Raw genomic sequence first — 142129 nt, 5'->3', positions numbered from 1 at the left:
ATTGGGGGTAATATTCTGGCATGGGTGGAGGATTGGTTATCGAACAGGAAGCAGAGAGTTGGGATAAATGGCTCATTCTCGGACTGGCAACCAGTAACCAGTGGTGTTCCACAGGGATCGGTGCTGGGTCCCCAACTCTTTACAATCTATATTAACGATTTGGAGGATGGGACCGAGTGCAACATATCAAAATTTGCAGATGATACAAAGATGGGAGGGAAAGTAGAGAGTGAGGAGGACATAGAAAACCTGCAAGGGGATATAGACAGGCTGGGTGAGTGGGCGGAGATTTGGCAGATGCAATATAATATTGGAAAATGTGAGGTTATGCACTTTGGCAGGAAAAATCAGAGAGCAAGTTATTTTCTTAATGGCGAGAGACTGGAAAGTACTGCAGTACAAAGGGATCTGGGGGTCCTAGTGCAAGAAAATCAAAAAGTTGGTATGCAGGTGCAGCAGGTGATCAAGAAAGCCAATGGAATGTTGGCTTTTATTGCTGAGGGGATAGAATATAAAAACAGGGAGTTATTGCTGCAGTTATATAAGGTATTGGTGAGACCGCACCTGCAATACTGCATACAGTTTTGGTGTCCACACTTAAGAAAAGACATACTTGCTCTCGAGGCAGTACAAAGAAGGTTCACTCGGTTAATCCCGGGGATGAGGGTGTGGACACATGAGGAGAGGTTGAGTAGATTGGGACTCCACTCATTGGAGTTCAGAAGAATGAGAGGCGATCTTATTGAAACATGTAAGATTGTGAAGGGGCTTGATCGGGTGGATGCAGTAAGGATGTTCCCAAAGATGGGTGAAACTAGAACTAGGGGACATAATCTTAGAATAAGGGGCTGCTCTTTCAAAACTGAGATGAGGAGAAACTTCTTCACTCAGAGGGTGGTAGGTCTGTGGAATTTGCTGCCCCAGGAAGCTGTGGAAGCTACATCATTAGATAAATTTAAAACAGAAATAGACAGTTTTCTAGAAGTAAAGGGAATTAGGGGTTATGGGGAGCGGGCAGGAAATTGGACATGAAGCTGAGTTCGGATCGTTCAAGGCCCTGTGGGTGGTGGAGAGGGCCCAGGGGCTGAGTGGCCGTGTCCTGCTCCTACTTCTTGTGTTCTTTAGATTTGTGGTTGGGATCAGATCAGCCATGATCTTATTGAATGGCGCAGCAGGCTCGAGGGGCCGATTGGCCTACTCCTGCTCCTATTTCTTATGTTCTTATGTTCTGACTATGCTTAAATTAGATAAGTCACCCGGTTCAGATGGGATGCATCCTAGGTTGCTGAGGGAAGTAAGGTAGGAAATTGCAGAGGAATTGGCCGTAATCTTCCAATCCTTAGATCCGGGGGTGGTGCCAAAGGATTGGAGAATTGAAAGTATCACACCCTTGCTCAAAAAAGCGTTTATGGATAAACCCGGCAACTACAGGCCAGTCAGTTGAATCTCGGTGGTGGGAATCAGTTCGAAACGATAATCCGGGACAAAGTTAATAGTTAATTGGACAAGTGTGGATTAATAAAGGAAAGCCAGCACGAATTTGTGAACCTCAGTCCGTACTATAGACGATTTCATCATTCAAGAATGCTGCTGCATAGCAGGTACGAGGTCTCTTCACTTGGTTTCCGAGTCTTTGGAAGGTGGCTGCAAATGGCAAATGGCAAGACGGCGTACTGGGAGAGCCCCCCGGGGGCCTGAACACATTTTTTTTTATTTCGCCTGCTCTGTTAAAGGGACCTGCCTAACTAACTTGTTTAACTTGATTGAGTTTTTTGATGATGTAACGGAGAGGGTTGATGAGGGCAATGCGGTTGATGTGTATATGGAGTTTCAAAAGGCGTTTGATAAAGACACAAATAAAAGGCTTGTCAGCAAAATTGAAGCCCATGTAATAAAAGGGCAGTGGCAGCATGGATACAAAATTGGCTGAGTGACAGGCAACAGAGAGTGTGGTGAACGGTTGTTTTTCGGGCTCGTGGAAGGTATACAGTGGTGTTCCCCAGGGATTGGTAATAGGATCATTGCTTTTCTTGATATATGTTGTAGACCAGAACCACGATGTATTCACCTCTCGAGTCAACTGACTGAGGATTAGTATCGACAGGCTCAGCACATGGTAGATCAGAACAACGATATATTTCCATATATTCGGGAGGATGAGAGCGATCTGCTGATCTGCTATTACCTGGTGACGCCACCAGTAGTGACAATGAAGATAAGACCGTACCAAATCCCAGAAACTAAACGGAGGGAAGTTAACCATGAGATTCAGAGGATGTTGGAACCAGGTGTGATTGAAGAATCACATGGTGAGTGGAATAGCCCGTTGATTTGGTTTCGATACCCGAAACTGAACGAGGATCTAAGTTTGATGCTTTCCCGAGGATGTGTTTGATTGAGAGATTGGGAAAAGCCAATTATCTTACCACTTTAGATATGGGCAAAGGTTACTGGCAGGTCCCTTTAACAGAGTAGGCGAAAGAGAAAAATGCGTTCAGGCCCCGGGGGGGTGGGGGGGGAGGTTTGGCTCTCCCAGTACGCCGTCTTGCCATTTGCATTGTATGGAGCACCAGCCACCTTCCAAAGACTCGTGAACTAAGTGATGAGACCTCGTACCTGCTATGCAGCTGCATACCTGAATGATGAAATCGTCGATAGTCCGGACTGAGGCTCACATTTACATGGAGTAGAGGCTGTATTAGACAGCCTAAGGATACTTGGACTCACAGCAAACCCAGCGAAGTGCCACATGGGTTTGTCGGAGGCCAAATACCTCGGTTATCCTGTAGGGGGCGGGATGATGAAGTCTCTGGTGAATAAAGTTGAAGTTATGAAGACTTGCCCCGAATGGTGAATAAGAAGCAAGTCGGGGCCTTTTGGGGTGTCGTCGGTTACTACCAGCGCTTTATTCCTGATTTTGCTTCCCTAGCCGCCCCCCACCCCCCAATTCATACGGACCTGACTACATCAAAGGCACCAAACCTGGTACAGTGGGAGCCTGAGACGGAAGCTGCTTTAAGGGTCCTGAGCCAAGTGCTGTGTAATGATCCTGTGCTTATGGTCCCAGACTGTAGTCAAAAGTTTGTCTTGCAAACCAATGCCTCCAACGTAGATTTGGAAGCCATACTCTCAAATAGTGAAGGGAGAGGAACATCCTGTGCTTTACCTGAGCAGGAAACCGTTGCAGTGATACGTTATGTTGGAGAAGGAGTGCCTGTCGATTAAATTGGCGGTAGAAACTTAAAATGCTACCTGTTGGGGCGCCGGTTTCTCCTAGTGGCCAATCACGCACCCCTCAAATTGATGCGGTCGAACAGGAAGAAAAATGCCCGGGTTATCCGGTCGCTTCTGTCACTCCAGCCCTTTTGTTTCGAGGTGGCACACCGGACGGGAGGAGCTCACGGGAATTCCGATGCCTTCTCCCGAGTGTATTGCCTCGTGGCGCAGGCCATCAGAGCCCATGGCTCTATGCTGGGGTGGGGGCGGGGGTGGTGGGGGGCGTTGGCGGAGGAGGATGTGCAGTAGAGCAACTGAGGACTCTGATCCCTGAATAAGAGTATGGACCTTTTAAGGAGAACTCCTCTTTAAGAGGAGGGGTATGTTCCTTTTTAAGACACCTCACCCTTAAGAAGTAATTGAGGCTGGAGTGGGTGGAGACCTTTCTCAGTCAGGTGAGAACAAAAGTGAGAGGTCAAGAGAAGTAAAGGTCCACCCCTGAAAAGAGCCCTTGAGGAGTGTTTGTATATGCATATGTATGAAGAATTATCCATCGACTGTGTAGTGTATGTGCAGTTAACGATCGACTGTGCAGTGTACGTAGCAATGCCCATCGACTGTACAGTTGATGCAGTGTTACCCATTGACTGCAGTGCTTGTAGCGTTTCCCATCGACTGTACAGTGTGTGTAGCGTTTCCCATCGACTGTACAGTGTGTGTAGCGTTTCCCGTCCTTTGTACAGTGCATATACTTAGAGCCTTCCAGAGAGTTGCACCGACATTTCCGACGGCTCTGTTACCAGTGTTGGAGCCCAGAAGAGAGAATGGATAGAAGGCTGTTCTCAAGGAAGCAAGTTGTTCAGGAAAGTGTGCAGGAGGTATCGGCTTGGAGGGGATTAAAGATAGGATGGTTTGAAGCTATGGAGGGCCTCACATCAAGATGAGAATTGTAAATTAAATGCATTGAGGGATAGAGTGCGATCGTAGGTCAGGGTGGATGGTATTGATGGTGAGCAGGAATTGGTGCAGGACAGGGTACGGACAGCAGAGCTTTGGACATGGACGAATTTATGGAGGCTGGTGGATGGGAGGCCAGCAAGGCTGAATTCGCGCAGTGAAGTTTGAAGGTGACAAAGGACGGTGTAAGGCTTTCAGCAGGGGAAGGCTTGTGGCAGCGTAGAGTTGACAGTATTCCATACATGGAAGTATGTATTCATGGTGAAGGAGATTACGTGGGATTTAATATTCAGCTCAGGCTCAAAGGGGATGGCAACATGGCAAATTAGGAACATTGCAACAGGAGTTGGCTATTCAGCCTCTTAAGCCCATTCCAACATTAGCTCCATACCCCTTAATAGCCTTGCGCAGCAAAAATATATTGATGTCAGATTTAGAATGATTAATTGAGCTAGCATCTACTGCTTCTTGCGAGAGAGAGTTCCACACTTTTACAATCTGTTGTGTGACGAAATGTTTCCTAACTTCTCTCCTGAACGACCTGACTCTGATTTTAAGGTTATGCCCCTTTTTACTAGACTCCCCCACCAGAGGAAAATGTTTTTTCTCTATCTACCCTATCAATTCCTTTCAAAATCCTAAAAACCTCAGTCAAATGAAGACTGAACCATATATATTCCAGGCAATACAAGCCTAGTTTATGAAATATCTCCTCATAATCTAAACCTTGCAACCCTGATAACATTCTAATGAATCTGCACTGTACTTCTTCCAAGGCCAATATTTCCTTTCGAAGGTACGGTGCCCAGAACTGAACACAGTACTCCAGATGTGCTCTAACCTGGGCTTTATATAGCTGCAGCAAAACTTCTTTCCCTTTATATTCTAGCTCTCTAGATATAAAGGCTAGTATTCCGTTAGCTTTTTTGATTATTTGAAGCCTTTCCTGATAAGTATATCCTCTCAGATCTGGTATCATCCTTGTGAAATATTTCTGCACCTTCTCCAGTGCATCCATGTCCTCTTTATCAGTCTTTAGTGCCATTATTTTTGCTAATGTTGTTTTCTTGTTTACGTTAACTTTAGTACGTTACAGTCTTTGATGTATTAATAGTTTTGCTGGAATGTAAGGTATATTATCCTCTTCCTCTACTGTGACACAAAGTAATTATTCAACAAGTCTGCCATTTCCATATTTTTTTTGCAATATTACCCTTCTTTGTTTTTAAAGGGCCCACATTATCTTTGACAACCCCCTTTTCTTCTAATATAACTGTAAAAACTCTGTGTTAATCTTGACAACCCTCACAACTTTCTTTCGTGTTCCATTTTTGCAGCTCTTACTATCTTTTTGACTTCCTTTGTTGTTCTTCATATCTCTCCCATTCCCTGGATCTACACTATTCTTCACACTTTCGTATGATCTTCACTTTAGCTTTGTTATCACTCACACGTTTTGTCGCTCGTGGCTGTTTTATATGGTAAGTCCAGCTCTTGCCCCTTAGGGATATATACTGGACCTGTATTAAGCTAAATTCTTTTTTGAACACCTCCCACTGTTCATCAGTAGTTTTACCCGATAACAGTTTTGACCAGTTTGCTGTGGTCAGTCTCTGTCTCATCCCGTTAAAGTTAGCCGTACCAAAATCTACAACCTTAGTCACTGTGTTAAGTTTTTCCTTTTCAAACCTAACATTGAATTGGATTATATTATGATCACTGTTAGATAAATGTTCCCTTACTGTTAGATTATTAACTAAGTCTGGCTCATACTCATTACGAAGTCTAATAAAAAGAGCAGGCTAATTGATGTCCAGATACCGACTGTTCCTTTTTTGGGCCTTTCCTCATGTTTTATTTGTAGGAACATAAAAATAGGAGTTGGCCATTCAGCCTATCAAGCCTGTTCCGCTATTCAATAAGATCATGGCCGATCTCTATCTTATTTCCATAACTCCTAATGCCCTTGCCTAACATAAATCTATCAATATCAGTTTTGAAACTTTCACTTGACCCTCAGCCTGAAAAGCTTTTTGGGGGAGAGAGTTCCAGATTTCCACTACCCTTTGTGTGAAGAAGTGCTTTCTGACATCAACCTTGAACGGCTTAGCTCTAATTTAATGTTATGGCCCCTTGTATTGTTCTTCCCGACCAGAGGAAATAGTTTCTCTCTATCTACTCTATCAACTCCCTTGAACATCTAAAACACCTCAATTAAAGTACCCCTTAATCTCATATACTCAAGGAACATTCATCTCTGGCCCCTCCAACGCTGTAAATCCCTTTCCCAAACACTCTCCCCCCTTGCCCCTCCTAAACTGTAAATTCCCCGTCCCACGCACTCTCCCTCTTTGCCCGTCCTAAGCTGTAAATTCCCCTTCCCACACGCACACCCTCCTTGCCACGACCTCACTGTTCCAAATCCAGATTTATCGCAGGCTTTAATTCTCATCCCTTTCTTTCCTGAAGGTGCTGTGTGACGATGAGGCTCGGTCCCTGTCACCGTTTATCCCTTGAAGGTGCTGTTTGATGATGGGGTTCGGTCCCAGTCACTGTTTCTCTCCTGAAGGTGCTGTGTGATGATGGGGTTCAGTCCCACTCACTGTTTCTCCCCTGAAGGTGCTGTGTGATGATGGGGTTCAGTCCCAGTCACTGTTTCTCCCCCTGAAGGTGCTGTGTGATGATGGGGTTCAGTCCCACTCACTGTTTCTCCCCCTGAAGGTGCTGTGTGATGATGGGGTTCAGTCCCACTCACTGTTTCTCCCCCCTGAAGGTGCTGTGTGATGATGGGGTTCAGTCCCAGTCACTGTTTCTCCCCCCTGAAGGTGCTGTGTGATGCTGGGGTTCAGTCCCACTCACTGTTTCTCCCCCCTGAAGGTGCTGTGTGATGATGGGGTTCAGTCCCACTCACTGTTTCTCTCCCCCCTGAAGGTGCTGTGTGATGATGGGGTTCAGTCCCAGTCACTGTTTCTCCCCCCTGAAGGTGCTGTGTGATGATGGGGTTCAGTTCCAGTCACTGTTTCTCCCCCCTGAAGGTGCTGTGTGATGATGGGGTTCAGTCCCACTCACTGTTTCTCCCCTGAAGGTGCTGTGTGATGATGGGGTTCAGTCCCAGTCACTGTTTCTCCCCCCTGAAGGTGCTGTGTGATGATGGGGTTCAGTCCCAGTCACTGTTTCTCTCCCCTGAAGGTGCTGTGTGATGATGGGGTTCAGTCCCAGTCACTGTTTCTCCCCCTGAAGGTGCTGTGTGATGATGGGGTTCAGTCCCACTCACTGTTTCTCTCCCCCCTGAAGGTGCTGTGTGATGATGGGGTTCAGTCCCACTCACTGTTTCTCCCCCCTGAAGGTGCTGTGTGATGATGGGGTTCGGTCCCAGTCACTGTTTCTCCCCTGAAGGTGCTGTGTGATGATGGGGTTCAGTCCCAGTCACTGGTTCTCCCCTGAAGGTGCTGTGTGATGATGGGGTTCAGTCCCAGTCACTGTTTCTCTCCCCTGAAGGTGCTGTGTGATGATGGGGTTCAGTCCCAGTCACTGTTTCTCCCCCTGAAGGTGCTGTGTGATGATGGGGTTCAGTCCCACTCACTGTTTCTCCCCCCTGAAGGTGCTGTGTGATGATGGGGTCCAGTCCCACTCACTGTTTCTCCCCTGAAGGTGCTGTGTGATGATGGGGTCCAGTCCCACTCACTGTTTCTCCCCTGAAGGTGCTGTGTGATGATGGGGTTCAGTCCCAGTCACTGTTTCTCCCCTGAAGGTGCTGTGTGATGATGGGGTTCAGTCCCACTCACTGTTTCTCCCCCCTGAAGGTGCTGTGTGATGATGGGGTTCAGTCCCACTCACTGTTTCTCCCCTGAAGGTGCTGTGTGATGATGGGGTTCAGTCCCAGTCACTGTTTCTCCCCCCTGAAGGTGCTGTGTGATGATGGGGTTCAGTCCCACTCACTGTTTCTCCCCTGAAGGTGCTGTGTGATGATGGGGTTCAGTCCCAGTCACTGTTTCTCCCCTGAAGGTGCTGTGTGATGATGGGGTTCAGTCCCAGTCACTGTTTCTCCCCTGAAGGTGCTGTGTGATGATGGGGTTCAGTCCCAGTCACTGTTTCTCCCCCCTGAAGGTGCTGTGTGATGATGGGGTTCAGTCCCACTCACTGTTTCTCCCCTGAAGGTGCTGTGTGATGATGGGGTTCAGTCCCAGTCACTGTTTCTCCCCCCTGAAGGTGCTGTGTGATGATGGGGTTCAGTCCCAGTCACTGTTTCTCCCCCCTGAAGGTGCTGTGTGATGATGGGGTTCAGTCCCACTCACTGTTTCTCCCCCCTGAAGGTGCTGTGTGATGCTGGGGTTCAGTCCCAGTCACTGTTTCTCCCCTGAAGGTGCTGTGTGATGGTGGGGTTCAGTCCCACTCACTGTTTCTCCCCCCCTGAAGGTGCTGTGTGATGATGGGGTTCAGTCCCACTCACTGTTTCTCCCCCCTGAAGGTGCTGTGTGATGCTGGGGTTCAGTCCCAGTCACTGTTTCTCCCCTGAAGGTGCTGTGTGATGGTGGGGTTCAGTCCCACTCACTGTTTCTCCCCCCCTGAAGGTGCTGTGTGATGATGGGGTCAGGCCCCTGTCACTGTTTCTCCCCTGAAGGTGCTGTGTGATGATGGGGTCAGGCCCCTGTCACTGTTTTCCCTCCGGTACCTTGTCAAGTGATAATTCTGAACTTGTGGGCCTGTTCAGCGAGCTGCCAGTTTAAGGGGAGCATCGCAGCCATAATTCCTGGCTGATATTGTCTGGCAAATCTGAGGCCAATGGAAGCACAGCAACAACAACTTGCATTTGCATAGCGCCTTTAACGTCGTAAAACGATCCAAGGCGCTTCACAAGAGCGTTATATCAAAAAATTGAAACCGAGCTGGTTGAAGGCGATATCAGGACAAGTGACCAAAATTGGTCAACGAGCTCGGGGCCGAGGCAACTGAAGGCACAGCCGCCAACGGTGGAGCGAAGGATGTGGGGGATGCACAGGTAAGAGTTTGTGTCACACAGACTTCTCGGAGGTGTGTAGGGCTGGAGGAGGTTACGGAGACAGGGAGGGATGAGGCCTTGGATGGAGGTCAAACAATGTCTACCCGCTATTTTGTTTTACTTGGGCCCACCCTGGCGGCCGCCTGAAATCAAGGCCTTCGGATAGATTGACAGTTGCAAATGAAAGTCACTGCTATTAAACTGAAGCCTGAGGCCAACTTCAGATGGGCCTCGGCCCTCCCTCTTCCTCCACCTCCGCCCCTCCCCTCTTCCTGGCTACAATCATGGCCCGATCCCGAGTGAGAAGGCAACAGTTGTGACTGGGGGCGAGGGCATCGGCCCCAGGGAGGGGTTTTGGTTTGTGGGGGTTCATTGCCTCCCCCCATACCACCACCGAGAGAGGAGATAGCGATGTAAAATCAGACCTTGCAATTCCTCGCAACTCACTCTCCATCCCCTGGATCCCCTCATTGGGTCATAAATAGGTCAGCACATACAGGGTACGTGTGTTACTGACTATTCAATATGTGTGTGTATCGGTGTCACTGCTCGCATAATGCAACCCAGGAGCCTCACACAGCCTGTCGCCCCCTCTCCCTGTAACCCAAACCCTCCAGGGCCTTCTCACAGCCTCTCTCTCCCTCCTCCTGTGGCACAAACCCTCCTGGTCTTTTCGCAGGCTGTCTCCCCCTCCCCTTGAGGCCCTAGCAGCCCACGGACACCTGGCGCATCCCACACTGTCCAGCAACGATAATAAAGGAACTTAAGTTAAACAGAATCTTCTCCAAAGATACAATGCATGCAGAACTGGAATTGGAGCTGACACCTTCCTTCTGCTTTGGTCTGGCCCTTAGGTTTTGTATGTTTCACTGTCTCAGGCTGTATACTGTAAACAGCTTCAATCCTGTGTAGATGTGAGGGACACAATTTAATTGCAACTCTATTTGGTTGAACAAATCTTCCATCTCCATAGAACAATCCCATCTCCTGTCTTTGTAACGATAACAGGGACTTCCAAAATTCTGGAATGCCTGAATGGGAAACAGCTTCTGATCTCAGGTCCCAGCACAATTTTAAACATTAAAATCTTTTGGGTTGAGAAATTAAATTTACCTGACAGATTTCCAGCCGCTAACTCAATCTTTAAAAGATCATATAAAGAAAACTGAAACTAGCTTATTAACTAGACTAATAAAACTATAAATAACCGATTTTAAGGCTTGATTTGCTTTAGTTTAGTTAATAATCTAACAACAGAGGCGTGGCAGTGCAGCTCAGACCCGTGCAATGCGCATCCTGTGCCATGTCGGAACTCGAGGACGCTTCCGGTGTCCTGGACAACCACGTGTGCAGGAAGTGTCGTCAGCTGGAGGAGCTCGAGCTCAGGGTTTTGGACCTTGAGCAGCAGCTGGCGTCACTGTAGTGCATCCGGGAGGCTGAGAGTTTCGTGGATAGCACGTTTCAGGAGGTGGTCACCTGGCAGCTTAAGAGAGTGCGGAGGGGGACTGGGTGACCGCCAGACAGACAGGGAGGACCAGGCATCTCACTCTCTAACCAATATTCAGTTCTGAATACTGGTGGGGGAACGGGTTCCCCTGGGGAGTGCAGCCAGAGCCAAGACCAGAACACCATGGGTGGCACAGCTGTACAGGGTGGGGTGGGAGGAGATAGGTCGGGAGAGCAACAGTGGTAGGAGATTCCATAGTTAGGAGAGCAGGCAGGCGTTTCTGCAGCTGCAGGTGCGATTCCAGGATGGTATGTTGCCTCCCTGGTGCCAGGGTCATGGATGTCATTGAGCAGCTGCAGAACATTCTTGGGGGGGGGGGAGTGGAGGGTGAACAGCCAGAGGGCATGGTCCTTATCGGGACCAATGACAGAGGTAGAAAGAGGGATGAGGACCTGCAGGCAGAGTTTAAGGAGTTAGGAAAAAGTTTAAAAAGCAGGACCTCAAAGGCAGTAACCTCCGATTAATCCAAGTGCCACATGCTAGTGAGTATAGAAATAGGAGGATAGATCAGTGGAATGCGTGGCTGTAAAAGTGGTGCAAGGGGGAGGGCTTTAGATTCCTGGGCCATTGGGACCGGTTCTGGGAGAAGGTGGGACCTGTACAAGCCGGATAGGTTCCACCTGGACAGGGCCGGGAACAATATCCTTTCGGGAAGTTTCGCCATTGCTGTCGGGGAGGGTTTGAACTAGCTTGGCAGGGGGATGGGAACATGAGTGTGGATTCAAATGAGATAAAGTCAGAACTGGAAATAGAAGGCAGAAAATTCGTGAGTGAGTCCAGAAGGCAGAGAGAACGAAGGTCAGAAAATAAACAACAGAGGAGTTTGGCAGTCCTTAAATGTATTTACCTCAATGTAAGGAGTATAGGAAAGAAGGCGGATGAGCTGAGGGCACAGATAGACACGTGGCAGTATGATATCTTAACTATTACAGAAACATGGCTTAAAGAGGGCCAGGACTGGCAGCACAACATCCCTGGTTACAGGGTTTTCAGACGCGCTAGAGAGTGGGATTAAAAAGGGAGGGGTGGCAATTTTGGTTAAGGAAACAATTGCAGTTGTGAGGAGGGATGATATTTTACAAGAAGCATGAAATGAGGCCATATGGGTTGAGCAAAAGAGCAAGAAAGGGCAGTCAAACTATTGGGAGTGTAATATAGACGCCCAATCAGTCAGAGGGAGAGAGAAGAGCAAATATGTCGACAAATTTCTGAGAATTGCAAAAACAATAGGGCAGTAATAGTAGGGGATTTCAACTACCCTAATATTAACTGGGATACAAATAGTGTGGATGATATAGAGGGGCAGAATTCTTAAATTGCATACGGGAGATTTTTTTAGCCAGTACATAGCAAGCCCAAAGAGAGAGGAGGTGGGGGTGGGGGGGCAGTTCTGGATTTAGTTCTAGGAAATGAAGAGGGGCAGGTGGAAGAAGTAGCAGTCGGGGAGAACTTTGGTGGTAATGATCATAATACTGTTAGTTTTAGCATAGTTATGGAAAAGGACAAAGACAAAGCAGCAGTTAAAGTTTTCAATCGGGGAAAGGCCAATTTTACTAAACTAATAAGTGATTTAGCAGAATTAAACTGGAAACAGTTACTTGAAGGTAAATCAGTGTCAGAGCAGTGGGAGACATTCAAAGGGGAGATTCAAGGGGTTCAGAGTAAACATGTTCCCACAAAGAAAAATGGATGGGCTGTCAAACCTAGAGTCCCCTGGATGTCAAGAAGTAATCAGGGTAAGAAAGCACAGAAAAAGAAAGCCTATGATAGACACCGGGAACTCAATATAACGGAATGCTTAGAGGAGTATACAAAGTGTAGGGGTGAAGTTAAAAAGGAAATTAGGAAAGCAAAGGGAGGGCATGAAAAAAATAGCAGGCAAAATCAGGGAAAACCCAAAGGTGTTTTATAAATACGTTGAGAGCAAGGTGATGACTAAGGAAAGAATAGTGCCTATTAGAGACCAAGAAGGTAAACTATATGTGGAGGCGGAAGAAGTGGGTATGGTTCTTAATGAATACTTTGCATCTGTCTTCACAAGAGAGAGGGATGATGCAGGGATTGAAGTTAAGGAGGAGGGGTGTGAAATATTGGATGGGATAAACACAGTGAGACAGGAAGTATTAAGAGGGTTAGCATCTTTGACAGTCACCAGGGTAAATCACCAGGGCCGAATGAAATGTATTCCAGACTGTTAGAAGAAGCCAGGGAGGAAATAGCGGAGGCTTTAACAATCATTATCCCAACTTCACTGGATACAGGCATAGTCCCGGATGATTGGAGGACTGCTAACTTTGTACCGTTGTTTAAAAAGGGAGCGAAGGATAGACTGAGTAATTACAGGCCAGTCAGTCTAACCTCAGTGGTGAGCAAATTATTGGAATCAATTCTAAGGGACAGGTTAAACTGTCAATTAGAAAGGCACGGACTAATCAAGGACAGTCGCAGGGATATGTTAAGGGGAGGTCGTGTCTGACTAACTTGATTGAATTTTTCGAGGAGATGACAAGGAGGATCGATGAGGGTAGCGTAATTGATGTAGTCTACATGGACTTTAGCAAGGCTTTTGACAAGGTCCCACATGGCAGATTAGTCAAAACAGTAAAGGCCCATGGGATCCAAGGGAATGTGGCAAATTGGATCCAAAATTGTCTCAGTGGCAGGAAGCAAAGGATAATGGTCGACGGGTGTTTTTGTGACTGAAAAGCTGTTTCCAGTGGGCTGCCACAGGGCTCGGTACTAGGTCCTTTGCGTTTTGTGGTATACATTAACGAATTGGACTTAAACGTAGGGGGCATGATTAAGAAATTTGCAGATGGCACAATGATAGGCCGTGTGGTTGATAGTGAGGAGGAAAGCTGTAGACTGCAGGAAGATATCAATGGACTGGTCAGGTGGGCAGAAAAGTGGCAAATGGAGTTCAATCCGGTGAAGTGTGAGGTAATGCATTTGGGGAGACCAAACAAGGCAAGGGAATACACAATAAGTGGGAGGATACTGAGAGGTGTAGAGGAAGTGAGGGACCTTGGAGTGCATGTCCACAGATCCCTGAAGGTAGCAGGACAGGTAGATAAGGTGGATAAGAAGGCATATGGAATGTTTTCCTTTATTAGCCGAAGCATAGAATATAAAAGCAGGGATGTTATGCCAGAACTTTATCAAACACTAGTTAGGCCACAGCTTGAGTACTGCACACAGTTCTGGTCACCACATTACAGGAAGGATGTAATTGCACTAGAGAGGGTACAGTGGAGATTTCCGAGGATGTTGCCAGGACTGGAGAATTTTAGCTATGATGGATTGGATAGGCTGGGGTTATTTTCCTTGGAACAAAGGAGGCTGAGGGGTGATTTGATTGAGGTGTACAAAATTATGAGTGTCCTTGATAGAGTGGATAGGAAGGATCTATTTCCCTTAGCGGAGCAGTCAATAACCAGGGGGCATAGATTTAAAGTGATTGGTAGAAGGATTAGAGCAGAAAAGAGGAAAACATTTTCACCCAGCGGGTGGTGGGGGCCTCAAACTCACTGGCTGAGAGGGTGGTAGAAGCAGAAACCCTCAACTCATTTAAAAATACCTGCATGTGCACCTGAAGAGCTGTGACCTGCAGGCTGCGGACCAAATGCGGAAAAGTGGGATTAGGCTGGTTGGCTCGTTTCTCATCCGGCACGGACACGATGGGCCGATTTGCCTACTTCTATGTCGTATATTTTCTATGATTCTATGATTTAATATATTAAAATGCTATAGAAATTTGTTTCATCGTTGTCATTTTAAACAATGAGACTGAAATATTTCACAGTACTTTTCAATCAAGAAAAAAATCAGAGAGCGAGGGAGAGAGACAGGGTGAAATAAAAAAAAGCAGAGAAAGAGGGCCAGAGATGTGGACAGGGAGAGAGAAATGTTGACTCAGTGTCAGCGCCTGTACATGTACAGCACACAGATAGAATGAGACAGAGAGACAGGCAGAGAAAGAGAATGAGACAAAGAGAAAAAGTGACAGAGAGGCAGAATGAGAGACAGAAAGGGAGAGAGCGCGAATGAGATTGACAAAGAAAGAGCGATTGACACAGAGAAACAGACATAGTATGGTAGAGAGAGAGACAGAGGGAAAGAGAGACAGAGTCTATAATTGGGAATTAGGTGAGTGAGGGGATTTTTAAGGGTTGATCTTTATCTAAAATTTGACTAAGTTTGGCATCAAGCATTTAACTTAAACTTAATCCTTACTTGCAGATTTCAGTTAATGGTAAACAAGCAGACTGAAGTGGCAGTTGGTCACCTAGTTAGTTAGGTGACTGGTTAGAACTGGTAATCTACTGTCAGCTGGGGCTGACTCAGGTGATTGGCATTCCAGCTATCATAAATTCAGAAGGGTTTTGCAAACGCACGGAGTAGCAGCTATCGGTGAAGTTTAGTTTCGACAGAGTCTATAATTCGGAATTTGTTGAGTGAGGGGATTCGGTGCAGTAATGGGTGAGGTGCATTTGATTAGTCAGCGGAGAGGAGCGTACCGAGAGCGGAGAGGAGCGTACCGAGAGCGGGACACAGCAACAACAAAACATACAGGTAAGGCAGGTAGATGGTTGGTGGTGAGCATCTCTTCTGTGTTCTTCTTTCTTAGGACTGTGGGCTAAATAACTTATAGTATAAAACTAAATAAAAAAAACTAAACTTAACGAGGCCAGTACTTGGTTCAACCTAAAAATAATTTGATTGGCATTGTAGTAATCAATTAAATAAATAGTTATGACAGGACAGGAGATGTGTTAGGCAGCTGCAATATGTGGGAGCTACTGGACAGTTTTGTCCAGGGCGACTACAACTGTGGTAAGTGTTTGCAGCTCGAGGAACTTCGGCTCCGAGTTGAGGAGCTGGAGTCCGAGCTGAAGACATTGTGATGCATCAGGGATGGAGAAATTTACCTGGACACTTTGATGGAGGAGGCAGTCACGCCCCTAGAATTGACACGTGGTCAGGGACAGAAGGGTGTGACTGCGAGTGAGGCAGTTACGGGGATCCAGGAGGAAGCAATGCAGGAGCCTCAGCCTCTGCACTTGTCCAATAGATGGACGAATGCAGTGACTGCAGGGAGGATGATAAAACTGGCCACAGCAGCGTGGTTCAGGGGGTCATTCAAGTGGGGAAATAAAAAGGAATGTCGTTTTAGTAGGCGACAGTATAGTTAGAGGGATAGACAACGTTCTGTGCAGCCAAGAGCTAGAGTCCCGAAGAATGTGTTGCCTACCCAGTGCTAGGGTAAAGGACATCTCCTCAGGGCTGAAGAGAAATTTGGAGTGGGAGGGGGAGGTTCCAATTGTCATGTTCCATGTAGGTACCAACGAAATAGGTCGGACTAAGAAAAAATGTTCTGCTGGGGAAAGAGGGTGCTGTTCTGTTGGGACAGGCTTCACCTGAACCATGCTGGGACCAGAGTTCTGGCAAACTGAATAACTAGGGCGGTAGAGAAGGCATTAAACTAAATAGAGGGGGGAGTTTAAATTGATAAAGAGAAAAGACAAGGAAGTAGTACAGGAAAGTGATGGGGGTAATGATAAAAAGAGTGTGTCAAAATGTGAAGTCATCCACTTTGGGAGGAAAAATTAAAAAAAGCAAAATATTATTTGAATGGAGAAATACCACAAAATGCTGCAGTACAGAAAGATTTGGGTGTCCTCATACATGAAACACAAAAAGTCAACATAGCAGCAGGAAATCAGGATGGCAAACGGAATATTGGCCTTTATTTCGAGGGGGATGGAGTATAAAAGCAGGGAAGTCGTGCTACAACTGTACAGAGTGCTGGTGAGACCAGACCTGGAGTACTGCGTACAGTTCTGGTGCCCTTATTTAAGGAAGGACATACTTGCATTGGAGACAGTTCAGAGGAGGCTCGCTCGGTTGATTCCGGGTATGGAAGGGTTTTCTTATGAGGAAAGATTGGACAGGTTGGGTGTATACTGATTGGAGTTTAGAAGAATGAGAGGAGATCTTATTGAAACATGCAAGATTCTGAGGGGACTCCATAGGGTAGTTGCTGAGAGGATGTTACCCCTCATGGGGGAATCTAAAATTAGGGGACATAGTCTCAGAATAAGGCGTCGCCCGTGTAAGACCGAAATGAGGAGGAATTTCTTCATCCAGAGGGTCGTGAATCTTTGGAATTCTTTACCCCAAAAAGCTGTGGAGGCTGAGTCATTGAATACATTCAAGGCTGAGTTGGACAAATTTTTGATCAGCAAGGGAGTCAAAAGATATGGGGAAAGGGCGGGAAAGTGGAGTTGAGATAAAAATCAGATCAGCCATAATCTCGCTAAATGGTGGAGCAGGCTCGAAGGGCCGAATGGCCTACTCCTGCTCCTATCTCTTATGGTCCTATGGAGGCAGTAAAAGCGAGAGACAATGAGACATCGTGTGATAGGAAGTGAGACAGCAAGAAAAAGGTAGAGAGCAAGAAACAGAGAGCGAAGATGACAGAGAGAGACAAATAATGGCAGAGGGTGAGAGAGAGAAAAAAGCAGACAGGGAATCAAAAATTCATGGAAAAGAGAGAAAGATTTTAAAAAGTGAGAGGGAGAGAGAAACAGAAAGAGGGAAACAATGAGAAACAGTAGGACTGAATGAGGTAAAGAGTGTGTGTGAGAGAGAGACTGAAACAGAAACTGAGAAATGGACTGGTGCAAACTCAGATCGGCAGATTTGGCGGGTCTGCCTTGCAGATTGGTGGATGTAGGATGTAGATTTGAGAAACCTTTATTCAGTAGTTTAAATAAAACAACAGTTTTTAAACAAGGCCTGCATCTATGTTTTATTTGTATAATTTCCAATCCCCGTTCAGACCTGTATCTATGTTTCCGTTTGTATTTCATGCCCTCTGTACAGTGCGTGTCTTTCCCAGTGAGGTGAGGTACTCTGTAATAAATGCTCCAGTGCTGGGTTAACACACAATGGTGGCCCTGAATAAACGCACAATTGAGGCCTGCATCTGAATCAAAATCATTGATTTTACTTTTAAATAAAATGTCTCTGTCAGTCTTATTTGCCTCTTTGTATTGTACGGCCGTTGTGTGCCTCAGTATCAGCTTCTGTACATGTGCAGTACACGGCGGGTGAAAGGGAACGATTCACTCCCGTCTGGTACTGTCCTGTCAGTGTGTGTCTCAGTGTCAGCTCCTGCACATGTACGGCACACTGTGGATAAAAGAGAACGATTCACTCCTGTCTCACAATGCACAGCTCATGTGTTCCTCAGTGTCAGCTCCTGTAATTATACAGTACACAGATAGAATAAGATAGATTCAGAGAGAACGGGAGTAATTTTAACCCCCAAGAGCGGGTGGGTTGGGGGCGGATCTGAGTTTAAAATAACAGCTTTTTGGAGTAGAACAATATGCGTTTGACCCAGGTGCGTTCGGAAGCTTGCGCTTAACAGACACCCAGAAGTCCACCGCACTTAAAGCCGGCGGACCGATACATAAAGGGCAATGTACCTCATTGGAATCGTTGGGGCATTTAATTTCTTGTACATTACAAAAGTAAAATTAATTTAACCTTAGCTTCCCATCGCTTCCGATTCATGTCAGGTGAAAGCAGGCGGCAAGGTCCGGGTCCATGAGATTGGTGAGGGCCTTTATTGCACTGCTTGTGAGCCCAGAGGTGAAGGAGTATTCCATCCAAGCCTAACAAGCTCACCTGGCCGACAGGTCACCCAGATCGGAAGACACCATCCCCAAATGGTGGAAACGCCCCCCACCCCCCCCCCCCATGCTGCTGCCCCTCAACCCGATGCTGGTGGAATCACCACCCACCCCCCGATGTTGGTGACCCCCCCACTGATGCTGGTACCCCGATGCTGCTGCCTCTCCAGATGCTGCCCCCTCCCGATGCTGCTCCCCCCACCCCCCACGATGCTGCCCCCACTCCCGATACTGAACACCCCCGATGCTGGAATCCCCCCCGAGAATGGATGTCCCCAATACTGGATCCGCCCCCCCCCCCGCCATGGTGGATGCTCCCCGATCTTAAAGGCCAACCCCATTTCATTCATATTTCCGCACCTCCCACCACCCCTCTGATTTGTTCCACCGCCCACGATCTCTCTCCCTCTCGCCACCCTTCTTTCTCTTCCGAGAGGCAGCCAGCTTGTCAATCTGGCTACTTGGTGCGTGGGAAACACGAAGGCACAAATACTGAACTTCCCTTGTGTTGCGATTGCAGATTGCGGCGCACTCCATTGGCTTTCGGGTTTGCCATGCGATTATCTGCTGATGCGCTGGGTTCCCCGCTCCCAGCTAAAACCATGCCCAATGAGGCAGAAAAAGACAGAGGGAATGAGACCGAGAGACAGGCAGGGTGAGTATCGCAGAGAGAGACAGCTGGAGAGAGAGACAGTGAAAGGGAGAGTCAATGAGACACCGTGTGAGAGAAAGTGAGACAGAGGGAAAGAGGTAGAGAGCAAGAAACAGAGAGTGAAAAGGACAGAGATGGACAGATAATGGCAGAGGGTGAGAGAGAGAAAAAAGCAGATAGGGATTCAAAGAGTCACGGAAAAGAGAGAGAAAGAAAGTCAGGGGGAGAGAGGAACAAAGAGAGGGAAACTGAGAAACAGAGCGAGACTGAATGCGATAGAGGGTTTAAGTAAGAGAGAGACTGAAACAGAAACAGAGAAATGGACTGGTACAAACTCAGATTGTCAGATTGGTCGGGTCTGGTATGCAAGTTGGAGGATGTCGGATGTAGTTTTGACAAATATTTATTCAATATTTTAAATAAAAAAAAACAGTTTTTAAACATAACGACAAGACCTGCACTTGCATTTTACTTGTACACTTTCTGATCTCCGTTCAGACCTGTATCTGTGTTTCCCTTTGTATTTCTTGCCCAGTACAAAGTGTGTGTCTTTCCCAGTGAGGAGAGGTACCCCGTAATAAATGTCCCAGTGCTGTGTTAATACAAAATGGTGGCCCTGAATAAACACAAAATTGAGGCTTGCAGCTGAAACAAAATCACTGCATTTACATTTAAACAAAATGTCTTTCTCAGTCTGTACCTCGTCTCTGTACTGTACGGTTCATGTGTGTCTCAGTATCAGTTCCTGTACATGTACAGTACACAACGGGTAAAAGGGAGCAATTCATTACCGTCTGGTAATGTACGGCCCTTATGTATCTTAATCTCGGCTCCTGTACTTATACAGCACACAGCGAGTCAAAGGGAACGATTCACTCCCCTCTCTGTACTGTACGGCTCATGTGTGTCTCAGTATCAGTTCTCGTACATGTACAGTACGGAGAGGGTAAAAGGATACGATTCACTCCCGTCTGGTAATGTACGGCCCTTGTGTGTCTCAGTGTCAGCTCCTGTACATGTACAGTACACTGTGGACCAAAGAGAACGATTCACTCCTGTCTAACAATGCACAGCTCATGTGTTTCTCAGTGTCAGCTTATGTAATTGTACAATACACAGATAGAGTAAGATAGAGACAGAGAGTTTGGGAGTGGGTAAAAGGGAACGATTCACTCCCATCTGGTCCGTAAATTTTAAGTCTTTTCTATTTTCCCGTGGAAGTAATCCCGGTATTTAAACTCTTCCCTCATAAGTTTCCCTGCCCTGGCCTCATTCGTGTGAATCTACACTGTGCTCTCTCTATGGCTTTAATGTTGTTTCTATAATGGGGCACAAAAATCGCACATAAAACTATGGAACTACGGATTCAACCAAAAAGAATAACTAATAAAGCTTCATCCTCGTCATCAGTCACAGAGAGCAGCAAAACGGATTATGACCAAAGAGTTAAAGGACAAATAACTAATAAAGCTTCATCCTAGTCACTGTTGTTGATCTCCTATTAGTTAGAGGTCTCCCAAAAGGCTGCCTCATACTTGTACAAACCGATTTCCGTGCGATGTCTCTACAAAAATGTCGTTATGTGTTCTACAAGTCGGTGTCCACGAGTAGTTGCCAATGTTAATTTATCTCAACAAATAGGTCCATGATATAAATCTTTTCCTGGCATAAGAATATTCGCCCAGAAATTAATTTTGCTAGTACAGTGGACAACAATGACACATTCCAATGAAAGTCAACAAAAACTTGCTTTCACAGACCGCCTTTAATGTAACAAACATTCCAAATGGGCTTCACGGAGGAGTGAGGAAAATGGACACAAAAGGAATAAGAAGGTATCAGGAGGATTGGCCAAAACCTTGGCCAGAGAGTGTGTTTAAGGAGGGTGTAAAAGGAGGAAAAGTAAATGGAAAGTTGGAGGGGATAAGGTTGGTTTTAAGGGTAGAATTTAGGTGTCTGAAGAACAATATTGGACCCCCGGCCAATGAAGGCGATATTAGGAGGGATATCAAAAGCTTGAAGCAAGAGATGGGTTTCATGGAAGGTCGGAATGAAGGAAAGAAGTTCCCTTTATATACCGCCTTTCAAGACCTCAGGACTTCCCAAAACCGCCAATGAATTAAAAATTGTGAAGTGTAATCACTGTTCTAATGTAAGAAACGCGGCAGCCATTTTGCACACAGCAAGGTCCCACACACTGCAATGAGATAAATGACCAGGAAATCGGTTTCAGTAATGTTGGTTGAGGGATAAATAGCAGCCAGGCCACCGGGGAGAACACCTCATCTGTTTTTTGAATAGTCCCATGGGATCATTTACATCTAACTGAGAGGGAAGATGGGCTCTCGGTTTAACGTGCCACACAAAGGTCGGCACCTCCGACAGTACAGCGCTCTCTCAGTACTGACCCTCTGACATTATAACACTCCCTCCGTCCTGCCGCTCTGACATTGCAGCGCTCCCTCAGTACTGACCCTCCAACAGTACCGCACTCCCCCAGTACTACCCCTCTGAAAGTGCAGCAGGCCCTCATTACTGACCCTCCAACAGTATTGCGCTCCCTCAGCACTACGCTGCAGTGTCAGCCTGGATTATGTGTTCAAGTCTCTGGACTGAGTCGTGAACTCACAACTTCTGGCTCAGAGGCGAGAATGCTTCCACTGAGTCACGGCTGACACCTGAAAGGGGGGAGGGGGTGGAGGGGCTTTCTGGAGCGTGAATATGGCTGAAGGTAAAGGAACTGTGGATGCACAGGTGGCCAGAGGTGAAGGAGCAGAATGTTTGGGAGGGATTGTACAGAGATAGTGAGGGGTGAGGCCCTCATGGATTTAAGTGTAAGAAAGAATGAAAATAAACTACAGACTTCGGAGGCTGGAATCCATTTCAGGTCAGTAAGGGCTTGAGTGATTGGTGAGGGATTCACCAAAGAGCCAGGGTGGGGATGGAATCAGTTGTAAGGATGGGGGGGGTTGTGGGGTCAAAGATCATGACTTCCCATTTATTAACTTGAGGAAATTGTGGCTCATCTCAAACAGAATGTGGGTCTGACAACACAAATTCATTGGAAGGGTCAAGAGAGGCGAGTGTTTTGTCAGCGTCCGTCTGAAAGCCGGCCAATGTCTGTGGACGATGTCACCAAAGGGCAGCAGGAAGCGGAGGGAGCCAAGGATTGCAGATTTAGAAACATCAGAGATAACGATGATAGGGTGGGAAGAGAAGCTTCTTCTGGCTCTGATCAGAAAGGTGAGTGGAACCAAGCGAGGGGAGTCCCACCACAAGAGGCCAGTGTCCGACGAATGACGAGTTAACGGGTGGGATTGCTGCATGTGTGGAGATGGGGAGGGGTGGGCCATGGAGGAATTTAAACCCAAAGATGAGATTTTAAATATAATGAATGTGGAACTGGGAGCCAGTGAGGGTCAGTGAGGCCGAGCAGGACCTGGTGCTGTGTGGACACGGACAACAGAGTTTTGGACGAGCTCCTGTTTATGGAAGGCGGAGGTTGGGTGGCCGGTCAGGAGTGTATTGGAGGAATGGAGTCGAGAGAGGACAGAGGCATTGATGAGGGTTTCAATGGCAATGGGCTGAGGAAGGATTGGAGGCGGGTGAGGGAATCAAGGGGCCTTTGTGATGAAGGTCAAATCGGGTCATGAGCTCAGCTCAGTGTTACACGGGACCAATTTTACTGGAGCCGTTAACCAATGTAGAATAAACGGGTAAACATCTGCAGTAAAATAGCGGCACGTTCAGTGTCCGTCCCCTAATATCACCCTCAGTCGTTTCTCGGCTGCAATCCTCAACCTGTCCTTTAACGGTCTCCATGTCAGAGACTAGATATTCAAATTTTAATTGGGAAACTGCAGGAACACGTGGAACTGGTCTGCTTGTGTCCCTGGATTCAGACTAAACTGCGGACGAATCGATAACATTTATAATTGAATTGGCAGGAGTGAACATGGTCAATACAATTGTATGGAAACTGTAAATGAAGCCGCTCATTATTGCTTTATCAGTGCTGTATGAGCACAGCTTTCAACTTTATTCCCGAGAGAAGTCTGATTAAGATAATGTCTTGAACTTTGAAATGTTTGTGTGATATCACCACATTATTTACATCGGAGTCAAAGTTGCTAATGTAACATGTTTGTTCAAGTAACTATAAGTAATAGCAATGATCAGGGGCATAACCTTGTCAGTAGAGACTTATCCCGTGTATAAATCTGGACTTGTTATAATGGATCAACTCAGGTTGCCTGTTAGAGCTGTGGTTTTCAGGCCAACAGAAGTCACTGCTTCTCTCAGAAATGCATTCTTCATTAATCCGTCAGATAATATTAATTTATTTTCCTGTTCTTGCAGCCGTTGGAGTTCCGGGTAAGCCTTTATATTCACTGCGAATGGTGTAAATCGATGTTAACTCTGCTGATATTTCTTCTCCCTGCATATTTTACACAGCTGAATGATGGAATGTATTAAGTCTCTTTCATTTTTGTAGGAGCTGCGTTTTATCCGTAATAAACTCGGTATATCCGACCCTGGCATTGTTACTGGCCTATTCTCTGTACTGAATGTATTGTTGAATAATGGTATCTCTTGAACTGCAAAAGGTTCAATCTTGTAGGAGCTGCGTTTTATCCGTAATGAACTCGGTATATCCAACCCTGGCATTGTTACTGGCCTATTCTCTGTACTGAATGTATTGTTGAATAATGGTATCTCTTGAACTTCAAAAGGTTCAATCTTGTAAGAGCTGCATTCTATCCGTAATGGTCTTTGCTTTTCCAACCCTGGCATTGTTATTGGATTATTCTCTGTACTTACTGTATTGCTGAATAATGGCACCTCCTTAGCTTCCAAACGTTCATTATTGTAGGAGTTACATTATATCTGTGATGACATTTTATATCCATTGTTACTGGATTATTCTCTGTAATGAATGTATCGGAATCAGGCGTTAAGAGGTGGTATCAGACCAGGAGGAGCTGTTAACATGTTCCATGTACCATGTTGTGGAACAAACATATGCTGGAATATTAAGATGTTGACGTTTTATTAATTGGACAGTCCCGGTATTTATCGCTTTACATTATAAATACATGAGAAGGAATCTCAATTATTTTGAGATCTGTCTGAAAGAGGCTTTTGATGCTGTTTATTCCATGATTTGTAGATGATATGAACAGTGTAGGTGAACAGCTGGAGACTTGAAGGATCTTTAGAAACATTAAACTATTTCACAGAGGCTTCACTAACAAACTGAGAATAGGATCGGTGAGACACGGGACTGGTGAACAGAATTCAGGCGCAGGATGATAGGATTTAATCAGACATGAAAATGGACTTAAGAAAGAGAGTAGAGTGAGTGATTGAGAGGGAAAGGGAGAGGCTCTGGTGTGAATAATTAATCAGAATGAACTGCTGAAACTTCCAGTACAATTAAAAATATAAAATGTGATTTGAAGGAGTTATTATGATGTGGTCAGATTGGGTGAGTTTTTATTGTGGGACTCGCTCCTCATGTTTATATCCCTGTCAGGCCCTGTTTTTGTGAATGTTACTTGTTTTCTAAATTAACACCAAATATAATTAAAATTTATTTTCAGAATAGAATCAGTAATTCCTTGATCCTAATGAATTTTTTGGATACTGTATTTTTAAAGCTCGGCTGAATTCAATAAACAACGTGGTTGAATTAATTAATACTTTCAAATTTAATTTTAATTGAATGTACAAAGTAATTTATTGACCACGTTTTATACCCATCACCGATTCCCTGACACCAATAACCACAGTAATGAACTGTTGATTGTATTAGTTGGATTGTGTTATTGGGACCTATAGATTAGATTCCCTCTAACACTCTGCTGCAGTCTCTCCCTGTGAATCCCAGCCTCTCCTCCCATTGCATTGAATCCTCTGTCTCCTCATCCCTTGCTTCATTTTGTCCGCTTTCCCAAACCATCTGCTCCTGACTCCCCTCCAGCTCCTGCATGTCCTTTTCCTTGTCTCCTTTCGAATCTCACTCACTGGCTCAGTCTCCAGCTTTCTTTCCCGTTTGCAGCCTGCCTCGTCAGCTTTCTTAACCCTGAGCAATAAACCAGCTGCACCTCCCCCCGTCCCCTTCCCCCCGTTCTCCGTCCTCTCACGTTCCCTACACTTCGCTCTCTTTCCTCTCCTTCTGGAACTCAAATCCTGCTTTAATTCCGCTGGATTCCGAGTGTGTAAAACCCATTCTCCCTTCCCTACCGGCACTGCGCTCTCACTCAGCCCTTCCAGTGGATCCGGTGCTCACTTTATTCATTTTCTTTATTCATCTTCCAATTCATTATTGATCATTGTGTTTAAAAATATCTCTCTGTCTGAAAGCGCTGCCCAGGTCAATCAATGACTTTCCACCCTTCGACGTAGCAACAAAGCTGGAAATCTGACTGCAGATCCTCGCAAACTGCTGCTTTGTCTCCGGGTCTGATCAGTAATTTCTCTGCTTCATTTTCTCTCTCTTACAGTTAACTTGGTGGCGATTGTGATCCTGTCCCGAGGAAAGTGCGGTCTCTCCAAATGTATCAGTCGCTACCTGGTGGGAATGGCAGTGGCCGATCTCATGGTCGTTATCGTTGATGTGATATTGGTGCGGATTAAGGTGATTTATCTCCCATTGTCATTCCTGGACATTACGCCCGTGTGTAGTTTTATTAAGTTCTTGAGTTATGCAGCCACGGTGGTTTCTGTTTGGCTCACAGTGGCTTTTACCTTTGATCGATTTGTGGCCATTTGTTTTGAGAAGCTGAAAACTAAATATTGCACCGAGAGAACGGCGGCTGTGGTTCTGGGAACAGTGAGTGTGCTGGGCTGTTTAGAGAGTCTCCCCTGGTACTTTACATATAAACCTCGATATGTAATTTATAATGTTCCCTGGCGTTGTGTGACTAAAGCCAGCTTCTTTGCTTCCCCCAAGTGGGCCGCATTTGACATGTTTCATCTCATTTTAACCCCTTGTGTCCCGTTCTGTCTGATTTTGCTGCTCAATATTCTGACAGTCAGGCGTATTTTAGTGTCCAGTCGAGTCCGCAAGGGATTCCGGGGCCGCAGCAATGGAGAGAATCACAAGGACCCAGAGATGGAGAACCGAAAGAAATCCATCATTTTACTCTTTAGTATATCGGGCAGTTTTATACTGTTATGGATGACACATGTTGCATTTTATATTTATGGACGAATTACAGACATTCAGTATTATTATTCCTACTCTGACCCTCGTTATATCACAGAACAGACATCAGTTATGCTGCAGCTTCTCAGTTCCTGCACAAACACGTGTATTTATGTCCTCACCCAGACCAAATTCAGGGAGGAGCTGATGAACGCGATGAAATATCCATTCAATCTAATCGTTAAATTAATGAAATCATAGAAAGAGCTGAAGGGTTTCAAGCACTGGAATAAATCCCATTTCATCCTCCATTCCCTACACTTCCCAGGGGACGGAAAGTACATTTTATATTAACAGCACAGAGCCATGACATGACCTAAAATCTGGTTCTGATTTCATATTTATTGATAATCTGACCTATTGAGGCGGGATTTGCTCTGCGGACGACACATGAATTGTTGCTCGAAATGGCGGCATTGAAGAGTTCTGCTGGACTTCATCTCAATGGCCGCCCTGCAAAAAGGGCAAACCTGCCAATCAAAGTAGCTGCTGTGGGCCCGATCAGAATGTGTATGCTCCAGATAAAGGGAGAGAGAGAGGGAGGGTGACAGAGAGAGAGAGACACAGAGAGAGACAGACGCAGAAAGACAGAAACAGCGACAGAGGCGGAGACGGAGGAAGAGACAGAGATAGATCGAGAAAAACGAAGTATGAAAGAGAGCGAAAACCAGAAGGGCAGAGATGGAGACCAAAAGGGAAATTGAAATGTGTAGGTGGTGCCGAATTCTTCCAAGTATAATCAGTGTAATATCCCTCCTATATAGATTTCTCCTTCTATAATGCGGGCTCTAAATTACCCCTGACTAATATCCCGTATGCTTTTCAATGAGCCTTATCAATCTGTCATGCGATCTTTAATGGTTTTTGTACCTAAACCCCGGGTCTCTGTGTTCATACACCCCCATCAAAACTGTACCCTTTAGTTTAGATTGCTTCTCCTCATTCTTCCATCCAAAATGCACCAATTCACAATTATCTGCATTAAATTTCATCTGCCACGTTTCTGCCCATTTCACCAGTCTGTCTATATCCTCCTGAAATCTGCTACTATTCTACATTGTGCAGAAGTATCCCTGTAGGATATTCACCGCTGCTTCTGGAGAGTGTGTAGGTGCCTCTGTTCTTCAGCGTGCTTCGGTGAGAGAGCATGAGAGAGATAGAAAGTGAGTGAACGAGAGAGAGTGAGAGAGGAAGAGTGAGTGACGGAGTGGAAGAGAGAGATCAAGTGAGAGAGAGTTTGAGATTGAGCGAGTCAGTGGAAGATAACGTAGGAACATAAGAGCTTAGAAACAGGAGCAGGTGCAGGTCATACGGTCCCTCGAGCCTGCTCCGTCGTTCAATCAGATTATGGATGATCTTCGAGCTCAACTCCACTTTTATCTCCGATCCCCATATCCCTTGATTCCCTTAGAGTTCAAAACTCTATCGATCTCAGCCTTGAATATATTCAACGACTCAGCATCCACAGCCCTAAGGGGTAGATAATTCCAAAGATTCACAAGACTCTGAGTGAAGAAATTCCTCCTCATCTTCGTCTTAAATGGACGACACCTTATCCTGCGACTGTGCTTCCTGGTTCTCGATTCTCTAGCCAGGGAATCAACCTCTCAGCATCTACCTTGTCAAGCTTCTCATAATTTTATATGTTTCATCGAGATCACCGCTCATTCTTCTAAACCCCAGAGAGTATCCGCCCATTCTATTCAACCTCTCCTCATAATACAATCCTCCCATCCCAGGAATTAATCTAGTGACCCTTCGTTGCACCGCCTCTAAGGCAATTATATCCTTCCTTAGATAAGGAGACCAAAACTGTATATAGTACTCCAAGTGAGGTCTCACCAAAGCCCGCTACAATTGTAGTAAGAGTGAGTGAGTGAGCGAATGAGTGAATTTGATAGGAAGAGAGGCATGGAAAGTAAGAGGCACAGTTACACAAGGAGACAAACATACTAATACAAGCAGACAGAAAGGGTGATTGAGAGAATGGCAGAGTCAAAATCAGAAACCGATATAGAGAGAGAGAGATCAGGGAAGACAGAGATTGAAAGGAGAAGGACGGAAAATACAAAATAATAGAGTGACTGAGGAGGAGAAAGGTAAAGATAGGGAAAAAATATGAGACCACGAGAAAGACATGAAGTCAGATTGAGATATAGATGGACAAACACACAGAGATAGTTAGAAGAAAAGACAGAAAGGGAAAAGAAAGAAGTGAAGAGAAAAGAAAAAAGTGGGCCAGAGGAAAGAAGTGAGATGGAGAGAGACAAAAATAAAAATAGAAAGTAAGACACGGAGAGAGAACACAAGGACAAAAGAAATGTAACGATTAAAAAGACAGAGAAAATTAAGACAGATTCACATAAAAGGGAGGGAGTGTGTGTGAGCGAGAAATAGAAACTAAGAGGGGTAGAGACAGTTACTCAGAGACGGAGAGCATTAAAGTGAGTTGTTAAGACAGGAGAGAAAATTAAAGAGAGGAAGAAAGCAGTTATGTAAATATATATAGATATTTATAGATATTAATATCTATATATATTTATTTATATATATACACACAGAGGGAAAGAGCGAGAAAGCAGACATGGATGGAAGGAGAGCGTGACACTGACAAAGAATTACAAAGTCATAGAAGCGGAAAGATAAATAGGCAGAAGAAATCAATTCAAAATATCTAGAGACTGAGAGAGAGGCGGAGCAGGAAAGTGGCAGACATAAAAAGACAATTAGAGAAAGAGAGAAAGAGGAATAGAAAGCCGTGAGAAAAATAGAAAACAGGAGAGAGGGGGAGAAACATAAAGTGTGAAGCAGAGATAGAAAGAAATGGAATGAAATACAGAAACAGATGGAAAGAAGTGTTCGAGAAATCAACTGGAAACAGAAAGAAAGAAGTCGACAGAAGCAGAGTTGGAGAGATCGAGAAAGAAACAGAATGAAACAAAGACTGTTGAAAAGGGGAGGAGGAAGAAAGAGATAGAGAGAAAGAAAAGGGAAAAGTAGAAACAAAGACAGAGATAAACAGAGGCAAACAGAAAGAGAGAGAAGGATACGGAGACAAAGGTGGAAAGACAAAAAGACGGATGAAATTAGGAGAGAGACAGCGAGCGATGGGGCTAGGGAGGCAAATGCAAAATACAGAGAAGGCAGAGATAGAAGACAGGCAGCGACATAGAGACAGAGAGACGCGCGTAGAAAAAAGCCAAGAGTAACAGATAGAAAAATATAGAGACATGAACAGCGACAGCGAGGTGAAAGTTAAAGTAGAAGTGGAAATAACAAAATAGAAAAACATACAGAAAAAAGAAAAGATAAATAGTATACACAGAAAACAATGAAAGATGGACAAACATATAAAGTGAAAGGAGGGTAGAGAGGGTGACAATAGAACATAAATAAAAACATTAAATAACCAAACAAGCTGTATAACCTGGAGTGTGTGAGAGTTCTGACTAGCAGAACAGCAGCAGATGGAGCAGGCCAGACAGTTCATGTTTGTTCCGGGGTAACACTCTTGTGGATTTAATTTTGACATTTCTAAAAATGATTCCGGAAGACTGCACAATAAAGCCCCTCAGTCTTGTGTACCTGACCCTGACCATTACTTACTGCAGGAGTGTCCCCACTGCTCTGTGCAGTAAAAATTCTTTTGATAAACGAAAGTCTGAAATTAATTCGGCTTCAGCATGTCTGAAGGGAAAAGACTGTCAAAAGATGGAAGGATTGTTAGAAAGATTGTTAACGACACAGTGTAAACAATCACACAGCAGACGATAAATAACCATAGCGACAAGAACGATCCCAGGACGGCTCGATGTCGTTTGAACACTTGCCGACTTAACCTGGTTGCGTTGTGGAAACTGAAAGAAAATAAATGAAGTGTCAATCAATCGTGGGCTGTATTTGTAGAAACCTTTTGTTGACAAGCCACCGTCCCAGAGGTGTGGTTCTGTGTTCAAAAAAAGGTCTTTAAAGGCTGGGCAGAAGTTGAGTGGGGCGAGACACAGATCCACCACGACTGCTTCAACCTCACCCTCGCTTCCTGGCGGCACCACCTCACCTGGGATCTTCCTGACTGCTGGCCACCTCCCAGTTCATGCCTCGATGCAGGTTAACAGATTGTCTTTGAATCAGATGACCTGGTTACAAGAGAGAGCCGCGTTACACTACAATGGTCTCCATCTTCCCGGTAAGCTTGAGCCAACCATAAGGAGATAATTTTCGTTATTGGTTTAGTCTAAGATAGACATTTGATTTCCAAACGGATATGTATTTTGGTAATTCAGAGTGTGTTGTTTTATTGTTGTTAAAGCAAATGCTATCGAGCATAAACCCAAGATGTTGTTCAAATTCTAATGTCAATTTTATAGTGTATTAATAATAAATGATTGTTTTTTTTAATAAAGCTATAGTTTGTGTTTGAAGTTTCTTTAGGATAAAGAGCCCATAACATTAAACCTTGGAGATAAAAAGCATTGCCCCAAATTATAATGTAAATTAACTTTGCCCCTTTTTTCTCCTCCATCTGGACCATATGTAACATTCCCAGTGAGCTGCTGGATTCTGTAATAAATCACAATGTACTCTTACCCCTTCTGCTGTGTTACTAAACTGGACAGAGTCCCGCAGCATTTTCCTGCTGTGTTACTGTTACAAATACGGTTATTGTTTCAGATTGAAGAAAAATATGAATATGGAGAAATTACCAGAATCCTAGATCCGATTGAGATTGAGTCCAATTTTACTCTGATTTATTTAATAGGAGCTAGAATTGCATTCTCTACATGAAATGGCTAATTTGACCTTTCCTCCGAATGTCTGGTCTGTCCTTCTCCATAAGCATTACATGGAAATAACCAAATATTAATTGATTTTGTTTTGGAGAAGTTCACATGGTAGTTTAATTACCACACTGCAAAGCTGTCTTTCTTTTAAACACTGGCTAATGCCATTCTCACTCAGTTTGTATCTTTAATTATAGTGCAACAGTGATTTGACAGGAACAGCAAATTAACCCTCTCTGTGTCTCACCATAACAAGCTTTAACTGAAATGTGTGTTTTGTTCATGTATAATATGAGACAATTTTGCATGGTTATAAACATCATACAGTTGACACGTAAGACATGTTGTCTCCAAACTAGATTTAATGTTTAAACAAACCCTTTATTGCTTTATTTAATTGCATTAAACTGACACCTTCTTAATTTTCCTTCTCTGTGGAATCCTAACAACCTCTATCACACAGAATTCATTCTCGTAATACATTAATACTGACTTTTATATTCTTAACGCATTTTTCTTATATTACACACTGTGCTCCACATGGGTACAGAGATTTAAATATAAAACAAATCTCCGCCGGAAGGGAATAGGGGAAACATGGAGAGACGGTCTGAAACTGGGGGACAAACATAAACTTAAAGACAAAAATCACCAAAGGAAGGGAAAAAAAGGAAATAACATACAGAGAGAGCCTGAAACTGGTCACGAACACTTCAGGAGAGAGACTGGGAATAACCTGCAGAGAGGGCCTGAAACTGGTCACGGACACCTCAGGAGGGAGAGTGGGAATAACCTGCAGAGAGGGAATGAATTAAGGAATGAACAGAGATTGAGAATGAAAATCACCCAGGAAGAAGAGAGCGAATAAATTAGTATAAGGATCTGATACTTGGAAATGACAAAGATTTAAATCTAAAATTGTGTTCTAGAGTGACACAAGGATAAACACAGCGATAGGGTCTGAAAGTGGGAATACTAATTTCAATAGCAAAATCACGATAGCAGGGAGAGAGGGAAAACATGAAGAAAGGGGCAAATATTGGGAATAAACAAGGACTTAAACATATAAACCACCTCAGGGAGCAGATGTGAAATAACAGAGTGTAGGGGACTGAAAGTGGAGATATGAAGAGAATTATATATAAATATCACCTCGGAAGGGAGAACATACGAACATAAGAATTGCTGGACATAAAATGAGTACGGTCCATCTTGTTCGATACAATGATAACGGAGTTGGTGATTAATCTTAACAATCGATCTCCATCAAAGGTGTAGATTGTGACATGTTGCGATAGTGTAAAACGGGTGAGAGTAAATCGATAGTTCCTGTTACAACTCTCCAATTTTTATTTCATTGATGTCAATGGAAATAAAATGGGGAGAGATGTAAAACCAGCTGTGGATTCGCTATTACCGTTTTTCACTATCGCACAAGGTCACAATCTACCCCAATGAGTCTACAGCAGACAAAGATATGAGCTGTGGAAAGCTTCGTGAACCTTAGGGCATAAATTGGTCTCCAGCAGACCCAGACATGAACTGTGGAAAACTTTTTGAACCTTAAGGTATAAATTGGTCTTGGGCAGTAGTATAAAACGGGCGGCACCAATCAGCAGCCCCTTCTACAATCAGCCCGATGTCCTTTTCCATTGAAGTCAATTGATGGGAAAATCAGACGAACAACAAAACGGGGTGCTGTTGCACTAACGCACATTTTGCACTGTCGCTCATTTTGCAATATCACTCATTTTTCACCATCGCTCATTTTGCACTATCGCTCATTTTGCAATATCACTCATTTTTCACCATCGCTCATGTTGCACTATCACTCATTTTGCACTCTCACTCATTTTACGCTATCACTCATTTTTCACCATCGCTCATTCTGCATCACTGCCGAAGACCGATTTTATCCCCATTTTTTTTCAGATAGCATTGAATTCTGTAAATCATCGGGAGAAACAGTGTGCGATGGGATATCTTGCGATTGGGTTTACAGTCCGCCAGAGGGAAGCTTGTGATGGAATAATTTCATTCCGAAAGTGCTGTTGATGCCAGGGCTCATTCCACGAACGGGCGCTCCGAGCGATGAGCGCCACTCTCGGGGAGAGCCGATCTATAAACCGCAAGGCCGCAGCTATTTATTTTCTACCCACTAATTTAAACCGGCTGGACACAGAAGAAACCCGTCTGTGGGCCAGAGATTTATCCACCCCGCTACTCGACTTCGATCAGGGCGCAGCACAGGCGGTAGTGGATGGGCCGCCTATCATACATCCAACTCAATTCTCCTTTCCACTGAATTCACGGGGTGTAAAACGGGCGGCCGATTACCTACCGCCTGTAATTCCGCCCCGCCGAAGTTATATTCATCCATGATAATCCATAGGGCGCAGCCACCAGCCTCCGATTTGATTCGGGGCACTCAGCAGGATCACTGAACATCTGTCAAGCAGCCCAAAGTTTCAAGTCACTTTCCACATTTCGAATAGTCAGACACTTTATCCCTGTACCAATACACTGTTTATTTCTGGGTTCCTCAAATTGAGTCTGCGGAATATAACATATTACTTTTACCCCTATTATCAATGTAACGCAAACTATCTTCACTCGAGCCATTCCGTGTCAGGTCCAACACAGCAACAGCAATGGAACTTGGGCTGATGGGATGTTGATGCGCTTGCAGGAACTGTTTCTTCTCTCATCTCACTTATCCATGCAATGCCTACTGGGTTTAGTCCAGAAACACACACTGGAACGAAACTAGAAACGACGCCATCAGAAACAGTGAAATCTGCAACGGTTCCATGCAGGTCACTGGTGCTGGGATTGGGCTCGGTTGGGCTAAAGGTCAGAGTGAGACAGATCAAATTGTTACAATGAAGCTGTGAAAGCCCTGGAATAAGCGGTCATGGCTGCCACTCCAGAAGTAACGAACGCCCTTCGATTCTCCATCAGATCCCTTGCGGCTGCATGAATCACCTTGACTGCCATATTGTCCAGGTTGCTCTGCATGGCCTTACATATCTCCTGTGTTGTCTTACAAATGCGGATCTTGAACTCCCCCAAATGAACGGCCATCTCCAGAATGTGGGAGGTGACTGTCTCCACGGCCTGCACATTAGGTCTGTGCTGCCAAGCCTTAGTTCTGTTGAAGACTGCGGTCCTGGGATCTGGGGCTTTGGGCTCTTCAGCCAAAGGCAGTTATTTCTCGGCCTCGCCAGGGGATGAACATAGAATTATTTCCAGCTCCTCCTGCTCATTGGTGCTCGGTGCTTCACCCTGTGATATACCCTCAGTCTCACTATAGACATCCTCTCGAGAAGGGGGCATCTGGGCTAGTAATGGAAACGGTGAATCTGGTGCCGCAAAAGATGCTTCGGAGTTACGAAGCTTACTGTCATATCTTTACTTCTTTAAATGGTGTGAGACCTTACAATTAACAACAACTTGCATTTATATAGCGCCTTTAACGTAATGAACCCCCCCAAGTCGCTTCACAGGAGCGTTAGCAGATAAAATCAGAGGACAGCATGTTGGTGACTGGTTGGTGAGCAATACATTTGTTTTGCTCTCTAAGCTAGGGGAGTGGGTTAAGAAGAAATCTATAACTTGCTAATATTGTATTAAATTAATAACTTAAATTAGATAAATAAATTAATTCAAAATAACCAAAAATAAACCGAGTGAATTAATTATATAAAGACTTTAATGAGGCAAATAAATAAAACAAGGTTCTATAGAGAAGCCAAGGCAGGTGGTGTGCTATAACTGTAACATGTGGGAGTTTGTGGAAAACAACTTGATCCCAGGCAATGCCATCTGCAGTAAATGTCTGCAACTCGCAGAACTTCGGCTCAGACTTGTCCAGCTGGAGTCTGAGCTGCAGTCATTGTGATGCATCAGGGAGCGGGAAGAGTTATGTGGACACTTTTGATTCAGGAAGCAGTCACACCCCTTTGGTTAGGTACTAGTTTAGATTTGGTCAGTGGTCAGGGACAGGTGGATGTGACTGCGAGTCATGGAGGTAAGGGAACCCCAGATGCAGTGCTGGAGGCGCCTCAGCCTTTGCCCTTGTCTAACAGGTGCAAGATACGGATGTGAACGAAAATATGCAGGGAGGATGGACAAATTGACCATGGAACCATGATAGAGGAGGCCATTCAAGTGGGGGGAGCGAAAAGGAATGTTGTACTATTAGGAGGTAGTATAGTCAGGGAAATAGATACTGTTCTCTGCAGCTGCGATCGGGAGTCCCTAAGGATGTGTTGCCTGCCTCGTGCCAGGGTTAAGGATATCTATTTGCGGCTGGAGAAGAACGTGAGCAGGATGGGGAGGATCCAGTTGTCGTGGTCCATATAGGAACCAATGACATAGGTCGAACTAGGAATGAGGTTCTGCTGAGGGCATTTGAGGAGCTAGGGTCCGAATTAAAATGCAGAACCTGAAAGGTAATAATCTCTGGAATACTACCTGAACAAATTGCTTCCGGACAAAGAGAATAGATGGTTAAATGTGTGGCTGAAAGAGTGGTGTGGGAAGCAGGGTTTTCAATTCATGGGACACTGGCACTGGTGCTGGGAAGAGAGGGAGCTGTTGAATTGGTACAAGTTCCACTTAAACCAGGCTTGGGACCAGTGTCCTGGCGAAACAAATTGCTAGGTAGGTAGACAGGACTTGAAACACGTAAGGGGGGTGGGGGTGGGGTGGGTGGGGGTTAGGTAAAGATAAGTTTATAAGTCTAAATAAAACAGTCACGGCTGTGGAGTAGAGTAGCGATTTGGGTAAAAGCATGCAGAGTGTGTCAAGAAGGGACAGAGTGTTTAACAAAGGTTTTCGGGCATTTGTGACTAAGGTCACATCACGGAAAATTTGTAAAAAGTTAGAATTAAAGGCTCTATATCTGAATGCACGACGAATTCGTAACATGATAGATAATTAATGGGGCAAATAGAGATAAATGGGTTTGATCTAGTAGCCATTATTAAGACGTGGTTGCAGGGTGACCAAGGTTTGGAATTAAATATTGCAGGCTACTTGACGTTTAGAAAAGATAGGCAAAATGGAAAAGGAGGAGTGGTAGACTTGATAATAAAGGATGAAATAAGGACAGTAGTGAGAAAGGATCTTAGCTCAGAAATTCAATATGGGTGGAGCTAAGAAATAAAAAGGTGCAGAAAACACAGGTGTCCCCCTCACAGTAGTTATTGTGTTGGACAGAGTATGAACCAGGAAATGAGAGGAGTATATAACAAGGTTAATTCAATAATCATGGGGGACTTTAATCTTCATACATACTGTGCAAACCAAATTGGCAATGATAGTTTGGATGACGAGTTCATGGAATACATTAAAAGAAAGGCTGAAAATGTTGCCAAAAAAGAGTAGTAAGCGTGAGGATTGGGAGGGTTTTACAAGTCAGCAATGGCCAAGAAATCGATATTGAGAAGTATGTAAAAAGGAAGTGATTAGCGAAAGTAAACGTCGGTCCCTTAGATCCAGAGATAGGAGAAATTATAATGCGGAGTAAGGAAATGGCAGAGACGTTACACAAATATTTTGTATATGTTTTCACAGCAGAAGACACAAAACATACCGGAAATAGTGAGGAACCAAGGGGCTAATGAGTGTGAGGAACTTAAAGTAATTAAGATTAGTAAAGAAAAAGTACTGGAGAAATTAATGGGACTAAAACCTAACAAATCCCCCGGACCTGATGGCCTACAGCCTAGGAGTTTAAAATAGGTGGCTGCAGAGATAGTGGTGTTGATCTTCTAGAATTCCCTAGAACCTAGAACGTTCCCCGTAGATTGGAGAGTATTCAAGAAAGGAGGGAGAGAGAAAACAGTTAACCTAACATCAGTAGTAGGGAAAATGGTAGAATTTATTCTAAAGGACTTAGTAGTAGGGCACTTCAAAATCATAATAAGATTTGGCAGAGTCAACACGGATTTATGAAAGGCAAATCGTATTTGACAAATCTATTAGAGTTCTATGAGGGTGTAACTAGCAGGCTAGATTATGGGGAATCAGAGGAGGTAGTATATTTGGATTTTCAAAAGACATTCGATAAGGTGTCACACAAGAGGTTGTTATGCAAAATTAGGGCTCAGAGATTGGAAGTAATATATTTGTATGGATTGAGGATTGGTTAATGGGCCGAAAAGAGGGATAAGGAATAAACGGGTTATTTTCGGGTGGCAGGTTATAACTAGTGGGGTGATGCAAGGTTCAGTGTTTGGGCCTCAGCTGTTTACAATCTATATCAATGACTTAGATGAGGGGACCGAGTGTAATGTATCCAAATTTGCTGATGATACAAAGCTAGGTGGGAAGGTAAGCTATGAGGAGGACGCAAAGACTTTGCAAAGGGATATCGACAGTTTAAGTGAGCGGGCAAGAAGGTGGCAGATGGAGTATACTGTTGGGAAATGTGAGGTTATTCACTTTGGTAGGAAAAATAGAAAAACGGAGTATTTTTTAAATGATGAGAAACTATTAAGTGTTGTCAGAGGGATTTGGGTGGTCCTTGCACACGTAACACAGAAAGTTAACATGCAGTTACAGCAAACAATTACGAAGGCAAATGGTATGTTAGCCTTTATTGCAAGACGGTTGGAGTGTTAGAGTAACTAGGTCTTGCTACAGGAACGTAGAGATGACGTCGAGAGAGAGACAGAGAGAACAGAACGCCTGGCCAGCGTCAGTTCTCCTTTTCGGGTATTATCTTTTATATTCTGTGACCACTCAGGGAGTGTCAGAGAAACCTGGTGTGTGCGTTTAGATCCTATTTTGGGTATAAAACTGTATGATCTGGTGCAAACTGCATGTCTATATTTAACCAGACGTCTAAGCTATATGTATATGATCTAACGACGTGAATAAAGCGAATTGAGAGTTAAGAGAGAATTGACTCTGCTCCTCTTTGTACTAAGCCAATAACTGTAACCGGTGACCTCCGGTCAACATCATCATGGGGCCCAAAAATGCACACTATATTCTGGAGCTATGGGCTTTGACAAAAGAGTATAAGTAATAAATGTTGATCCTAGTCACCAGTCCCAGGGAGCAGTAAAATGGGTTATAATCAAAGAGGAAAAAGACAAATAACTGATAAAGCTTCATCCTACTCAGTGTTGCTGGCCTCCTATTAGATAGAGGACTCCCTAAAGCCTGCCTCAGAGTTGTACAAACCTATTTCAGTGCGATGTCTGTACATAAGCCGAGTTATGTGGTTCTAAAAAAGCGGTGTCCACGAATAGTTGACAACGTTAATTTATTTCAACAAGTCCGTCTATGACATAAATCTCTTTCTTGTACAAGAATATGATCCCAGATATTACATTTGCTCATAAAATGGGCAACTAATGAACACGTTCCAATGAAAGTTAACAACAACTTGCTCGCACAGATCGCCTTTCATGCAATCAACATTCCCGGGCGATTCACGGAGGAGTGAGGGAAAACAGGCACAAAAGGAATAAGAAGATATCAGGAGGACTGGCGAAAACCTTGGTCAAAGAGTGGGTTGAAGGAGGATTTAAAAGGAGGAAAAATAAATGGGGAGTCGGAGGGGATAGGATTGATATTCAAGAGGAGAATTCAAATGTCTGATGGACAAAAATGGACGCCTGGCCAAAGAAGGAGATATTAGGAGGGATGACAAAAGCTTGAAGCAAGAGATGGGTTTCATAGGAGGTCCGAAAGAAGGAAAGAACTTGCCTTTATATGGAGCCTTTCAAGATCTCAGAACGTCCCAAACAGTCAACGAAGTACATTGTGAAGTGTGGTCAGCGTGATAATGTAGGAAACGCGGCAGCCATTTTGCAAACAGCGAGCTCTCACACACTGCAATGAGATAAATGATCAGAAAATCGGTTTTAATAATTTTGGTTGTGGGAAAATTATTGGCCAGGACACTGGGGAGAACTCCCTGCACTTTTTTGAATAGTGCCATGGGATCTTTTACTTATACCTGAGAGGGGACCTCAGTTAATGTGTCATCCGAAAGTCAGCACCTCCTACAGCGCATCACTGCATTCGTACTACCCCTCCGACAGTGCAGTGCTCCCTCAGTACTGACCCTTCTACAGTACAGCGCCCCCTCAGTACTGACCCTCCGATGGTGCAGGTCTCCCTCAGTCCTGACGCTCCAACGGTGCAGCACTCCCTCAGCACTGCATTGCAATGTCAGCCGGGACTATGTGTTCAAGCCTGTGGAGTGGAACTTGAACTGACAACTTTCTAACTCAGAGACAAGACTGCTACCACTGAGCCACGGCTGACACCTGAATGTGGGGGTGGGGAATGGAGGGGCTCATGGTGGGCATCCTGGAGCGTGGATATGGCTGAAGGCATGGCTGTGAAATGTAGGGCAAAAGGAACTGCAGATTTACAAGCTCCCAGAGGTGGAGGAACACAGTGTTGGGAGGGGCTGCAGGGCTGCAGGTCGTCAGAGAGGTAGGGAGGGATGAGGCCCTGATAGATTTAAGTGTAAGAAAGAATATAAATAAACTACAGGCTTAGGATACTGGAATTCAATGCAGGTCAGAAAGGGCTTGCGTGATTGGTGAGCCAGGGGTGGGATGGAATCTGCGGCAAGGATTGTGGGACCCAAGTTCATGACTTCCCAATTGTTAACCGTAGGAAATTGTGTCTCATCTCAAACAGAATGTGGTTCTAACAACATAAAGTCATTGGATGGGTCATGAGAGGCGATGGTTTCGTCAGCGTTCATCTGAAAGCTGGTCCATGTCTGTGGACTATGTCACCAAAGGGCAGCATGTTGATGAGGGAGCGGAGGGAGCGAAGAATTGGACCTTTAGAGACATCAGAGATAACGATGATAGGGTGGGAAGAGAAACTCTCCTGGCTCTGTTCAGATATTGAGAGGAACCAAGCGAGTGCAGTCCCACCAAAAGAGGCCAGTGTCCGGTGAATGACGAGTTGACGGGTGGGTTACCTGTAGGAGTGGAGATGGGGAGGGGTGGCCCATGGAGGGATTTAAAACCAAGGATGAGAATTCCAAATTTAAGGGATATTGAATTGGGAGCCAGTGAGGGTCAATGAGGTGGAGCAGGACCTGGTGCTGGTTGGTCACGGACACCAGAGTTTTGGACGAGCTCACATTTATGGAAGGTGGAGTTTGTGTGGCCGATCAGGAGTGTATTGGAGGAGTGGAGTCTGGAGGGGACAGATGCATTGAGGAGAGTTTCAATGGCAATGGGCTGAGGAAGGAATGGAGTTGGGTGAGGGAATCACGGGACCTTTGTGATGGAGATAAATTGGACCATGAGCTCAGCTCGGTGTTACAAGGGACCAATTTTACTGGAGCCGTTAACCAATGTTGGACAACGGGTAAACATTTGCAGTGAAATAGCGGAGAGAGGGATGACAATGTGGCACGTTCAGTGTCCGTCCCCTAATATTCCCCACAGGAATTTACAGGCTGCATTCCCCATCCCGCCCTTTAACTATTCTCGTGTCAGAGACTCACAATTCATATTTTAACTGGGAAATAGCAGGAACAGAGTGAAACGGGTCTGCTTGTGTCCCTGGATTCAGTCTACGCCCACGGAGAATCGGTAACATTTATAAGTGAATCACCAGAAGTGAACATGGTCCATAAAATTATATGGAAATTATAAATGAATCCGCTCATTATTATTGGTTCAGTCCTATACGAGCACGTATTTTAACTTTATTCCTGGGAGAGTTCTGATTAAGATAATGTCCTGGACTTTCAGATGTATGTGTTATATTCATAACATTATTTACATCGGAGTCAAAGCTGTGATGTAATGTGTTTGTTCAAGTAACTGTAACTAATAGCAGTGATCAGAAGTATAACCATGTCAGTGGAAACTTATCCTGTGTATATATCAGGGCTTGTTGGAATGGATCATCTCAGAGTGCCTGCCGGAGCTGTGCTTTCCAGGCCAACAGAAGTCACTGCTTCTCACAGAAATGCATTCTTCGGTAATCGGTCAGATAATATTAATTTATTATCCTGTTCTTTCAGCCATTGGAGTTCCAGGTAAGCCGTTATCTTATCTGTTAATGGTGTAAATCGATGATAACTCTGCTGCTGTACTTGGCAAATTAGTTTTCTCCCTGCATGTTTTACACAGTAACATGTTCTATTCTACTGGCTGAATGATGTAATGTGTTAATTCTCTGCTCTTTCGGTCTTGTAGGAGTTGCATTATATCCGTAATGAACTCTCTGTATGCAACCCTGGCTTTGTTACTGGATTATTCTCCGTACTGAATGTATTGTTGAATAATGGTATCTCTTTAACGTCTAAACGTTCGGTCTTGTAGGAGCTGCAACATATTTGTAGTGACCTTTGTATATCCAAACCTGGCATTGTTACTAGATTATTCTCTGTAGTGAATGCAATGTTGAATAATGGTGTTCCCTTGGCTTCTAGACGTCCGGTATTGTAGGAGTTGCATTATATCTGTAATGACCTTTGCATATCCATTGTTACTGGATTATCCTCTGTACTGAATATATTGGAATCAAGCATTTGAGCTAAGAGCTGGTATCAGACCATCAGGAGTTGTTAACAGTTTCATATAGTGGAACTAACTCATCCTGGAATATGTTTTTATCAGTGTGTTTTCAGTGATTGATAATGAGACAGCTCACGGTCTCAGTGCTACAAGGAGGAGGCACAATATCCTCCCTCCCCAAATAACATGTTTCCCTTTAACTGGGATTGCAATGTATTTATTGGTTATCACAGTTATGAAATATTATTCCATTAGGTTTGTATCTGACGCCGCTTCAGATGTCTGGCCACTGAGCTGAGTTTGCTGCTGACTCTTGCACATCTCCTGCTCTGCTTCACTGTTGGTGAATTCACTGACGATCATTGGAATTCATTGTAAAACTGAAATGTTTTGATGTCATGTTGTCTCAGTTTGCACTGTATCTGTTGCAATCAGGAGCCCTTCTCTTTATTTGTAGATTATAAGTATGATGTTGGCGTTTTGTTAATTGAACAATCCCGCCATCTATCGCTTTACTGTATAATTACAGGAATCTCAATTATTATGTGATCTATCTGAAAGAGGCTTTTGATGCTATTTATTCCATGATTTGTAGATGAAGTGAACAGTGTGGGTGAACAGGTGGAGACTTGGATGATCTGTAGAAACATGAAACTATTCCACAGAGGCTTCACTATTTAACAAACTGACAGTGAGAATAGGATCGGTGGGACACGGGACTGGTGAACAGAATGCAGGCACAGGATGATAGAATTTAATTAGATAAGAAAATGGACTTCAGAAAGAGAGTAGAGTGAGAGATAGAGAGGGTGACTGAGAGGGAAAACGAGAGGCTGTGGTGTGAATAATTCATCAGAATGTGCTGCTGAATCTTCCAGTACAATTCAACATAAAAGAGGTGATTTGAAGGAGTTATTATGATATGGTCAGATTGGGTGAGTTTTTATTGTGGGACTCGCTCCTCATGTTTATATCTCTGTCAGGTCCTCAGTCTGTTTCTATGAACGTTCCTTGTTTTCCAACTTCACACTAAACGTAATTGAAGTTAACTTCAAGAATGGAATCAATAATTTCTTGATCATAAGAATTAATAGGATATTGTATTTTCAAAGCTTGGCAGATATCAATAAACAACGAGCTTGATTTAATTAATACTTCTAAATTTAATTTTAATTGAATGTACAAAGTAAATTTATTGAACACATTTTATACCCAACACAGGCTCACTGACACCAATAACCACAGAAGTGAACTGTTGAGTGTATTAGTTGAATTGTGTTATTGGGACCTATAGATTAAATTTCCTCTAACACTCTGCTGCAGTCTCTCCCTGTGAATCCCAGCCTCTCCTCCCAATGCAATGAATCCTCTGTCTCCTCATCCCTTGTTTCAGTTGATCCTCTTTCGCAAACCATCTGCTCCTGACTCCCCTCCAGCTCCGACATGTCCTTTTCCTTGTCATACGCCCAATCTCACTCACTGGCTGAGTCCCCAGCTGCCTTTCCCGATTTGCGTCAGCCCCTTTCGGCCCTCATGACCCAGTGCAACAAAACAACTGCACCTCCCCCTGTCCACTCACATTCCCGACACTTCGCTCTCATTCCCTTCCACCTGGAGCCCTAATCCGGCTTTAATCCGATGGATTCCCGGCGTGTAAAAGCCAATATCATTTCCCCACCGGCACTGCGCCCTCACTCAGCCCTTCCAGTGGATCCGCTGCTCACATTAATCGTTTTCTGTATCGATCGCCCAATTCATTATTGATCTTTGTGTTTAAAAATATCTCTCTGCCCAAAAACGCAGCCCAGATCAGTGAACCACTTTCCACCGTTTGATGATGAAACAAAACTGGAAATTTTCCCCCAGATCCTCGCAAACTGCTGCTCTGTCTCCGGGTCTGATCAGTAATTTCTCTGCTTCATTTTCTCTCTCTTACAGTTAACTTGGTGGCGATTGTGATCCTGTCCCGAGGAAAGTGCGGTCTCTCCAAATGTATCAGTCGCTACCTGGTGGGAATGGCAGTGGCCGATCTCATGGTCGTTATCGCTGATGTGATATTGGTGCGGATTAAGGTGATTTATTTCCCATTGTCATTCCTGGACATTACGCCCGTGTGTAGTTTTATTAAGTTCTTGGGTTATGCAGCCACGGTGGTTTCTGTCTGGCTCACAGTCGCGTTCACCTTTGATCGATTTGTGGCCATTTGTTGTGAGAAATTGAAAACTAAATATTGCACCGAGAGAACGGCGGCTGTGGTTCTGGGAACAGTGAGTGTGCTGGGCTGTTTAGAGAACGTCCCTTGGAACTTTACATATGAACCGCGATATATAAGTTATAATGTTCCCTGGCGTTGTGTGACTAAAGCCAGCTTCTTTACTTCCCCCACGTGGGCCGCATTTGACATGTTTCACCTCATTTTAACACCTTGTGCCCCGTTCTGTCTGATTTTGCTGCTCAATATTCTGACGGTCAGACGTATTTTAGCGTCCAATCGAGTTCGCAAGGGATTCCGGGACCGCAGCAATGGAGAGAATCACAAGGATCCAGAGATGGAAAACCGAAAGAAATCCATCATTTTGCTCTTTAGTATATCGGGCAGTTTTATACTGTTATGGATGACACATGTTGCATTTTATATTTATGCACGAATTACAGACATTCAGTATTATTATTCCTACTCAGACCCTCGTTATATCACAGAACAGGCATCAGTTATGCTGCAGCTTCTCAGTTCCTGCACAAATACGTGTATTTATGTCCTGACCCAGACTAAATTCAGGGAGGAGCTGAAGAACGCGGTGAAATACCCATTCAATCTAATTGTTAAATTAGTGAAATCATAGAGAAAGTTAAAGGGTTTCAAGCAATAGAATTAAATCCCATTTCATACACCATCCCCTGGAGACTGAAAGTTCATTTTATGTTAGCAGCACAGAGCCATGAAATGACCTTAAATCTGGTTCTGATATATTTTATTGATTATCTGACCTATTGAGGCAGGATTTGCTCTGCAGGCAGCACATGAATTGTAGCTTAAAATGGCTGCACCGAAGAGCTCAGCTGACTTCATCTAAATGGCCGCCCTGCAAAATGGGCAAACCTGCCAATGAAAGTAGCTGATGTGGGGCTGATCAGAATGGGTGCACTCCACATAAAGGGAGGGAGAGAGGGAGAGAGACAGAGAGCGAGAGAAAGAGGGAGGCAGAGACAGATAGACAGAGAGAGACTGAGAGACAGGGTGAGACAGAGACAGAGACAGAGTGAGACGCAGAGAGACAGACAGAGAGAGAGACAGAGTGAGAGACAGAGTGAGAGAGAGACAGAGAAAGAGAAAAAGAGAGATGGGGGAGAGAAAGAGAAAGAGAGAAACAGCCACACACATAGAGAAAGGGATGGACACAGAGAAAGAGGCAGTGAAACTAAAAGAGAAAAATAGAGGAAAAGAGAGCCCGAATGAGAGAAAGAGAAAACGAGCGATAAACAGAGAGATAGTGAGAGAGGTGGGAGAGAAAGAACGAGGTAAACCGAGAGAGAAAAACAAAGTATGCAAAAGAGGAGAGAGAAGTCCAGAGCAGTGGAGACGGAGACCAAAAGAGAAATGGAGTGTTGCAGGTGGTGCCTATTCCTTACAGTTATAATCACTTTTATATTCACCCTATATTGAACTCCCCTTCGATAATTCCCGCTCTAAATTTCCCCTGACCAATCTTTATAAAGTCAAGGATCCTGTATGTTTTTCTTGAGCATTATCAATCTGTCCTTTCATCTTCAATGATTTGTGTACCTAAATCCCTAGATCGATTTGTCCCTGCATCCCCTTTAAAATTGTACCATTTAGTTCATATTGCCTGTCCTCATGCTTCCATCCAAAATGCATCACTTCACACTTCTCTGCATTAAATTTCATCTGCCACTTGTCGGTCCAATTCACCAGTCTGTCTATGTCCTCTTGAAGTCTGCTACTATCCTGTAACTGCATTGTGTAGTACAACAGCTGCAGGATATTCATCACTGCTTCTGGCGATTGAATGGGTGCGTCTGTTCTTGAGTGTGTGTGAGTGAGAGAGAGCGACTGCTAGAGCGAGAGAGAGAAAGTGTTAGAGAGAGCGTGAGGGAGTGTATGACAGAGAGAGCGAGAGAAAGTGAGTGAGAGAGAGAGTGAGAGAGCGAGAGAGTTAGAGTGAGAGAGGTTGACAGAGAGTGAGAGAGTGAGACGTGAGATAGTGAGTGAGAGAGAGTGAGAGAGTGAGTGAGTGAGTGAGAGCGAGTGATAGGGAGAGCGGCATGTAACGTAAGAGACATAGTTACACAAGTAGACAACATACCAATGCAGGCAGACAGAAAGGGAGAGTGAGAGAATGGCAGATTTAAAGTCAGAAACAGATATAGAGATTTAGAGAGGGAGATCAGGAAAGAGAGAGATAGAAATGAGGAGGGAGGGAAATGCAAGATAGTAGACAGTGACTGAGGAGGAGAAAGGTAAAGATAAGAAAAAAACACGAGAACACTAGAAAGACATAAAGACAGACAAAGATCGAGACGGAGAAAGAAACACAGATAGTCAGAAAAAAGAAAGAAATGGAAAAGAATGAAGTGAAGAGACATAGAGAAGACAGAAAGTGGGCCAGAGAAAAGAAGTGATATGAAGAGAGACAAAAATAAAAATAGAAAGATAGACACGGAGAGAGAACAAAAGGACAAAAGAAATGGAACGATTAAGAACGCAAAGAAAATTAAGAACGATTCACGTAAAAGGGTGGGAGTGTGTGCGTATGACAGAGATAGAATCAAAGAGGGGAAGGGACAGAGTTGCTCAGAGACGGAGATAAATAGAGTTAATAAGACAGGAGAGAAAAATAAAGACATGAAAAATGCATATATATATATATATATCTATATTTATATATATATATATGCATATCGAGAGAGAGAGAGAGAGAGAGCGAGGAAGGAGACATCGATGTTTCGAGAGCGAGACACTGACAAAGAATTACAAAGTGTTAGAAACGGAGGCTTAAATAGTCAACAAATCAAACCAAAATAATTAGAGACTGAGAGGGAGGCAGGGCAGGATAGCGTCCGGCGTAAAATAAATAGTAAGAGAAAGAGAGAAAGAGGAATAGAAAGCAAGGAGAAAAATAGGAAGCAGGAGAGGGGGATTATAATGATTAAAACTGAGATTGACAGAAATGGAATGAAATACTGATACAGATGCAAAGAAGAGTTCGAGAAATCAACTAGAAACAGAGAGAAAGAAGTGGACAGAAGCAGAGTTGGAGAGATTGAGAAACAAACAGTATGAAACAAAGGGGAGGAGGACGAAAGAGATGGAGAGAAAGAAAAGGCACACACAGAGAAACAAAGACAGAGATAAACAGAAGCAAACAGAAAGAGAGTGATGGATATGGAGACAGAGGTGGAAAGACAAAAAGACGGATTAAATCAGGAGGGAGAGAGAGAGAGGGGCACAGGGAGACAGATGTAAAAAAGGCAGAATCATAGAAAGTTACCGCAGAGAAGGAGGCCATTCGGCCCGTCGTGTCCGTGCCGGCCGAAAAACAGCTGTCCAGTTTAATCCCACTTTCCAGCACTTGGTCCATAGCCCTGTTGGCTGCAGAACTTCGAGCGCACATCCAAGTACTTTTTAAATGACTTGAGGGTTTCTGCCTCTGCCACCCTTTCAGGCAGTGATTTCCAGACCCCCACCACCCTCTGGGTGAAAAAAATTCTCCTCAGCTCCCCTCTAATCCCCTTACAATCACTTTAAATCTATGCCCCATGTTCACTGGCACCTCTGCTAAGCGAAATAGGTAATCTCTCTTCACTTTATCTAGTCCTGTTATAATTTTACATACCTTAACATCACCCCTCAACCTCCTTTGTTCCAAAGAAAACAACCCCATCCTATCCAATTTTTTCTCATAACTAAAATTCTCTAGCCCTGGCAGCATCCTCGTAAATCTCCTCTGTACCCTCTCTAGTGCAATCACGTTTTTCCTGTAATGTGGTGACCAGAAGTGTACGCAGTACTCAAGCTGTGGCCTAACCAGTATTTTATACAGTTCTGTCATAACCTCCCTGCTCTTATATTGTATGCCTCGGCTAGTAAGGAAGGTATCCCTTATGCCTTTTTAACCACTTTATCTACCAGTCCTGCTACCTTCATGGATCTGTGGACGTGCACTCCAAGGTCGCTTTTGATCCTCTACACCTCGAATTATCCTCCCATTTACTGTGTACTGCTTTGTCTTATTTGCCCTCTCCAAATGCATTAACTCACACTTCCTTGGATTGAATTCCATTTTCTCTGCCCACCTGTCCGGTCCATTGATATCTTCCTGCAGTCTACAGCTTTACTCTTCACTATCAACTACACAGCCAATTTTTGTATCATCTGCAAACTTCTTGATCAAGCCCCCCACATTCAAGTCCAAATCATTAAAATATACCACAAAAAGCAAGGGACCTTGTACCACAGGGAACAGCCTTCCAGTCACAAAAACACTTGTCAACCATTACACTTTGCTTCCTGCCACTGCGACAATTTTGGATCCAATTAGCCACTTTCCCTTTCATCCCACGGGCTTTTACTTTTTTGACCAGTCTGCCATGTGGGACCTTGTCAAAAGCCTTGGTAAATCCATGTACACTACCTCAAATGCGTTACCCTCATGGCCCCTTCTTGTTACCTCCTCAAACAAATCAATCAAGTTAGTCAGACATGACCTTCCCTTAACAAATCCATGCTGACTATCCTTGATTAACTCGTTCCTTTTTAAATGACGATTTATGCTGTCCTTCAGAATCGATTCCAATAATTTGCCCACCATCGAGGTTAGACTGACTGGAATATAATTACTCGGTCTATCACTTTCTCCCTTTTTAAACAACGGTACGATGTTAGCAGTCCTCCAATCCTCCGGCACCATGCCTGTGTCCATGGGAGATTGGAATATGATTTTAGAGCCTCTGTTATTTTCTCCCTTGCTTCTCTTAGCAGCTGGGGATATATTTCCTCTGTGTCTGGCGATTTATCGACTTTCATAGATGCTAAACATCTTTACCTCATTCAATATTTCATAATCCTCCTCCTTAACTACATTCTCTGCATCGTCCCTCTCTTTTCTGAAGAAAGACGCAATGTATTCATTAAATAACATACACACATCTTCAGACTCCACACATAGGTTAACTGTACTTTCTTTAGTTATCTTTTTACTCTTTATGTATTTTCAAACATTTTTGGGTATTCCTTAATTTTAGTTGCAGGATTTCTTAATGCCCCCCCCAACTTTGCTTTCCTAATTTCCTTTTTAATATCACCCCTGCACGTTCTATACTTGTCTTGGCTTTCTGCAGTATTGAGATCTCGCTGTCTGACATAAGATTCACTTTTTGACTTATCTTATCCTGTATGCTTCTTGTCATTCACGGGGCTTTAGATTTGGCAGTCCCGCCCTTTTTCTTTGTGGGAACATGTTTCCTCTCAACCCCTTGAATCTCCCTCTTGAATGCCTCCCACTGCTCTGACACTGATTTACCTTCAAGTAGCTGTTTCTGTCCACTTTTGCTAAATCACTTCTCAGCTTAGTAAAATTGGCCTTTCCCCAATTTAGAACAGTAATCCTGTTCTATTTCTGTCCTTTTCCATAACTATACTAAATCTAACTGAATTATGATCACTACCAGCAAAATGCTCTCCCACTGATACTCCTTCCACGTGCCCAGCTTCATTCCCCAAAACTAAGTCCAGAACTGCCCCTACTTGTTGGGCTTGCTTCGTACTGGCTAAAAAAGTTTTCCTGAATGCACTTTAAGAATTCTGTGCTCTCTATACCTTTTGCACCGATTCGATCCCAGTTAATATTAGGGTAGTTGACATCCCCTACTATTATTGCTCTATTGTTTTAGCACTTCTCAGAAATTTGCTTACATATTTGCTCTGCTATCTCCCTCTGAATGTTTGGTGGTCTATAGTACACTTCCAGCAGTGTGGCTGCTCCTTTTTTGTTCTCCAGCTCAACCCATGTGGCCTAATTTGATGATCCTTTTAACATATAATTCCTCCTCACAGCCATAATTGTTTTTTTGTCACCAATATTGCAACTCCCCCTATTTCTTTATCTCCCTCTCCATCTCGTCTGAAAACTCTGTAACCAGGAAGGTTGAGCTGCTATTCCTGCCCCTGTTTAAGCCATGCTTCTGTACTAGCTAAGATATCGTACTTCCACGTATCGATCTGTGCCTTTAGCTCATCTGCCTTATATTCACTATAATCCTTGCATTGAGGTATATACCATTAAGCATGGCCAAATACTTTTGTTGTCTAGTTTCTAACCTTTGTTTCCTCTGCCTTTAAAACTAATTTTCTGCCTTCCATTTCCAGCTCTGCTTCTCGCCCTTCTGAATCTATGCTCAGGTTCCCATCCCCCTGCCAAGCTCATTTGAACCCTCCCCAACATCACGAGCAAACCACACCACAAGGATATTGGTCCCGGCCCTGTTGAGGTGCAACCTGTCCGACTTGTACAGGTCTCACCTCCCCCTGAAGTGAACCCAATGCCCCAGGAATCTAAAGCCCCCCCTCCATCCCCATCTCTCCAGCCACGCGTTCATCTGCTTTATCCTCCTATTTCTACAACCGATAGTGCATGGCACTGGGAGTAATCAAGAGATTACTTCCTTTGAGGTCCTGCTTATTAATCTCTTTCCTAACTCCTTAAAATCTGTCTACAGGACCTCATCCCCCTTTCTATCTATGTCATTGGTACCAATATGGGCCATGACCTCTGGCTGTTCACCCTCCCCCTTCAGAATGTACTGCATCTGCTCGATAACATCTTTGACCCTGGCACAAGGGAGGCAATATACCATCCCGGAATCATGTCTGCAGCCGCAGAAACGCCTATCTGTCCCCCTAACTATAGAATCCCCTATCACTATCGCTCTCCTGACCATGCTCTTCCTCCCCTTACAGCTGAGCCACCCATGGTGCTGTGGACTTGGATCTGGCTGCACTCCCCAGAGGAACCCTCTCCCCCACCAGTATTTATATTTGAATACTGGCTAGAGAGTGAGATGCCCTCAGTGGAGATCTGCTCTACCTGCCTCGTCCTCCTTCTCTGTCAGGCGGTCACCGAGTCCCTCTCTGCCTGCACTCTCTTAAACTGTGGGGTAACCACCTTCTGAAACGTGCTATCCATGAAACTTTCAGCCGAGCGGCTGCACTGCAATGACACCAGCCGCTGCTCAAGCTCCGAAAACCGGAGCTCAAGCTCCTCCAGTTGATGACACTTCCTGCACTCCAGGAGAGGGAAAGTTTCCTGGAGTTCCCACATGGCACAGGCCGTGCATTCAACTGGTCTGAGGTGCCCTGTATGACTCGATTTATTATATTATTAACTAAACTTAAAAAAACGAAAAAACTTTAAAAAAAACTCACCAGAAAAAATACTCACCAGCTACTCACCAATCAGCTCCTTCCCTTGTGCTGAATTCACTTCAGGTGTTTTTTTTTTACCTGTCTTCCCGCCGGTGCTCCGCTCTCCGTCCCTTCTCTTGTATTATCCATGATCCGGCGCTCCGCTCTCTCGCTCCTCCTTTTATCGTTGATCCCGCGTTCCGCTCTCTCTCTCTCCTCTCTCTCTCCTCCTTTTATCGCTGAACACGCGCTCATCTCCCTCTTCTCTCTCGCTCCTCTTATCGCTGATCCCGCCTTCCGCTTTCTCTCTCCTCTCTCGCTCCTCCTTTTATCTCTGATCCCGTGCTCCGTTCTCTCTGCCTGCAGAGAAGGCAGAGAGAGAAGACAGGCAGCGACATAGAAACAGAGAGAGAGAGATGAGTAGAAAAGAAGCCAAGAGTAACAGATAGAAAAGGTTCAGACATAAACAGCGGCAGAGAGATGGAAATTAAATAGAAGTAGAAATAACAAGATAGAAAAACAAACAGAAAATAAAAAAAGGATCAACGATATTACACAGAGAACAAACACAATAAAAGATGGACAACCATATATATTGACAGAAGGGTAGAAACAGGAATGAGAATAGAACACAGAAAGCATGCAATAACCAAACAAACTGTGCAATCAGCCTGGAGTGTGTGAGAGTGCTGACTAGCAGAACAGCAGCAGATGAAGCAGGCCAGACAGTTCATGTTTGTTCCGGGGTAATGCTCTTGTTTATATAATGTTGAGAGTTCTAAAGGTGATGCCTCGAGGCTGCAAAATAAAGTCACCCAGTCTTGTTCAACTGACCCTGACCATTACTTATTGCAGGAGTTTCCCCAGAGCATTTTTGTAGTAAAAATTCACCTGATAAACGAAAGCCTGATATTAAATCGGCTCCAGTATGTCTGAACAAAAAGGATTCTTAAAAAGTGAAAGGACTGTTAAAAGGAGTGTTAAGGACACATTGTAAAAGATCACACAACAGAGGATGGATCGCCAGAGCATCAAGAACGATTGCAGAAGGGCTAGAGGTCGTTTGAACACCTGCCTGCTTAATGTGGTTACCTTGTGGCCGCTGAGACAAAACAAGTGAAGTGTCAATCAATCGTGGGTTGTATTTGTAGCAACCTGTTGTGGAAAAGCCACCGCCCCAGAGGTGTGGTTCTGTGTTAAAAAGGTCTTTGAAAGCTGGCAGAAGTTGAGTGGGAAGAGACACAGATCCACCAGGACTGCTCCAATCTCGCCCTTCGCTTCCTGGCAGCGCCACCACACTTCAATCTTCAAGGCTGCTCCCTGCCTCCCAGTTTGATGCCTCCATGCAGGTTTAGAGACTGCCTGTGAATCAGATGAACTGGTTGCAAGAGAAAGCCATGCGACCCTACAAAGGTATCCATCAAAATACCTGGAATCTTTCCGGCAATCTTGAGCCAACTATAAGGATATGACTTTCCTTATGGGGTTAGTCTAAGATAAACATTTGATTTCCAAACTGTTATGCATTTTGAGAATTCAGAATGTGTTGTTTTGCTGTTGTTAAAGCAATTCTAAATCGGGCACCAACCCAATATTTTGTTTAAAATCTAATGTCAATTTTCTAGTGTATTAATAATAAATGATTGTTTTTTTTTTATAAAACCCTGGTTTGTGCCTGAAGTTTCTTTAGAAAAAAGACTCCATAAAATTAAATCTTGTGGAGATAAAAAGACATTGCCCCAAATTAAAATGTAAAATCACTTTGCACTTTTTTGCTCCAACATCTGTACCATGTGTAACTTTCCCAGAGACCTGTTGGATTCTATAATAAATCACAATGTACTCTTACCCCCTCTGCAGTGTTACTAAACTGGACAGGGTCCCGCAGCTCTCTTCTGCAATGCTACTGTTACAAATACTGTTATTGCATCAGATTAAATTGAAATATCAATAATGGAGAACGCAAACCTAGATCCGAACTACTTTAACGTTGAGTTCAATTTTACTTTGATTTATTTACTAGAAGCTGGAATTGCATTCTCTACACAAAATGGCTAATTTGACCTTCCCTCCGAATGTCTGGTCTCTCCATCTCTGTAAGCATTATGTCGAAATAACCAAATGTTAATCGATTTTATTTGCAGAAGTTCACGTTTTAGTGTTTAATTCACTCACTGCACCACTGTCTTTGTCTTAAACACCAGATAGTGCCATTCTCACTCAGTTTGTATCTTTAATTATAGTGCAACAGTGATTCAACAGGAACAGCAAATGACCCCTCTCCGTGGCTCTCACCATAACAAGTTTTGACTGGAATGTGTGTTTTGTTCATGACGAAGATGAAACAATTTTGCACGGTTATAATCACCACACTTTAATAGAATAGTAACGGTTGAAACATAAGATATGTTGTCTCCAAACCAGCTATGATTTTTACACAAAGCCTTTGATTCTTCATTAAATTTCATTAAACTGACACCGTCATCCTTACTTTGCCTACCCCGGCAGAATCCTAACGACCTAATCTAAAACAAGTGTAGCCTCTATTAAAATAATACATTCTCATAATACATTAATACTGACTTTTGTATTCTTATTCTTTTTTTACTATATTATACACATGGATATAGAGATTTAAATATAAACTAAATCTGCTCCGGAAGGAGAGAGTGTAAACATGGAGAAACGGTCTGAAATTTGGGAACGACATAAAATTAAAGACATAAATCACCAATGGAAGGGAAAAAATGAAATTACAAACAGAGAATGGCCTGTAACTGTTCACGAACACTTCAGCAGTGAGACTGGGAATAAGCTGCGAAGAGGGCCTTAAACTGATCACAGGCACGTCAGGAGAGAGACTGGGAATAACCTGCAGAGAGGGAATGAAATTAGGAATGAACAGAGATTAAACATGGAAATCACCTCAGGAAGAAGAGAGCGAATAAATTAGTGGAAGGATCTGATGCCAAGAATCAGCAAAGATTTCAATCTAAAAATGACTTCTGGCAGAGACACAAGGTAAAACACAGAGATAGGATCCGGAAGTAGGAATACAGATTTAGCAGCAAAATCATGATAGCAGGGAGAGAGGGAAAACATGAAGATAGGGGCAAATATTGGGAAGAAACAAGGACCTAAATATAAAAATCACCTCAGGGAGCAGATGTGGAATAAAAATGTGTAGGGGACTTGCGAAAAATAGAGAATTAACCGTAAATATCACCCCGGAAGGGGGGAATTAAACACATAATAATCGCTGGACAAAAGATGAGCAAGGTCCAGCTAGTCCGATACAATGATAATGAAGTTGGTGATTAATCATAGCACTCGATCACCATCAATGGGCTAGATTGTGACACATTGTGATCGTGTAAAAGGGGTGAGAATGAATTGACAGTCCCTTTTACATCTCTCCAATTTTTATTTCATTGAGATGTAAAACCTGCTGCGGATTCCCTGTCACCCGTTTTACACGACCGCACAAAGTCCCAATCTACCCCAATGAGTCGACAACAGACCCAGATATGAGCTATGGAAAGCTTTGTGAACCATAGGGCATAAATTGATTTCCGGCCGTAGTGTAAAACGTTCGGTAACGAATCAGCAGCCCCTTCTACAATCCGCCCGATTTTCCTTTAACATTGAAATCAATTGTTTGGAAAATCGGACCAACAATAAAACGGGCTGCTGGTGCTCTATCGCTCATTTTACACTGTCGCTCATTTTGCGCTTTCGCTCATTTTGCACTACTGCCGGAGACCAATTTCAACCCCAGTTTTTTTTCAGAGAGCATTGAATTTTGTAAGTCATCTGGGGAAGTAGTGTGCGATGGGATACTCTGCGATTGTGTGTACAGTCTGCCAGAGAACAGTTTGTGATGGAAAGATTTCATTCTGCAAGTGCTGTTGATGTCAGGGCTGATTCCACGAATGGGCGCTCCCAGCGATGAGCGCCACTCTCGGGGAGAGCCGAGCTCTCAAACACAAGGCCGCAGCGCTTTATTTTCAACCCACTAATTTAAACCGACTGGAGTCAGACGCAACCCGTCTGTGGGCCCGAGATTTCCCCATCCCGCCACTCCACCAGTTGTGTCAGACCTTTAGTTTCTAAAGAAGCAGATTCTAAACGTGCAAAGACAGAAAACCCTGGTGAAAGCAACTCAGAAACAACGAGGGTAAAATTCAACTTCGACCAGGGCACAACACAGACGGTAATGGATGGGCCGCCCATTATACATCCCACTCAATTCTCCTTTCCATTGAAGTCATGGGGTGCAAAACGAGCGGCCGATGCACTGCGGCCTATAATTCCGCCCCGCCGAAGTTACATTTCATCCCTGATAATCCACAGGGTGCAGCCACCAGCCTCCGACCTGATCCGGGGCACTCAGCCGATTGACTCCAGACTGAAATCATTGAACACCTGTCAAGCAGCCCATATCTTTCCACATCTCGGATAGTCGAACACTTAATTCCTGCACCAAAACATTGTTTAAGCCTGGTCAACTTGAGTATAAGGAATATAACATTTTAATTTATGACTGTTATCAATCTAACGCAAACTATCTTCCCGTCAGCCATTCTGTGTCAGGTTCAATACCGTAACAGCAATGAGACTTGGACATGAGATAAAGAATCAGCCAACGAGGGTAAAATTCAACTTTGACCAGGGCACAACACAGACGGTAATGGATGGGCCGCCCATTATACACCCATTATTGAATGGCGGAGCAGGCTCGAAGGGACGAATGTCCTACTCCTGCTCCTATTTTCTATGTTTTCTATGTTTATGTTTTCTAAGGAATTCAGGAGAAACTTCTTTATCGAGAGAGTGGTTAGAATGTGCAATGTGCTACCACAAGGAGTAGTTGAGGCGACTAGCATAGATGCATTCAAGAGGAAGTTAGATAAGCACACGAGGGAGAAAGGAATAGGAGGATATTCTGATACGGTGAGGTGAAGTAGGGAGGGAGGAGCGTAAAAACTGGCTGGACCTGTTGGGCCGAATGGCCTGCTTCTGTGCCGCAGCTTCTACGAGATAGAATGTTGATGTGCTCGCAGGGCCTGCTTCTGCTCTCATCTCACTTGTACTTGCCATGCCTACTGGGTTCAGTCCATAACCACAAACTGGAATGAAACAGCCTCATTAACCACGTCATCAGAAACACTGAAATCAGCAACCATTTCTTGCATGTCATTGGTACTGGGAATGGGCTCGGTTGCGCTGAAGGTCAGCGTAAGACAGACCAAATTGTTACAATGAAGTTGTGAAAGCCCTGAGATATGATGTTGTTAAAGGCATCACACAATTAATCTATGGAAGCCGTAATAGCTGCCATTCAGAAGTAACGAACGCCCTTAGAATCTCCACCAGATTCCTTGCTGCTGCTGGAATCACCTGGACTGTCACATTGTCCAGAGTGATCTGCCTGGCCTCACATACCTCATGCGTTGTCTTACAAATGCGGCTCTTGAACTTCTCCAACTAATCGGCCATCTCCAGAATGTGGGAGATGAATGTCTCCACGGCCTGCACATTAGGTCTGTGCGACCAAGTCTTAATTCTCTTGAAGACTGGGACCCTCAGCCAAGGACAGTTGTTTCTCGGCCTCCCCAGGGGAGAAATATAGAACTATTTCCAGCTCCTCCTGCTCGCTGGTGCTTGGTGCTTCACCCCGTGATATATCCTTAGCCGCACTTTATACATCCTCTCGAAAGGGTTCATCTGGGTTGGTGATGGACACGGTGCAGCAATAGATGCTTTGCAGTTATCAAGCTCACTACCATATCCTTACTTCTTTAAATGGTGGGAGACCTTACAATTAACAACAACTTGCATACATAGCGCCTTTAACTAAAGAAAACACCCCAAGGTGCTTCACAGGAGCGTTATCAGATAAAATTTGGTACCGATCCACAAAATGAGATATTAGGGCAGGTGACCTAAAACTTGGTAAAAAAAAGTTACGTTTTAAGGGGCGTCTTAACGGATGAGTGAGAGGTCGAGAGGCTGAGAGATTTAGAGAGTGAATTCCAGAGCTTCGGGCCTAGGTATTTGAAGGAACTGCCGCGATTGGTGGAGCGATTAAAATCGGGGATGCGCAAAAGGCAGTAATTGAAGGTATGCAGAGAGGGTTATCGGGCTGGAGGAGGTTACAGAGATAGAGGGGGATTTGAACAAAAGAATGTTAATTTTAAATCGAGCCGTTGTCGGAACGGGAGCTAATGTATGTCAACAAGCATAGGGGTGAAGGGTGAACGGGCCTTGGTGTGAGTTTGGATATGGACAGCAGGGTTTTGGATGAGCTCAAGTTTATGGAGGGTGGGATACCGGAGGTCGGCCAGGAGAGCATTGGAATAGTCAAGTCTAGAGGTAACAAAAGCATCGATGAGGGTTTCAACGGGAGATGGGCAGGGTGTAGACGGGCGATGTTACAGAGGTGGAAATAGACCGACTTGGTGAGGAGAGACTATATGGTCAAAAGCTCAGCACAGAGTCAAATAGGACTCCGACGTTGTGAAAAGTTTGGTTCAGCTTGAGACAGTGGCTCAGCAGGTGGATCGAGTCGGTGGCTATGGAATGGAGTTTGTGGTGGGGCCAAAGACAATGGTTTCGGTCTTCCCAATATTTAATTGGAGGAAAATTCATTACTGAATTTCGGACAAGCAGCGTGACAAATCGAAGGCAGTGGAAGGATCGAGAGAGGTAGGTAGGTGAGGTAGAGCTGGGTATGGTTAGAGTACATGTGTGTATCTGATGCTGCATGTAGCGGAGAAATCGGAGGGTGTCAAGGATAGATCCTTGCGGGCTGTTGACCTTCTTCCTCCTAAGTTTCACCACCACACACTTCGAGTAAGTACAAGACACTTGATGGTGGAATATACAGAACAGACTGTAATCCTTTACAGTGCAGGTGGTCAATTTATACCGTATACAGGAATAGCTCCGGATCCCTCTCTCTTTCGAGCTCTCCCAACTAACTCTGGAACTATCCACCCTTCTTATACACTTCAGTTTTCTGACTTCAAAGGTATACCTCACAGATAAGACTTCATGACTGATCTGTTCTTGGATTCTTTCAAGAACAACTTATTAAATAAACAGTCTTAGTTGAGTACATTCCATAAACAAGACTTCCTGACAAACTGTCCTCGGAACCTTTCAAGAACAGTTTATTGACAGCTTATTTACCTAAACCACCACTCTATACCATGGTTAATTGATCCCTCTACCTATGTTTATTACACTAATCACTAAGTTGTACAATAATCACTCATGGTCGATGCAATCCCAAACACTATCTCTTTGCAACACCCCTTTGTAGATTGTTATCAGACACTTGAAGAAGTCCATCGCCTCTTCTCCCAATTCCCTTCTAGTTTCCTGTTTATCTTATAAAGCCTGTTGCTTTCATAACCATTTGTAGTTATACAGGTTATTTCGATTATTAACCATTAACTCTCCAACATTTCCAACATATTCACCACTTTTTATTTCTTCTTATGCATCATATAGTGATGATGTGGAGATGCCGGTGATGGACTGGGGTTGACAATTGTAAACAATTTTACAACACCAAGTTATAGTCCAGCAATTTTATTTTAAATTCACAAGCTTTCGGAGACTTCCTCCTTCCTCAGTTAAATGTTTCAGGATCTCCTTGAAGCCTACGCATTTATACATATAGAACAATACATGGTGTTTACAGACTGCCCCTGCAACTGCCCGTTGCCAAGGCAATCACCGTGTTCAGACAGAGAGGTGTCACCTGCAGAACCCCCGAATACACATTCAACAAAAAAACAAACAGGGAAAAAAAACAGAGAGAGGCAGAAACATCCGGAAGGCAGAGAGAGCCAGCAAATGACCCATTATATTAAAAACAGATAACATTTGTTCGCTGGTGGGGTAACGTGTAGCGTGACATGAACCCAAGATCCCGGTTGAGGCCGTCCTCATGGGTGCGGAACTTGGCTATCAATTTCTGCTCGACGATTTTGCGTTGTCGTGTGTCTCGAAGACCGCCTTGGAGTACGCTTACCCGAAGGTCGGTGGATGAATGTCCATGACTGCTGAAGTGTTCCCCGACTGGGAGGGAACCCTCCTGTTTGGCGATTGTTGCGCGGTGTCCGTTCATCCGTTGTCGCAGCGTCTGCATGGTCTCGCCAATGTACCATGCTCTGGGGCATCCTTTCCTGCAACGTATGAGGGAGACAACGTTGGCCGAGTCACAGGAGTATGAACCATGCACCTGGTGGGTGGTGTCCTCTCGTGTGATGGTGGTATCTGTGTCGATGATCTGGCATGTCTTGCAGAGGTTACCGTGGCAGGGTTGTGTGGTGTCGTGGACGCTGTTCTCTTGAAAGCTAGGTAATTTGCTGCGAACGATGGTCTGTTTGAGGTTGGGTGGCTGTTTAAAGGCGAGTAGTGGAGGTGTGGGGATGGCCACAGCGAGGTGTTTGTCCTCATTGATGACATGTTGAAGGCTGCGGAGAACATGGCGTAGTTTCTCCTATAGTGAGGTGGACTGTGTATGATGAGATGGACTGTGTATGGTGAGGTGGACTGTGTGTACATTACAGGCTTCAGTTGCTCTTCTGACAGTTGGGTCAATGACATTATCTTCTTCGCCCAACTGCAAAGTGTTAACATGATGATCAGTAACAGAATCTGAGAGGTCACAATGCAAACTATGGGGTGCAATGCAATATTCGAAATTTCCAGTGGCTGATGGTGACCACGCTAGTTACTGCTCCCACTTAGAAACGACTCCCACCCTTGTAATATCTCCCACCCTAGTAACAGCTCCCACCCTAGCAAAGACTCCCAGCCTAGTAACAATGCGACCCAGTAAAGGCTCCCACCCTCTTAACGGCTCCCACCCTAGTAACGACTCCCACCATGAGTGCTTAAACTCACGCTCTGTTCTCGTTTGGATCACCTTTATCTGATCCATATCGTCTTCAGTTCCCAAATCTAACCTCCAATCACTATATTTCAACTTGTTCAGTTCCATCTTCACATGCTCATTACCTATTAATTGTCTACTTTTCTTGATATTTAGTCCCACCTCCATATTACTAATCGAATAGTTAAACTGTCCCACAGTCTTACAATATACCATTGTGGAGCATTCAACAAGGAACCGTCACACATTGATATCGATCGAGTACCGTGTACACAATACAATACATATATATAGTCTGACAATCGATCATATCAATAGTCACAATATTACATTTAGTTCTAAAACATAACAGTCCACGTCTAGCACTATATAACATAGGCTCACAAGTTTCCACACATGGGTTACAATCACCCGAGTTACGTTCTCTCTAATCGGCTGAGTGGGTGGAAAGCTTATCCATCCAAACTTATTATCCAGGCAACTTGTTACATGATAGTGCAGATAGCTGCCTGTTGCGGTATCAAAGGTGGATCCCCAGTCTTCTCGGTCTTTACAAACGTATCGGAGCCCCCCTATAATTAGTCTCACGTCAACATAAGAGTATAGCATTAACATCCTGTGGGATTCACCAGAACTATTGGCAAACCATTTCAGTACACAGTCCGGACAGTAGGGCCCAGGAGCGCAGGTTACCATTAGCAAACTGGCTAAGATGACTAGAAAGTTGACTCCAGCCCAGTAGGGTAATTGAGTGCCTATGGTCTGTTGTAGTGACATTTTCTAGCCATCCATGACAGCTTGAATATCGAGACAGACCACAGCCCAAGATATCTTTAAAGGATCCGAAGTAATTGCTCTTAATTTTATCCCATAAATCTTATGATTCAGTAATTACCATATTTACAAGCTCCTGAGCCATGGCTGATTCAGCCCCGAGCTCACCTTTCATGGAGTGGGCCACTGCTTGTGCATCTTACCACGCTTGTAATTTGTTCACGAGGACCTCATTACTCAGCATTAAGGGACGCCGCTCCCAGTGTTACTCAGGCCGCTTGGGTATCTAGACGGTCATGTTTTACTCTAATTTGGACACTGGACAAGGACCGTGAACATTTATTATACTTCTGCGACAAATCACATTAGGATAGGATAAATGGTTCACCCTTATAGGAAACGATATCATATTGCCTGCTCTCCCACACAAAAATGTCAGGAGAGTGGAAGTGTTACGTGCAACCTCCCAATATTGCCTGTGTACGTATGTGAAGTATTTACACAGATGTTCATGGCAATATTCTATTGTTGGTTGAAAAGTTTTACGTGTAAGAGGTTTCATTACCATGCCACCACGCAGTGAGAAAGTGACTGAGGATGGTTCCATCATTACCCCAGACCATTGATATCACTCCACACGGAGGCCGAGCCCCTTTTGTGAACTATCTGAGAACGGACTTTTTATTGTAAACAATCATCGTGTCCCATACATTCGTCACTGCATCACATAAAAGGCTGCAGCTGCGACGCGCAATCCTCTTTCTTAATACACGTGCAAAGTTGTTATTTAATTTACACCGTAAGCACCCTGGCGCAAACATAACAGAAATATAATATTGTCCCCGCATTCCATTGTTGTAAGGACCTTAACTCTGCCGTCCAAAACTGATTCATTGATTCTCAAAGCATTTCACCGAGCAATTATACCAACACAAAGACTCATCTCGGGTCACATCGGTAAAAGCAGTCCCAGAGATACGACAGTGATCATTTACTTCTTCCACCCATTCAGCCCGATGGATAACAAGGCTCGGTTGGACAAAGGCAAACGTTTCATAGGTGAGAGTTTTATTCAGTACCATTGTAAACCAACCATGAGCAAAAACATACCACAGACAAGAGAGTATAACCACGATGCCATTTCTCTGAATCGCATTGGATCGTGGCTCGATTCACGACCAGGGATTCTTTATTAGCGCTCATCTGTAAGAGTAACAACGTTTTCATCGTTCACTTCAACATTTTCTCCTTCTTCTGATTGTTGACAAGGTTCAAGCAGAGTCAAGCACATACTAGAAACCAAAAAAAAAAGATACACAATTTTTTGTGGAAGCCGTCAACTTCTTAGCAGGAAGAAGACGGACACAGGCATCACCAACCTGTGCCACACAGCCGTTCACAGCTTTCAAGTTAACTTTTAAAAAAAACTTTGCCGAATGAAGAAGAGCAACATTCCATTCTTCTCTTATAAAGATTTCATGTCTGCTAAACATGCTCAAAGTTCCGAATACAACTAAACCCAGATTTTTTTTTCGAAGTCGTCTACTCTGACTTTAACACTGTGCAACAATGCTATAGTCCATTCCACTAGATTTCATCAGATTGTTATCACAGAGACAGCAGTAGATCCTTTAAACTTGAGGGAAGGAAACGGAGCGACAGCCAACAGCATCGAAATATTGACAAAGGCTTTTAAAGAGACAATACCATTCAGACAGTCTTTTTACAGAGACAGTGAAAACAAAATAATTTGTACGATGGAATAATGTGTCTCACTCCTGATTTTTTCTCATTTCCCCCTTTTGTGTTCCAAGTGGTTTAATTTGCGTTACACGCTACCATGAGACTCCCAATGACCCAATGTTGACAGCATCTTCAGACAGAAAATCTTCCCACAAACTTTGATCAGCGTCAACACTTTTTAAAGAAAAATAGGCATTTTACAGAAGGCATGAAAGTGCATTGTGTGTCGCTCTAATGGCTTGTTAGATGAAAGAATGATCGGCTGCCCGCTGCTCGATTAGCATTTATGTTGGCGAAAAAGCGAATGTTGATCAGGAGCAAGCATTGGGCTCAGTGATGGGACATTCGTTGGCACCAGAACGACAAGCACCAAGAAAGCAATCTTCCCTGACCGGGAATCGAACCCGGGCCGCGGCGGTGAGAGCGCCGAATCCTAACCACTAGACCACCAGGGAAGCTACGGCTGATGCATGCGAGAGAGGAGTCCAACCTTTTCTTTCCTAATTGTCCCTTTGAAATTCAGGTCTCTTTCGATCCAAAAAAAAGCTGCTCGCCCAAAATGGCATTTTCTTTTAGCACATTGGAACATAGAACATTCACGGCACAGTGGGAGGCCATTCGGCCCATCGTGTTTGTGACGGTCATCGAACAACATAAAACACTGGTTCAGACAATGACAGCACCAAGTTCGGGTAGGCATGCACACAAAATGGATGAAAGATGATGGACTTTGAGAGACGATGGGTTTTGCAGATGCCAGGATAAATAAACTGAAAGAGCTCATCAGCCTGCTTCTTTCAGATACTGAATGTCTTTATGCTCAAGAGATGTTCTCACTGCCTCAGGCCCATTATATCCAGTCGCACACTCATTCCAATCTTGCACACCTCCCTTCGCTTTGAAACCGTGCATTTTTTTTTACACTGGGCCTCATTTTGAAGAAAGCGGTGCTGTGATCAGCTGGTGTTGTTAAGGAGATGTAGTGGCAGAAGAGACATAAAAGTCTAAAAAAACAGTGACTGTTCTGACACTGTGAGCTATAGTTAAAGGTTGGCGACAATTAGAGTGTCAGGCAGCAGATCTTTTCCAAATCTGCTGGAAATGGCAACAAAAACCTTCCCACAAACTTTGATCAGCATCACGACTCTTTAAAAATAAATACTGGCATTTTACAGAAGGCAAGAAAGTACATTGTGTGTCACTCTAATGGGTTGTGAGATAAAGGAATGATGGGCAGCCCCTTGTTGCAACCACAGCAGTGTAAAACTGATAGCGATCAGGAGCAATCACTGGCATCAGAACGAACAGCACTTTGAAAAATAACGTTCCCTGACCGGGAATCGAACCCAGGCCGCGGCGGTGAAAGCGCCGAATCCTAACCACTAGACCACCAGGGAAGCACATGGCACGATCTTGCAGGCCATCAGTCCAAGCCTCTTTTTCCTATTTGTCTCTGCATTTCACGTCCCTTTCTCCCCAAACAAGCTGCTCGGCCAAAATGGCATTTTTTTTTTGTACATAGAAACACAGAACATTCAGGGCACAGAAGGAGGCCATTCGGCCCATCGTGTCTGCGACGGTCATCGAAGAACATGAAACACTTGTTCAGACAATGACAGCACCAAGTTCGGGTCGGCATGCACTCGAAATGGATGAAAGATGTTGGGCATTGAGGGACGATGGGTTTTGCTGATGCCAGGAGAAATAAACTCAAAGATCTCATCTCCCTCCTTTCAGGTACTGATAATGTTCAAGAGATGTTCTCACTGCCTCAGGCCCATTATCTCCAGTCGCACACTCCTTCCAATCTTGCACATCTTCCTTAGCTTTGAAAACGCTCATTTTTTACACTGGAATTCAATTTGAAGAAAGAGGTGCTGTGATTAGTTGGTGTTGTTAAGGAGATGTCGTGCCAGGAGAGACATAAATGGCTAATGAGAACAGTTACTGTTCTGACACTGTGAGCTACAGTTAAAGGTTGGCGACAATTAAAGTGACAAGCAACAGGTCTTTTCCGAATCTTGGGAGAAATGGCAACAAAAATCTTCCCACAAACTTTGATCAGCGTCAACACATTTTAAAGAAATGTAGGCATTTTACAGAAGGCATGAAAGTGCATTGTATGTCGCTCTAATGGCTTGTTAGATTAAAGAATGATCGGTTGCCCGCTGCTCGATTAGCATTTATGTTGGCGAAAAAGCTAATGTTGATCAGGAGCAAGCATTGGGCTCAGTGATGGGACATTCGTTGGCACCAGAACAACGAGCACCAAGAAAGCAATCTGCCCTGACCTGCAATCGAACCCGGGACGCGGCGGTGAGAGCGCCGAATCCTAACCACTAGACCACCAGGGAAGCTACAGCTAATGCATGCGAGAGAGGAGTCCAACCTTTTCTTTCCTAATTGTCCCTTTGAAATTCAGGTCTCTTTCGATCCAAAAAAAAGCTGCTCGCCCAAAATGGCACTTTCTTTTAGCACATTGGAACATAGAACATTCACGGCACAGTGGGAGGCCATTCGGCCCATCGTGTTTGTGACGGTCATCGAACAACATAAAACACTGGTTCAGACAATGACAGCACCAAGTTCGGGTAGGCATGCACACAAAATGGATGAAAGATGATGGACTTTGAGAGACGATGGGTTTTGCAGATGCCAGGATAAATAAACTGAAAGAGCTCATCAGCCTGCTTCTTTCAGATACTGAATGTCTTTATGCTCAAGAGATGTTCTCACTGCCTCAGGCCCATTATATCCAGTCGCACACTCCTTCCAATCTTGCACACCTCCCTTCGCTTTGAAACCGTGCATTTTTTTTTACACTGGGCCTCATTTTGAAGAAAGCGGTGCTGTGATCAGCTGGTGTTGTTAAGGAGATGTAGTGGCAGAAGAGACATAAAAGTCTAAAAAAACAGTGACTGTGCTGACACTGTGAGCTATAGTTAAAGGTTGGCGACAATTAGAGTGTCAGGCAGCAGATCTTTTCCAAATCTGTTAGAAATGGCAACAAAAACCTTCCCACAAACTTTGATCAGCGTCACGACTCTTTAAAAATAAATACTGGCATTTTACAGAAGGCAAGAAAGTACATTGTGTGTCACTCTAATGGGTTGTGAGATAAAGGAATGATGGGCAGCCCCTTGTTGCAACCACAGCAGTGTAAAACTGATAGCGATCAGGAGCAATCACTGGCATCAGAACGAACAGCACTTTGCAAATAACGTTCCCTGACCGGGAATCGAACCCGGGCCGCGGCGGTGAAAGCGCCGAATCCTAACCACTAGACCACCAGGGAAGCACATGGCACGATCTTGCAGGCCATCAGTCCAAGCCTCTTTTTCCTATTTGTCTCTGCATTTCACGTCCCTTTCTCCCCAAACAAGCTGCTCGGCCAAAATGTCATTTTCTTTTCGTACATAGAAACACAGAACATTCAGGGCACAGAAGGAGGCCATTCGGCCCATCGTGTCTGCGACGGTCATCGAAGAACATGAAACACTTGTTCAGACAATGACAGCACCAAGTTCGGGTCGGCATGCACTCGAAATGGATGAAAGATGTTGGGCATTGAGGGACGATGGGTTTTGCTGATGCCAGGAGAAATAAACTCAAAGATCTCATCTCCCTCCTTTCAGGTACTGATAATGTTCAAGAGATGTTCTCACTGCCTCAGGCCCATTATCTCCAGTCGCACACTCCTTCCAATCTTGCACATCTTCCTTAGCTTTGAAAACGCTCATTTTTTACACTGGAATTCAATTTGAAGAAAGAGGTGCTGTGATTAGTTGGTGTTGTTAAGGAGATGTCGTGCCAGGAGAGACATAAATGGCTAATGAGAACAGTTACTGTTCTGACACTGTGAGCTACAGTTAAAGGTTGGCGACAATTAAAGTGACAAGCAACAGGTCTTTTCCGAATCTTGGGAGAAATGGCAAAAAAAATCTTCCCACAAACTTTGATCAGCGTCAACACATTTTAAAGAAATGTAGGCTTTTTACAGAAGGCATGAAAGTGCATTGTATGTCGCTCTAATGGCTTGTTAGATTAAAGAATGATCGGCTGCCCGCTGCTCGATTAGCATTGATGTTGGCGAAAAAGCTAATGTTGATCAGGAGCAAGCATTGGGCTCAGTGATGGGACATTCGTTGGCACCAGAACGACGAGCACCAAGAAAGCAATCTTCCCTGACCGGGAATAGAACCCAGGTCACGGCGGTGAAAGCGCCGAATCCTAACCACTAGACCACCAGGGAAGCTACGGCTGATGCATGCGAGAGAGGAGTCCAACCTTTTCTTTCCTAATTGTCCCTTTGAAATTCAGGTCTCTTTCGATCCAAAAAAAAGCTGCTCGCCCAAAATGGCATTTTCTTTTAGCACATTGGAACATAGAACATTCACGGCACAGTGGGAGGCCATTCGGCCCATCGTGTTTGTGACGGTCATCGAACAACATAAAACACTGGTTCAGACAATGACAGCACCAAGTTCGGGTAGGCATGCACACAAAATGGATGAAAGATGATGGACTTTGAGAGACGATGGGTTTTGCAGATGCCAGGATAAATAAACTGAAAGAGCTCATCAGCCTGCTTCTTTCAGATACTGAATGTCTTTATGCTCAAGAGATGTTCTCACTGCCTCAGGCCCATTATATCCAGTCGCACACTCCTTCCAATCTTGCACACCTCCCTTCGCTTTGAAACCGTGCATTTTTTTTTACACTGGGCCTCATTTTGAAGAAAGCGGTGCTGTGATCAGCTGGTGTTGTTAAGGAAATGTAGTGGCAGAAGAGACATAAAAGTCTAAAAAAACAGTGACTGTGCTGACACTGTGAGCTATAGTTAAAGGTTGGCGACAATTAGAGTGTCAGGCAGCAGATCTTTTCCAAATCTGTTAGAAATGGCAACAAAAACCTTCCCACAAACTTTGATCAGCGTCACGACTCTTTAAAAATAAATACTGGCATTTTACAGAAGGCAAGAAAGTACATTGTGTGTCACTCGAATGGGTTGTGAGACAAAGGAATGATGGGCAGCCCCTTGTTGCAACCACAGCAGTGTAAAACTGATAGCGATCAGGAGCAATCACTGGCATCAGAACGAACAGCACTTTGCAAATAACGTTCCCTGACCGGGAATCGAACACGGGCCGCGGCGGTGAAAGCGCCGAATCCTAACCACTAGACCACCAGGGAAGCACATGGCACGACCTTGCAGGCCATCAGTCCAAGCCTCTTTTTCCTATTTGTCTCTGCATTTCACGTCCCTTTCTCCCCAAACAAGCTGCTCGGCCAAAATGGCATTTTCTTTTCGTACATAGAAACACAGAACATTCAGGGCACAGAAGGAGGCCATTCGGCCCATCGTGTCTGCGACGGTCATCGAAGAACATGAAACACTTGTTCAGACAATGACAGCACCAAGTTCAGGTCGGCATGCACTCGAAATGGATGAAAGATGTTGGGCATTGAGGGACGATGGGTTTTGCTGATGCCAGGAGAAATAAACTCAAAGATCTCATCTCCCTCCTTTCAGGTACTGATAATGTTCAAGAGATGTTCTCACTGCCTCAGGCCCATTATCTCCAGTCGCACACTCCTTCCAATCTTGCACATCTTCCTTAGCTTTGAAAACGCTCATTTTTTACACTGGAATTCAATTTGAAGAAAGAGGTGCTGTGATTAGTTGGTGTTGTTAAGGAGATGTCGTGCCAGGAGAGACATAAATGACTAATGAGAACAGTTACTGTTCTGACACTGTGAGCTACAGTTAAAGGTTGGCGACAATTAAAGTGACAAGCAACAGGTCTTTTCCGAATCTTGGGAGAAATGGCAACAAAAATCTTCCCACAAACTTTGATCAGCGTCAACACATTTTAAAGAAATGTAGGCATTTTACAGAAGGCATGAAAGTGCATTGTATGTCGCTCTAATGGCTTGTTAGATTAAAGAATGATCGGCTGCCCGCTGCTCGATTAGCATTTATGTTGGCGAAAAAGCTAATGTTGATCAGGAGCAAGCATTGGGCTCAGTGATGGGACATTCGTTGGCACCAGAACAACGAGCACCAAGAAAGCAATCTTCCCTGACCGGGAATAGAACCCGGGCCGCGGCGGTGAGAGCGCCGAATCCTAACCACTAGACCACCAGGGAAGCTACGGCTGATGCATGCGAGAGAGGAGTCCAACCTTTTCTTTCCTAATTGTCCCTTTGAAATTCAGGTCTCTTTCGATCCAAAAAAAAGCTGCTCGCCCAAAATGGCATTTTCTTTTAGCACATTGGAACATAGAACATTCACGGCACAGTGGGAGGCCATTCGGCCCATCGTGTTTGTGACGGTCATCGAACAACATAAAACACTGGTTCAGACAATGACAGCACCAAGTTCGGGTAGGCATGCACACAAAATGGATGAAAGATGATGGACTTTGAGAGACGATGGGTTTTGCAGATGCCAGGATAAATAAACTGAAAGAGCTCATCAGCCTGCTTCTTTCAGATACTGAATGTCTTTATGCTCAAGAGATGTTCTCACTGCCTCTGGCCCATTATATCCAGTCGCACACTCATTCCAATCTTGCACACCTCCCTTCGCTTTGAAACCGTGCATTTTTTTTTACACTGGGCCTCATTTTGAAGAAAGCGGTGCTGTGATCAGCTGGTGTTGTTAAGGAGATGTAGTGGCAGAAGAGACATAAAAGTCTAAAAAACAGTGACTGTTCTGACACTGTGAGCTATAGTTAAAGGTTGGCGACAATTAGAGTGTCAGGCAGCAGATCTTTTCCAAATCTGTTAGAAATGGCAACAAAAACCTTCCCACAAACTTTGATCAGCGTCACGACTGTTTAAAAATAAATACTGGCATTTTACAGAAGGCAAGAAAGGACATTGTGTGTCACTCCAATGGGTTGTGAGATAAAGGAATGATGGGCAGCACCTTGTTGCAACCACAGCAGTGTAAAACTGATAGCGATCAGGAGCAATCACTGGCATCAGAACAAACAGCACTTTGCAAATAACGTTCCCTGACCGGGAATCGAACCCGGGCCACGGCGGTGAAAGCGCCGAATCCTAACCACTAGACCACCAGGGAAGCACATGGCACGATCTTGCAGGCCATCAGTCCAAGCCTCTTTTTCCTATTTGTCTCTGCATTTCACGTCCCTTTCTCCCCAAACAAGCTGCTCGGCCAAAATGGCATTTTCTTTTCGTACATCGAAACACAGAACATTCAGGGCACAGAAGGAGGCCATTCGGCCCATCGTGTCTGCGACGGTCATCGAAGAACATGAAACACTTGTTCAGACAATGACAGCACCAAGTTCGGGTCGGCATGCACTCGAAATGGATGAAAGAAGTTGGGCATTGAGGGACGATGGGTTTTGCAGATGCCAGGATAAATAAACTGAAAGAGCTCATCAGCCTGCTTCTTTCAGATACTGAATGTCTTTATGCTCAAGAGATGTTCTCACTGCCTCAGGCCCATTATATCCAGTCGCACACTCCTTCCAATCTTGCACACCTCCCTTCGCTTTGAAACCGTGCATTTTTTTTTACACTGGGCCTCATTTTGAAGAAAGCGGTGCTGTGATCAGCTGGTGTTGTTAAGGAGATGTAGTGGCAGAAGAGACATAAAAGTCTAAAAAAACAGTGACTGTGCTGACACTGTGAGCTATAGTTAAAGGTTGGCGACAATTGGAGTGTCAGGCAGCAGATCTTTTCCAAATCTGTTAGAAATGGCAACAAAAACCTTCCCACAAACTTTGATCAGCGTCACGACTCTTTAAAAATAAATACTGGCATTTTACAGAAGGCAAGAAAGTACATTGTGTGTCACTCTAATGGGTTGTGAGATAAAGGAATGATGGGCAGCCCCTTGTTGCAACCACAGCAGTGTAAAACTGATAGCGATCAGGAGCAATCACTGGCATCAGAATGAACAGCACTTTGCAAATGACTTTCCCTGACCAGTAATCGAACACGGGCCGCGGCTGTGAAAGCGCCGAATCCTAACCACTAGACCACCAGGGAAGCACATGGCACGATCTTGCAGGCCATCAGTCCAAGCCTCTTTTTCCTATTTGTCTCTGCATTTCACGTCCCTTTCTCCCCAAACAAGCTGCTCGGCCAAAATGGCATTTTCTTTTCGTACATAGAAACACAGAACATTCAGGGCACAGAAGGAGGCCATTCGGCCCATCGTGTCTGCGACGGTCATCGAAGAACATGAAACACTTGTTCAGACAATGACAGCACCAAGTTCAGGTCGGCATGCACTCGAAATGGATGAAAGATGTTGGGCATTGAGGGACGATGGGTTTTGCTGATGCCAGGAGAAATAAACTCAAAGATCTCATCTCCCTCCTTTCAGGTACTGATAATGTTCAAGAGATGTTCTCACTGCCTCAGGCCCATTATCTCCAGTCGCACACTCCTTCCAATCTTGCACATCTTCCTTAGCTTTGAAAACGCTCATTTTTTACACTGGAATTCAATTTGAAGAAAGAGGTGCTGTGATTAGTTGGTGTTGTTAAGGAGATGTCGTGCCAGGAGAGACATAAATGGCTAATGAGAACAGTTACTGTTCTGACACTGTGAGCTACAGTTAAAGGTTGGCGACAATTAAAGTGACAAGCAACAGGTCTTTTCCGAATCTTGGGAGAAATGGCAAAAAAAATCTTCCCACAAACTTTGATCAGCGTCAACACATTTTAAAGAAATGTAGGCTTTTTACAGAAGGCATGAAAGTGCATTGTATGTCGCTCTAATGGCTTGTTAGATTAAAGAATGATCGGCTGCCCGCTGCTCGATTAGCATTGATGTTGGCGAAAAAGCTAATGTTGATCAGGAGCAAGCATTGGGCTCAGTGATGGGACATTCGTTGGCACCAGAACGACGAGCACCAAGAAAGCAATCTTCCCTGACCGGGAATAGAACCCAGGTCACGGCGGTGAAAGCGCCGAATCCTAACCACTAGACCACCAGGGAAGCTACGGCTGATGCATGCGAGAGAGGAGTCCAACCTTTTCTTTCCTAATTGTCCCTTTGAAATTCAGGTCTCTTTCGATCCAAAAAAAAGCTGCTCGCCCAAAATGGCATTTTCTTTTAGCACATTGGAACATAGAACATTCACGGCACAGTGGGAGGCCATTCGGCCCATCGTGTTTGTGACGGTCATCGAACAACATAAAACACTGGTTCAGACAATGACAGCACCAAGTTCGGGTAGGCATGCACACAAAATGGATGAAAGATGATGGACTTTGAGAGACGATGGGTTTTGCAGATGCCAGGATAAATAAACTGAAAGAGCTCATCAGCCTGCTTCTTTCAGATACTGAATGTCTTTATGCTCAAGAGATGTTCTCACTGCCTCAGGCCCATTATATCCAGTCGCACACTCCTTCCAATCTTGCACACCTCCCTTCGCTTTGAAACCGTGCATTTTTTTTTACACTGGGCCTCATTTTGAAGAAAGCGGTGCTGTGATCAGCTGGTGTTGTTAAGGAAATGTAGTGGCAGAAGAGACATAAAAGTCTAAAAAAACAGTGACTGTGCTGACACTGTGAGCTATAGTTAAAGGTTGGCGACAATTAGAGTGTCAGGCAGCAGATCTTTTCCAAATCTGTTAGAAATGGCAACAAAAACCTTCCCACAAACTTTGATCAGCGTCACGACTCTTTAAAAATAAATACTGGCATTTTACAGAAGGCAAGAAAGTACATTGTGTGTCACTCGAATGGGTTGTGAGACAAAGGAATGATGGGCAGCCCCTTGTTGCAACCACAGCAGTGTAAAACTGATAGCGATCAGGAGCAATCACTGGCATCAGAACAAACAGCACTTTGCAAATAACGTTCCCTGACCGGGAATCGAACACGGGCCGCGGCGGTGAAAGCGCCGAATCCTAACCACTAGACCACCAGGGAAGCACATGGCACGATCTTGCAGGCCATCAGTCCAAGCCTCTTTTTCCTATTTGTCTCTGCATTTCACGTCCCTTTCTCCCCAAACAAGCTGCTCGGCCAAAATGGCATTTTCTTTTCGTACATAGAAACACAGAACATTCAGGGCACAGAAGGAGGCCATTCGGCCCATCGTGTCTGCGACGGTCATCGAAGAACATGAAACACTTGTTCAGACAATGACAGCACCAAGTTCAGGTCGGCATGCACTCGAAATGGATGAAAGATGTTGGGCATTGAGGGACGATGGGTTTTGCTGATGCCAGGAGAAATAAACTCAAAGATCTCATCTCCCTCCTTTCAGGTACTGATAATGTTCAAGAGATGTTCTCACTGCCTCAGGCCCATTATCTCCAGTCGCACACTCCTTCCAATCTTGCACATCTTCCTTAGCTTTGAAAACGCTCATTTTTTACACTGGAATTCAATTTGAAGAAAGAGGTGCTGTGATTAGTTGGTGTTGTTAAGGAGATGTCGTGCCAGGAGAGACATAAATGACTAATGAGAACAGTTACTGTTCTGACACTGTGAGCTACAGTTAAAGGTTGGCGACAATTAAAGTGACAAGCAAAAGGTCTTTTCCGAATCTTGGGAGAAATGGCAACAAAAATCTTCCCACAAACTTTGATCAGCGTCAACACATTTTAAAGAAATGTAGGCATTTTACAGAAGGCATGAAAGTGCATTGTATGTCGCTCTAATGGCTTGTTAGATTAAAGAATGATCGGCTGCCCGCTGCTCGATTAGCATTTATGTTGGCGAAAAAGCTAATGTTGATCAGGAGCAAGCATTGGGCTCAGTGATGGGACATTCGTTGGCACCAGAACAACGAGCACCAAGAAAGCAATCTTCCCTGACCGGGAATAGAACCCGGGCCGCGGCGGTGAGAGCGCCGAATCCTAACCACTAGACCACCAGGGAAGCTACGGCTGATGCATGCGAGAGAGGAGTCCAACCTTTTCTTTCCTAATTGTCCCTTTGAAATTCAGGTCTCTTTCGATCCAAAAAAAAGCTGCTCGCCCAAAATGGCATTTTCTTTTAGCACATTGGAACATAGAACATTCACGGCACAGTGGGAGGCCATTCGGCCCATCGTGTTTGTGACGGTCATCGAACAACATAAAACACTGGTTCAGACAATGACAGCACCAAGTTCGGGTAGGCATGCACACAAAATGGATGAAAGATGATGGACTTTGAGAGACGATGGGTTTTGCAGATGCCGGGATAAATAAACTGAAAGAGCTCATCAGCCTGCTTCTTTCAGATACTGAATGTCTTTATGCTCAAGAGATGTTCTCACTGCCTCTGGCCCATTATATCCAGTCGCACACTCATTCCAATCTTGCACACCTCCCTTCGCTTTGAAACCGTGCATTTTTTTTTACACTGGGCCTCATTTTGAAGAAAGCGGTGCTGTGATCAGCTGGTGTTGTTAAGGAGATGTAGTGGCAGAAGAGACATAAAAGTCTAAAAAACAGTGACTGTTCTGACACTGTGAGCTATAGTTAAAGGTTGGCGACAATTAGAGTGTCAGGCAGCAGATCTTTTCCAAATCTGTTAGAAATGGCAACAAAAACCTTCCCACAAACTTTGATCAGCGTCACGACTGTTTAAAAATAAATACTGGCATTTTACAGAAGGCAAGAAAGGACATTGTGTGTCACTCCAATGGGTTGTGAGATAAAGGAATGATGGGCAGCACCTTGTTGCAACCACAGCAGTGTAAAACTGATAGCGATCAGGAGCAATCACTGGCATCAGAACAAACAGCACTTTGCAAATAACGTTCCCTGACCGGGAATCGAACCCGGGCCACGGCGGTGAAAGCGCCGAATCCTAACCACTAGACCACCAGGGAAGCACATGGCACGATCTTGCAGGCCATCAGTCCAAGCCTCTTTTTCCTATTTGTCTCTGCATTTCACGTCCCTTTCTCCCCAAACAAGCTGCTCGGCCAAAATGGCATTTTCTTTTCGTACATCGAAACACAGAACATTCAGGGCACAGAAGGAGGCCATTCGGCCCATCGTGTCTGCGACGGTCATCGAAGAACATGAAACACTTGTTCAGACAATGACAGCACCAAGTTCGGGTCGGCATGCACTCGAAATGGATGAAAGAAGTTGGGCATTGAGGGACGATGGGTTTTGCAGATGCCAGGATAAATAAACTGAAAGAGCTCATCAGCCTGCTTCTTTCAGATACTGAATGTCTTTATGCTCAAGAGATGTTCTCACTGCCTCAGGCCCATTATATCCAGTCGCACACTCCTTCCAATCTTGCACACCTCCCTTCGCTTTGAAACCGTGCATTTTTTTTTACACTGGGCCTCATTTTGAAGAAAGCGGTGCTGTGATCAGCTGGTGTTGTTAAGGAGATGTAGTGGCAGAAGAGACATAAAAGTCTAAAAAAACAGTGACTGTGCTGACACTGTGAGCTATAGTTAAAGGTTGGCGACAATTGGAGTGTCAGGCAGCAGATCTTTTCCAAATCTGTTAGAAATGGCAACAAAAACCTTCCCACAAACTTTGATCAGCGTCACGACTCTTTAAAAATAAATACTGGCATTTTACAGAAGGCAAGAAAGTACATTGTGTGTCACTCTAATGGGTTGTGAGATAAAGGAATGATGGGCAGCCCCTTGTTGCAACCACAGCAGTGTAAAACTGATAGCGATCAGGAGCAATCACTGGCATCAGAATGAACAGCACTTTGCAAATGACTTTCCCTGACCAGTAATCGAACACGGGCCGCGGCTGTGAAAGCGCCGAATCCTAACCACTAGACCACCAGGGAAGCACATGGCACGATCTTGCAGGCCATCAGTCCAAGCCTCTTTTTCCTATTTGTCTCTGCATTTCACGTCCCTTTCTCCCCAAACAAGCTGCTCGGCCAAAATGGCATTTTCTTTTCGTACATAGAAACACAGAACATTCAGGGCACAGAAGGAGGCCATTCGGCCCATCGTGTCTGCGACGGTCATCGAAGAACATGAAACACTTGTTCAGACAATGACAGCACCAAGTTCAGGTCGGCATGCACTCGAAATGGATGAAAGATGTTGGGCATTGAGGGACGATGGGTTTTGCTGATGCCAGGAGAAATAAACTCAAAGATCTCATCTCCCTCCTTTCAGGTACTGATAATGTTCAAGAGATGTTCTCACTGCCTCAGGCCCATTATCTCCAGTCGCACACTCCTTCCAATCTTGCACATCTTCCTTAGCTTTGAAAACGCTCATTTTTTACACTGGAATTCAATTTGAAGAAAGAGGTGCTGTGATTAGTTGGTGTTGTTAAGGAGATGTCGTGCCAGGAGAGACATGAATGGCTAATGAGAACAGTTACTGTTCTGACACTGTGAGCTACAGTTAAAGGTTGGCGACAATTAAAGTGACAAGCAACAGGTCTTTTCCGACTCTTGGGAGAAATGGCAACAAAAATCTTCCCACAAACTTTGATCAGCGTCAACACATTTTAAAGAAATGTAGGCATTTTACAGAAGGCATGAAAGTGCATTGTATGTCGCTCTAATGGCTTGTTAGATTAAAGAATGATCGGCTGCCCGCTGCTCGATTAGCATTTATGTTGGCGAAAAAGCTAATGTTGATCAGGAGCAAGCATTGGGCTCAGTGATGGGACATTCGTTGGCACCAGAACGACGAGCACCAAGAAAGCAATCTTCCCTGACTGGGAATCGAACCCGGGCCGCGGCGGTGAGAGCGCCGAATCCTAACCACTAGACCACCAGGGAAGCTACGGCTGATGCATGCGAGAGAGGAGTCCAACCTTTTCTTTCCTAATTGTCCCTTTGAAATTCAGGTCTCTTTCGATCCAAAAAAAAGCTGCTCGCCCAAAATGGCATTTTCTTTTAGCACATTGGAACATAGAACATTCACGGCACAGTGGGAGGCCATTCGGCCCATCGTGTTTGTGACGGTCATCGAACAACATAAAACACTGGTTCAGACAATGACAGCACCAAGTTCGGGTAGGCATGCACACAAAATGGATGAAAGATGATGGACTTTGAGAGACGATGGGTTTTGCAGATGCCAGGATAAATAAACTGAAAGAGCTCATCAGCCTGCTTCTTTCAGATACTGAATGTCTTTATGCTCAAGAGATGTTCTCACTGCCTCTGGCCCATTATATCCAGTCGCACACTCATTCCAATCTTGCACACCTCCCTTCGCTTTGAAACCGTGCATTTTTTTTTACACTGGGCCTCATTTTGAAGAAAGCGGTGCTGTGATCAGCTGGTGTTGTTAAGGAGATGTAGTGGCAGAAGAGACATAAAAGTCTAAAAAACAGTGACTGTTCTGACACTGTGAGCTATAGTTAAAGGTTGGCGACAATTAGAGTGTCAGGCAGCAGATCTTTTCCAAATCTGTTAGAAATGGCAACAAAAACCTTCCCACAAACTTTGATCAGCGTCACGACTGTTTAAAAATAAATACTGGCATTTTACAGAAGGCAAGAAAGGACATTGTGTGTCACTCCAATGGGTTGTGAGATAAAGGAATGATGGGCAGCACCTTGTTGCAACCACAGCAGTGTAAAACTGATAGCGATCAGGAGCAATCACTGGCATCAGAACAAACAGCACTTTGCAAATAACGTTCCCTGACCGGGAATCGAACCCGGGCCACGGCGGTGAAAGCGCCGAATCCTAACCACTAGACCACCAGGGAAGCACATGGCACGATCTTGCAGGCCATCAGTCCAAGCCTCTTTTTCCTATTTGTCTCTGCATTTCACGTCCCTTTCTCCCCAAACAAGCTGCTCGGCCAAAATGGCATTTTCTTTTCGTACATCGAAACACAGAACATTCAGGGCACAGAAGGAGGCCATTCGGCCCATCGTGTCTGCGACGGTCATCGAAGAACATGAAACACTTGTTCAGACAATGACAGCACCAAGTTCGGGTCGGCATGCACTCGAAATGGATGAAAGAAGTTGGGCATTGAGGGACGATGGGTTTTGCAGATGCCAGGATAAATAAACTGAAAGAGCTCATCAGCCTGCTTCTTTCAGATACTGAATGTCTTTATGCTCAAGAGATGTTCTCACTGCCTCAGGCCCATTATATCCAGTCGCACACTCCTTCCAATCTTGCACACCTCCCTTCGCTTTGAAACCGTGCATTTTTTTTGACACTGGGCCTCATTTTGAAGAAAGCGGTGCTGTGATCAGCTGGTGTTGTTAAGGAGATGTAGTGGCAGAAGAGACATAAAAGTCTAAAAAAACAGTGACTGTGCTGACACTGTGAGCTATAGTTAAAGGTTGGCGACAATTAGAGTGTCAGGCAGCAGATCTTTTCCAAATCTGCTGGAAATGGCAACAAAAACCTTCCCACAAACTTTGATCAGCATCACGACTCTTTAAAAATAAATACTGGCATTTTACAGAAGGCAAGAAAGTACATTGTGTGTCACTCTAATGGGTTGTGAGACAAAGGAATGATGGGCAGCCCCTTGTTGCAACCACAGCAGTGTAAAACTGATAGCGATCAGGAGCAATCACTGGCATCAGAACGAACAGCACTTTGCAAATAACGTTTCCTGACCAGGAATCGAACCCGGGCCGCGGCGGTGAAAGCGCCGAATCCTAACCACTAGACCACCAGGGAAGCACATGGCACGATCTTGCAGGCCATCAGTCCAAGCCTCTTTTTCCTATTTGTCTCTGCATTTCACGTCCCTTTCTCCCCAAACAAGCTGCTCGGCCAAAATGGCATTTTCTTTTCGTACATAGAAACACAGAACATTCAGGGCACAGAAGGAGGCCATTCGGCCCATCGTGTCTGCGACGGTCATCGAAGAACATGAAACACTTGTTCAGACAATGACAGCACCAAGTTCGGGTCGGCATGCACTCGAAATGGATGAAAGATGTTGGGCATTGAGGGACGATGGGTTTTGCTGATGCCAGGAGAAATAAACTCAAAGATCTCATCTCCCTCCTTTCAGGTACTGATAATGTTCAAGAGATGTTCTCACTGCCTCAGGCCCATTATCTCCAGTCGCACACTCCTTCCAATCTTGCACATCTTCCTTAGCTTTGAAAACGCTCATTTTTTACACTGGAATTCAATTTGAAGAAAGAGGTGCTGTGATTAGTTGGTGTTGTTAAGGAGATGTCGTGCCAGGAGAGACATAAATGGCTAATGAGAACAGTTACTGTTCTGACACTGTGAGCTACAGTTAAAGGTTGGCGACAATTAAAGTGACAAGCAACAGGTCTTTTCCGAATCTTGGGAGAAATGGCAACAAAAATCTTCCCACAAACTTTGATCAGCGTCAACACATTTTAAAGAAATGTAGGCATTTTACAGAAGGCATGAAAGTGCATTGTATGTCGCTCTAATGGCTTGTTAGATTAAAGAATGATCGGCTGCCCGCTGCTCGATTAGCATTTATGTTGGCGAAAAAGCTAATGTTGATCAGGAGCAAGCATTGGGCTCAGTGATGGGACATTCGTTGGCACCAGAACGACGAGCACCAAGAAAGCAATCTTCCCTGACCGGGAATCGAACCCGGGCCGCGGCGATGAGAGCGCCGAATCCTAACCACTAGACCACCAGGGAAGCTACGGCTGATGCATGCGAGAGAGGAGTCCAACCTTTTCTTTCCTAATTGTCCCTTTGAAATTCAGGTCTCTTTCGATCCAAAAAAAAGCTGCTCGCCCAAAATGGCATTTTCTTTTAGCACATTGGAACATAGAACATTCACGGCACAGTGGGAGGCCATTCGGCCCATCGTGTTTGTGACGGTCATCGAACAACATAAAACACTGGTTCAGACAATGACAGCACCAAGTTCGGGTAGGCATGCACACAAAATGGATGAAAGATGATGGACTTTGAGAGACGATGGGTTTTGCAGATGCCAGGATAAATAAACTGAAAGAGCTCATCAGCCTGCTTCTTTCAGATACTGAATGTCTTTATGCTCAAGAGATGTTCTCACTGCCTCAGGCCCATTATATCCAGTCGCACACTCCTTCCAATTTTGCACACCACCCTTCGCTTTGAAACCGTGCATTTTTTTTTACACTGGGCCTCATTTTGAAGAAAGCGGTGCTGTGATCAGCTGGTGTTGTTAAGGAGATGTAGTGGCAGAAGAGACATAAAAGTCTAAAAAAACAGTGACTGTGCTGACACTGTGAGCTATAGTTAAAGGTTGGCGACAATTAGAGTGTCAGGCAGCAGATCTTTTCCAAATCTGTTAGAAATGGCAACAAAAACCTTCCCACAAACTTTGATCAGCATCACGACTCTTTAAAAATAAATACTGGCATTTTACAGAAGGCAAGAAAGTACATTGTGTGTCACTCTAATGGGTTGTGAGATAAAGGAATGATGGGCAGCCCCTTGTTGCAACCACAGCAGTGTAAAACTGATAGCGATCAGGAGCAATCACTGGCATCAGAACAAACAGCACTTTGCAAATAACGTTCCCTGACCGGGAATCGAACCCGGGCCGCGGCGGTGAAAGCGCCAAATCCTAACCACTAGACCACCAGGGAAGCACATGGCACGATCTTGCAGGCCATCAGTCCAAGCTTCTTTTTCCTATTTGTCTCTGCATTTCACGTCCCTTTCTCCCCAAACAAGCTGCTCGGCCAAAATGGCATTTTCTTTTCGTACATAGAAACACAGAACATTCAGGGCACAGAAGGAGGCCATTCGGCCCATCGTGTCTGCGACGGTCATCGAAGAACATGAAACACTTGTTCAGACAATGACAGCACCAAGTTCGGGTCGGCATGCACTCGAAATGGATGAAAGATGTTGGGCATTGAGGGACGATGGGTTTTGCTGATGCCAGGAGAAATAAACTCAAAGATCTCATCTCCCTCCTTTCAGGTACTGATAATGTTCAAGAGATGTTCTCACTGCCTCAGGCCCATTATCTCCAGTCGCACACTCCTTCCAATCTTGCACATCTTCCTTAGCTTTGAAAACGCTCATTTTTTACACTGGAATTCAATTTGAAGAAAGAGGTGCTGTGATTAGTTGGTGTTGTTAAGGAGATGTCGTGCCAGGAGAGACATGAATGGCTAATGAGAACAGTTACTGTTCTGACACTGTGAGCTACAGTTAAAGGTTGGCGACAATTAAAGTGACAAGCAACAGGTCTTTTCCGAATCTTGGGAGAAATGGCAAAAAAAATCTTCCCACAAACTTTGATCAGCGTCAACACATTTTAAAGAAATGTAGGCATTTTACAGAAGGCATGAAAGTTCATTGTATGTCGCTCTAATGGCTTGTTAGATTAAAGAATGATCGGCTGCCCGCTGCTCGATTAGCATTTATGTTGGCGAAAAAGCTAATGTTGATCAGGAGCAAGCATTGGGCTCAGTGATGGGACATTCGTTGGCACCAGAACGACGAGCACCAAGAAAGCAATCTTCCCTGACCGGGAATCGAACCCGGGCCGCGGCGGTGAGAGCGCCGAATCCTAACCACTAGACCACCAGGGAAGCTACGGCTGATGCATGCGAGAGAGGAGTCCAACCTTTTCTTTCCTAATTGTCCCTTTGAAATTCAGGTCTCTTTCGATCCAAAAAAAAGCTGCTCGCCCAAAATGGCATTTTCTTTTAGCACATTGGAACATAGAACATTCACGGCACAGTGGGAGGCCATTCGGCCCATCGTGTTTGTGACGGTCATCGAACAACATAAAACACTGGTTCAGACAATGACAGCACCAAGTTCGGGTAGGCATGCACACAAAATGGATGAAAGATGATGGACTTTGAGAGACGATGGGTTTTGCAGATGCCAGGATAAATAAACTGAAAGAGCTCATCAGCCTGCTTCTTTCAGATACTGAATGTCTTTATGCTCAAGAGATGTTCTCACTGCCTCTGGCCCATTATATCCAGTCGCACACTCATTCCAATCTTGCACACCTCCCTTCGCTTTGAAACCGTGCATTTTTTTTTACACTGGGCCTCATTTTGAAGAAAGCGGTGCTGTGATCAGCTGGTGTTGTTAAGGAGATGTAGTGGCAGAAGAGACATAAAAGTCTAAAAAACAGTGACTGTTCTGACACTGTGAGCTATAGTTAAAGGTTGGCGACAATTAGAGTGTCAGGCAGCAGATCTTTTCCAAATCTGTTAGAAATGGCAACAAAAACCTTCCCACAAACTTTGATCAGCGTCACGACTCTTTAAAAATAAATACTGGCATTTTACAGAAGGCAAGAAAGGACATTGTGTGTCACTCCAATGGGTTGTGAGATAAAGGAATGATGGGCAGCACCTTGTTGCAACCACAGCAGTGTAAAACTGATAGCGATCAGGAGCAATCACTGGCATCAGAACAAACAGCACTTTGCAAATAACTTTCCCTGACCGGGAATCGAACCCGGGCCACGGCGGTGAAAGCGCCGAATCCTAACCACTAGACCACCAGGGAAGCACATGGCACGATCTTGCAGGCCATCAGTCCAAGCCTCTTTTTCCTATTTGTCTCTGCATTTCACGTCCCTTTCTCCCCAAACAAGCTGCTCGGCCAAAATGGCATTTTCTTTTCGTACATCGAAACACAGAACATTCAGGGCACAGAAGGAGGCCATTCGGCCCATCGTGTCTGCGACGGTCATCGAAGAACATGAAACACTTGTTCAGACAATGACAGCACCAAGTTCGGGTCGGCATGCACTCGAAATGGATGAAAGAAGTTGGGCATTGAGGGACGATGGGTTTTGCAGATGCCAGGATAAATAAACTGAAAGAGCTCATCAGCCTGCTTCTTTCAGATACTGAATGTCTTTATGCTCAAGAGATGTTCTCACTGCCTCAGGCCCATTATATCCAGTCGCACACTCCTTCCAATCTTGCACACCTCCCTTCGCTTTGAAACCGTGCATTTTTTTTTACACTGGGCCTCATTTTGAAGAAAGCGGTGCTGTGATCAGCTGGTGTTGTTAAGGAGATGTAGTGGCAGAAGAGACATAAAAGTCTAAAAAAACAGTGACTGTGCTGACACTGTGAGCTATAGTTAAAGGTTGGCGACAATTAGAGTGTCAGGCAGCAGATCTTTTCCAAATCTGCTGGAAATGGCAACAAAAACCTTCCCACAAACTTTGATCAGCATCACGACTCTTTAAAAATAAATACTGGCATTTTACAGAAGGCAAGAAAGTACATTGTGTGTCACTCTAATGGGTTGTGAGACAAAGGAATGATGGGCAGCCCCTTGTTGCAACCACAGCAGTGTAAAACTGATAGCGATCAGGAGCAATCACTGGCATCAGAACGAACAGCACTTTGCAAATAACTTTCCCTGACCGGGAATCGAACCCGGGCCACGGCGGTGAAAGCGCCGAATCCTAACCACTCGACCACCAGGGAAGCACATGGCACGATCTTGCAGGCCATCAGTCCAAGCCTCTTTTTCCTATTTGTCTCTGCATTTCACGTCCCTTTCTCCCCAAACAAGCTGCTCGGCCAAAATGGCATTTTCTTTTCGTACATAGAAACACAGAACATTCAGGGCACAGAAGGAGGCCATTCGGCCCATCGTGTCTGCGACGGTCATCGAAGAACATGAAACACTTGTTCAGACAATGACAGCACCAAGTTCGGGTCGGCATGCACTCGAAATGGATGAAAGATGTTGGGCATTGAGGGACGATGGGTTTTGCTGATGCCAGGAGAAATAAACTCAAAGATCTCATCTCCCTCCTTTCAGGTACTGATAATGTTCAAGAGATGTTCTCACTGCCTCAGGCCCATTATCTCCAGTCGCACACTCCTTCCAATCTTGCACATCTTCCTTAGCTTTGAAAACGCTCATTTTTTACACTGGAATTCAATTTGAAGAAAGAGGTGCTGTGATTAGTTGGTGTTGTTAAGGAGATGTCGTGCCAGGAGAGACATAAATGGCTAATGAGAACAGTTACTGTTCTGACACTGTGAGCTACAGTTAAAGGTTGGCGACAATTAAAGTGACAAGCAACAGGTCTTTTCCGAATCTTGGGAGAAATGGCAACAAAAATCTTCCCACAAACTTTGATCAGCGTCAACACATTTTAAAGAAATGTAGGCATTTTACAGAAGGCATGAAAGTGCATTGTATGTCGCTCTAATGGCTTGTCAGATTAAAGAATGATCGGCTGCCCGCTGCTCGATTAGCATTTATGTTGGCGAAAAAGCTAATGTTGATCAGGAGCAAGCATTGGGCTCAGTGATGGGACATTCGTTGGCACCAGAACGACGAGCACCAAGAAAGCAATCTTCCCTGACCGGGAATCGAACCCGGGCCGCGGCGGTGAGAGCGCCGAATCCTAACCACTAGACCACCAGGGAAGCTACGGCTGATGCATGCGAGAGAGGAGTCCAACCTTTTCTTTCCTAATTGTCCCTTTGAAATTCAGGTCTCTTTCGATCCAAAAAAAAGCTGCTCGCCCAAAATGGCATTTTCTTTTAGCACATTGGAACATAGAACATTCACGGCACAGTGGGAAGCCATTCGGCCCATCGTGTTTGTGACGGTCATCGAACAACATAAAACACTGGTTCAGACAATGACAGCACCAAGTTCGGGTCGGCTTGCACACAAAATGGATGAAAGATGATGGACTTTGAGAGACGATGGGTTTTGCAGATGCCAGGATAAATAAACTGAAAGAGCTCATCAGCCTGCTTCTTTCAGATACTGAATGTCTTTATGCTCAAGAGATGTTCTCACTGCCTCAGGCCCATTATATCCAGTCGCACACTCCTTCCAATCTTGCACACCTCCCTTCGCTTTGAAACCGTGCATTTTTTTTTAAACTGGGCCTCATTTTGAAGAAAGCGGTGCTGTGATCAGCTGGTGTTGTTAAGGAGATGTAGTGGCAGAAGAGACATAAAAGTCTAAAAAAACAGTGACTGTGCTGACACTGTGAGCTATAGTTAAAGGTTGGCGACAATTAGAGTGTCAGGCAGCAGATCTTTTCCAAATCTGTTAGAAATGGCAACAAAAACCTTCCCACAAACTTTGATCAGCGTCACGACTCTTTAAAAATAAATACTGGCATTTTACAGAAGGCAAGAAAGTACATTGTGTGTCAATCTAATGGGTTGTGAGATAAAGGAATGATGGGCAGCCCCTTGTTGCAACCACAGCAGTGTAAAACTGATAGCGATCAGGAGCAATCACTGGCATCAGAACAAACAGCACTTTGCAAATAACGTTCCCTGACCGGGGATCGAACCCAGGCCGCGGCGGTGAAAGCGCCGAATCCTAACCACTAGACCACCAGGGAAGCACATGGCACGATCTTGCAGGCCATCAGTCCAAGCCTCTTTTTCCTATTTGTCTCTGCATTTCACGTCCCTTTCTCCCCAAACAAGCTGCTCGGCCAAAATGGCATTTTCTTTTCGTACATAGAAACACAGAACATTCAGGGCACAGAAGGAGGCCATTCGGCCCATCGTGTCTGCGACGGTCATCGAAGAACATGAAACACTTGTTCAGACAATGACAGCACCAAGTTCGGGTCGGCATGCACTCGAAATGGATGAAAGATGTTGGGCATTGAGGGACGATGGGTTTTGCTGATGCCAGGAGAAATAAACTCAAAGATCTCATCTCCCTCCTTTCAGGTACTGATAATGTTCAAGAGATGTTCTCACTGCCTCAGGCCCATTATCTCCAGTCGCACACTCCTTCCAATCTTGCACATCTTCCTTAGCTTTGAAAACGCTCATTTTTTACACTGGAATTCAATTTGAAGAAAGAGGTGCTGTGATTAGTTGGTGTTGTTAAGGAGATGTCGTGCCAGGAGAGACATAAATGGCTAATGAGAACAGTTACTGTTCTGACACTGTGAGCTACAGTTAAAGGTTGGCGACAATTAAAGTGACAAGCAACAGGTCTTTTCCGAATCTTGGGAGAAATGGCAACAAAAATCTTCCCACAAACTTTGATCAGCGTCAACACATTTTAAAGAAATGTAGGCATTTTACAGAAGGCATGAAAGTGCATTGTATGTCGCTCTAATGGCTTGTTAGATTAAAGAATGATCGGCTGCCCGCTGCTCGATTAGCATTTATGTTGGCGAAAAAGCTAATGTTGATCAGGAGCAAGCATTGGGCTCAGTGATGGGACATTCGTTGGCACCAGAACGACGAGCACCAAGAAAGCAATCTTCCCTGACCGGGAATCGAACCCGGGCCGCGGCGGTGAGAGCGCCGAATGCTAACCACTAGACCACCAGGGAAGCTACGGCTGATGCATGCGAGAGAGGAGTCCAACCTTTTCTTTCCTAATTGTCCCTTTGAAATTCAGGTCTCTTTCGATCCAAAAAAAAGCTGCTCGCCCAAAATGGCATTTTCTTTTAGCACATTGGAACATAGAACATTCACGGCACAGTGGGAGGCCATTCGGCCCATCGTGTTTGTGACGGTCATCGAACAACATAAAACACTGGTTCAGACAATGACAGCACCAAGTTCGGGTAGGCATGCACACAAAATGGATGAAAGATGATGGACTTTGAGAGACGATGGGTTTTGCAGATGCCAGGATAAATAAACTGAAAGAGCTCATCAGCCTGCTTCTTTCAGATACTGAATGTCTTTATGCTCAAGAGATGTTCTCACTGCCTCAGGCCCATTATATCCAGTCGCACACTCCTTCCAATCTTGCACACCTCCCTTCGCTTTGAAACCGTGCATTTTTTTTTACACTGGGCCTCATTTTGAAGAAAGCGGTGCTGTGATCAGCTGGTGTTGTTAAGGGGATGTAGTGGCAGAAGAGACATAAAAGTCTAAAAAAACAGTGACTGTGCTGACACTGTGAGCTATAGTTAAAGGTTGGCGACAATTAGAGTGTCAGGCAGCAGATCTTTTCCAAATCTGTTAGAAATGGCAACAAAAACCTTCCCACAAACTTTGATCAGCGTCACGACTCTTTAAAAATAAATACTGGCATTTTACAGAAGGCAAGAAAGTACATTGTGTGTCACTCTAATGGGTTGTGAGATAAAGGAATGATGGGCAGCCCCTTGTTGCAACCACAGCAGTGTAAAACTGATAGCGATCAGGAGCAATCACTGGCATCAGAACGAACAGCACTTTACAAATAACGTTCCCTGACCGGGGATCGAACCCGGGCCGCGGCGGTGAAAGCACCGAATCCGAACCACGAGACCACCAGGGAAGCACATGGCACGATCTTGCAGGCCATCAGTCCAAGCCTCTTTTTCCTATTTGTCTCTGCATTTCACGTCCCTTTCTCCCCAAACAAGCTGCTCGGCCAAAATGGCATTTTCTTTTCGTACATAGAAACACAGAACATTCAGGGCACAGAAGGAGGCCATTCGGCCCATCGTGTCTGCGACGGTCATCGAAGAACATGAAACACTTGTTCAGACAATGACAGCACCAAGTTCGGGTCGGCATGCACTCGAAATGGATGAAAGATGTTGGGCATTGAGGGACGATGGGTTTTGCTGATGCCAGGAGAAATAAACTCAAAGATCTCATCTCCCTCCTTTCAGGTACTGATAATGTTCAAGAGATGTTCTCACTGCCTCAGCCCCATTATCTCCAGTCGCACACTCCTTCCAATCTTGCACATCTTCCTTAGCTTTGAAAACGCTCATTTTTTACACTGGAATTCAATTTGAAGAAAGAGGTGCTGTGATTAGTTGGTGTTGTTAAGGAGATGTCGTGCCAGGAGAGACATAAATGGCTAATGAGAACAGTTACTGTTCTGACACTGTGAGCTACAGTTAAAGGTTGGCGACAATTAAAGTGACAAGCAACAGGTCTTTTCCGAATCTTGGGAGAAATGGCAAAAAAAATCTTCCCACAAACTTTGATCAGCGTCAACACATTTTAAAGAAATGTAGGCATTTTACAGAAGGCATGAAAGTGCATTGTATGTCGCTCTAATGGCTTGTTAGATTAAAGAATGATTGGCTGCCCGCTGCTCGATGAGCATTTATGTTGGCGAAAAAGCGAATGTTGATCAGGAGCAAGCATTGGGCTCAGTGATGGGACATTCGTTGGCACCAGAACGACGAGCACCAAGAAAGCAATCTTCCCTGACCGGGAATCGAACCCGGGCCGCGGCGGTGAGAGCGCCGAATCCTAACCACTAGACCACCAGGGAAGATACGGCTGACGCATGCGAGAGAGGAGTCCAACCTTTTCTTTCTTAATTGTCCCTTTGAAATTCAGGTCTCTTTCGATTCAAAAAAAAGCTGCTCGCCCAAAATGGCATTTTCTTTTAGCACATTGGAACATAGAACATTCACGGCACAGTGGGAGGCCATTCGGCCCATCGTGTTTGTGACGGTCATCGAACAACATAAAACACTGGTTCAGACAATGACAGCACCAAGTTCGGGTAGGCATGCACACAATATGGATGAAAGATGATGGACTTTGAGAGACGATGGGTTTTGCAGATGCCAGGATAAATAAACTGAAAGAGCTCATCAGCCTGCTTCTTTCAGATACTGAATGTCTTTATGCTCAAGAGATGTTCTCACTGCCTCAGGCCCATTATATCCAATCGCACACTCCTTCCAATCTTGCACACCTCCCTTCGCTTTGAAACCGTGCATTTTTTTTTACACTGGGCCTCATTTTGAAGAAAGCGGTGCTGTGATCAGCTGGTGTTGTTAAGGAGATGTAGTGGCAGAAGAGACATAAAATTCTAAAAAAACAGTGACTGTGCTGACACTGTGAGCTGTAGTTAAAGGTTGGCGACAATTAGAGTGTCAGGCAGCAGATCTTTTCCAAATCTGCTGGAAATGGCAACAAAAACCTTCCCACAAACTTTGATCAGCATCACGACTCTTTAAAAATAAATACTGGCATTTGACAGAAGGCAAGAAAGTACATTGTGTGTCACTCTAATGGGTTGTGAGATAAAGGAAGGATGGGCAGCCCCTTGTTGCAACCACAGCAGTGTAAAACTGATAGCGATCAGGAGCAATCACTGGCATCAGAACGAACAGCACTTTGCAAATAACGTTCCCTGACCGGGAATTGAACACGGGCCGCGGCGGTGAAAGCGCCAAATCCTAACCACTAGACCACCAGGGAAGCACATGGCATGATCTTGCAGGCCATCAGTCCAAGCCTCTTTTTCCTATTTGTCTCTGCATTTCACGTCCCTTTCTCCCCAAACAAGCTGCTCGGCCAAAATGGCATTTTCTTTTCGTACATCGAAACACAGAACATTCAGGGCACAGAAGGAGGCCATTCGGCCCATCGTGTCTGTGACGGTCATCGAAGAACATGAAACACTTGTTCAGACAATGACAGCACCAAGTTCGGGTCGGCATGCACTCGAAATGGATGAAAGATGTTGGGCATTGAGGGACGATGGGTTTTGCTGATGCCAGGAGAAATAAACTCAAAGATCTCATCTCCCTCCTTTCAGGTACTGATAATGTTCAAGAGATGTTCTCACTGCCTCAGGCCCATTATCTCCAGTCGCACACTCCTTCCAATCTTGCACATCTTCCTTAGCTTTGAAAACGCTCATTTTTTACACTGGAATTCAATTTGAAGAAAGAGGTGCTGTGATTAGTTGCTGTTGTTAAGGAGATGTCGTGCCAGGAGAGACATAAATGGCTAATGAGAACAGTTACTGTTCTGACACTGTGAGCTACAGTTAAAGGTTGGCGACAATTAAAGTGACAAGCAACAGGTCTTTTCCGAATCTTGGGAGAAATGGCAAAAAAAATCTTCCCACAAACTTTGATCAGCGTCAACACATTTTAAAGAAATGTAGGCATTTTACAGAAGGCATGAAAGTGCATTGTATGTCGCTCTAATGGCTTGTTAGATTAAAGAATGATCGGCTGCCCGCTGCTCGATTAGCATTTATGTTGGCGAAAAAGCTAAAGTTGATCAGGAGCAAGCATTGGGCTCAGTGATGGGACATTCGTTGGCACCAGAACGACGAGCACCAAGAAAGCAATCTTCCCTGACCGGGAATCGAACCCTGGCCGCGGCGGTGAGAGCGCCGAATCATAACCACTAGACCACCAGGGAAGCTACGGCTGATGCATGCGAGAGAGGAGTCCAACCTTTTCTTTCCTAATTGTCCCTTTGAAATTCAGGTCTCTTTCGATCCAAAAAAAAGCTGCTCGCCCAAAATGGCATTTTCTTTTAGCACATTGGAACATAGAACATTCACGGCACAGTGGGAGGCCATTCGGCCCATCGTGTTTGTGACGGTCATCGAACAACATAAAACACTGGTTCAGACAATGACAGCACCAAGTTCGGGTAGGCATGCACACAAAATGGATGAAAGATGATGGACTTTGAGAGACGATGGGTTTTGCAGATGCCAGGATAAATAAACTGAAAGAGCTCATCAGCCTGCTTCTTTCAGATACTGAATGTCTTTATGCTCAAGAGATGTTCTCACTGCCTCAGGCCCATTATATCCAGTCGCACACTCCTTCCAATTTTGCACACCTCCCTTCGCTTTGAAACCGTGCATTTTTTTTTACACTGGGCCTCATTTTGAAGAAAGCGGTGCTGTGATCAGCTGGTGTTGTTAAGGAGATGTAGTGGCAGAAGAGACATAAAAGTCTAAAAAACAGTGACTGTTCTGACACTGTGAGCTATAGTTAAAGGTTGGCGACAATTAGAGTGTCAGGCAGCAGATCTTTTCCAAATCTGCTGGAAATGGCAACAAAAACCTTCCCACAAACTTTGATCAGCGTCACGACTCTTTAAAAATAAATACTGGCATTTTACAGAAGGCAAGAAAGTACATTGTGTGTCACTCTAATGGGTTGTGAGATAAAGGAATGATGGGCAGCCCCTTGTTGCAACCACAGCAGTGTAAAACTGATAGCGATCAGAAGCAATCACTGGCATCAGAACGAACAGCACTTTGCAAATAACGTTCCCTGACCGGGAATCGAACCTGGGCCGCGGCGGTGAAAGCGCCGAATCCTAACCACTAGACCACCAGGGAAGCACATGGCACGATCTTGCAGGCCATCAGTCCAAGCCTCTTTTTCCTATTTGTCTCTGCATTTCACGTCCCTTTCTCCCCAAACAAGCTGCTCGGCCAAAATGGCATTTTCTTTTCGTACATCGAAACACAGAACATTCAGGGCACAGAAGGAGGCCATTCGGCCCATCGTGTCTGCGACGGTCATCGAAGAACATGAAACACTTGTTCAGACAATGACAGCACCAAGTTCGGGTCGGCATGCACTCGAAATGGATGAAAGATGTTGGGCATTGAGGGACGATGGGTTTTGCTGATGCCAGGAGAAATAAACTCAAAGATCTCATCTCCCTCCTTTCAGGTACTGATAATGTTCAAGAGATGTTCTCACTGCCTCAGGCCCATTATCTCCAGTCGCACACTCCTTCCAATCTTGCACATCTTCCTTAGCTTTGAAAACGCTCATTTTTTACACTGGAATTCAATTTGAAGAAAGAGGTGCTGTGATTAGTTGGTGTTGTTAAGGAGATGTCGTGCCAGGAGAGACATAAATGGCTAATGAGAACAGTTACTGTTCTGACACTGTGAGCTACAGTTAAAGGTTGGCGACAATTAAAGTGACAAGCAACAGGTCTTTTCCGAATCTTGGGAGAAATGGCAACAAAAATCTTCCCACAAACTTTGATCAGCGTCAACACATTTTAAAGAAATGTAGGCATTTTACAGAAGGCATGAAAGTGCATTGTATGTCGCTCTAATGGCTTGTTAGATTAAAGAATGATCGGCTGCCCGCTGCTCGATTAGCATTTATGTTGGCGAAAAAGCTAATGTTGATCAGGAGCAAGCATTGGGCTCAGTGATGGGACATTCGTTGGCACCAGAACGACGAGCACCAAGAAAGCAATCTTCCCTGACCGGGAATAGAACCCGGGCCGCGGCGGTAAGAGCACCGAATCCTAACCACTAGACCACCAGGGAAGCTACGGCTGATGCATGCGAGAGAGGAGTCCAACCTTTTCTTTCCTAATTGTCCCTTTGAAATTCAGGTCTCTTTCGATCCAAAAAAAAGCTGCTCGCCCAAAATGGCATTTTCTTTTAGCACATTGGAACATAGAACATTCACGGCACAGTGGGAGGCCATTCGGCCCATCGTGTTTGTGACGGTCATCGAACAACATAAAACACTGGTTCAGACAATGACAGCACCAAGTTCGGGTAGGCATGCACACAAAATGGATGAAAGATGATGGACTTTGAGAGACGATGGGTTTTGCAGATGCCAGGATAAATAAACTGAAAGAGCTCATCAGCCTGCTTCTTTCAGATACTGAATGTCTTTATGCTCAAGAGATGTTCTCACTGCCTCAGGCCCATTATATCCAGTCGCACACTCCTTCCAATTTTGCACACCTCCCTTCGCTTTGAAACCGTGCATTTTTTTTTACACTGGGCCTCATTTTGAAGAAAGCGGTGCTGTGATCAGCTGGTGTTGTTAAGGAAATGTAGTGGCAGAAGAGACATAAAAGTCTAAAAAAACAGTGACTGTGCTGACACTGTGAGCTATAGTTAAAGGTTGGCGACAATTAGAGTGTCAGGCAGCAGATCTTTTCCAAATCTGCTGGAAATGGCAACAAAAACCATCCCACAAACTTTGATCAGCGTCACGACTCTTTAAAAATAAATACTGGCATTTTACAGAAGGCAAGAAAGTACATTGTGTGTCACTCTAATGGGTTGTGAGATAAAGGAATGATGGGCAGCCCCTTGTTGCAACGACAGCAGTGTAAAACTGATAGCGATCAGGAGCAATCACTGGCATCAGAACGAACAGCACTTTGCAAATAACATTCCCTGACCGGGAATCGAACCCGGGCCGCGGCGGTGAAAGCGCCGAATCCTAACCACTAGACCACCAGGGAAGCACATGGCACGATCTTGCAGGCCATCAGTCCAAGCCTCTTTTTCCTATTTGTCTCTGCATTTCACGTCCCTTTCTCCCCAAACAAGCTGCTCGGCCAAAATGGCATTTTCTTTTCGTACATCGAAGCACAGAACATTCAGGGCACAGAAGGAGGCCATTCGGCCCATCGTGTCTGCGACGGTCATCGAAGAACATGAAACACTTGTTCAGACAATGACAGCACCAAGTTCGGGTCGGCATGCACTCGAAATGGATGAAAGATGTTGGGCATTGAGGGACGATGGGTTTTGCTGATGCCAGGAGAAATAAACTCAAAGATCTCATCTCCCTCCTTTCAGGTACTGATAATGTTCAAGAGATGTTCTCACTGCCTCAGGCCCATTATCTCCAGTCGCACACTCCTTCCAATCTTGCACATCTTCCTTAGCTTTGAAAACGCTCATTTTTTACACTGGAATTCAATTTGAAGAAAGAGGTGCTGTGATTAGTTGCTGTTGTTAAGGAGATGTCGTGCCAGGAGAGACATAAATGGCTAATGAGAACAGTTACTGTTCTGACACTGTGAGCTACAGTTAAAGGTTGGCGACAATTAAAGTGACAAGCAACAGGTCTTTTCCGAATCTTGGGAGAAATGGCAACAAAAATCTTCCCACAAACTTTGATCAGCGTCAACACATTTTAAAGAAATGTAGGCATTTTAAAGAAGGCATGAAAGTGCATTGTATGTCGCTCTAATGGCTTGTTAGATTAAAGAATGATCGGCTGCCCGCTGCTCGATTAGCATTTATGGTGGCGAAAAAGCTAATGTTGATCAGGAGCAAGCATTGGGCTCAGTGATGGGACATTCGTTGGCACCAGAACGACGAGCACCAAGAAAGCAATCTTCCCTGACCAGGAATCGAACCCGGGCTGCGGCGGTGAGAGCGCCGAATCCTAACCACTAGACCACCAGGGAAGCTACGGCTGATGCATGCGAGAGAGGAGTCCAACCTTTTCTTTCCTAATTGTCCCTTTGAAATTCAGGTCTCTTTCGATCCAAAAAAAAGCTGCTCGCCCAAAATGGCATTTTCTTTTAGCACATTGGAACATAGAACATTCACGGCACAGTGGGAGGCCATTCGGCCCATCGTGTTTGTGACGGTCATCGAACAACATAAAACACTGGTTCAGACAATGACAGCACCAAGTTCGGGTAGGCATGCACACAAAATGGATGAAAGATGATGGACTTTGAGAGACGATGGGTTTTGCAGATGCCAGGATAAATAAACTGAAAGAGCTCATCAGCCTGCTTCTTTCAGATACTGAATGTCTTTATGCTCAAGAGATGTTCTCACTGCCTCAGGCCCATTATATCCAGTCGCACACTCCTTCCAATTTTGCACACCTCCCTTCGCTTTGAAACCGTGCATTTTTTTTTACACTGGGCCTCATTTTGAAGAAAGCGGTGCTGTGATCAGCTGGTGTTGTTAAGGAGATGTAGTGGCAGAAGAGACATAAAAGTCTAAAAAAACAGTGACTGTGCTGACACTGTGAGCTATAGTTAAAGGTTGGCGACAATTAGAGTGTCAGGCAGCAGATCTTTTCCAAATCTGTTAGAAATGGCAACAAAAACCTTCCCACAAACTTTGATCAGCATCACGACTCTTTAAAAATAAATACTGGCATTTTACAGAAGGCAAGAAAGTACATTGTGTGTCACTCTAATGGGTTGTGAGATAAAGGAATGATGGGCAGCCCCTTGTTGCAACCACAGCAGTGTAAAACTGATAGCGATCAGGAGCAATCACTGGCATCAGAACGAACAGCACTTTGCAAATAACGTTCCCTGACCGGGAATCGAACCCAGGCCGCGGCGGTGAAAGCGCCGAATCCTAACCACTAGACCACCAGGGAAGCACATGGCACGATCTTGCAGGCCATCAGTCCAAGCCTCTTTTTCCTATTTGTCTCTGCATTTCACGTCCCTTTCTCCCCAAACAAGCTGCTCAGCCAAAATGGCATTTTCTTTTCGTACATAGAAACACAGAACATTCAGGGCACAGAAGGAGGCCATTCGGCCCATCGTGTCTGCGACGGTCATCGAAGAACATGAAACACTTGTTCAGACAATGACAGCACCAAGTTCGGGTCGGCATGCACTCGAAATGGATGAAAGATGTTGGGCATTGAGGGACGATGGGTTTTGCTGATGCCAGGAGAAGTAAACTCAAAGATCTCATCTCCCTCCTTTCAGGTACTGATAATGTTCAAGAGATGTTCTCACTGCCTCAGGCCCATTATCTCCAGTCGCACACTCCTTCCAATCTTGCACATCTTCCTTAGCTTTGAAAACGCTAATTTTTTACACTGGAATTCAATTTGAAGAAAGAGGTGCTGTGATTAGTTGCTGTTGTTAAGGAGATGTCGTGCCAGGAGAGACATAAATGGCTAATGAGAACAGTTACTGTTCTGACACTGTGAGCTACAGTTAAAGGTTGGCGACAATTAAAGTGACAAGCAACAGGTCTTTTCCGAATCTTGGGAGAAATGGCAAAAAAAATCTTCCCACAAACTTTGATCAGCGTCAACACATTTTAAAGAAATGTAGGCATTTTACAGAAGGCATGAAAGTGCATTGTATGTCGCTCTAATGGCTTGTTAGATTAAAGAATGATCGGCTGCCCGCTGCTCGATTAGCATTTATGTTGGCGAAAAAGCGAATGTTGATCAGGAGCAAGCATTGGGCTCAGTGATGGGACATTCGTTGGCACCAGAACGACGAGCACCAAGAAAGCAATCTTCCCTGACCGGGAATCGAACCCGGGCCGCGGCGGTGAGAGCGCCGAATCCTAACCACTAGACCACCAGGGAAGCTACGGCTGATGCATGCGAGAGAGGAGTCCAACCTTTTCTTTCCTAATTGTCCCTTTGAAATTCAGGTCTCTTTCGATCCAAAAAAAAGCTGCTCGCCCAAAATGGCATTTTCTTTTAGCACATTGGAACATAGAACATTCACGGCACAGTGGGAGGCCATTCGGCCCATCGTGTTTGTGACGGTCATCGAACAACATAAAACACTGGTTCAGACAATGACAGCACCAAGTTCGGGTAGGCATGCACACAAAATGGATGAAAGATGATGGACTTTGAGAGACGATGGGTTTTGCAGATGCCAGGATAAATAAACTGAAAGAGCTCATCAGCCTGCTTCTTTCAGATACTGAATGTCTTTATGCTCAAGAGATGTTCTCACTGCCTCAGGCCCATTATATCCAGTCGCACACTCCTTCCAATCTTGCACACCTCCCTTCGCTTTGAAACCGTGCATTTTTTTTTACACTGGGCCTCATTTTGAAGAAAGCGGTGCTGTGATCAGCTGGTGTTGTTAAGGAGATGTAGTGGCAGAAGAGACATAAAAGTCTAAAAAAACAGTGACTGTGCTGACACAGTGAGCTATTGTTTAAGGTTGGCGACAATTAGAGTGTCAGGCAGCAGATCTTTTCCAAATCTGCTGGAAATGGCAACAAAAACCTTCCCACAAACTTTGATCAGCATCACGACTCTTTAAAAATAAATACTGGCATTTTACAGAAGGCAAGAAAGTACATTGTGTGTCACTCTAATGGGTTGTGAGATAAAGGAATGATGGGCAGCCCCTTGTTGCAACCACAGCAGTGCAAAACTGATAGCGATCAGGAGTAATCACTGGCATCAGAACAAACAGCACTTTGCAAATAACGTTCCCTGACCGGGGATCAAACACGGGCCGCGGCGGTGAAAGCGCCGAATCCTAACCACTAGACCACCAGGGAAGCACTTAGCGCGATCTTGCAGGCCATCAGTCCAAGCCTCTTTTTCCTATTTGTCTCTGCATTTCACGTCCCTTTCTCCCCAAACAAGCTGCTCGGCCAAAATGGCATTTTCTTTTCGTACATAGAAACACAGAACATTCAGGGCACAGAAGGAGGCCATTCGGCCCATCGTGTCTGCGACGGTCATCGAAGAACATGAAACACTTGTTCAGACAATGACAGCACCAAGTTCGGGTCGGCATGCACTCGAAATGGATGAAAGATGTTGGGCATTGAGGGACGATGGGTTTTGCTGATGCCAGGAGAAATAAACTCAAAGATCTCATCTCCCTCCTTTCAGGTACTGATAATGTTCAAGAGATGTTCTCACTGCCTCAGCCCCATTATCTCCAGTCGCACACTCCTTCCAATCTTGCACATCTTCCTTAGCTTTGAAAACGCTCATTTTTTACACTGGAATTCAATTTGAAGAAAGAGGTGCTGTGATTAGTTGGTGTTGTTAAGGAGATGTCGTGCCAGGAGAGACATAAATGGCTAATGAGAACAGTTACTGTTCTGACACTGTGAGCTACAGTTAAAGGTTGGCGACAATTAAAGTGACAAGCAACAGGTCTTTTCCGAATCTTGGGAGAAATGGCAACAAAAATCTTCCCACAAACTTTGATCAGCGTCAACACATTTTAAAGAAATGTAGGCATTTTACAGAAGGCATGAAAGTGCATTGTATGTCGCTCTAATGGCTTGTTAGATTAAAGAATGATCGGCTGCCCGCTGCTCGATTAGCATTTATGTTGGCGAAAAAGCTAATGTTGATCAGGAGCAAGCATTGGGCTCAGTGATGGGACATTCGTTGGCACCAGAACGACGAGCACCAAGAAAGCAATCTTCCCTGACCGGGAATCGAACCCGGGCCGCGGCGGTGAGAGCGCCAAATCCTAACCACTAGACCACCAGGGAAGGTACGGCTGATGCATGCGAGAGAGGAGTCCAACCTTTTCTTTCCTAATTGTCCCTTTGAAATTCAGGTCTCTTTCGATCCAAAAAAAAGCTGCTCGCCCAAAATGGCATTTTCTTTTAGCACATTGGAACATAGAACATTCACGGCACAGTGGGAGGCCATTCGGCCCATCGTGTTTGTGACGGTCATCGAACAACATAAAACACTGGTTCAGACAATGACAGCACCAAGTTCGGGTAGGCATGCACACAAAATGGATGAAAGATGATGGACTTTGAGAGACGATGGGTTTTGCAGATGCCAGGATAAATAAACTGAAAGAGCTCATCAGCCTGCTTCTTTCAGATACTGAATGTCTTTATGCTCAAGAGATGTTCTCACTGCCTCAGGCCCATTATATCCAATCGCACACTCCTTCCAATCTTGCACACCTCCCTTCGCTTTGAAACCGTGCATTTTTTTTTACACTGGGCCTCATTTTGAAGAAAGCGGTGCTGTGATCAGCTGGTGTTGTTAAGGAGATGTAGTGGCAGAAGAGACATAAAAGTCGAAAAAAACAGTGACTGTTCTGACACTGTGAGCTATAGTTAAAGGTTGGCGACAATTAGAGTGTCAGGCAGCAGATCTTTTCCAAATCTGCTGGAAATGGCAACAAAAACCTTCCCACAAACTTTGATCAGCGTCACGACTCTTTAAAAATAAATACTGGCATTTTACAGAAGGCAAGAAAGTACATTGTGTGTCACTCTAATGGGTTGTGAGATAAAGGAATGATGGGCAGCCCCTTGTTGCAACCACAGCAGTGTAAAACTGATAGCGATCAGGAGCAATCACTGGCATCAGAACGAACAGCACTTTGCAAATAACGTTCCCTGACTGGGAATCGAACCCGGGCCGCGGCGGTGAAAGCGCCGAATCCTAACCACTAGACCACCAGGGAAGCATATGGCATGATCTTGCAGGCCATCAGTCCAAGCCTCTTTTTCCTATTTGTCTCTGCATTTCACGTCCCTTTCTCCCCAAACAAGCTGCTCGGCCAAAATGGCATTTTCTTTTCGTACATAGAAACACAGAACATTCAGGGCACAGAAGGAGGCCATTCGGCCCATCGTGTCTGCGACGGTCATCGAAGAACATGAAACACTTGTTCAGACAATGACAGCACCAAGTTCGGGTCGGCATGCACTCGAAATGGATGAAAGATATTGGGCATTGAGGGACGATGGGTTTTGCTGATGCCAGGAGAAATAAACTCAAAGATCTCATCTCCCTCCTTTCAGGTACTGATAATGTTCAAGAGATGTTCTCACTGCCTCAGGCCCATTATCTCCAGTCGCACACTCCTTCCAATCTTGCACATCTTCCTTAGCTTTGAAAACGCTCATTTTTTACACTGGAATTCAATTTGAAGAAAGAGGTGCTGTGATTAGTTGGTGTTGTTAAGGAGATGTCGTGCCAGGAGAGACATAAATGGCTAATGAGAACAGTTACTGTTCTGACACTGTGAGCTACAGTTAAAGGTTGGCGACAATTAAAGTGACAAGCAACAGGTCTTTTCTGAATCTTGGGAGAAATGGCAAAAAAAATCTTCCCACAAACTTTGATCAGTGTCAACACATTTTAAAGAAATGTAAACAATTTTACAACACCAAGTTATAGTCCAACAATTTTATTTTAAATTCGCAAGCTTTCGGAGGCTTCCTCCTTCCTCAGGTGAACGAAATGAAATCCTCGAAATGAAATCGCATTTATAATTCACAGAACATTGCTTGATGATTACAGACAGTTTTTTCAACTGCCCGTTGCCAATGCAATCAGTGTGCAGACAGAGAGTTGTTACCTGCAAGGTCTCAGAATATACAAATCACCAAAAAAAAAACAAACAAAAATAAACAGAGATAGAGAGGTAGAAACATAGAAAAGACAGCAACTGACCCGTTATATTAAAAACAGATAACATTTGTTCGCTGGTGGGGTAACGTGTCGCGTGACATGAACCCAAGATCCCGGTTGAGGCCGTCCTCATGGGTGCGGAACTTGGCTATCAATTTCTGCTCGACGATTTTGCGTTGTCGTGTGTCTCGAAGGCCGCCTTGGAGTACGCTTGCCCGAAGGTCGGTGGATGAATGTCCATGACTGCTGAAGTGTTCCCCGACTGGGAGGGAACCCTCCTGTTTGGCGATTGTTGCGCGGTGTCCGTTCATCCGTTGTCGCAGCGTCTGCATGGTCTCGCCAATGTACCATGCTCTGGGTCATCCTTTCCTGAAACGTATGAGGTAGACAACGTTGGCCGAGTCACAGGAGTATGAACCATGCACCTGGTGGGTGGTGTCCTCTCGTGTGATGGTGGTATCTGTGTCGATGATCTGGCATGTCTTGCAGAGGTTACCGTGGCAGGGTTGTGTGGTGTCGTGGACGCTGTTCTCTTGAAAGCTAGGTAATTTGCTGCGAACGATGGTCTGTTTGAGGTTGGGTGGCTGTTTGAAGGCGAGTATTGGAGGTGTGGGGATGGCCATAGCGAGGTGTTCGTCGTCATTGATGACATGTTGAAGGCTGCGGAGAACATGGCGTAGTTTCTCCGCTCTGGGGAAGTACTGGACGACAAAGGGTGCTCTGTTGGTTGCATCCCGTTATGAACCTTCTCTGTCGGTTCAGCCCACAGAAGCTGCTTGGCGGCTTCCCACCTTCGGAAGTCCAGTTGGGAGCCTGAGTCCGACCACAACCTCCAGTCACTGAGGCTTATTCATGTATTCAACACATGTGTGACGCAGAGTCTGAAACTGGAGGTTCTGGAAGTCCCTGCACCTGGAGAATTGAGTCTTTATTGGGGTCTTGCAAAGGTCTCAGCCATCGACCTTTGCTGGATGCGATCTACCAAACTCCAGGGCCGTTTGGTCGGTCTTGATCAGCACCCTCCGGTTGTGGCCAATGTAGACAGCGTCTATAGTGCCTCCGCCAACCTGCTTCACACTTTTCAGTTCACTGATCCAACTGCTGAACTTCAGTCGTGAAAGCATCAGAGGGAAAGTCATCGCTCAGGAAACTAGTCCTGTTCCACCCACCACAATCCAAATAGTGGGACATGTGGGTTTGGCGGAGCTTCCTTCAGTGTTTGACGCATATTCGTGTTCTCCACCACCAAATCCATAGTGGCCAGCTTTACTTATTGCAGGATAATGCCTCACAGGTGAATTGAGGGAGCAATCCCTGCCACAGAGTGAGGACCACTTTCAGAGAGCATCACTGCAGCAGCAGGTTGTGTGGCTGCCATTAATAAAGGAGCAGGGTCTATCGTCCAGTGGATCTTGTATCACCACTTAGCTTGGCTGCGCATCTTGGAGTTCCTTCAGTAACTGCAGCAACAACCACTGCAGATGCCCTTAGATGCTGAGGGCTTCTGTGGCGAGCGAGTGGAGGAGCTGCTTCAGGGTACAAGCATCTCCAGCAGAACTTTCAGGCATTCCCGGATTGGCATGCAAGGAGACACTGTCTCACTTTGCAGCTGAGCCCACCCCATCTACAGGCCCTTTCAGGGACAGCAGTCTTTTCAAAGCTTTCGCCGGACTGCAATGTCTTTGTGTCATGTTAGCCCGTCTTTCCAGATTAGGACCTGGAAAGCAGGGAGCACGCAACAAGTAACCTTCAAGGCCCTCTCCAGCTCTCCCTCTCCAAGCAGTGATTCCTGCCTTTGATAGCCCACCACAGATGTGGATGGATGAGCCATTTCTACTACTTCCATGTGGAAATGGATCACTCGGGACACTTGGGACTCGGAGACCAGAATTAGTGAGCATCCAATGCATTAGCTCCTTGAGCCTTCATGTTTTCATAATGTAGTTTGGTTTGACCATCAAAGCAACCAGCTACTAATGGGCAAACTGGCAGTTGAGATCAGTATCTTCGACCATCCACACTGAGAGCGAGTGAGTGATAGTCATAGTCATCTTCTTCCTCCAGAAGGACGAACTGTTGGGGATATTTCACCAGTTAAGCCTTGCTCCATCAATTAAGTTTCCACAGGCCTCCTTTGTCACAGCATCTGAACTAGAGCTGCTGGTCCTGAGATCACAGTGTTCTCCAGGTATTGGTGCTGCAGCCATCAGGCTGTTCAGCTTCGATATGGGTGGGAGGCTACATTCAGGATCAATGGACTTCGAGGCCAATCGATATGGATGAGTTCACTTGGCATTTCAACAGGCTCAAGGTTTGAATGCTACAATAAGACATTATATACCTTCAGACTTGATGCGGCGTATGTCACTGCGCCTCCAGACACACAATTTGACAGTAGTCCGGAGCGCCTACAAACAGGGAGGGGCCCAGTCCCGGTACCTCTGTCAACATGACACGTTACTTCCCATTGGTGCTTGAAGCATGCGTTGATATTCTTGGTGCCAATTTTGGTCGGGATGGACAATAAAACAGTCGGCACACTCAGCTAACTTGTAATCCACCCTGACGAGTGGATGATCCACACGTAGGTAGTCCAGAATATCATCAGGAGTTGGGGAGTTAACAAATCAATCAACTTGCTCACATTACTGGACAATCACCAATCTGCTAAAGGACCTCAGGCAGTCAGGGTGGAGACTGGGATAGTCTCTCATTCTTTTGTTTCTAGATTATGTTGTTCAGGATTGCCTGATCTCCAGAATGCTGTAGAAAATTACAGCAGAACGTGATTCTCGTTAAACCTTTCCTGGCCTCACAAACCGTGCTTCTCAGGCACTCCGGTTTTGAATGCTGCCAGTCTGACTTGAGGAGTCCACGGGAGAACACCAAGTCTTTTGAAGACCCTATAAGGTCTATTAGAGATCGAAAAGTTAACATATGTGTGGAGATGGAAGATATGGGTATGGTTCTCAATTAATACTTTGCATGTTTCTTCACAAAAACAGGGAATGATGCAGAGATTGAAATTAAGAATGAGTGTGAAATAATGGATGGGATTAACATAGTGAGAGAGGAAGTATTAAGGGGTTTAGCATTTATGAAAGTAGATAAACCGCCAGGCCCGGATGGAATGCATTTCAGGCTGTTAAGAGAAGCAAGGGAGGAAATAACGGAGGCTTTGACTATCACTTTCCAATCCTCACTGGCTCGGCCAGAGGATTGCAGGAATGCTAATGTTGTACGGTTGTTTAAAAAGCGAGAAACAGAAAGACCGAGTAATTAAAAACCAGTGAGTGTAACCTCGATGGTGGGCAAATAATTGGAATCGATTCTGAGGGACAGCATAATCGTCATTTAGAAAGGCACAGGTTAATCAAGGACATTCAGCATGGATTTGTTAAGGGAAGTTTGTGTCTAAATAATTTGATTCAATTTTTTGTGCACTTAACAAGGAGGGTTGATCAGGGTAACATATACGATGTAGTGTACATGGATTTTTGCAAGGCTTTTGACAAGGTCCCACATGGCAGACTGGTTAACAAAGTAAAAGCCCATGGAATCCAAGGGAAAGGGGCTAGTTGCTCCAGAATTGGCTCAGTGGTAAGAACAAAGGGTAATGGTTGATGGTTTTTTTCGTGATTGGAAGGCTGTTTCCAGTGGGTTACCACAAGGCTCAGTACTAGGTCCCTTGCTTTTTGTGGTATATATTAATGATTTGGACTTGAATGTGGGGGGCTTGATCAAGAAGTTTGCAGACGATATAAAAATTGGCTGTGAGTTTGGTAGTGAGGAGGAAAGCTATAGTCTGCAAGACGATATCGATGGACTGGTCAGGTGGGCAGAAAAGTGGCAAATAGAATTCAATCCAGGGAAGTGTGAGGTAATGCATTTGGGGAGGTCAAACAAGGTAAGGGAGTACACAATAAATGGTAGGATATTGAGAAACAAAAGGGACCTTGGAGTGCATGTCCACAGATCCTGAAAGTAGCAGGACAAGTCGATAAGCTGGTTAAAAAGGCATACGGAATACTTCCCTTTATTAGCCGTGGCATAGAATATTAGAGCAGGGAGGTTATGCTGGAAATGTATAAAACATTGGTTAGTCCACAGCTTGAGTACTGCGTACAGTTCTCGTCACTACATTACAGGAAATATGTGATTGCACTAGAGAGGCTACAGAGAAGATTTACGAGGATGTTGCCAGGGCTTGAGAATTTTAGCTATGAGAAAAGATTGGATAGGCTGGGGCTGTTTTCTTTGGAACAAAGGAGGCTAATTGGGAGATTTAATTTAGGTATGTAAAATTATGATGGGACTAGATAGAGTGGATAGGGAGGACCTTTTTCCCTTAGTAGAGGGGTCAGTGATCAGGGGGCATAGCTTTAAAGTAATTGGTCTGCGGATTAGACGGCAGCTGAGGAGAATTTTTTTTTTACCCAGAGGGTGGTGGAGGTCTGGAACTCACTGCCTGAAAGAGTGGTGGAGGCAGAAACCCTCAAATCATTGGCAAAGTAATTGGATGCACACTTGAAATGCCGTAACCTAAAGGGCTACGGACCATGTGCTGGAAAGTGGGATTAAGCTGGATAGCTCTTTTTCTGCCGGCACGGACGCAATGGGCCGAATGACGTCCTTCTATGCCGTAACTTTCTGTGGTTCTATGACTCTACCTTTCTTATGGAATCTTCATTCTTCATTCGGACGTACTCCACACACTGCTGGACACAGTCCGAGTGGTACTCAGGGCGAGAAGGGTGGGCACTGCAAGGGAACACACTCTGGCTTCCAGCACAAACAGATCTAATTGATTGTTATTCACGGCTGCTAGATCCAAACAGTAAGGTGAACCTTCAGGATCAGGATCCTGCTAGCTTTTGATTGATGGCCTGGCTTTTGAGATGGAATGTCTATCAGATTCGGGTAGATTAGCAGTATGGTACTGACCGTGGTGGACACAGTACTTGTTTCCCAAACACACCTCTAACATGGAGCCACCCTCCTATCTTTACCAGGTATCACTGCTCAGGTTGGCATTCATGGGTAATGCTCACTTTATCATAAGTGTCCTGGTCACTTATGATAACGTCCCTTTTAAACTCAACCCTTGTAAACTGCTCCCTTTTAAGCTGCCCTCTTGGCAGCTGCTCCCTTGTAAACTGTCCCCTTGTAAAATGATCCCTTGCAAACCGCCCCTTTGTAAATGGATCCGTTGTAAACTGCTCCCTTATAAACTGGTCCCTTGTAAACTGATCCCTTGTAAATTGTTCCCTTGTAAACTGATCCCTTGTAAACTGTCCCCTTATAAACCGTTCCCTTGTCAACTGATCCCTTGTAAACTTTCCCCTTATAAATTGTTCCCTTGTAAACTGATCCCTTGTAAACTGATCCCTTATAAACTGTTCCCTTGTAAACTGATCCCTTGTAAACTGTTCCCTTGTAAACTCTTCCCTTATAAACTGGTGCCTTAAAAACTGCCTCCTTGTAAAATGATGCCTTGTAAGCTGATCTCTTGTAAACAGATCCCTTGTAAACTGCGTCTTGTAAACTGTTCCCTTGTAAACTGTCCCCTTTTAAACTGCCCCGTTGTAAACTGCCTCCTTGTAAATTGCCCCCTTGTAAATTGATCACTCGTAAACTGCCCCATTGTAAACTGACCCTTTGTAAACTGATCCATTGTAAACTGATCCCTGTAAACTGATCCCTTTTAAACTGCTCTCTTTTAAACAGCCCCTTGTAAACTGATCCCTTGCAAGCTGCTCTCGTGTAAACTGCCCCCTTGTAAACTGATCCCTTGTAACCTGCTCTCGTGTAAACTGCCCCCTTGTAAACTGATCCCTTGTAACCTGCTCTCGTGTAAACTGCCCCCTTGTAAACTACCACCTTGTAAGTTGATCTCTTTTAAGCGCCTCTTCATTCTTCAAATAACTCGTCACTTTCCACCCGCCAGCTTGTCTCTTGGGCCTTGTGGGAAGTGTTTGGTCCGTTTCTTTTCCTTGTCCTGATTTGCCTTTGGGTGCAGATTATTGAATATTTTCACGGCTGAGATGAATAGATTTTGGACTCTAGTGGAATCAAGCGATATGAGAATCGGGCGGGAAAGTGGAGTTGAGGTCGAAGCTGAGCCATGATCTGATTGAATGGTGAAGCAGGTTCGAGGGGCCATATGGCCTACTCCTGCTCCTATTTCTGATGTTCTTATGTTCTTATATCAACAAACTGCGTTTTGTGGTGTGCTAAAAGTTAACGTTGCTCGGGAGCCGGTGAGGGAGGGGAAAACCTGTGTCGTGCCCTGCAAAGTCAGGATGCTTATAAAATGTCTTGAAGAGGAGGTCACGTTATCAGTGATTTTCCCTTACATCGTGATAATTAGATTTACATTCTAGCCCATTCGTCCCGTCAATGTTTTGGAACTGGTGTTTCATCCAGTTACTGCTGGCTCAGTAACTGTATTCCAATCCACTGAGCACAGTACGGCCGAAAGGAATGGGATCAGATCCCAGTGAATTAAAGGAATGGGATCAGATCCCAGTGAATTAAAGGAATGGGATCAGATCCAATGGATTAAATGCATGGGATCAGATCCCAGTGAATTAAAGGAATGGGATCAGATCCAGTGGATTAAAGGCATGGGATCGGATCCCATGGAATTAAAGAAATGTGATTAGATCCCAATGAATTAAAGGAATGTGATCAGATCGCAGAGAATTATGGAATGGGATCAGATCCCAGTGAATTAAAGGAATGTGATCAGATTCCAGAGAATTAAAGGAATGTGATCAGATCGCAGAAAATTATGGAATGGGATCAAAACCCAGTGAGTTAAAAACATGGGATCAGATCCCAGCGAATTAAAAGCATGGGATGAGATCGCAGCCAATTAGATGGTTGGAATCAGATCTCAGCAAATTAAATGAATGGGATCAGATTCCAGTAAATTAAAGGCATGGGATCATATCCCAGAGAATTAATTGAATGGGATCAAATCACATCGAATTAAAGGCATGGGATCAGATCCCAGCGAATTAAACGCATATTATCAGATCCCACCGAATTGAATGAATAGGATCAGACACAGTCCCCTCCCCCCACAATCTGACACAGTCCCCTCCTCCAAAAATCAGACACAGTCCCCTCCCCCAAAAATCAGACACAGTCCCCTCCCCCAAAAATCAGACACAGTCCCCTCCCCCCACAATCTGACACAGTCCCCTCCCCCCACAATCAGACACAGTCCCCTCCCCCCACAATCTGACACAGTCCCCTCCTCCAAAAATCAGACACAGTCCCCTCCCCCCACAATCTGACACAGTCCCCTCCCCCAAAAATCTGACACAGTCCCCTCCCCCAAAAATCAGACACAGTCCCCTCCTCCAAAAATCTGACACAGTCCCCTCCCCCAAAAATCTGACACAGTCCCCTCCCCCAAAAATCTGACACAGTCCCCTCCCCCAAAAATCAGACACAGTCCCCTCCCCCAAAAATCAGACACAGTCCCCTCCCCCAAAAATCTGACACAGTCCCCTCCCCCAAAAATCAGACACAGTCCCCTCCCCCAAAAATCAGACACAGTCTCCTCCTCCAAAAATCAGACACAGTCCCCTCCCCCAAAAATCAGACACAGTCCCCTCCCCCAAAAATCAGACACAGTCCCCTCCTCCAAAAATCAGACACAGTCCCCTCCCCCAAAAATCAGACACAGTCCCCTCCCCCAAAAATCAGACACAGTCCCCTCCCCCAAAAATCTGAAAGAGTCCCCTCCCCCAAAAATCAGACACAGTCCCCTCCCCCAAAAATCAGACACAGTCCCCTCCCCCAAAAATCTGAAACAGTCCCCTCCTCCAAAAATCAGACACAGTCCCCTCCCCCAAAAATCAGACACAGTCCCCTCCTCCAAAAATCTGACACAGTCCCCTCCTCCAAAAATCTGACACAGTCCCCTCCTCCAAAAATCAGACACAGTCCCCTCCCCCAAAAATCAGACACAGTCCCCTCCCCCAAAAATCAGACACAGTCCCCTCCTCCAAAAATCAGACACAGTCCCCTCCCCCAAAAATCAGACACAGTCACCTCCCCCAAAAATCAGACACAGTCCCCTCCTCCAAAAATCTGACACAGTCTCCTCCTCCAAAAATCAGACACAGTCCCCTCCTCCAACGTCTAACACAGTCACCTCCTCCAAAATCTGAAACAGTCCCCTCCCCCCAAAAATCAGACACAGTCCCCTCCTCCTAAAATTTGACATAGTTCCCTCCCCCAAAAATCTGACACAGTCCCCTCCCCCTAAAATATGACACAGTCCCCATCCCACAAAATTTGACATAGTTCCCTCCCCCCAAAATCTGACACATTCCCCTCCCCCAAGATTAACTGTTTAGATATCTGACATTTTAACAGCATTAGCTCGCCTGTCTCCTGAACAGATTACAGAATAATTTCGCCTCGGACGTTGGAGCAAAACGGGCGATAGCGATTAGGCAGCCCTGTTTGGTGCTCGGTCCGATTTCCTTTTCCATTGACTGTTGCTTTTCCCGATGAGATGTTGAACCAGGGCCCCCTCTATCTGTTTCAGTGGACGGAACAGATCCGACAGCACTAAGGCGTGAAGAGTAGGAGAGTCCCCCGATGTTCCAATGAACATTTATCCCCCAACTTTCTGCTCGGGTGTGAAACTGGCGGTAGAAATCAGCGGATTCACAGAAGTTGTTCGATTATCATTTCAATCATCAGAAACACCAGTTCTACGCCCGAGTGTTAAGTTTTTGTTTGTTCATTCTTGAGCTGTGGGCGTCGCTGGTAAGGCCACATTAATTGCTCACTTCAATTACCCTGAGAAGTTGCTGGTGGGCCTTCTTCAACGGTTGACGTCGCTGTTTCATACAACTGAATGGCTCACTCGGGCACTTCTGAGAGCAGGTAACCTAACAGTCGAACACATTGCTGAGGGATTGGAGTCATATATAGGTCAGACCGGGTAAAGACGGCTGGTTTCCTTCCCAAAAATCATTGATAAACCTGTTTTTAAATGAAACTGGGACAGTTTAATGGTCTGTGATATCACTTTTTAAAAGATCCAATTTCTTTTCAACTGAATTAGAATTCTCAAACTGCCATTTGAACTCAAGTTCGCTGGGTTATTAACACCGTTTCTGGATTATCAGTCCAGTAATATAATCACTACACTACCGTGTCGTGATAGTTGGAATCTAGTCCATTAAATGGCCTGATATCTCATTGCAATTTGTTGGGATATGAGAGAGAATTGGTTGCCTGGTGTGCCTACATTACCACAGTTGCTCAGCTCAAAAGTACATGAAAGGTGTTAGAAAATGCAAGTATTTTCTTTTCTTCTTCCGATTACTTGTTCAACCCACAATATATATATATTATTGCTTAGTGTATAGTGATTATTATGACATGTCTGTCTTGTGATATTTGGCATTAAACCATAGTCGAGTCTCCCGCCCCCTCGATCGGTCAGTCTGTGGATCGGTTCATATTCCTTGTATGTGTTTGTTCTAATCTGACCATTGCTCAGTACAATGGATTATTGGGTCCCATCTCTTGATTTTTGACGTATGATGAAGACAGTGAGAAGTTTTGGTATTTTGTTATCCCAGAGTGGAGAGGGGAGAGAAACTGCTTATGGTGGTGAACTTAAAATAAAACAGAAAATAATATAAATATACAGCAGATCCGTCAGTACCTGAAAAATAGTCTCATCACAAAAAGATACATCATAAGCAACATGACCAGAAACATCAAATTATCTTCTTTCCGCTCAAATGCTGACGAACCAGCTGTGTATTGAGACCATCTTCTGCTTATTTTTTAGGCCCAGAGTCGTTCAGACTGGAGGGCCTTACATGGGTCCTGCCCACTTGCTGCAGTATAATTTCCACTGGTTGAATAAACTTTCACAACGTTTTACTTTATGAGCGGGTGGGTGAATTTATCATTACAAGTTCTTCAATTTCACTCTCTCCAGTCCCCTTGTGTAGTTCCAGCTGTTTAAAAATTCACCCTTCAGTGTGTAAATGACAGGAATCTGGACTAAAGAAATTGTTTCAGCAACGATTGTTTTCTCATTTTGGGAAGGCAGGAAAGTATTGATAATTTACCCAGTTTCCACTGCAGCCCAGACTGAGCCCCACCCTGGGACCTTACTGTCTGTGATTTTACCCAGATTCCCACTGCAGCCCAGACTGAGCCCCACCCTGGGACCTTCCTGTCTGTGATTTTACCCAGATTCCCACTGCAGCCCAGACTGAGCCCCACCCTGGGACCTTACTGTCTGTGATTTTACCCAGATTCCCACTGCAGCCCAGACTGAGCCCCACCCTGGGACCTTACTGTCTGTGCGTTTACCCAGATTCCCACTGCAGCCCAGACTGAGCCCCACCCTGGGACCTTACTGTCTGTGATTTTACCCAGATTCCCACTGCAGCCCAGACTGAGCCCCACCCTGGGACCTCACTGTCTGTGATTTTAGTCAGATTCCCACTGCAGCCCAGACTGAGCCCCACCCTGGGACCTTCCTGTCTGTGCGTTTACCCAGAGTCCCACTGCAGCCCACACTCAGCCCCACCCTGGGACCTTCCTGTCTGTGATTTTACCCAGATTCCCACTGCAGCCCAGACTGAGCCCCACCCTGGGACCTTACTGTCTGTGATTTTACCCAGATTCCCACTGCAGCTCAGACTGAGCCCCACCCTGGGACCTTACTGTCTGTGATTTTACCCAGATTCCCACTGCAGCCCACACTGAGCCCCACCCTGGGACCTTACTGTCTGTGATTTTACCCAGCGTCCCACTGCAGCCCAGACTGAGCCCCACCCTGGGACCTTACTGTCTGTGATTTTACCCAGCGTCCCACTGCAGCCCAGACTGAGCCCCAACCTGGGACCTCACTGTCTGTGCGTTTACCCAGATTCCCACTGCAGCCCAGACTGAGCCCCACCCTGGGACCTCACTGTCTGTGCATTTACCCAGATTCCCACTGCAGCCCAGACTGAGCCCCACCCTGGGACCTCACTGTCTGTGATTTTACCCAGATTCCCACTGCAGCCCAGACTGAGCCCCAACCTGGGACCTCACTGTCTGTGCGTTTACCCAGATTCCCACTGCAGCCCAGACTGAGCCCCACCCTGGGACCTCACTGTCTGTGCGTTTACCCAGATTCCCACTGCAGCCCAGACTGAGCCCCACCCTGGGACCTCACTGTCTGTGATTTTACCCAGATTCCCACTGCAGCCCAGACTGAGCCCCACCCTGGGACCTCACTGTCTGTGCGTTTACCCAGATTCCCACTGCAGCCCAGACTGAGCCCCACCCTGGGACCTTACTGTCTGTGATTTTACCCAGAGTCCCACTGCAGCCCAGACTGAGCCCCACCCTGGGACCTCACTGTCTGTGATTTTACCCAGATTCCCACTGCAGCCCAGACTGAGCCCCACCCTGGGACCTTACTGTCTGTGATTTTACCCAGATTCCCACTGCAGCCCAGACTGAGCCCCACCCTGGGACCTTACTGTCTGTGCGTTTACCCAGATTCCCACTGCAGCCCAGACTGAGCCCCACCCTGGGACCTTACTGTCTGTGATTTTACCCAGAGTCCCACTGCAGCCCAGACTGAGCCCCACCCTGGGACCTCACTGTCTGTGCGTTTACCCAGATTCCCACTGCAGCCCAGACTGAGCCCCACCCTGGGACCTTACTGTCTGTGCGTTTACCCAGATTCCCACTGCAGCCCAGACTGAGCCCCACCCTGGGACCTTACTGTCTGTGCGTTTACCCAGAGTCCCACTGCAGCCCAGACTGAGCCCCACCCTGGGACCTTACTGTCTGTGCATTTACCCAGAGTCCCACTGCAGCCCAGACTGAGCCCCACCCTGGGACCTCACTGTCTGTGATTTTACCCAGATTCCCACTGCAGCCCAGACTGAGCCCCACCCTGGGACCTTACTGTCTGTGCGTTTACCCAGAGTCCCACTGCAGCCCAGACTGAGCCCCACCCAGGGACCTTACTGTCTGTGCGTTTACCCAGATTCCCACTGCAGCCCAGACTGAGCCCCACCCTGGGACCTTACTGTCTGTGATTTTACCCAGTTCCCACTGCAGCCCAGACTGAGCCCCACCCTGGGACCTTACTGTCTGTGCGTTTACCCAGATTCCCACTGCAGCCCAGACTGAGCCCCACCCTGGGACCTGACTGTCTGTGCGTTTACCCAGAGTCCCACTGCAGCCCAGACTGAGCCCCACCCTGGGACCTTACTGTCTGTGATTTTACCCAGTTCCCACTGCAGCCCAGACTGAGCCCCACCCTGGGACCTTACTGTCTGTGATTTTACCCAGTTCCCACTGCAGCCCACACTGAGCCCCACCCTGGGACCTCACTGTCTGTGCGTTTACCCAGATTCACACTGCAGCCCACACTGAGCCCCACCCTGGGACCTCACTGTCTGTGATTTTACCCAGATTCCCACTGCAGCCCAGGCTGAGCCCCACCCTGGGACCTTACTGTCTGTGCGTTGACCCAGATTCCCACTGCAGCCCAAACTGAGCCCCATCCTGGGACCTTACTGTCTGTGATTTTACCCAGATTCCCACTGCAGCCCAGACTGAGCCCCACCCTGGGACCTTACTGTCTGTGATTTTACCCAGATTCCCACTGCAGCCCAGACTGAGCCCCACCCTGGGACCTTACTGTCTGTGATTTTAGTCAGATTCCCACTGCAGCCCAGACTGAGCCCCACCCTGGGACCTTACTGTCTGTGCGTTGACCCAGATTCCCACTGCAGCCCAGACTGAGCCCCACCCTGGGACCTTACTGTCTGTGATTTTACCCAGAGTCCCACTGCAGCCCAGACTGAGCCCCACCCTGGGACCTTACTGTCTGTGATTTTACCCAGATTCCCACTGCAGCCCACACTGAGCCCCACCCTGGGACCTTACTGTCTGTGATTTTACCCAGAGTCCCACTGCAGCCCAGACTGAGCCCCACCCTGGGACCTTACTGTCTGTGCGTTTACCCAGATTCCCACTGCAGCCCAGACTGAGCCCCACCCTGGGACCTTACTGTCTGTGATTTTACCCAGATTCCCACTGCAGCCCAGACTGAGCCCCACCCTGGGACCTTACTGTCTGTGATTTTACCCAGATTCCCACTGCAGCCCAGACTGAGCCCCACCCTGGGACCTTCCTGTCTGTGATTTTACCCAGATTCCCACTGCAGCCCAGACTGAGCCCCACCCTGGGACCTTCCTGTCTGTGATTTTACCCAGATTCCCACTGCAGCCCAGACTGAGCCCCACCCTGGGACCTTACTGTCTGTGATTTTACCCAGATTCCCACTGCAGCCCAGACTGAGCCCCACCCTGGGACCTTCCTGTCTGTGATTTTACCCAGATTCCCACTGCAGCCCAGACTGAGCCCCACCCTGGGACCTTACTGTCTGTGATTTTACCCAGATTCCCACTGCAGCCCAGACTGAGCCCCACCCTGGGACCTCACTGTCTGTGCGTTTACCCAGATTCCCACTGCAGCCCAGACTGAGCCCCACCCTGGGACCTTACTGTCTGTGATTTTACCCAGATTCCCACTGCAGCCCAGACTGAGCCCCACCCTGGGACCTTACTGTCTGTGATTTTACCCAGATTCCCACTGCAGCCCAGACTGAGCCCCACCCTGGGACCTTACTGTCTGTGCGTTTACCCAGATTCCCACTGCAGCCCAGACTAAGCCCCACCCTGGGACCTTACTGTCTGTGATTTTACCCAGATTCCCACTGCAGCCCAGACTGAGCCCCACCCTGGGACCTTCCTGTCTGTGCGTTTACCCAGAGTCCCACTGCAGCCCACACTCAGCCCCACCCAGGGACCTTCCTGTCTGTGATTTTACCCAGATTCCCACTGCAGCCCAGACTGAGCCCCACCCTGGGACCTTACTGTCTGTGATTTTACCCAGATTCCCACTGCAGCCCAGACTGAGCCCCACCCTGGGACCTTACTGTCTGTGATTTTACCCAGATTCCCACTGCAGCCCAGACTGAGCCCCACCCTGGGACCTCACTGTCTGTGATTTTAGTCAGATTCCCACTGCAGCCCAGACTGAGCCCCACCCTGGGACCTTACTGTCTGTGATTTTACCCAGATTCCCACTGCAGCCCAGACTGAGCCCCACCCTGGGACCTTACTGTCTGTGATTTTACCCAGATTCCCACTGCAGCCCAGACTGAGCCCCACCCTGGGACCTTACTGTCTGTGCGTTGACCCAGATTCCCACTGCAGCCCAGACTGAGCCCCACCCTGGGACCTTCCTGTCTGTGCGTTTACCCAGAGTCCCACTGCAGCCCACACTCAGCCCCACCCAGGGACCTTCCTGTCTGTGATTTTACCCAGATTCCCACTGCAGCCCAGACTGAGCCCCACCCTGGGACCTTACTGTCTGTGATTTTACCCAGATTCCCACTGCAGCCCAGACTGAGCCCCACCCTGGGACCTCACTGTCTGTGCGTTTACCCAGCGTCCCACTGCAGCCCACACTGAGCCCCAACCTGGGACCTCACTGTCTGTGATTTTACCCAGATTCCCACTGCAGCCCAGACTGAGCCCCACCCTGGGACCTTACTGTCTGTGCGTTTACCCAGATTCCCACTGCAGCCCAGACTGAGCCCCACCCTGGGACCTTACTGTCTGTGCGTTTACCCAGAGTCCCACTGCAGCCTAGACTGAGCCCCACCCTGGGACCTTACTGTCTGTGCGTTTACCCAGATTCCCACTGCAGCCCAGACTGAGCCCCACCCTGGGACCTTACTGTCTGTGATTTTACCCAGATTCCCACTGCAGCCCAGACTGAGCCCCACCCTGGGACCTCACTGTCTGTGATTTTACCCAGATTCCCACTGCAGCCCAGACTGAGCCCCACCCTGGGACCTTACTGTCTGTGCGTTTACCCAGATTCCCACTGCAGCCCAGACTGAGCCCCACCCTGGGACCTCACTGTCTGTGCGTTTACCCAGAGTCCCACTGCAGCCCAGACTGAGCCCCACCCTGGGACCTCACTGTCTGTGCGTTTACCCAGATTCCCACTGCAGCCCAGACTGAGCCCCACCCTGGGACCTTACTGTCTGTGATTTTACCCAGAGTCCCACTGCAGCCCAGACTGAGCCCCACCCTGGGACCTCACTGTCTGTGATTTTACCCAGATTCCCACTGCAGCCCAGACTGAGCCCCACCCTGGGACCTCACTGTCTGTGCGTTTACCCAGATTCCCACTGCAGCCCAGACTGAGCCCCACCCTGCACCTTACTCTCTGTGCGTTTACCCAGATTCCCACTGCAGCCCAGACTGAGCCCCAACCTGGGACCTCACTGTCTGTGCGTTTACCCAGATTCCCACTGCAGCCCAGACTGAGCCCCACCCTGGGACCTTACTGTCTGTGATTTTACCCAGAGTCCCACTGCAGCCCAGACTGAGCCCCACCCTGGGACCTCACTGTCTGTGATTTTACCCAGATTCCCACTGCAGCCCAGACTGAGCCCCACCCTGGGACCTCACTGTCTGTGCGTTTACCCAGATTCCCACTGCAGCCCAGACTGAGCCCCACCCTGGGACCTTCCTGTCTGTGCATTTACCCAGATTCCCACTGCAGCCCAGACTGAGCCCCACCCTGGGACCTTACTGTCTGTGATTTTACCCAGATTCCCACTGCAGCCCAGACTGAGCCCCACCCTGGGACCTTACTGTCTGTGATTTTACCCAGATTCCCACTGCAGCCCAGACTGAGCCCCACCCTGGGACCTCACTGTCTGTGATTTTACCCAGATTCCCACTGCAGCCCAGACTGAGCCCCACCCTGGGACCTTACTGTCTGTGCGTTTACCCAGATTCCCACTGCAGCCCAGACTGAGCCCCACCCTGGGACCTTACTGTCTGTGCGTTTACCCAGATTCCCACTGCAGCCCAGACTGAGCCCCACCCTGGGACCTTACTGTCTGTGCGTTTACCCAGAGTCCCACTGCAGCCCACACTGAGCCCCACCCTGGGACCTCACTGTCTGTGCATTTACCCAGATTCCCACTGCAGCCCAGACTGAGCCCCACCCTGGGACCTTACTGTCTGTGATTTTACCCAGTTCCCACTGCAGCCCAGACTGAGCCCCACCCTGGGACCTCACTGTCTGTGATTTTACCCAGTTCCCACTGCAGCCCAGACTGAGCCCCACCCTGGGACCTTACTGTCTGTGATTTTACCCAGTTCCCACTGCAGCCCAGACTGAGCCCCACCCTGGGACCTTCCTGTCTGTGATTTTACCCAGATTCCCACTGCAGCCCAGACTGAGCCCCACCCTGGGACCTTACTGTCTGTGCGTTTACCCAGATTCCCACTGCAGCCCAGACTGAGCCCCACCCTGGGACCTTACTGTCTGTGCGTTTACCCAGATTCCCACTGCAGCCCAGACTGAGCCCCACCCTGGGACCTTACTGTCTGTGCGTTTACCCAGATTCCCACTGCAGCCCAGACTGAGCCCCACCCTGGGACCTTACTGTCTGTGCGTTTACCCAGATTCCCACTGCAGCCCAGACTGAGCCCCACCCTGGGACCTTACTGTCTGTGCGTTTACCCAGATTCCCACTGCAGCCCAGACTGAGCCCCACCCTGGGACCTTACTGTCTGTGCGTTTACCCAGATTCCCACTGCAGCCCAGACTGAGCCCCACCCTGGGACCTCACTGTCTGTGATTTTACCCAGATTCCCACTGCAGCCCAGACTGAGCCCCACCCTGGGACCTTCCTGTCTGTGATTTTACCCAGTTCCCACTGCAGCCCAGACTGAGCCCCACCCTGGGACCTTACTGTCTGTGCGTTTACCCAGATTCCCACTGCAGCCCAGACTGAGCCCCACCCTGGGACCTTACTGTCTGTGCGTTTACCCAGAGTCCCACTGCAGCCCAGACTGAGCCCCACCCTGGGACCTTACTGTCTGTGATTTTACCCAGTTCCCACTGCAGCCCAGACTGAGCCCCACCCTGGGACCTTACTGTCTGTGATTTTACCCAGTTCCCACTGCAGCCCAGACTGAGCCCCACCCTGGGACCTCACTTTCTGTGATTTTACCCAGATTCCCACTGCAGCCCAGACTGAGCCCCACCCTGGGACCTTACTGTCTGTGATTTTACCCAGATTCCCACTGCAGCCCAGACTGAGCCCCACCCTGGGACCTTACTGTCTGTGCGTTTACCCAGATTCCCACTGCAGCCCAGACTGAGCCCCACCCTGGGACCTTACTGTCTGTGCGTTTACCCAGATTCCCACTGCAGCCCAGACTGAGCCCCACCCTGGGACCTCACTGTCTGTGCGTTTACCCAGATTCCCACTGCAGCCCAGACTGAGCCCCACCCTGGGACCTTACTGTCTGTGATTTTACCCAGATTCCCACTGCAGCCCAGACTGAGCCCCACCCTGGGACCTCACTGTCTGTGATTTTACCCAGATTCCCACTGCAGCCCACACTGAGCCCCACCCTGGGACCTCACTGTCTGTGCGTTTACCCAGATTCCCACTGCAGCCCAGACTGAGCCCCACCCTGGGACCTCACTGTCTGTGCGTTTACCCAGTTCCCCATTGGGGACCATCCAGTCCCGGGTCACCGGCGGAATCAGCGCTGGGGGACCGGGTGACTGAGCCTCGTGACCCTGTCGCTGGGCCTCTGACGTCACAATGGGAGACGGCGCTCGCTCAGCTCGAGCCGGAAACCGTTAAAGGGCCGTTCGGATTTAAACCTGGAGCGGGGCCGGTTAAAGGGGAGGGACCGGGAATCGGCCAAAAATGTCCAGACAATGAGACCAATAATGTTTATAAACTGAAATGATCAAATTCCGCTCTCAATCCGGGTCTGGATTGCCACAGCGATTCCAGGTGTCTCCTGCCGTTTGATCCCTCGACAGCCTGAATCAGATTAAAGATTAAACAGGAAATAATCCGAATGCACATCAGTATAAGTAACAGGGAGACTCGAGCTAATATTTCAATCATAATTACAGACAAGTATCACCATAAAAGGGACTGAAACCCATTGATATTTTATTCATTACATTATGCATTAACACAAATACTCACCCGATCCACTCCAGACTCTCGCGGGTCAGTATGAGGGAGCGGAGAGCGGGGACAGGTCGGTCTGTGAAGGAGTTTAATCTCAGGGACAGAAACGTCAGTGACCGGTTTGTCCTGAGGCCAGAGACGAGATCAATTAGTACAAGAATCTGTGAAACCCACACGATCCAGTCTGGGGACCATGGAGAGAGAAATAACAGGAATCAGGGTAAATCCCCAGTGTTCATTAATAACAGTATTACTGATATTAATAAACACTACTTTACTTTTAGTAACATTGACACTAATAATCTACAGTGTTTGTTAATAACAATATTACTGATACTAATAATAATGTAGTGTTAGGCATCCAGTTATTAAAAACACAATCTCACACAGTCTGGTACTTACTGCAGTTTCTGTATTTTACACTCCGGGTTCCTCAGAGCTGCAGACAGCAGTTTCAATCCTGAATCTCCCTGATCATTTTTATGCAAGAACAGAACCGTCAATGACCGGTTGGTATTCAGAGCGGAGGCGAGATCCTCCGCAAAAGATTCTGTGCGACCGTAATAATTCAGCCTGGGGATCACTGAGAGTGAAAGCGAGAGCGAGACATATAACGAGACAGAGAGAGAAATAACAGGAATCAGGATAAACCACCTGTGTTTATTAATAACACTGTCACTGATACTAATAATAATGTGCAGTGTTAATTAATAACACATTAATAGCATTATTACTGATAATAATAATGTGCAGTGTTTATTAACACTATTACTCATACTAATAATGTACAGTGTTTATTAATAACAGTATTACTGATACTAAAGGTGACATGAGGAAGAAGAACCAAGGGTGACATGAGGAAACACTTTTTTACACAGCGAGTGTTTAGGATCTGGAATGCACTGCCCGAGGGGGTGGTGGAGGCAGATTAAATCATGGCCTTCAAAGGGGAACTGGATAAGTACTTGGAGGTAAAAACAATTGCAGAGCTTCGGGGAAAGGGCGGGGGAGTGGGACTGGCTGGATTGCTCTTGCATAGAAACCGACGTGGAATCGCAAGCTGTATTTTGCTCTTTGTTACTGAATGTTTGGTGTTTCTGCTTCCCTCTCCTACACACGTTGACAGTCCGGTGGCTGAGGCTTGCCCCTAAACCTCAGCAAGAGGGTGGGATGCTCTGACATACAGACTGCTGTAGTTGGTGTCGGCCGACGTGCAAGAAACAGTGAGAAGGAGCCTCTTCAGTGGACGTATCTTGGGCAGTGAGAAAAACAGCAATAAATGTCATTTATTGCAATTAAATTATCAGACTCTTTCAGTGACCTGTATTTACTGATCCGATAATGATTGTCAAATCCCTACTTGTTCAGAGGATCTATTTTAGATACTCCGATCCTGTTATCCTTTGTCACAGTTGTGTAAAATCTGCTTCTTTCTGGTTTAACTGAAATGTTTGTTTTCTTTCATTACTGAGCAACAACACAATCCAAGTCTGTTCTATAATTTGCCTAACAGTTATAGATAAATAAACAGTTACCTCACACCCGGCATTTGTATAGTGCGGGTGCCAGTCACTGGAGCCTTTCACACAGAATGTCGCAGCTCTGTAGATCGAGCTGTTATATTATATCGCAGAATTCGATGACATGAGCCAGCACTGCACAGCCAATTGGGGTCAGTCTTAATGCTTTGTGCGGGTTCCAGTCTCCAAATACATTTTTTTCCACAGCTCCTACTGTGGCCCGTGTTAGTGCTTTATTCTGAGACTCAAACAGGTAGTGAAATGTGTTCAGGAGGTCCCTTTTACCAGTAAAACTCCCTGTATTTCCAATCTGCCTTCAACCATCTCCTTCAACAAGTCAGTAACTCGTCAGGTGGTTTGATGAAGAAATGGACCCAGAATCTCCTTCAGGTGCCGAGCTGACTGTGTGGAGAGGAGAGACCAGCAACAAAATGGAGAAATATCTCAAACCGCCTATCTTCCTTGCTGTGGGCTTCACTGAGGCGTTTCCGGTTGTCACCTGGATCTGGAGTCAGGAATTGTGGGAGGCCAGCTGCAAACTCTTGGATGGTGACATGCGGGAATGTGTACACCACGGTCTGGGCAGAATGATCTCTCTCCAAAAGTTCCATCATGAACCTAGACAGGAACTGGGAAGGTTGCAGTTTGTACTTGTACTCAAATCTTTATTTCTAAACACAATGTTCTTCTCGGAGACTCATGTGAAGGCCATCTCACCGATCTTCAGTAACACATTATGGGGGCTTTCAATCTCTCGGCCATGGTTTTACAGAATACTATAAATATAATAGGAATATAGTTGGGTGATGGTCTTTCTCTCCACTTTTCATGGCCACGGCCTCTTGCCAACATTTCATGTTCCACAAGTGTCCAACGTCGAACAATAGAAATGACCGTTAGCTCAACCAGCTGGGAAATCAATGTTTCTGTTTGTTCCCGGAATGTTTCCTTGTGTTTCTGTTGAACATCTTCAATTAGAGTAGAAAAAAGTGGTTTTCAATGTCAGCTGTATTGAGATAAAACAACTTCTCAATATCATTGTACTATTTAGTAAAATGTTGCAAGACTTCATTAACAGGTTCATTAGAGGAGAGTGTAGGAAATGAAAACAATGTTAATGGAAACCTCGCTTGAAGGTAACCAATGGCTGTGAAAAGTTTCAAATCCTCACTTGATTCCAATATTTATTGAACATGGAGACATCTATGGAGGTGATATTTTCCCTCTGATGGTTATAGCTATCAGCCCTGCCTTGTATTGTAGACCTTTCTTTACAAATCCACCCATGATTCTGGTTATACAGCAGTAGAGGTTCTAGTGGATCGATCTTTGAAACCGTCAGTGGTGCTTACCTGCTGCAGAAATGGCAAATAGAGTGTTGGGTATCAGTGGGAGCGGGACAGACTGTGAATGGACAGAAGTTCGACTGTTACTCTATCAGGCCTAGGGCAGGTTATCTGGGGTAATGTGTGCAATGGGAGAGAGACAGACTGTGAATGGACAGAAGTTCCACTATTACTCTATCAGGCCTAGGGCAGGTTATCTGGGGTATTGTGTGCAACGGGAGAGGGACAGACTGTGAATGTTATTGTATCAGGCCCAGGGCAGGTTATCTGGGGTGTTGCGCGCACTGGGAGGGGGACAGACTCTGAATGGACAGAATTTCCACTGTTATTGTAACAGGCATTGAACAGGTTACCTGGGGTATTGTGTCTAGTCGACTGAACAGGATGAATAATTTGACACAGAGGGAGATGAGAACAGTGATTACATGTCAGGAATTAAGGCTGAGGAAAGCGCATAGGAGTTGGATTTGTTTTATTTGGGGAAGAGTCTCAATTATTGAAATATCTGAACGGAGTTCACAAAATTAATGCAGGAAAGACACTTGAGTGACCCCAATTAATTAATAACGGAGAAAACTGAAATGGGGATGTCGGGATCAAGAAGGGAATTCAGAATAATAGAGCGGAAGTGTTAATTATTGACATGCGATTTGTGCCAAATTATGTTATTGGGTTCAGGAGCACGTATCAATCAGGAAATTTCTTAGAATTATTTATAAGGGAGCAAGCTTAGGAAGGGGAGAGCTTTTTGTAAAGCATGGTGTGCGATGTGCATCTCAGTAAATAAAAGCTTGTGAACAACAGACGACTTGGTTTCAGTATCCAATCCTTCACCGCCTGAATATTCTGATGTAGCAGGGGGTACCAGGGAAGGACACTAAAGGGGCAGTGTAAGTGTGGTGAAAAGATAATTTGAATGTGTTTCTGTAGATACACTGAGAGGAGTAGTAGGTGGCGTCCTCTGGAACAGGGACAGGCTTATTTGGGATAGATGGGCTTTTCCTGTCCCTAAACATTCTCCTGTTGTATTGTGTTTTATAAAATGCGAAGAGTTTTTAAGTGGTTATACACATACGGAAACTGGATGTATACTTTAATTTAACAACCCTGGCATATCACCGATCAGTGTAATATTAGAACTGAAAACATTCGGAGTTCTTTTCAATTGTTTTGCCAATAATTACACCCCATTGTTACATTTTAATATATGAGATTCAGATACTGCAGCTTTGGAAATTACAAAAATGTTTCTGCTAGGGAGCAAATTGGCAAGTAAGGGGCTCCATAATTAAGAAATATATAATATATATATATTTTTCTCAGGGTGTGGAAGCGTCAATGGCAAGGTAGCCACTTATTTCTCAGTGTATTAGGATCCTGCTTGGTGTGTATGGCCGTTCAGACTGTATCAGGATCCTGCCAGTTCTGTTTGCGGTTTCACAGTGTACCAGGATCGTGCCAGGTGTGTATGGCGTTTCAGCCCCATGCTGCCAATGAATCTGTGTAAAAAAAATGGCAATCGATAAAATAAGGAGACTAAAGACAGACAAATCTCCAGGACCTGATGGTCCCCACCCCAAGGTAATAAAAGTAATAGATGAGGTAATTGTAGATGCTTTAGCCATGATCGTCCACATCTCGCTTGATTCAGAAAATGTCCTCTTGGATTGGAAAATTGCAAGCCATTATTTAAGAAGGGCGGGAGAGATAAACTAGGAAATTATAGGTCTAATTGTGTTGCGTCTGTTGTGGGGAAGTTCAAAGAACCTGTTATTAGGGACAGGGTTACTGAGCCCTTCGACGAACATGAACTGATCAGATATAGCAAGCATGGCTTTTTAAAGTGTAAGTCACGTCTAACGAACCTAATTAAATCTTTTGACGATGTAAGCAACGTGGTGGATAAGGGAACGTCTGTTGATGTTATTTATATGGAATTCTAGAGGGCATTCGGCAAGGTTCCACACAACAGAATGTTAATAAAAAATGAGAGCACATGGAATTGGAGGCAACCTATTGACACGGATAGGGATTTGGTTAAGAAGTAGGAGATAGAGATATTATGATTATGTATTCAAATTGGCAAGATGTGACTAGGGGTGTCTACCATAAATTTCTATGGGGGCTGCAGCTTTTCACTTTATTTATAAATGACTTCGATGAAGGAATGGAGAGATATACATCCAAGTTTGCTGACGACGCCAAATTAGGTGGGAACGTAAATAATGTAGATAGGAGCTGAAATGTGCAAAAGGATATTGATAAATAATTGCGTGGACAAACTGTGGCAGATGGCGTTCAACGTGGAGAAATGTGAGGACATTCACTTTGGACCTAATATACATATATATATATATATCAGAATATTTTCTAACTGGTGAGTAGCTTGGAACTGTGTAGCAGCAGAGAGATGTAGGGATCAAAGTACATAAATCATTAAAATCTAGTACACAGGTACACAAGATAATTGAAAAGGCGAATGGAATCTCAAGGGGGTTGAAATACAAAGGGGTGTTATATAAAACTCAGGTTAGACTGCAACTGGAGCACTGCATTCAGTTCTGGACACCGCAAATCAGGAAGGACATACTGGCCTTGCGGGGCGGGGGTGCAGTGCAGATTCACTGGAATGATACCAGGGCTATAAGGGTTAAATTTTGAGGACAAGCTCCTTATACAAGTCTTGTATTCCCTTAAATATAGAACATTAAAGGGTGATCTGATGGACGTGTTCAAGATGATTAAAGGAGTTGATAGGGTAGATGGAGAGAAACTATTTATTCTCGTGGGATTTTCTGGAACAAGGAGGCATAACCTTAAAATTAGAGCGAGGCCTTTCAGAGCTGTTGCCAGGAAACACTTCTTTATACAAAGGCTATTGGAAATTTGGAACTTTTTCCGCAAAAAAAGCTGTAGAGGCGAAGTTAATTGAAAATGTTAAAACTGAGATTGATAGATTTTTGTTAGGCGAGTTTATTAAGGGTTAGGGAACCAAGACGGGTAGAATGAGTGAAGACACAGATTAGCCACGGTCCAATAAAATGGCGAAACAGACTCGAGGGGCTGAATCACCTACTTCTGTTCCTATGTTCCTATAAACATCACATACACACCCAGTCTTCAATATAAACTTCACACTGATTCATACACACCCACACTTCATATGGAAACCTCGCACTCATATATATATATATATATATATACTCCCATATTTTATAAAGCAAAAGCGCAGTCATGTACACGGGCCGAGTTTATAAATTCCATGGATCCTGTTTGCAGTTCTCACCAAAATCTGCTCACTGAACGGTTAACTGTTTCCAGACACTGTTCGTATTGCTTTTGGGTTTGCTGCCGTCCGCTGAGAGCAGGCCATGAATCCGAGCGCGATATCGGCCCGAGCGTTGAATGCTGCTTCTGACGGATGTCTCCGTCTCCAGGAGCTGGTAGTGATTAGAAAGGTCTTGTGTCACACGAAGTGTCTGAACAGCCCATAGATTAATGAAGGTCATCAGTGCAGTGCCTAAACCTCGAGGTTCAATAATAGCATGCCTGACATCAACTTAAAAGGCGTTGTTTTCGAAATATGTTGTGGTCAGAGTTTCTTTTTGGACGTCACTGAGGCTACATCATTCAAGATGGCATCTTTTCTTTGCTGCATCACAATAAAATTTGGCTGATTAGTTCCTCAGTGTCAAAGGGTGAATTGCATGATCCCCTCATTTATTTCATGTAAGAACCAAACACAAACACACGTTTACATTCAGATGGACACAGAGATAAACATAGCGAGATACACAGGCAGTCTCTGGAAACCATAGGGAAATAGGCAAGAGAAATTGATGAGTAAAAAGTGGCCTCACATTCATCAAACTAACCTGATCTGCTCTAAGGCAACCGATAGATATCAACGAGAGAGCTGGCGAGATTTGGCACCGTGGCTTAGTTAAAGAAATAACTTGTTTAATAAATCAGATTTAGATCCCGGGTTCGACTCCCAGCGAGACTTTCGTTTGTCTTACTTTCCGTAGTGATACTTACTAATTTGTGAATTGAAGTAAAAAAAAATCCCACGGCGTTATTTGTCTGAGTTCAGGAGCCAACAAGGAACGGATTCCAGAATTGCAGCGCAGAAGTGCTCCTCCATACTGCTGACACGCAGAATGTATCCGGAACACATTTTGTGGATTCTGGTCTTGGGGGCTGATTGTAAGAACTTCTTTATTTATAACCAGCAACCCACCTCCCACTCAAGGGTGCGAAGCGAAGCTGGTTTCAGAGCAGTTTTCGATGTTCAGCTTTTGTCCGCAATGTGCAAATAGTAGAAACTCTTTTAAAGCACATCTTAGTGTCAATAAGAATATTAGACATGGGTAGTTGGGATGGAACCATCTCTTACAATAAGTACAAATGGTAATGAATTATAAAATGAAACAGCCGTTCTAAACTTTCAGTCTCTCCGTCATTTTCTCGGTGAGTGGGTGAAAACCAACAGAACAAGGCAGAACAAAGGGCGAATCAGTTTATGTTGTTTCCTTTTCCTTCGGGCGAGAACAGTTGAAGAGAATGATTTCTGTTTGCTGCTGGACAAATAAATGGAATGAGCGGTGCATCTGATCCCCATGATACCCAATGAAGCATCCAATTATATATCTGATGTAGGTGGTGGAAAGACTTTGGGGAGTCAGGAGGTGAGTCGCTTGCCACAGAATACCCAGCTTCAGACCTGCTCTTGTAGCCACAGTATTTATTTGGCTGGTCGAGTTAAGTTTCTGGTCAATGGTGATCCCCAGATGTTGATGATGCGGGAGTAGGCAATGATAATGCCGTTGAATGTCAAAGGGATGTGGTTAGACTGTGTATTGTTGGAGATGGTCATTGCCTGGCACTTGCCTGGCGCAAATGTTAATTGCCACTTATCAGCCCAAGCCTGGATGTTGTCCAGGTCTTGCTGCATTCGGGCACGGACTACGTCATTATCTGAGGGGCTGTGAATGGAACTGTAAACTGTGCAATCGTCCGCGAACTTCCCGATTTCTGACCTTATGATGGAGGGTAGGTCATTGATGAAGCAGCTGAAGATGGTTGGGCCTCAGACACTGTCCTGAGGAAATCCTGCAGCAATGTCCTGCGGCTGAGATGATTGGCTTCCAACAACCACTACCATCTTCCTTTGTGCTAGGTATAACTCCAGCCACTGGAAAGTTTCCCCCCTGATTCCCATTGACTTCAATTTACGAGGGCTCCTTGGTGCCACACTCCACTCGGTCAAATGCTGCCTTGATGTTAAGGGCATTCACTCTCACCTCACTTCTGGAATTCAGCTCTTTTGTCCATGTTTCGACCAAGGCTGTAATGCGGTCTGCAGCCGAGTGGTCTTGGCAGAACCCAAACTGAACATAGGTGAGCAGGTTATTGGTGAGTAAATGCCGCCTGATAGCACTGTCGATGACACCTTCCATTACTTTGCTGATGATTGAGAGCAGACTGCTGGGGCGGTAATTGGCCAAATTGGATTTGTCCTGCTTTTTGTGGACAGGACATACCTGGGCAGTTTTCCACATTGTTTGCTAAATATCAGTGTTGTTACTGTACTGGAATAATTTGGCTAAAGGAGCGGCTAGTTCTGGAGCGCAAGTGTTCAGAACTAAAGCCTGGATGTTGTCGGGGCCCGTAGCCTTTGTTGTATCCACTGCACTCAGCCGCTTCATGATATCACGTGGAATTAATGGAATTGGCTGAAGACTGGCTTCTGTGATGGTGGGGATATCGGGAGGAGGCCGAGTTGAATCATCTACTCGGCACTTCAGAAGTCCAGAAGCATAAAGAATAACAGATATATCCTGATGATGTCAAATAGAGATGAGAGAATTTTGTCGATGTGTAGAATCATAGAACCATGAAGGATCTATGAAGGATCTGTCCAAATTAGCCCCACTCCCCAGCTTGTTCTCCGTAGCCCTGCAGGTTATTTCTTTTTAAGTACATGTTCAATTGCCTTTGGAAAGTTTCTATCGAGTCTGATACCAACACAATTTCATGAAGTGCGTTCCAGATCTTAACAACCCTTAGTGTGAAAAAACTCCGAATTTCCCCTCTCGTTCGTTTGTCAATTATTTTAATTTTATGACCTCTGGTTCTGACCCACTTACCAGAGGAAACAGTTTCTCCTTACTTGCTCCATCAAAACCCCTCACAGATGTGAATACTTCTATTAGGTCCCTTGTTAACCTTCTCTGCACTAAGGAGAGCAATCCCAGCTTCTCCAATCTCTCCACATAACTGAAGTCCCTCATCCCTGATATCATCCTGGTAAACCTCCTCTGATCCATCTCCAAGGCCTTGACACCCTTCCTAAATTGTGGTGTCCAGAATTATTCACAATATTCCAGCTGAGGCCTAACCAGTGATTTCTAAAGTATTAGCATGACTTCCTTGTTTTTGTATTCAACGCCCCTATTTAAGAAACATAAGAAATAGGAACATGAGTAGGGCATACGGCCCCTCGAGCCTGCTCCACCATTCAATAAGATAATGGCTGATCTTCTACCTCAACTCCACTTTCACGCCCGATCCCCTTATCCCTTGATTCACTTGGTGTCCAAAAATCTATCGATCTCAGTCTTGAATATTCTCAACGACTCAGCATCCGCAGCACAATGGGGTAGAGAATTCCAAATATTCACGACCCTCTGAGTGAAGAAATTCCTCCTCATTTCAGCCTTAAATGCCCGACCCCATATCCTGAGACTATGTCGCCTAGTTCTTGGCTCTCCAGCCATGGGTAACATCCTCTCAGAAACGCCCCTTTCAAGACCAAAGCTGAGTGTCCCATATACTTAATGAACCATATTATCAAATTGTCCTGCCACCTTCAAAGATTTGTGAATATGCATCCCCAGGTCCCTCTGCTCTTGCTCCCCCTCAAAACAGTACCATTTAGTTCAAACTGCCTCTCCATGTTGTTCCTCCCAAATTGAGTTATTTCACACTTATCGGCATTAAGTTGCACTTGCTATGTGTCTGCCCGTTTCACCCGTCTGTCTATGTTTTCCTGAAGTCTGCTGCTATCTTGCTCACCAATTAGGATATGGGCAGCAGAGACTTCGATGAGCTCAAGTTTATAGAGGGTGGAAGATGGGAGGAAGGCCAGGAAAGCATTGGAATATTTGAGTCTGGAGGTAAAAAAGGCATGGATGAGGGTTTCAGCAGCAGATAAGCTGAGGCAGGGGCATGGACAGGCGATGTTATGAAGGTGGATGTAGACTGCCTTGGTTATGGAGCGGGTATGTTGTCACAAGCTCATCTCAGGGTTAAGTAAGGCACCAAGGTTACGAACGGTCTGGATCAACTTCAGACAGTGGCCGGGGAGAGGGATGAAGCCACTGGCTCTGGAACGGAGTTTGTCGTAGGGTTGAAAACCATTCGCTTCAGTCTTCCCAATATATAGTTGGAGGAGATCTATTGCACTATCTCATTCCACCCTGACTATTACTTCGTCAAATAACTCAATCAGGTTAGTCAGATACGATTTACCTTAAACAAATCCGTGCTGGCTTCCCTTATTAACCCATGCTTCTCAAAGTTAGAATTAATTTTGTCTTTGAAAATGGTCTCTCGCAGTTTTCCCAGCATCGAAGTGAGATTGATCGATCATAACATAAGAACATAAAAAATAGGAGCAGGAGTAGGCCATACGACCCCTCGAGCCAGCTCCGTCATTCAATCATATCATGGCTGATCTTCAACCTTAACTCCACTTTCTTGACCGATCGCCTTATTCCTTGGTTCCTCGAGAGTCCAAAAATCTATCCAACGCAGCCTTCAATAGACTCAACGACTCAACATCCACTGCCCTCTTGAGTAGAGAATTCCAAAGATTCACAAACCTTTGATTGGTGAAATTCCTTCTCATCGCAGTCTTAAATGGCTGACCCCTTTTCTTGCGACTATGCCGGCTAGTTCTGGACTCTCCAACCAGGGGAAACAACCTTTCAGCATCTACCCTGTCAAGCCCCCTCAGAACCTTATAAGTTTCAATGAGATCATCTCTCATTCTTCTAAATTCCAGAGAATATAGACCCATTTTCTGAGTGTAGCAGACACAGAGCGAACAGCTTGAGAGTTTGGTCAGTGTGGGAGTTTAAGAGTGAATCGCTTTTAAAATCTAGTGTGAATGAACTGTTAAAGTTCAATTTTAAACGTTAATTTTTTAAGTATCTGTCAGGCTTAAGCAGAGACAAACAAGCAAGCTCTCCTGCTGCAGAGCTGCTGTAGTTAGTTAATTGGTTAGCTAGATTAAACTGGTACCTGAATCAGTAGCAGAGCAGGGCTGACTCATCTGAGTCAAAAACAGTAGAAATACAGGGGCTTGTGAGTGCAACCAGCACAGGGTGAACAGCTTCAGAGGTTGGTAAGTGTGGGAGTTCGGTGAAGTGGTGGATGGAGATGCTGATTTGCCTTGATTTTCCTAACTTGTTCTGCAGAGCGGCGGCGGACCTGAGCAGCAGAAGATCGAGAGCGGGGATAAAAGCAGCAGACCTGCAACAAGAGAACACTGCAGTGTGACTCACAGGTGAGACAGGTAAGTGATTGCTCGTGACTGTGGGCTAAGATTTAAGTTAACATGGAGCATATAACTAAATTTTAACAATTAAACTTAATTTAATTAATCTAAAATTAAACAAGGTAAATAATTTGATCAACACTAAATTAATTAAATACAATAATGGGAGAACAGGAAATGTGTTGCTGCTGCAATACGTCAGAGCTTGTGGACATTTTGTCCAGGGCGACGACAGCCCTGTCTGCAGCTCGAGGAACTTCGGCTCCGAGTTGAGGAGCTGGAGTTCGAGCTGTGGACATTGCGAGATATCAGGGAGGGAGAAAGCTACCTGGACATTTTGCTTCAGGACACAACCATACCCCTTAGATTAAATACTTCAAAATTGACACGTGGTCATGGACAGGAAGGTTTGACTGCGAGTGAGGCAGGTACGGGGATCCAGCAGTTAGGATTGAAGGAGCCTCAGTCCCTGCACTAGTCCAATAGATTTGAGGTTCTTGCAACCCTTGTGGACAAGTGCGGGGACTGCGGGGAGGACAAGCAAACTGACCACGGCACCGTGGAACACGAAGCCGTTCAATTCGGGGGAGTGAAAAGGAAGGTGGTTGTAGTTGGCGACAGTATAGTTAGGGGGATAGACACTGTTCACTGCAGCCAGAGTCCCGAAGGTTATGTTGCCCACCCGGTGCCAAGGTTAAGGACATCTCCTCCGGGCTGGAGAAGAAATTGAAGTGAAATGGGAAGGATCCAGTTGTCGTGGTCCACGTATGTACCAACGACATAGGTAGGACTAAGAATAAGGTTCTGCTAAGAGAGCTTGAGCAGCTCAGGACTAAATTAAAAAGCAGAAACACAAAGGTGATGATCTCTGGATTATTACCTGAGCCACGAGCAAATTGGCACAGGGTCAATAGGATCAGGAAGATGAATGCGTGGCTCAAAGATTGTTTTGGAGAACTGGGTTTCGATTCGTGGGGCAATGGCACCAGTACTAACAACAGTTGGGACGGACTACACCTGAACCATGCTGGGATCAGAGTTCTAGCGAATCGAATAACTAGGGAGGTCGATAGTGCTTTAAACTAAATAAGCGGGGGAGGGGAGGGTCCCGATGGAGGGAAGTCTAGAATGCTAAAGAGAAAAGACAAAGAAGCAGCGCTGGAAAGTAATTGGGGTAAGGAAAACCCGATTGTTTCAGGAAGGGACAGAGGGTACCAACAAAAGACAAAAAATAGGGTCCGAGTCAGAAAAAATGGTCATAAGACAAATAGGATCATAGTACACAAAATATTAAGATGTCTAAAAATGTGAAAAAGATAAATCTAAAGGCATTGTATCTGAATGCACGAAGCGTTTGTAATAAGTTAGACGTATTAACAGCTCAAATAGATGTAAATGGATATGATATAATAGCAATAACAGAGACATCGCTACAGGGTGACCAAGGCTGGGAACTGAGTATCCAAGGTTAATTGATATTTAGGAAGGACAGGCAAAAAGGAAAAAGTGGTGGGGTGGCGTTGTTAATAAAGGATGAACTCAAAGCATTAGTGAGAAAGGATAATGGCTCAGAAAATCAAGATGTAGAATCAGTCTGGGTGGAGTTAAGAAGCACCAAGGGGCAGAAAACACTGGTGGGAGTTGTGTATAGGACTCCAAACAGTAGTGATAATGTAGGGGATGGGATGAAACAGGAAATTAGAGATCCATGTAACAAGGGTACTACAGTAATCATCGGTGACTTTGATCTGCATGTAGACTGGCCAAACCAAATTAGCAAAAATACTGTGGAGGATGAATTCCTCGAATACTTACGAGATGTTTTTTTAGACCAGTACATTGAGGAACCAACCAGGGAACAGGCTATCCTAGATTGGGTATTGTGCAATGAGAAGGGGTGAATTAATAATCTTGTTTTTCTTGGTCCTTTAGGGAAGAGTAACGATGACATGCTAGAATTCTTCATTAAGATGGAATGTGAAGCAGTCCACTCCGAAACTAGGGTCCTAAATCTAAACAAAGGAAACTACAAAGTTATGAGGAGTGAGTTGGCTATGATAGATTTGGAAGCTTCATTAAAAGACATGACGGTGGATCGGCAATGGCTAACATTTAAGGAACAAATACGTGAATTGCAACAATTATACATTCCTTTCTGGCGCAAAAAAACACAAACGAAAATGCGGCCCAAACATGGCAAACAAAAGAAATTAAGGATAGTGTTATATCCAAAGATGAGTCATGTCATGTTATCAAAATAAATAGCAAGCCTGAGGATTGGGAGCAGTTTAGAAATCAGCAAATAGGACCAAGAGATTGATTAAGACGGGACAAATAGAGTATGAGAGTAAACTTGCAAGGAACATAAAAGTGGACTGTAAAAGCTCCTACAAGTATGTAAAAAGAAAAGGATTAGTGAAGACAAATGTAGGTCCCTTACAGTCAGAAACGGGGGAATTTATCGTGGGGAACAGGGAAATGGCAGAACAATTAAACAAATACTTTGTTTCTGTCTTCACGGAAGAGGACACAAATAACTTCTCAGAAATGCTAAGGAATCAAGGGACTAGTGAGAAGAAGGAATTGAAGGAAATTAATATTACTAAAAAAATAGTGCTGGAGTAATTAATGGAGTACTAAAAGAGGTAGCCATGGAAATAATGGATGCATTGGTTGTCATGTTCCAAAATTCTATGGATTATGGAACAGTTCCTGAAGAATGGAGGGTGGCAAATGTAACCCCACTATTTGAAAATGGAGGGAGAGACAAAACAGGGAACTACAGACCGGTTAGACTAACATCAGTAGAAGAGAAAATGCTAGCTTCCATTATAAAGGATGTGATAACAGGACACTTGGAAAATATCAACGGGATTAGTCAAAGCCACCATGGATTTATGAAAGGGAAATTATGTTTGACAAACCTATTGGGGATTTTTGAGGATGTAAATGGTAGAATAGATAAGGGAGAACCAAAGGATGTGGTGCATTTGGATTTTCAGATGGCCTTTGATAAAGTCCCACATATGAGGTTAGTGTGTAAAATGAAAGCACATGGGATTGGTGGTAATCTACTGGCATAGATTGAAAACTGGCTGGCAGACAGGAAACAGAGAGTAGGAAGAAATGGGTCTTTCTCGGGGTGGCAGGCAGTGACTATCGGGTACCGCAGGGATCAATGCTTGGGCCCAGCTATTCACAATATATATCAATGATTTGGATAAGGGAACCAAATGTAATATTTCCAAGTTTCCTGACGGCACAAAACTAGATGGAATCTTGAGTTGTGTGGAGGATGCAAAGAGGCTTTAAGGCGATTTAGACAAGTTGAGTGAGTGGGTAAATACATGACAAATGCAGTATAATATGGATAAATGTGAAATTATCCCCTTCGGAGGGAAAAACAGAAAGGCAGAGTATTATTTAAATGGTGATAGATTGGGAAATGTTGATGTACAAAGGGACCTGGGTGTCCTTGTACACCAGTCACTGAAAGCAAACATGCAGGTGCAGCAAGCAGTTAGGAAGGCAAATGATATGTTGGCCTTCATTGCAAGAGGATTTGTGTACAGGAGCAAGGATGTCTTACTGCAGTTATACAGGGCATTGGTGAGACCACAGCTGGAGTATTGTGTGCAGTTTTGGTCTCCTTACCTAAGAAAGGATAAACTTGCCATAGAGGGAGTGCAGCGAGGGTTCACCAGACTGATCCCTGGGATGGCAGGACTGTCATATGAGGAGAGATTGGTTCGACTCGGCCTGTTTCACTCGAGTTTTGAAGAATGAGAGGTGATCTCATTGAAACATATAAAGTTCTGACAGGGCTAGACAGACTGGATGCAAGGAGGATGTTTCCCCTGGCTGGAGGGTCCAGAACGAGGGGTCACAGTCTCAGGATACGGGGTAGGACACTTAGGACTGAGATGAGGAGAAATTTATTCACTCAAAGGGTGGTGAACCTGTGGAATTCCCTACCACAGAACATATTTAAGAAGGAGCTAGTTAGATTTCCAGACACAAAAGGCATCAATGGGTGTTGGGAGAGTGCGGGAATATGATATTGAGATGGAGGATCAACCATGATCATATTAAATGGTGTAGCATGCTCGGAGTGCCGAATGGCCTACTCTTGCGTCTATTTTCTATGTTTCTGTGTTTCTGGTCAACCTTTCCTCATAAGAAAACCCTCTTGTCCCAGGAATTAATCTAGTGGACCTTCATTGCATCGCCTCTAAGGCAAGTGTGTCCTTCCTTAGGTAAGGAGACCAAAACTCTACGCAGTACTCCAGTTAAGGTCTCACCAACGCCCTATACAATTGCAGTAAGACTTCCTTACTCTTGTACTCCAAACAACTTGCAGTAAAGGACAACATGCCATTTGCTTTCCTAATTGCCTGCTGTACATGCATGCTAACGTTTTGTGTTTCTTTTACCAGGACATCGAAGTCTTTCTTGACACCAACATATAATAGCTTCTCACCATTTAAAACAAAATTCAGTTTTTCTATTCTTCCTACCAAAATGAATAACCTCACATTTCCCAACATTTTAATCCACCTGACACCTTCTTGCCAATTCACTTAACCTGTCTATATCCCTTTGCAGACTCTTTGTGTCCTCCTTAATGCTTACTTTCCCACCTAGCTTTGTATCACCAGCATATTTGGATACATTACACTCGGTCCCTTCATACAAGTCATTATAGATTGTAAATAGCTGAGGCCCAAGCACTGATCCTTGTGGCACCACACTAGTTATAGCCTGCCAACCTGAAAATGACCCGTTTATCCCTACTCTCTCTTTTCTGTCCTTTAACCAATCCTATATCCTTGCTAATAGGTTATCCCCCAACCACATGAGCCCTTATCTTGTGTTACAACCTTTTATGTAGCACCTTATCAAATGCCTTTTGGAAATCCTTATATACTACAACCACTGGTTCCCCTGTATCTACCCTGCTAGTTACCTCATTAAAAGTCTAATACATTTGTTAAACACGGTTTCCCCTTCTTAAAGCCACGTTGACTCTGTCGAGTCATATTATGTTTTTCTAAGTGTCCTGTTACCGCTTCCTTAATAATGGATTCCAGCATCTTCCCACGACTGATATCAGGTTAACTGGCCTGTAGTTCCCTATTTTCTCTCTCCGTCCTTTCTTAAATCGCGGGGTCACATTTGTTACCTTCCAATCCGCTGGGACCGTTCTAGAATCTTGGGAATTTTGGAAGGTCATAACTGATGCATCCATTGCCTCTGCAGCCACATCTTTTAGAACCCTCGGATGTAGGCCATCGGGTCCAGGGGATTTATTGGCTTTTAGTCCCGTTAGTTCCTCAAGTACTTTTTCTCTACTGATAATAATTACTTTAAGTTCCTCACTGTCATTAGCCTCTTGGTCCCCCACTATTTCTGGTATGCTTTTTTCTTCTACTGTGAAGACAGATACAAAATATCTGTTTAACACATCTGTCATTTCCTGATTCCCCATTATAATTTATCCTGTGACAGCCACCACGTGACCAACGTTTACATTTGCTGCTCTCTTTCTTTTTACATACTTGTGGAAGCTCTTAAAATCCAATTGTATATTTCCTTCCAGTTTATTTTCATATTCTATTTTCTCCCTTTTCTCATTTTTTTTGTTCGTCCTTTGCTAGTTTTTGAACCTTTCCCAAACTTCAGGCTTCCTACTCTTCTTGGCAACATTGTAGACCTCTTCTTTTAATCTAATATATTCTTAACTTCCTTAATTAGTCACAGGCGAATCACTTTTCCCATGGAGTTTTATTTCTCAATGGAATGTAAATTGTTGAGAATATTGAAATATTTATTTAAATGTTTGCCATTGCTTTTCAACTGTCATACAGGTTAATTTAATTTCCCAATTTACCTTAACCAACTCGCCGCTCTTATCTATGTAATTGGCTTCATTCAAGTTTAGGACTCTAGTGTCCGACTTAAGTACGTGACTTTCAAACTCAAGGTGAAATTTAAACATATTTTGGTCATTCTTCCCCAGAAGATCATTTACTGTTTGATTATTAATTAACATGTCTCATTACACAAAACGTTGTTTAAAATAGCCTTTTCCCTAATTGGCCTGTAATTACTCGGTTTATCCCTCTCCCCTCTTTTGAACAGGGGTGTAACATTTGCAATCGCCCAGTCCCCTGACAACACTCCCATATCCAAGGAGGATTGAAAGATTGTGGTCAGAGCTCCTGCTATCCCCATCCTTGATTCCCTCAGCAACCTAGTATGTATCCATCTGGAAAGGGTGACTTGTTAACTTTGAATTATGTCAACTTATTTGGCACCTCCTTTCTGTCTGTTTTTATCCAATCCAATATCTCTACTCCCGCCCTCCTCTACTGCGACATTAACGTCCATCTTTTTTGAAGAGAGATGCAAATATTAATTAAGTATCCCAGTCATGCCCTTTGCCTCCACAAGAAGATTGCCTTTTCTGTCCCTAGTCGGCCCCACCCTTCCTTTAACTATCCTTTTACTTTTTTATAAATTTGTAAAAGATTTTTGGGTTCCCTTTTGTGTTACCCATTAATATTTTCTCATACTTTCTCTTTGCCCTGCTCGTATCCGTTTTCAATTTCCCCCTACACTCTGCCTGATTTTCGACTGTTATCTTTACCTGACATTTGTCACAAACCTCCTTTCTCTGTTTTACTATAACGTCTATTTCCTTTGTCGTGCAGGGAGCTCTAGCTTTGGACGCCCCATATGTCCCTACGTATGGGAAAGTTGTATGCTACTTTGCCGGGCGAACCCCACTCTGAATTCCCGGCAATGTGACCCCGCTGAAATTGAGGCTGTCACAAGTATGTTTCAATTAACATCATAATTGCTGTTTTAAGAGAAAAGATCCAACTGCCATGAAAACGAAACCCAATTCTTCAGTTAGCATTCCCCGTAGCACAAGATTCCACAAGAAAGTGTTCCCGCCTCAGCTTCGAACTGGGGACTATTTCGCATGTTAAGTGATCAGGATAATCACTGCACTCCGGAAACTGTTGCTTGCAAGTTATTATGGGATCAACTCAGAAGAAACCGTATTTGCGGTCGACAAAGGCTTTCAGCGCAGCTTTCGATTCCTCTTCAGCGAATTAACTTTTACAAAACAGTATTAATTACACAAAACTCATTAAACTCTGTAAGAAGATGAAAATTGTTACAAACGCCATTAATCAACCGAAAAGATTCTTTTTTCAGACTGAAGGAAATCCTAACATGGTTACCGAGTAACAGTCCAAAGTTTAAAAAGTTCCTTGTGATTTGCATGTGTAGAATCCGTTCTCATTTTACAGACGGTATTTTAGGAGTTGGTTAAAATGTTAAGGGTTTATGACACCAGGGGCTCGATTTTAGGGTCGGGTTACCTGCGGGTTTCCAGCGGGGGGGCCCCGAAAATCCTGATCTCCGATCACGTGACCGGATTCGGACGAAATCCCGGCCACTTCCGGGTACCGCGCTGACGTGCGGGGCTGCGCGCGCAAGCCCCGCTGGTGGGAATCCCGCAGGCAATTAAAGCCAGCGGGGTTCCACTTGAGAGCACTTAACTTGCTCGTTGTGGTCAGTTAATGAGCTGAAGCAGCTGTCAAAAGAGGAAGTGTGGGATTTTAGGTTCAAAGCAGTCAGTTTCCCACACTGGGGGAAACAGGACCCTTCAAACCAGGCGTGTTGCAGCCAGCAGCCTGTGGCAGGTGCCAAGGTGCGCTCCACGGGGGAGAGCCCTCACCCACGCAGGAGGCCACCGCGTCACATAGGGCAACCCCTGCCCCCCACCACCCCCCGGCCAAGCCAGAGGACAGACCGACACGAAACCGCAGCCCCACTCCGAGGACCCACCCACCTACCCTGCACAACCCCACAGACCAACACCTGCCAGTTGGGTGGTGCGTGGACACCCTCAGAGGACGAAGAGCATGACCAGCCCCAGCAGCCTCGCAGTCCACGCCGCCCGCCGCAGAGACGTGGATCCCCCCAACACGGTGTGGTTGCACGCCCACCTGCACAGCAGGAGGGAGGTCTACCGCAGAGAGAGACGCGTCGCAGAGGGCACTACCCTCGCCACAGGGTCCACAGACCGAGGCGCAGCTCCCCGGACCTCTCCGAGCAGCAGTGCACACGGAGGCGCAGATTCGCTCGACATGTAGTCGTGGAGATCTGCAGCCTCTTTCATGCCGAGCTGCTCCTGGCTGGCCCCAGCACCAACTGCTTACCTGTCGCTGGCAAAGTCACCACTGCCCTCCACACCTTCTCCTCCGCATCCTTCCAGGGTGCAGCCGGCTACACCGCCGATGTCTCTCAGTCGTCTGCGCGGAAGAGCCCTGCAAATACACCTGCACCTACTCTGCAGTAACACGATGGGTGGCATCAGTGGTGGGTCCTCATAGTGATACCCAGGAGCGGGCATTATTGGACACAATGGACAGGATTCGCGGAGACATGGCAGTGGTGGTGTCAATATAATGTGTGCTGTTTGTGGCTCTGAAATTCAATATGGGTAACACCCATGACAAACCCTCCGACACCCTTGTGCACCCACTTCATGCTGACGAGACGTTTGCCTTACCCTGCCTACTGCACATATGTGATGCATGCCCTGTGGCTGCAGCACAGGTGGTGGCAGGTTGAGTGAGGCTGGCCGTGAGGGAGATGCACGAGAGGGTGAGTATGGGATGGAGCCATGAGATTGTATGAGGATTGGGTCGCGTGTTAGTGGCAGGATGAGTACTGGCGAGGTGAGTAGGTGGAGGTAAGATGAGGATGGGGTGTGAGTGGGCGTGAAGGGTGATGTGACAGAATAGTGTTGGCGGTGCCGAAGGAGATTTGGGGTGGGGGCAGTGTTGTGGCATACGGAGTGTAGGGGAAAGACTACGTGTTCTCACTTTGGCTGACCTACTGCGGTCATTGGAGCGCCTCCTGCACTGTATGCAGGTGGGCGATATGTTGGTGGTGCAGGTGACCTCCTCTGCCACCTCGAGCCAGGCCTTCTTGGTGGCAGAGGCAGGCCGCTTCCTCCCGCCCACCGGATGGAAGATCTCTGTCCTCCCCCTCCTCCTCACCCCATCTGATGATACCTGGGGTGAGGCATCTTTAAACTGCGAGCAGCCTTCCCCCTGGGCTGCTCCATGCTGCAATTTGTCCCATTGGTTGCAGCATCTGTCAGTGGAGGACTGCCCCTTTAACTAGAGAGCCTCCAGCTGACAGATCGTACTGCGCATGCGCAGCCCGATCGAAGCGCAGGCCAGCGCCGTGGACCCCGGAGGAGCAGGTAATTGGATCCTATTAGTGCATTGCCTTCTACGATCGCGTGGGCAACCCACTAATTTCACCGTTCGCGTTTTCGACGCTCCCGGAGGACCACCCGCTGGGAACCCGCAGGCCTGCTAAATTCGAGCCCTCTGTCTCTGTCTTTCTCTCTCTCTGTTTCTCTCTCACTGTCTCTCTCTCATGCTCTGTCACTTTCTCTCTCTGTCTCTCTCTCATTTTCTGTCTGTCACTTTCTCTCTCTAGCTCTCTCTCACTCTCTGTCTATCACACTCTCTGTCTCTGTCTCTCTCTCTGTCTCTGTCTCTCTCTCTCTCTGTCTCTCTCTCACTGTCTCTCTCTCATTTTCTGTCTGTCACTTTCTCTCTCTAGCTCTCTCTCACTCTCTGTCTGTCACACTCTCTGTCGCTCTCTCACCTGTCTCTCTCTCGCTCTCTGTCTCTCTCTCACTCTCTATCCGTCTCTCTCTCTCTCTGTCTCTCTGTCTGTCTCTGTCTCTCTCTCTCTCTGTCTCTCTCTCACTGTCTCTCTCTCATTTTCTGTCTGTCACTTTCTCTCTCTAGCTCTCTCACTCTCAGTCTGTAACACTCTCTGTCTCTCTCTCACTCTGTCTGTCTCTCGGTCTCTCTGTCTATAGGGCAGATTTTCGGATGACGGAGCCGGGTGCTTTGGGAATGTGGGGGGGCTCCGAAAATCGCAAAAGTCCCGAGCGGGTTCAGAGCCCAGCTCCAACCTGCTGACTCCCGGGTTCCCCAGTGACGTGTCCAGGTCCACGCGCAGCTCCCGATTGCGGGAGTCCCACAGGCAATTAAAGCCGGCGGAATGATAATTTGCAAAGTTTCTCTGATAGTTGAGGTAGTTGAACTACTTGATTGACCAGGCATTTTGGCAGGGGTGCAATTTAAAAGGATCCTCAGCTTGCCTCCCGTGCTGTGGGAAACACTCCCTGTTGGAGCAGACGTATTTCAGCCAGCAGCCAGTGGGAGATGCAAAAGATTATTTGACACATGGGGAGAAAACGTCATTTATTGCAGCAGGACACTCTGTCACTTGAGACAAAGTTTTGGCTGCAAGACCTTTGTGTTTTCACTCAAAATTCTTACTTTTCACCCAAAACTCTGCTGTGCAAACATATTTACCTACTTTGCGGACCCCCTCAAACTCATACCGTCAGGATGGGGGTGCCATGGCTGCATTCATCACTTCATCCGAGGCCGAGCAACATCACCAACCTCGCCAGGCACGACATCCACCTCCGCCACGTGGAGCTCCACACACAGTGCTGCACCACAGGCACCTGCACAAGAGCAGGGAGGGCAACAACAGAGAGAGCGATGTCGCAGGAGGCACTACCCTCGCCACAGGGTCTACAGACCGAGGCTCAGCTTCCTGGACCTCTCTGAGGAGCAGTGCAGGAAGAGGCTGAGTCAATCACCAGGTAGTCGCAGACATCTGCAGCCTCCTTCATGCCGAGCTGCTCCTAGCTGGCAAGCAGCATCTCCTTTCCTGTCGCTGTCAAAGTCATAATTACCCTCAACTTCTTCTATTCCCGATCATTCCAGGGTGCCACCAGGCACATCGCCAGGGTCTCTCAGTCGTCTGCACACAAGTGCATAAGGCAGGTCACCGACGGCTTGTTTCGCAGGACCTCACACTACGTCAACTTCCCCATGGACGACCTCAGCCAGACGGAGAGGGCAGTGGGATTCCATTCTGTGGCTGGCTTCCCATGGGTGCAGGGTGTAATCGATTGCACCCATATAGCAATACGAGCACCTCCACATGAGCCAGGACTGTTCATCAACAGGAAGGGCTATCACTCCATCAACACTCAGCTCATTTATGACCACCGCAAGAGATTCTTTCATTTGTGCACCAGATTCCCTGGCAGCTGTGACGATTCCTTCATCCTCCAGGAGTCCAACATCCTGCCCCTCTTCCACGCACCGAACAACCGCAAGGGCTGGCTCCTCGGGGACAAGGGATACCTCCTACACATGTGGCTCACGACACCTCTGAGGAACCCCATCACCGAGCAACAGTGTCGATACAACGACAGCCACATCGCTACCAGGTCTACAATTGAGCATGTTATAGGGCTGCTCAAGATGCGATTTAGGTGCCTTGATCATTCTGGGGGAGCGCTTCAATACGCATCAGACAGAGTGGGATGCATTATAGTCGTGTGTTGCGCCTTGCACAACTTGGGAGGGGTGCCGCTTGAGGAGACCGCATCCGCATCTGCCACCCACATTGAGGAGGAGGAGAAGGAGGAGGCGGAGGAGGAGGAGGAGCAGGAGCAACCCATGGGCAGTACAGTGGCTCACTTGGCAGCTTGTGAGGCCAGGGAGTCACTGATATGTGAACGGTTCTCCTAACATCGGACTGTGTGAAGAGTCCAGTCTGTGTTTACAAACCCACATGTATTTCACTTCCCTGGTCTGTCAGATTTCTGCTTTGTAAACGCTTCAGTGCAATTTAGTCCATGCCCAACACAGTGAGGCCTCCCCTGGTGTGTCAGCTTTCTGTGTACTCACTGCGTGGCCCACCACGTCCACTTGCTCCATTTTGAAATCTTCTCCAGTAGTGTGCTCCGTGATCAGTGCAGACCATGAGCGCTCCATGATCAGTGCAGACCATGTGCGCTCCATGAACAGCACAGGCCATGAGCGCTCCATGAACAACACAGGCCATGAGCGCTCTGTGATCAGTGCAGACCATGAGCGCTCTGTGATCAGCACAGACCATGAGCGCTCCGTGATCAGTGCAGGCCATGAGCGCTCTGTGATCAGCACAGACCATGAGCGCTCCGTGATCAGTGCAGGCCATGAGCGCTCCATGATCAGTGCAGACCATGTGCGCTCCATGAACAGCACAGGCCATGAGCGCTCCATGAACAACACAGGCCATGAGCGCTCCGTGATCAGTTCAGACCATGAGCGCTCTGTGATCAGTGCAGACCATGAGCGCTCTGTGATCAGTGCAGACCATGAGCGCTCTGTGATCAGTGCAGACCATGAGCGCTCTGTGATCAGTGCAGACCATGAGCGCTCTGTGATCAGTGCAGACCATGTGCGCTCTGTGATCAGTTCAGACCATGAGCGCTCCATGAACAACACAGGCCATGAGCGCTCCATGAACAACACAGGCCATGAGCGCTCCATGAACAACACAGGCCATGAGCGCTCCATGAACAACACAGGCCATGAGCGCTCCATGAACAACACAGGCCATGAGCGCTCCATGAACAACACAGGCCATGAGCGCTCCATGAACAACACAGGCCATGAGCGCTCCATGAACAACACAGGCCATGAGCGCTCCATGAACAACACAGGCCATGAGCGCTCCATGAACAACACAGGCCATGAGCGCTCCATGAACAACACAGGCCATGAGCGCTCCATGAACAACACAGGCCATGAGCGCTCTGTGATCAGTTCAGACCATGTGCAGATGCAAAGACTGTGGGAATGGAAGCCCCGCCCACAATCAGGCAAGTGATCCTCATTCATTTAAAGTGGCATTCTCTACGTTAGTCTAAATAAAATAATAACATAATAACATACCATATTATAAAAAGACAAGGAAATTATTTGTAATGTACTGAAACATGCAGAAATTAAAAGTTAATAAGAATAAAATTTGTATTTTTTAATAAATTTCTTTAATGTTGAAAAAATATGAAAATAGGAATAATCAGGCATCCCACATTTAAAAAAATTAATTGTTTGTTGTTTTGCCGTCATTATAAGTCTCTGCACTTTAAAAAGTAGTGTCAGGCTGATATTTTTAAGCCTTCTGTAAGTATTTTCGTTCCAGCTGGGCGGATGGGGAAGTTTCTGATTGTTTGTTGATTGCATTGATTGTAGCGTGGGTGGCCCTTTAATTCAGAACTGTCAAAGTAAGCTGGAAGGAGGACATAAAGGGGTTAATTTTGAAATGTTGACAGGTTGGCGGGGGGTGGGGGAGGTAGTGAGGTCCGTGTGGTGAACCCGAATAAACAAAACTTACCGTTTCCGATGTGATTGCAATGTAATTGGTGGTGATTAAAGTTCTTTCCAGGTTTCGCGCTGGGCAGCCCCTGATTGACAGGCTGGCTGCCGACAGGAGCTGCAATGCGAGGGGGGGTGGGTGGGGAGTGTGAGAGAAAGAGAGAGAGCGAGACATCAGCCTGCGGTGGAATGGAAGATGGGGGGTGGGGAGAGTGGGGAAGATCGGGGGGGCGTGGAGAGTGGAAGATTGGGGGTGGGGGAGAGAGGGGAAGATCGGGGGGGCGTGGAGAGTGGAAGATCGGTGGGGCGAGAGGAGAAGATCGGGGGAGAGGGGAAAATTGGGGGTGAGGAGAGGGGAAGATCGGGGAGAGAGGGGAAGATCAGGGGAGAGAGAAGAAGATCGGGAGGAGAGAGGGGAAGATCGGGGTAGAGAGAAGAAGATTGGGAGGATGGGAAGATCG

At 45.7% G+C, this 142129-nt stretch overlaps 35 non-coding genes across 35 annotated transcripts; all 35 read right to left on the bottom strand.

Annotated features, from left to right (window-relative positions):
* Positions 1–62774: 62774 nt before the first annotated feature.
* Positions 62775–62846, bottom strand: trnae-cuc (transfer RNA glutamic acid (anticodon CUC)). Its single transcript has one exon. It is a non-coding gene; the product is annotated as a tRNA-Glu (tRNA).
* Positions 62847–63716: 870 nt separating this feature from the next.
* trnae-uuc (transfer RNA glutamic acid (anticodon UUC)) lies at positions 63717–63788 on the bottom strand. Its single transcript has one exon. It is a non-coding gene; the product is annotated as a tRNA-Glu (tRNA).
* A 1826-nt stretch (positions 63789–65614) lies between these two features.
* trnae-uuc (transfer RNA glutamic acid (anticodon UUC)) lies at positions 65615–65686 on the bottom strand. Its single transcript has one exon. It is a non-coding gene; the product is annotated as a tRNA-Glu (tRNA).
* An 885-nt stretch (positions 65687–66571) lies between these two features.
* Positions 66572–66643, bottom strand: trnae-uuc (transfer RNA glutamic acid (anticodon UUC)). The gene has a single exon. It is a non-coding gene; the product is annotated as a tRNA-Glu (tRNA).
* Positions 66644–67512: 869 nt separating this feature from the next.
* trnae-uuc (transfer RNA glutamic acid (anticodon UUC)) lies at positions 67513–67584 on the bottom strand. Its single transcript has one exon. It is a non-coding gene; the product is annotated as a tRNA-Glu (tRNA).
* Positions 67585–68469: 885 nt separating this feature from the next.
* Positions 68470–68541, bottom strand: trnae-cuc (transfer RNA glutamic acid (anticodon CUC)). Its single transcript has one exon. It is a non-coding gene; the product is annotated as a tRNA-Glu (tRNA).
* An 868-nt stretch (positions 68542–69409) lies between these two features.
* trnae-uuc (transfer RNA glutamic acid (anticodon UUC)) lies at positions 69410–69481 on the bottom strand. The gene has a single exon. It is a non-coding gene; the product is annotated as a tRNA-Glu (tRNA).
* Positions 69482–71304: 1823 nt separating this feature from the next.
* Positions 71305–71376, bottom strand: trnae-uuc (transfer RNA glutamic acid (anticodon UUC)). The gene has a single exon. It is a non-coding gene; the product is annotated as a tRNA-Glu (tRNA).
* An 869-nt stretch (positions 71377–72245) lies between these two features.
* Positions 72246–72317, bottom strand: trnae-uuc (transfer RNA glutamic acid (anticodon UUC)). Its single transcript has one exon. It is a non-coding gene; the product is annotated as a tRNA-Glu (tRNA).
* Positions 72318–73202: 885 nt separating this feature from the next.
* trnae-cuc (transfer RNA glutamic acid (anticodon CUC)) lies at positions 73203–73274 on the bottom strand. The gene has a single exon. It is a non-coding gene; the product is annotated as a tRNA-Glu (tRNA).
* An 868-nt stretch (positions 73275–74142) lies between these two features.
* Positions 74143–74214, bottom strand: trnae-uuc (transfer RNA glutamic acid (anticodon UUC)). The gene has a single exon. It is a non-coding gene; the product is annotated as a tRNA-Glu (tRNA).
* Positions 74215–76037: 1823 nt separating this feature from the next.
* trnae-cuc (transfer RNA glutamic acid (anticodon CUC)) lies at positions 76038–76109 on the bottom strand. Its single transcript has one exon. It is a non-coding gene; the product is annotated as a tRNA-Glu (tRNA).
* An 868-nt stretch (positions 76110–76977) lies between these two features.
* On the bottom strand, positions 76978–77049 carry trnae-uuc (transfer RNA glutamic acid (anticodon UUC)). The gene has a single exon. It is a non-coding gene; the product is annotated as a tRNA-Glu (tRNA).
* An 866-nt stretch (positions 77050–77915) lies between these two features.
* Positions 77916–77987, bottom strand: trnae-uuc (transfer RNA glutamic acid (anticodon UUC)). Its single transcript has one exon. It is a non-coding gene; the product is annotated as a tRNA-Glu (tRNA).
* Positions 77988–78872: 885 nt separating this feature from the next.
* Positions 78873–78944, bottom strand: trnae-cuc (transfer RNA glutamic acid (anticodon CUC)). The gene has a single exon. It is a non-coding gene; the product is annotated as a tRNA-Glu (tRNA).
* Positions 78945–79813: 869 nt separating this feature from the next.
* On the bottom strand, positions 79814–79885 carry trnae-uuc (transfer RNA glutamic acid (anticodon UUC)). The gene has a single exon. It is a non-coding gene; the product is annotated as a tRNA-Glu (tRNA).
* Positions 79886–80770: 885 nt separating this feature from the next.
* On the bottom strand, positions 80771–80842 carry trnae-cuc (transfer RNA glutamic acid (anticodon CUC)). The gene has a single exon. It is a non-coding gene; the product is annotated as a tRNA-Glu (tRNA).
* Positions 80843–81710: 868 nt separating this feature from the next.
* On the bottom strand, positions 81711–81782 carry trnae-uuc (transfer RNA glutamic acid (anticodon UUC)). Its single transcript has one exon. It is a non-coding gene; the product is annotated as a tRNA-Glu (tRNA).
* An 866-nt stretch (positions 81783–82648) lies between these two features.
* On the bottom strand, positions 82649–82720 carry trnae-uuc (transfer RNA glutamic acid (anticodon UUC)). The gene has a single exon. It is a non-coding gene; the product is annotated as a tRNA-Glu (tRNA).
* An 885-nt stretch (positions 82721–83605) lies between these two features.
* On the bottom strand, positions 83606–83677 carry trnae-cuc (transfer RNA glutamic acid (anticodon CUC)). Its single transcript has one exon. It is a non-coding gene; the product is annotated as a tRNA-Glu (tRNA).
* An 869-nt stretch (positions 83678–84546) lies between these two features.
* Positions 84547–84618, bottom strand: trnae-uuc (transfer RNA glutamic acid (anticodon UUC)). Its single transcript has one exon. It is a non-coding gene; the product is annotated as a tRNA-Glu (tRNA).
* An 885-nt stretch (positions 84619–85503) lies between these two features.
* On the bottom strand, positions 85504–85575 carry trnae-cuc (transfer RNA glutamic acid (anticodon CUC)). The gene has a single exon. It is a non-coding gene; the product is annotated as a tRNA-Glu (tRNA).
* An 869-nt stretch (positions 85576–86444) lies between these two features.
* trnae-uuc (transfer RNA glutamic acid (anticodon UUC)) lies at positions 86445–86516 on the bottom strand. The gene has a single exon. It is a non-coding gene; the product is annotated as a tRNA-Glu (tRNA).
* Positions 86517–87401: 885 nt separating this feature from the next.
* On the bottom strand, positions 87402–87473 carry trnae-cuc (transfer RNA glutamic acid (anticodon CUC)). The gene has a single exon. It is a non-coding gene; the product is annotated as a tRNA-Glu (tRNA).
* Positions 87474–88342: 869 nt separating this feature from the next.
* On the bottom strand, positions 88343–88414 carry trnae-uuc (transfer RNA glutamic acid (anticodon UUC)). The gene has a single exon. It is a non-coding gene; the product is annotated as a tRNA-Glu (tRNA).
* Positions 88415–89299: 885 nt separating this feature from the next.
* On the bottom strand, positions 89300–89371 carry trnae-cuc (transfer RNA glutamic acid (anticodon CUC)). Its single transcript has one exon. It is a non-coding gene; the product is annotated as a tRNA-Glu (tRNA).
* An 868-nt stretch (positions 89372–90239) lies between these two features.
* trnae-uuc (transfer RNA glutamic acid (anticodon UUC)) lies at positions 90240–90311 on the bottom strand. The gene has a single exon. It is a non-coding gene; the product is annotated as a tRNA-Glu (tRNA).
* An 885-nt stretch (positions 90312–91196) lies between these two features.
* trnak-cuu (transfer RNA lysine (anticodon CUU)) lies at positions 91197–91268 on the bottom strand. The gene has a single exon. It is a non-coding gene; the product is annotated as a tRNA-Lys (tRNA).
* An 869-nt stretch (positions 91269–92137) lies between these two features.
* On the bottom strand, positions 92138–92209 carry trnae-uuc (transfer RNA glutamic acid (anticodon UUC)). The gene has a single exon. It is a non-coding gene; the product is annotated as a tRNA-Glu (tRNA).
* An 885-nt stretch (positions 92210–93094) lies between these two features.
* On the bottom strand, positions 93095–93166 carry trnae-cuc (transfer RNA glutamic acid (anticodon CUC)). The gene has a single exon. It is a non-coding gene; the product is annotated as a tRNA-Glu (tRNA).
* Positions 93167–94035: 869 nt separating this feature from the next.
* Positions 94036–94107, bottom strand: trnae-uuc (transfer RNA glutamic acid (anticodon UUC)). The gene has a single exon. It is a non-coding gene; the product is annotated as a tRNA-Glu (tRNA).
* An 885-nt stretch (positions 94108–94992) lies between these two features.
* Positions 94993–95064, bottom strand: trnae-cuc (transfer RNA glutamic acid (anticodon CUC)). The gene has a single exon. It is a non-coding gene; the product is annotated as a tRNA-Glu (tRNA).
* Positions 95065–95933: 869 nt separating this feature from the next.
* trnae-uuc (transfer RNA glutamic acid (anticodon UUC)) lies at positions 95934–96005 on the bottom strand. Its single transcript has one exon. It is a non-coding gene; the product is annotated as a tRNA-Glu (tRNA).
* Positions 96006–96890: 885 nt separating this feature from the next.
* trnae-cuc (transfer RNA glutamic acid (anticodon CUC)) lies at positions 96891–96962 on the bottom strand. Its single transcript has one exon. It is a non-coding gene; the product is annotated as a tRNA-Glu (tRNA).
* Positions 96963–97831: 869 nt separating this feature from the next.
* On the bottom strand, positions 97832–97903 carry trnae-uuc (transfer RNA glutamic acid (anticodon UUC)). The gene has a single exon. It is a non-coding gene; the product is annotated as a tRNA-Glu (tRNA).
* Positions 97904–142129: the final 44226 nt, after the last annotated feature.

The sequence above is a fragment of the Heptranchias perlo genome, chromosome 2, assembly GCF_035084215.1.
Source record: "Heptranchias perlo isolate sHepPer1 chromosome 2, sHepPer1.hap1, whole genome shotgun sequence".
In the NCBI taxonomy this organism is placed as follows: Eukaryota; Metazoa; Chordata; class Chondrichthyes; order Hexanchiformes; family Hexanchidae; genus Heptranchias; species Heptranchias perlo.
Note: the sequence above shows the minus strand (reverse complement) of the source record. Positions and strands in the feature narration are given on the sequence as shown.